The sequence below is a fragment of the Oryzias latipes genome, chromosome 3 (assembly GCF_053564925.1).
Source record: "Oryzias latipes strain Hd-rR chromosome 3, Olatipes_Hd-rR_3.1".
Classification (NCBI taxonomy): domain Eukaryota; kingdom Metazoa; phylum Chordata; class Actinopteri; order Beloniformes; family Adrianichthyidae; genus Oryzias; species Oryzias latipes.
This window is the reverse complement of record NC_136239.1, coordinates 19626955-19771133: the sequence shown is the minus strand read 5'-3', so window position 1 is coordinate 19771133 and position 144179 is coordinate 19626955. Positions and strand designations below refer to the sequence as shown.

The following is a 144179-nucleotide window of genomic DNA, read 5'->3' as shown; positions in this document are numbered from 1 at the left end:
CTACTCCTCAAATAGGAACTTTTGAAACGATTGGGAAGAAGGCTTTATATCTTTTATGTGTTAAAGTTTTGAACTTGCGCTCCTTGATGGACGTCAGAGTGTCGAGGTGGGCTGAGTTGTTTGGCACGGGGTCTTCCCCGAGGGGCTGTTGGAGATCCCTGTACAAAGCTCCTGTTGAGAAACGGGTAGGTGACCTCCAGTGGAGGGTCGTACACGGGATCATAGCCACGAACAGATATCTGGTGCACCTTAATCCTGGCGCGGGGGATGGGTGTCCGTTCTGTTCTGTTGCAGAAACTGTGGAACATCTTTTTTTGCAGTGTCAACGTCTGACTGGACTTTTTTCTCTTCTTCGTTCTTTTTTTGAGGGGCTGGGAGAACAGTTTTCATCTGTGTGTTTCATTTATGGGCCAAAATATTTGGCCAGAAAGCGGAGAGTCCATGTTTTGTTAAATTTTCTTTCCGGTGAAGCCAAGTTGGCGGTATGGTTGACGAGGAAAAATCGGATACGGGGAGTTGGGTCTGACGATGTCCTGTTTCTTTTTAAAAGACTTTTGGTGGCAAGGTTGAACGTCGAATTTGGTTTTTATAGGCTCACACATGCACTTGATGTTTTTGAAAATATTTGGGCTGTACAAAATGTTTTGTGTTTCGTCAAGGATGACTCTTTAGTGGTAAATTTTTGAGTTTGTTTCTTTGTTTTTGTGTTTTTCTTTAATTTTTTGATGTGAATATTTTATTTGTTTAATGATGATTGGTCATTAAAGGTGTTTTGAAACTCAAAACTCTTTCTTTCTTTCTTTCTTTCTTTCTTTCTTTCTTTCTTTCTTTCTTTCTTTCTTTCTTTCTTTCTTTCTTTCTTTCTTTCTTTCTTTCTTTCTTTCTTTCTGTCAGGCCTTTCTTTCTGTAAAATTTTATTTTAGAAAAAAACAGATGGATATCAGTTTACATTTTGTTTTGATTTTTCTAGTCTATGTAAGAATGTTATTTTTATGTGTAACTTCAAAGTTTAAAAAATCAAAACCAACATTGTCCTTTTGTCTTATTTACATTTTTTCAAGGTATAAATAAGTGTACCACATGATTTGATTTGATGTATTGATTTATTTCAAGCATTGTAGTCAAAGCAATAAAAAATTCACACATATTTATCAAACTCATTACAGAAATGTTAAACTGCATAGAGTAAAAAGACAGAAAATAAAATAAAAAACAAAAAAGTCACTTAAATCACATTTTGCTTAATTAAATACAGTGATCATTAAGTAAAGTTAAGTAGAGCTTGATTTATTTCTTGAAAAGGAGTGGAAAGAAGCAAGTTTATATAATCCCACCCCTGCTGAGTTAATTCATTTAATAGTTTTACAGTTTTTGTAATCCAGTTCTGATCCGATTTATTCTTTTCAAGTAACAAAATCCAGTACCTAGTAATGATGGATTATCTTAAACAAACAATCATTCACGATTTTAGTAAACAGTAACGGTAACCATTATGTAATAGTCGTTGTTTATCATTAGAACACATGATCACATTAAACCAGTAATTATTGCTACACATTGCAGATCAAGTAAAGAAAATCAATAGCTCATTGATGGAAATGGACATCATGGACAAAATAATTTTCAACTATGTATTTTAAGGAAACATTTTTTTTTAACACTGGAGTATTCTTTCTATTACCTTGTGTCGTTTAGTACTTATTCTATTTGGTCAAAAATATTTCCATTTTAACCTTTGCAGGGTTTTAATACAAATCTCAACCAAAACATTCCAGCCTATTTCTTAATGTCCTTCAGCAAGATTTTATTATTTTTTTAAACCCCAAGAAAATGAAAGGTAGTCTCATTCTGCTGTCAGCACCATCTCTGCAGAAATTGACTTCCCTCAATCACAGTAAATCCCAAATGGCTAAAAAGGCAGAACAAACTAGCCTGGCAGCTGATGGATTACAACCAGACTTCCTCTGTTTGATATCACCATTTTACTATGTTTTAATCTAGCTCCTGCTTGTTACTGATTTCCCTTATAGACTTTCTGATGTAATCTGTCCATTGTTCCTCATTACATTATGTTCATATTCCTGGTGTTTAAATTAAACTACCGCTAATAAATCATGCATGTCAAACAACAAGTTAGACTTAAACAGTGAATGGATAATATTTTCTTTGTGTATTGAAAAGAAACCAGCTCGAGGAAATCCATAAAACAGTCATGTAGAATAGAATAGAATAGGATGATGTTTCCTCAAGTACATTCCAGTGTTTAAAATACTATGCGTTTTATTCAGTATTTCCAAGTTTGGATTGTGAGAGCAAAAACTGCAATAGTTTAAAAAACAGAAAATTCGGCAAATGAATCACAAGCAGAAAAAATTGCAAACTTTTTAATAAAAACAACCTGATAAACAGCAGCGTGGAAAAAATAGTACATAACATACAACTGTACTCAGAGCCTGATAGAGTGACAGTTTGTGTGCATGATTGTGCGTCCAGTGAGAGTGTGAAGTGGGGTGGGTCTTGCCCTGTTTAATGTCACGTTCACCAGTCTGACAGCAGCTGAGAAGTCGTGAAAGGCGCCCTTGTGAGTTCTGATTCCTGCTGGCCTGTGGTGTCTCAAGTTGTAGCTTCAGTTCTCCCACCTGAATAGAGAATGAGATATGAGCCGTTTGTCCCTGAGCGTGCTCTAAATTTTCTTCCTGCAGCACCGGGTGTAGTTACTCTCCATAGAAGGAGATGAGGGCCAGTGATCTTTTCTGCAGTTGTGATGAGTCACAGTAGCATCTCTCTGGGGGTTACCAAACTACTGAGATGTTGCTGGTAAGGATGCTTTCAACAAGTCCTGTGAGGGCCTGCATGAGTGCCTGACATCTGAGTCAGGCCTTCTCTTTAGCAGCCTGATGAACTGTTTTTTTTCCCCCCTCTGTTGCAGAGGCTCTGTGAAATGTGGAGGCTTAGGAACTTAAAGCTGTCAGCCTGCTGCACCTCCATTCCCATGATGGTAAGAGGCTGTGGAGGAGTGACTCCCCTTTAGTACCGCTAGTCTGTCTCCAGCTTCACTGGCCTGACGGAAATCCAGACACATCAGTCTTGCACATGTGTTTCTGTTTCCAGTACTTTCAGTACATTTTTTTAAACACATGCAAGCAAATGTTGCAAAATGTTTCTTATGGCATGCTTTAAATTACAGCATTGTCTTTAAACGTAAAAATTATTACAAGGAACTTTTTTGTCATTACTTTCTAACCTGCACATCAAAAATGTTTGGCAGTTCTCTAAAGGAAAAAAAAATATGGCACTTTTAGCTGTTCCTGGACTGTTTCAGGCATTTATTTTTTTTAAGCCAGCAGGCTTTTCAGCTTTTTATGTTAGAGTTCTAGAAAATCATTTATTCTGGATTAATTTCAAATGATTGAACTTCAATATTTTCTAACAAGCACCTAAAAAAACCAGACTTCTGTGCATCCTTCATCATGTGTAGAGTCACTGGGGTCACTGGAGCTGATTCCAGCTACGGTACTTCAGAGTCAAGTTGGACAGTATGACAGTCCTTTACAGGGCCACAACTACTTAAAAATGGTTTTAATTCAATTTTCATTTGGAAAAAAGTTTTCTAAAATAGCCACGCTATTTAAAATGCATAAACAAACAGCAATATTTTCCCTCCCAAGATCATAGGAATATTATGTGAAATGCTTTAGGGACCTCACACTTTTGCAGTGTGAGCTGCTTTTCCTGAGATGGAGAAATGCCTAAAAGGTGCTAATTTTCTTTCCCCAGAGGTGAAAAGGCCAGCAATTCTTTCCCTTCATTACAGAGTAGATGCAATGATGAACTCATTGTCTCAGAGGCAAGTCATTTAACCTCCTTTTAACCCAGCCTCATAGTTTGTCACTACACAGTCATGCAATGGCAGCTCAGAGGAAAGCTGGTAGGATTAATGTCATATGAAAGTCAATGGAGAAAAAGATATTAAGATGACATTTCAAGATGAATTTTCCACAATTCAGCTTCTGATTAGAATGCATTACAAAGCCCATGACCACCAGGGCTTCATACATGGAAAATACTTTAAAAAGTTAAAGGAAGAATGGAACCAAAAGGTAAATATTTTAAAATAAAAAAGATAAAAAGTTCAAACATTTTTAGTAAACCGCTCTGAACATTTAAAAAATCAGTGGGAGCACAGGCAATCACTGAAAAGATTTTATTGCATCCCCAGTCCTTATTTTGGACCAAAATGGCATTAAATAAGGTGTGTAAATACAGGGAGCAGCGGAAACTGAGTATAAAACTAGTTATATGGTAATGATATGTTCGGTGATCAAATGTCCAAAAGTCCCAATTCAAACTGTCAGAGTCAACAAAAGAAAAGTTTCAATCGGTTTGTGCATTTATTTTACAGCCATTTTCATGTGCCGCTGTAAAGTGCAGACATTTAGAAAAAGATAAAAAATTTAACATTAACAGTATCTTTGCATATGACTTTTTGTAGGCTATTTTGTAACTTTCAGAATTATTTACGTTTTGATGCAATTGGTTTTAGCTCAAAAACTACAAAATGGGTTGGCTTTTGAAGTAAAACTATATTGTTTGTTATCATTTCCAAACAATCATTTTCTAAGATGTATTTTGCGTGACGGTTTGTTTCATATCTTATTTTTTATTTACCAGTATTAAGTAATTGAAACTATTAATTTATTTGTAAACCAGAAAAAAGTAGATACTGGATGACAAAAAAAGGACAGGAGAAATGTACAGAAACCTTAACTATTTTTTAGAATAAGCCAAAACCTGACATGAAAATCCATTGATCAGTAACTAGAAAAGAGTTGAAAAATGGAGGCTCAAAAGGGTGAAAACACAGATTGGATGGAAACATGGAAAACCAAATCTGGTGTGATCATGACAATCTGGAGAAGATAACAAACTAAAACAAAAAATATAAAAAAAACAACCACAACCGGGAATGAAAGATCATTTAAATCATGTTTGCGAATATGACATTTTCTGCCTTTAAGAATAAAAGTAAAGATGAAGCTAAATAAATAGGGGCTTATGAGACCATTTTAAAGACAGGTAAACACAGATTGCACACCTGACAATTTTAAGACTTCAAGAACAGTATCAGCAACACGCAATTACCAGTTTATTAAGGGAGGTGTAGATCCAGGAGAATCAACACATTAATCACTGTTATCATGACTCCGACCAGTCTGCCACAATATGTGGACTGCATTAATCCGTGTGGAACTGTGGGTCTGCAAGAGGTGCATCTATCTCGAAGCAAATTGTAATAGATTTTGTTTCTATTTTAACACAATGATATTGCCATTTGTGGAAAAAAAAAAAGTAGAAGCAAATTAAATGAGGGAATCTCATCACAACAAGATAAATTATTCAATAATGAGAAATTCAAATAATTAAAAAAATGTGGGAACTATAGTTGGTTAGACCATCAATCCACACACATGTCACAATTATGGAAATTCTGGATCAGAATGTGTCCATAAGAGGTAAAGAGATGACCAAGGCTGTACTTTAAAAAAAAAAAAAATCTAAGTGTTGTCTTAAGTCTTTCCAAACAGAAAGTCTTTGATTTGAAATGTTCTTTTGCTCTAATTCATTTAGAATGATTCCTTATTTTATGTGTTTTTGTTATGCCATCGTTTTTGGCAATCGTTTGCCAATAATCTCTTCTTGCACCAACTAAAAGCATGACCCCTTAGTTGAAAACAATACCATACAGGGGGATACAGTATATAATGTGGGAGTACATAGTACCTTAGATAGCGAAATCTACTTAATGTACGCTAATCCTGGTCTGACGTGTTATTTTCAATGATGACTAGAAATAAAGACATGATTGCAATTAAAATTGCCTTCATCAAGAGCCTTTCTACACATGTCTTTTTATGCCATGCTTGAAGCAGCTTTTTTTTTTTTTTTTTTTTTTTTTTTTTTACTTGTCCTGTCCAACAGCTAGGCAAACAGATGAGAGCTGAGGGCCTCTTGTGTTGGACATATTTTATTTTAACAAGAGGGGTTATTCATCTTCAGACAAACCAAAGGTATGTCTGAATAAACCCCTTTTGTAATTGAGGCCAAACTTTATTAATTTCAATCATGTTTGAAAATCTTTGGTGTTGGACCGGACGGAAAAGGAAAGAGGGGAAGAAGAGAGAGGGACGTTAGAGAGAGGGGGGGGGTAGGAGGGTGATAATAGGAGGGGAAGGGGGGTAAGACCATGAAGCAGCATAGAGCAGACAGGTTTACTGGTTGTTTATCGTTACGGTACGGTTCAAATGTAGTACAAAAAGGGCGGGGCCTGTTCACACACACTCAAATATTATCAACACACCTGCTAGCCGCAAAAATGTCCACATGTCAACATGCACAGAAAACAGATAGTGTTCACGAACGCATACCTATGCCTTTAAACCAACTAGTGTGAAATCTTTCATTCATTCGATCATGCAAACTATTAGTGCAAAGGTGAGCTAACACCTGTGCTCAGGTGAGTGTTTATGTTCTTCTAAAATGGATGGTGGAATGTGAAAAGAAGGAGGAGGAGCGCCCAGCCACCCCCACACCCATACCCCCGCCGCAGCAGCAGCGGCAGCCGGAATTCCCCCAACGCCACACGGGAACAGGCAGGGAACAACCGCCCCCCGGGCGACCAAGACCGCCACCCAGGCCAGGGCCAGCAGGACCGCCGCGAGGCCCCCAGAGCCAGAGAGCAGGGAGGCGCAGAGGGAAAGAGAGCGCCGCCCCAGCCCAGCCAGGAAAGCAGCCCCCCGCCGCGCCGGAAGAGCCCAACGCAGGGCCCCACCGGAGAAGGACGCCCACAGCCCCAGACGAGCACCCCACCACCACCCAGGAGTTCCGGGCATCCCCCCGCCCCGACCCCAGGTACGAGCCAGGACCCCCCAAGGGAGACCCGCTCCGCACTCCAGGCAGCCACCCACCCGGCCCACGGTTGGTCCAGGTAGGAGCAAGGCAGGGGCCCGCCACCCCCGCCCAGGAGGGGGGAACCCCGGGGAAAAAAGGAAGCAGCTTTTTTGCTTTTAGGTCTGGAGCATCCCCTGGCACTTGGGCTGAGTAATTTATAGATTATTTAAATAGTAGAGTAAAAAGAAGTACCGTTTTGCTGTGGTCAGTAATTAAAAGTTTCAGTAAAATGATCATAATCATAATCAACCAGAGAACAGACCTCAAAGCCCAGAAGCTCCCAAGAATTTCTGGGCCAAGACCAGAAGATTCTGGCTCCAGATCATAAGTGACATCCAAAAGTACCACTTCCTTTCCATCTTCTCAGTCACTTCGGTGCATCGGGATGAAACCAAAAACATAGCTAATTTTCATATTGTCTCCCAGAGAAATAAACACACTAGAAATATTAAACTTAAAAAAAAGAAATTAATTGAACTGTATTGAAGTACAGAACACAGAAACTGTACAATTCCATTGTTATGGTTTGCAGAAGTTGCACAGTGTCTTGACCACCTGGATCACCAGTCACACCTTTTTGTTGATGCCCTTTATAAAAGTAACCTCTAATAACCTAAACCTACAGAGACATTTAAAAGTTGTAAAAGTTAACATAGTAAAACCATATACACCCCACAAATGACTACAAATTGAGGTAAAACATTTATTGAACTTCCTACTCTTCAAGGTCTAAAAACATTTACTATCTTCAGGCTGTGCCTGTGTTTATTAAAAACTAACTCAGCAAAAAAGTACATCACATTCATCATTGGAAATGAGTAACACAAACATGCACGTTCAAGAAAACCTAAAATAATTTTTGATTATACTTAAATCCTTTTTATTTTCTAGGATTCAACCTTAAGAGATTAACTTTTTCAAGATGCAAAAAAAAGACATTAATCTTTAATTTGCTTCAAACTTGAGGAAAAAATAAAAAATACCATGAATACAAATGCAAGCAATTATTGGCCAGAAATGTGTTGGCAGTGATAAAATAAGTATGTGTTTATTTGATATTATGAATTCATATCAAAATGCCTTGCATAAACTTTCAGTGTGAACTACTCGATGAAGCTTCCTACATGCAAAAAACCCAACAATTTCAGCATTTATTGTGTCATTAAAATTTACTTGCTAAGGGCAAGGTTAGTCATTCTTTTTAAAATGGCTCCCAAAGGGGAAAAAAGCCTTACATATGGCCATTAAATTTTAATCAATTCCAAAGTCCTTTTACCCGTTGCAAATTTTTTTAATTAACCCCATACTTAACTATGTAAATGGCCAGAGCTGAATGCAAAATTGCATTTGCACAAACAGTATGTTTGTGGTGTGATTAGAAAACCCTGGTTTGTTTTCGTGTCCAGGCGTTTGATGCAAGGCTGCAGCTGTATAATAACTGTCAGTGGCTACACATTTTCATCCAAAGGGCTAAGATGAAAAGCTGTGCACTTTTTAATTAGAATGACTTAAATTCCCAAAGTAAGATGGTATGTGTACTTTCTCATTTTTTTTGTATGAAATAAAATTGCAATTGAATGACATTAAAATGTAATGAAACCTTCAAACTAGATTTAGTTATTTACATTTATGCTGTTTGAAAAATAGCACAAAACGTACATATTAAACTGTAAAAAATTAAACTTGTGTCTTTCTGATACGCACCAGCGTAGATAAACTCTTTTATTATTTATTTTGTCTTCTTTTGCAAGTCAAATTGGGTTAATTAATCTCTGCAGTTCCATAATGAAATGAAATTAAATAATACCACTAGAAGTGGACCTAACAAGCAGATTAGGTTTAAACTGCAGTCTTCTGTGATCTTTATTATTTTTAATCGTTTTTGTTTGGGTAATGTTTGGAGGTGCTTATGATCACACATCCTCAGTATGGTTTCCTTCAATTGGTGAAGTTTTTTTCTTTAAATGAATGAGTAAATCCATGAATTAAATAGGATTGTGTTAGGAAAGCTAATTCTTCAAAGACTACTATTCATATCAAAGTATAGTAATCAAATGAATATTTTTCTTTTGCATAGAAATTATAATTTTTTAAATAGTTTTTTAGTGCAGTTTTGGGGCTATTTTTCTAAATAACCTTGTAGTTCAAAGAAAATACTGTACTGGCTTTTACAGTGTAGTTGTGGTATTAGTGTGGAGATTTTGCCTTTGTTTTTTAGTTATGGCTTTTTGCTTCATGTTGCGATGTGATTTGAAGCTTGTTGTTCCCCCAGCCACAGTCTTTTCTGGTTCCATTTGCTAATTATCCACAGCTGTCTTCATTTAGGTTTATCCTCCTTGGCGTTTTATTTTCCAGTTCAGCCTTGTCAGGTCAGCTGCTGTTATCACCCTTTTTGTTTCTCTCATGTTTCACGCTTTGCTCATGTTTAAGTTTACTAACTAAAGTTTTTAAGGTCCTGCCATCCAATCCAGTTTCCTGCAATTTTATGTTCTTCCTCATCGAAGCTTGACAAGTAGCAGCAACAAGTAGCACACACTTTTATCCAGTGACTTACAAATGAGGTAGACAAGCAAAAACGGAGTCAGTCACCACACTCTGGATTAAACACCCCAGAAAAGATGCCTCATTCGAAGGAGAGTCAACAGACAAGTAGTTTTATTCTTTCTAATTTTTTTTAATTCACAGCGAGTCTTAAGCACCTTTTATGAGTGAGGCAGTGGTGTGTCCAGAGTTAGAAAGCACAATCAATGTGTCACAGAGCTTAAAAGCTGGCTTGTGATCTTTTGCAGAGCGGTGCAGGAACCACCAGTTGCTGTTCTTTAGCAGGACGCAGTAAGCAAGCAGCCACAGGAGGCCTGTGCAAAGATCTGAACAGAGAAGAGACGTGAGTGAGTTCTTTGTGCTCGATTGCGTGCAAATCTATATGCCTGGGAAGTGCAAGAGAAGCTGTAAAGTTGAAATAGCTTTTGATGACAGCCCCAAAATTGGTTGCAGACATTTAGGTGGTACGACTTGGTAAAAACACAACTCTTAAAACACTGTGTTGTAGGATTAACAGGAAAAGCTGTGATGATCAAAAAATAGAAACTTATTGTAAACGCGGTAGCACTGAAAGAAACTATTAACACCAAACTATTTTAAAAAGATCATTAATATGTAATTTTTGACTTATTTCACAGAGAGTACAAACAAACAACAACAAAGAAACCAAAAAAAAACACTTGTTGTATGTCCAACCAAAGGATAATATACATGCTTTGGGATGAGAGATTTAGTCACTTTTCTTTTAGTCCAATCATTTTTTTGTATCATGGTAAAGAATGTCTTCTTGATTTTTTTCCGTTTGAACTGTTCTTAATATGCAGTGTCAGTTGAACTCAGTGATGTTTTATGTGGTTAAGGAAATGATGCAATAAAGCCAATGAAAATATAGGGAACAGAAAACAAAAATGACACAAATGAAAAGTTTTCACCAAAGTAGATCTTTTCATCAAATCAATGAAAGAAAGTATTTCTATTTTGTTCCCAAATTAGCTCGCATAGAATTACTACACAAGCTGCCTATGTGCTAAAATATGAACATACTCATGCAACCAAATCCTAGAGGAAGAGGAAATCCTTGTAAGAAGGATGCCTGGCCTCACACTGCCTCTATTGATCCTCTCCTTAGTAGAGGGCAAGGTGAAGGACAAAGCCATCAAATGGATATGAGGAAGACAGTTGAAAAAGGCAGGAGATGATGAGACATGGGGTAGAGTGTTGCAAAAGGAGATGTGTAACAAGGGCCAAGAGGAGTATCCAGGACACAAACAAACAAAATGGTAAAAACAGAAAATTGTTGAAGTAAAGAGAGCTGCACTGTGTTTAAATGAAGACATTGCTGGTTGTAACTGATTTGTAACACAGTAAAAAAATAAAAGCATCACTTATATAATGTTTTTACATGCATTTTTATAGGAATTAAACTTGAAAAAAGAAAAAAAATCTGTGCATCTTACAAAAGCATACCTGGATGGAAGTTTTCACTGATTACAAAAAAAAACAAAAAACAGTGAGGTTTTTTTTTCTTTTTAATGTTTGGTTTATTTCAGGCATTGATTGTACACAATATAACAACAAAAAAATCACACAAATATATCTAATTCATTACAGCAATAATTAAATGCATTATTAAAAAATAATACAATAAAACAAAGAAAAAATAACGTAAAAGTAAGAAGAAAGTAACTGTCGTTGAAATTTTTTCAAAATTATTTTGAAAAGATTTTAGCACAAAACATCTTGAGCTGGGTTTGTGAGAAGACTACAAAAACAGCAGAACTATTTAATCGCCTGGCAACCTCAAAGGCGAAAATCTTGTAGCTTGTTAGCCCTCTATTTTTAGTTTAAACTGACATGTGGTCCTGAACAATACATATTGTTATTATATCTTTTTTTTTTATATACATGAAAGTTTAAAAAAAGAAAAAGAAAAAACAACAACCGAAGTTTTAAAAAATGTCATCAAAATATTGAGGAGTCAAGGAAAGAGTGAACTCTAGAAAGATAAGCCCTGTGCTGTCTAAATAACAGCATAAGCAAATTTAAAATGCACCACGTTTCCCACTTTTTTAAAGACAAATATACAATATTCAATGTGTCCAACTTTCTACTGTCTAAATTTTTTTTTCTTTCCTGACATGCTGTCATACATGAATGAAATAAAAAAAAATCCTGGTAAAAATGACTTGGAGCAGTGGAAACAACACGGGGTTGCCATGGTAACTTCTCCACTCTTACCTGTCTTTGTTCGTGCAAAAAGGAAGATTGGTGGCAGTGGCAGCATGTATCAGTATGAATCCTAACAGACCCGTGGATGGAGCAGCCATTGACACCCTTGAGAGAAAGAACAGAGAAATTTGTTGTGAGTATTCATTTCTTTCTTCAACTGTACTCAGAATTAAATTAACTGTACAACTTCTTGGGCACACACAGCAAATAATTCTGGTGCAAGCCAATGAATAAATGTTCTAGCGGGTATTCTGTTTTATTGTGCAGTATCATTTTCTCCTCCCTTAATGAAGCGTCATGTCATTATCACGTGTACCTGTTTTTCCTTGCATGTAGTTGTTGTGTCAGTAAAACGTGAGAAAGCCGCAGGAAATTCATAAATGATTACGCCATCTTTGTTTGCTGCAGAGCAAGGCCTCCATTTAACATAAACTGTTTAACTTAAGTCTAAACACGTTTGAAGATGCTACTGATCTACCTATATGTCTGCACCAACAAAAGTCTGTTTTATCGATAGTAAAAGCTCATCTCTTCACGCCAGAGTGTTGGAGCATCAATGAAAATACATCAAACAGAGAAAGCAGTCAACTTGTGCCTCCACCCTGACAATAAATCTAAGGTTAAGAGGGCCTTGTAGGATATGTGAAGAAAAAAAACACATTCACCCTGATGAGAAAGGTACGTGACGCAAAAGGACACTTCATCTAAAATGGGTTTCTGTCAGTTAAAAAATGAAGGAGATAGAGCAGTAGAAAAAAAAGGGAGAAATGACTGGTGGTTATGAGAAGGACAATAACAGACAAAATGCAGTTAAATTCTGTAAAGGGATTAAAGAGGGAGAAAGGGAGAAATAAACAAAGTTGTAAAAAAAAAAACCAGTGAAGAGAAACGGCATGTCTTGCAGACCAGAAGGACGCTAAGAGCCTGAATTACAGGATCCCTAAAAAAAGTGCAAAATTGGATGCACATGCAGGTTGCACATGTTTGGGGTTTGCAAGTCATTAACTAATGCTGATTGCGCAATGATTAAGTGGTGTAAACATCAGCATCAAAATTAAGATTTTCTGTAAGCTATGGTTTGCATAAATCAGTGACACATGTAACACATGGAGCAGAAAGATTCTGGAACTAATAAAACAAAATGAAGCACTTAAAGATGGACTGACATATATTTGGTAGAAGTGTGCACTTTTCTGTGACATGAGTGCTAAGATGGGGCACTCAGGCCATTGTAAAGCACTCGTCAGTTGGTCAGCCTGTGTCTGCGTGATGATGGACAATATTGCCCCCACAAGAGGGATCAAAAATGGGGTGCAGGCTGCGATGGGGCCGTTCAATGTCATCTGCCGCAGTGTGCAGTAGCCAGAGCTTGGAGAGAGAGAAAAGAGCAGGAACGTTAAAGAAGGGGTGCGCACTGCACCCAAAAGAAACATCTAGGTAACAATGGCAAAACGGGTAAAATGGAAAGACATAATTAATATTAGCTTAAATCACCATGGCTGGTTCCACAAGAGCATTTAACTCAACCAGAAACTTCTAGATTGCAATGCTAAATATGCAAAATGTCTCAACGATCCCATATTTGTTTCTGGCATTCCAAAGATCTGCTCTTTTCATCGCCTTTTCTGGTGTCTACTACACCTCCTTGACAGAAAGACTGCAATGATTTGTGGAAAAGCTGTGCCAGTTGGAACCCGTCTTTCAGATATGCAACATTTTAGTAAAACACATTGTCCGCAAACTTGTAGTTTTAATTAATCCCATTGCTTGTGCTGTTTTTATCTACTTGTATCTACTTCTCTTTTTATTATTATATATTTTTTTAGCATTATGGCAGAAACTAACACACTAGAATATTCACCAAAAACCAATTCACAAAAAATTTCTTTTTCATTTACCCGATATAAAAGATGAATCCTATATGCACCTAATTAGTAAATTGAGGTCTAGTTTTTATGCATATACCATCAAGGTTTCAAATGTTTTCAAATGTGTAAACCTTTAGTAGATCAGGGCTAGAGAGAATTAGCAAGGGAATGAGTTTCTGTTGACTTGAATCTTTGCAGGAACTTGCACACTCACAATGTCCTTGTCTAACTTCCTTGTCATATCTTTGCTACCTATCAGACCTGCGCTGCACATTTTTACTTCAAGGTGGAATCACTTAGAATCACCTCTACCACCCAGGTTTGAGCCAGTTTCTAGGAACCTCAAATTATGGTGTCCGTGCCTCAATACCTGTCTGAGAACAAACTTAGTGTTGAGAAGGTTTATCATTTCAGCAAACCTCGTCTGCATTTTGACTGAAAATATCTAAAAACCTTTAGTAATAGCATAATGGTCTATGTTTTAAACACAAATAGCTGCAAATATCAAATAAAAGCATCAGGTAATCCTTTGCTATTTGGGGTAAGCATACAAAGAGATGGAAGTAGTGAGGACACTGAAGGACACTGGACTAACTAGTATCCATCATAGGCCATTTACCTCACCCATTACAAGAGAACATAGAAAGGCAGAGGAGCTCATTTCCCAAAAGACCTATCAAGCTCCACTGGCAAAACTGTTGAATAACTCACCTCAGCGGAGATGATTACACACATCAGTCTAGTATCTCTGGATCACCAGCTGCTGTGGTCCTCCTTCTTGTAATATTTTTTTTCTATAATAATAAAAAGGTATGTACGAATATAGAAGCTAAGATTGACAGGGGTCCGATTCAGAGTGGTACCCTTCTTTCGCCCAGTTTGGGGTTGCAGCTTCAGGTGTTACCCTAAGGACTGTCTGTCAAACACCCACATTCAAGATGAGTGAGAGGATGGGAACAAATTCACTTATTTTCTTCTTTCACTTTTCGAAAAATCCAATAAAACCAATATAGAATATTAAATTTATAAATGAAAAAAAAAGATGTATGTATTTATTTATTAGAAAGCATCAGTTAGTTTGTTGTGGGGTCTGGAATCATGAGTGGTGAGTCTAAGCCGCTCCCCCACCTTTCTACCTCCTTTTCCTCTCTACCTGCTTACATCCTCTAAAGTTACGAGTTGGTTTCCCTCAAGCGCGCTCCTCCAGCGTATTCTTCAGAGAGAGTGACAAATAATGTCATTAAAGCAGTATGTTGATACATTAACTTTGGTGGAAGTGGGCGATTTTAGTCTAGAAAAACTGTGGGGGGGATAATACAAAAAATGTTCAATAAATAAAGTTATATATATATAAAAAAAAAAGAAAAACTGCGGGAGGAAAAAAGACTGGCAATGTTTTTTGTTTGCGCCCCCTACAAGAATGCGCCCTGGGCAACCGCCCACATTGCCCCTATTCAGAGTGTACCCCACCTTCACCCTTCAGTAGCTGGATAAGCTCCAGCAATCCAGTGAGCTTGACTTGGAATAAAGTAGGTTTAAAAATGGATGAATATATCTAAAAACAGCTCATCAAAGCACAATTGTAATTCCATACAGTGGAATTAAGGGGTGGCCGTGGTGCAGCGGTAGTTGACAGTTGACAGTTGATATGAGCTTCTATGATGCCTGATAGAAGCTTCCATGTTGTAAAGAGGCAGATGAGGATTCTCCCGGATTTTGACTTTGTCCGTGCTGTGTTGTTAGACTGCCATAAAAGTACACCGTCTATGGTTTAGTGGAAATCATGCAGTTTAACCTCCATTACACTATTTCTCAAGTGTACCTCTCCAGGTGGGCATCAAGGGCTGTAAGTCTTGTAAACATTTGTTATAATAGTGGAGGCACAGTTTTCAGTGCCTCCACTATTATAAGTCTAGTGGTATTTCTTAGATATCCCTTTTATGATCAGACCTTTATGCAACTCCAATAACTGACTGACTTATCTTTGTCCCGAGCTTTTGGTTCCATAGTTACGGTATTGTTTGTATTGTTATAGTATAGTATCTTAAGGAGTCCTGTTGTTATTGTCCATATCATTATATTGTTCTCACTAGTAGTAGGGATTGTATGTTGTGCTGTATCACACCTGTAGTAGACTATCAGAGAGCTGCAAGGGAGATTGAGATTGAGCCTTGCATTGTTTTTATGCCAAGTAGAATTTTTGTGTGTTTTTAAAAAAGTATGTATAAAAAAAGATGAACACCACAACATGGTAAACAAAAACTTATGAAGTATTTCCCTCCGTAAAGAAATAAAACTCAACAATCCATGATAGAGGATTACATCAGAGTAATTGCCACCTAATAATCGAAAAAAAAAAATGTGAGAAAAACTTTCAGGTTTCATGTTTTGGGATCCATTTTTAGCACCAGCAGAAAAACTTCAGTCTCTTCAAACAAATTAAAATAAATGCAAGTGATTTTTTTTATCATTGTGTGCAATACCTATTTGGCTTTTGCTAGACTAGAACATTTTGTGAAAACTATCGAAAGGGCAACAATCTATCTTCTGCTAGCTGTTAGCTTGTCATGCAAAAATATTTAAGACATTACTCACAACAGCTTAAATTTACTTACCACGTCTAACTCTGATAGTACATACCCACCAGGCAGGTGATACCTATTCAAGTATCATTCCTAAATGGGTATCTTGAACCTGGTTTTAGCATGCGGTGTTCACACTGGACCTTTAGTACCAATATTAGCACATGTACTCAGACTTGAAAGAGGCTTGTTGCAAAATGTCGAAATGGTGCAAATCTCGTGAATCTTGCTCCAGGATTTTTCCTTCACAGCCCTATTCTAATATTTATAAAATACTTGGTGGTATATAGTTCAAGCTGGGTACAAACTGCATTTATACATTTCTCTGCCTTATCAATTTTCAAATGGTTGGCATTTCTGTGTTTTGAAAAGGACACTACCCAAATGTCACTACCAAATCTGAGTCCCTGATTGCTCATTGGTCAACTGGTTCAACTTTCAATGCACCTTCAATGGATAAGAGTTTTGTATGTAGAGCTCAAAAACATACTTAAAAAATTAGCGTAGCAACACACAAATGTGAGAGTTTTGGACACGGAAGCCCATAACACACACATTCAAAGACTTTTCTTTGGAAGGGGTTGATTGAACGCACATTTTCAAGCCTAGTATGAATGTAGCACAATATATTCACTCTAATACATTAACACTCATACATTAGACAAGGTAGGCTACATTAGCATCAGGAAATGGTAATTGGGAAATAATGGTTTTTACAATCAATTACAAACATTACCTTTTAGTTTGATGTCCAATGTGATTATCCCCTATACCTTTAGATAGCTGTGTTATTAAATGTTTTTTATTCTGACATGTAGAACAGATTTTATTTAGATTATCCTAAATCACATCTTAAAACTATTGCTTTACAATGCTACTTAACATAAGCATTTTAGATTTTGTTATGTTTAAATTAATTAATGACCACAAATGATCTAATTAGATATCTATAATGTATAAAAAATTTGTCAAAAGCTTTACTTTTGCATTGTGAGAAGGATGATGTGTGACTGATTCACTGCCCTGGAACAGTTTTACAGCAGTTAGAAAGCTCTATGGGCTCGCAGTGATTTGTAATTTGTAATTACAAGAATTGATTAAAATGACCTCACCAGGTTACAATTTATTAAGAAAAAAAAATCCAATTATTAGACCATCGGGGCCTTCAGCTGTCAGATTACAAGTATGGAGTGCATATCTTGGGGAGACGACGTACAGCCATCGATTTGCAGAGGTCATAGGTTATAAAAATACTGTCTCCCGTGAGCAAAACAGCCATGGTTTCAATGCATCTTCACATTCAGCATTGATTTTCTTGTAGGCTCCTCTGATACATGCAAATGACGTAAGACAAATAGCATTTCACATCCATCAGTGTTGGTGAATCCTTTCTCTTAAAATCCATTATTAGAAAGAAACTGAATAAATGTCTTTACTTGGCAGATACATTAGCAATTTCTAGGTAATGGTATCAGTCACTGGCAGCCAAAACATCCATCATCGCTTTCCAAAAGCTCTGAAATTTTCATTCCGCTTTGCCTTTAATCAAATCTTTCAGACGGTAATGTCACTCAGTCTGTCTCTTCTTTTGTTTTCCACTCATTTTGAGTTTGTCAACATGCCTGCATGCCAAGAACTGTTTAATAGACTGTTTTTGCACAGCTTTAGCTAGTTGACTTGCATTAAAATTCATATGCTGAACAATTTGCGTGGCTCCTACTAAACAAATTAAGTCACAAAGATGTGCTTTTTGTAACGTAGCTTCATACATCTTAGTCAAGAGTGGTAATTAGATTATCACTGAGTTGATGAGCCTCCATCACATGCCCATGCATTTGCTTCACCTTTGTGTGCACTAAAACGCAAACCATCTCTGCCTTTTCAAATAAAGTCAGCAGATACTGAAAACTGTTTCATTTTAACCTGTGCCAAATAATGAAAAGGACATCAAAACATTGCACTAGTGACAAACTAGCCACCAAACCAAGCAAACAAATAAAATATTTGCAGATTTCTAAGCCTTGTAAAAATTGCAAAACCAAAAGTCAGAAGAGTCTGTAGCTGCACAGTATGATGCACTCAGAGCAAGAGGTCTGAGAGGAAAAGAGAGTATGGAGAAAAGGGAGTGAGTTCTACTGAGAAATTAAATAATGAAAATGAACAGAAGGAAGCGTTGTTAGTAAAGATATTGATGAGTCATTTTTGCTACCCTTCACACCAGGTTTCATCAAGCTAATCAATGATGAATATAGGCACACAGAGAAAGAAAATACTTCAACTCCCTGCTGGCCCATGTTTTCAGGAGCAGCAGAGCTTCACAATTAGAATAAATTAGAGTTTAAATCAGACAACTAAAATGTCCTTTTAACATCATCAATGTGACGAAAATGATAGTAATTTCTCTACACACGTAATTTTTACACAGCCCTGTTTGACGATAAAAACTGCTGTCAAACATGTTTTTTTTCTCATTTGTATTTGATAGTATAAAAAGACCATCTAAAGCTCCTATAAACAGAAGTCATTTGCAAGTATATTTGACTTTTTTCCATGAAAATACACTGTAATCTTGGACAAGGTCATAGAAATAATAATGAATAGAGGAGGAATAAAAATGTAACAAGAAAAATCCCTACTTAAAATGTCAATGCCTGAAGATAAAACTTTAAAGGAAGATTGTGTTTGAAGTAAGGAAAGGAAAGAACACTCAATATCTGAAAACTCAAATCTAATCTTAATAGAAGCTGAAGAAGATCTGGGATTTCACATTTTTTTTTGGCCAGCTTTAGGGTCTGATCCAACTTCGCATCTTATTCAGGACCTCATCACGGTTTCACAGCTGGCTTCCAAAACAATCTATCTTCAAACATTTGCCAATCCATTGTGCCTTTTCATGCTGTTCTGTACACGGGTGAAGAAAAAAGTCTGGGGAGTAACACATTAGACAAAGAGATTAGGATGGTGTTTTGTACATCTGCACATAGTCCTGTCCAAACTATTAATCAAAGATTCATTTTGTCCTCCATCATGAGGAGTTTTAAATCCTTTGGGAGATGAGAGAATTACTACATCCTTACCTCTGTAAGCTCTTCATTTCTGCAGATTTAAAGCGGCATTGTGTCAAAACTCCTAGCAGACCAGCCGGCTCACTTTGTTCTAAAAGCATTAGTCTCCTAATCTCTTCTCTTTTTTTCGTGTGGGGCGACAGGAGTGCGGAAATTAAGCCACAACCACTCTCAAAGTTAAGATGCTGAATAAATCAAATCTGCTCAAGCAGCTTATATCTGTGGTGAGATTGAACGCCACATCTGAAAGCATCCACTTTTGCTTGTTTATTAAATGTATGAGAGGATTGAGTTTTATTGATATTGTGCATAGGCGTCCATGAATAGCCCGGGTTCTGGTGTTTACCATTTCTTAGGCTGTCAACACGGTAATAAATAGGTGCTACTCTTTTCCCATTTGACTGAGTAAAAACAGAACTTTGTTAATCATCTCTGCAACATTCCACATACTGAGCCATTATTTGCCAATAAGAAAACGTTGGTTTGGGACTACCTTGAAGTAATTGTTTTAGTAACAAACTGTGATCTGACTCTGGTAACATGTCAGCTCACAGACAAGGACAATTATTCTATTATCCATCCCATATGGGGCAGTTAGGCAGCCAATTACGAATAGACGCCTCTGTCCTAGATCTTGAAGGATAATAAAGGCAGTAATTATGATGTGTTCATTTTAATGCGGTTTTATTGACAAACATGGTAGCAGCTCGGCCTTGCCCCCCCATTGCAGCTGTTTGTGAAAGCAGCTTTGCAGGTCAATTAGCTTTGACATTGCACTTGACTTAAACAGATGTAGGTGAAAGGAAAAGAAAGATTAAAATGACATTGAATTTTAGTGAATAAAGTCTATTTTCATATCATAAAGTAAAGTTCCTTTTACTTGGTTTCAGCACAGCTTGCCCTCTGTTGATAGAACAATTCTGTCACATCCATGTGACAATGTTTACAAAGATATCTGTGACAAACATTGGTGCAGACAAAAAAATACATACAATATCATTTCATTTAAATTTTTTGTCCTTGCTCATGCTTTCAATTAACCTCTTTTGTGAACCCGTTATTGATTTCACACTCTCTTTATTGCTCCACTTCCCCCTGCACAGGAGGTCTTTACCATCTTTTTATATCACACTTCGTCTTTTCCGCCCTTTTCTTGTCCTCAAGATCCTTTTATATTTATTATAACAGGATTTTACTTGTGATTCCTTTTTCCTAACCGCACTCTTCCTCCTCTCTCGTTTCTCTTGGGACTTTTAGGTCGTGGATGACCATTCATAACCAGGTGTTTTAAACGCTTTGCAGCCTTATCTCTTTATGCTTTATGGGTGTTTCATGACTGAAGGCGTAAAGCCAGAGTACTGTCCTCCAGGTTCTATGACAATAATCTTCATTCTCTCTCGTTCCCTGACAGCTATCGTCTCTCATCTTTTCTGCGCATATGGTATGCAATGCATCATGCATCACACTTCCCAGTATACCAGTAGGCGAGCTACAGCTGACGGGGATGTGGATGGCCAGTCACATGATTTAACTAGCCCATGTGTTGCTCCTTGAAGGGCACTGACGTCATGGGCAGAAGTGGAGAGCTGGTGCAGTGACTGTGTCAATGTCACCTTATGTTCTGCTTAGTTGTTAGCATAGAGTGTCGCTGCTCTAGCTGTTACTGGCCTGGCAGACTATGTTGTGGCAAGGTGGGGGCAGCAGCGTGGCTGACAAGTCATCCTAAACTGCCACTTTAAAACCTGCTGTGGCTAATGGTGTGAGTCTAAAAGTGGTATGTGCGTGAGGCCATTTGCATGTGCCTGAGCGCACGTTGAGAGCATGTGCGCCGCTACATCTGTGGGTGTCAATTTTAATGTGCTTTCATTTAGTTTAGCAATAAAAACACTGTCCATTAACCTTCTAATATAAATCTAATCTATTTTAACCCTTTGTTAAAGGTCAGAACACAAGAATAATCTAAATAATGGCCAAATAATGTTGTCTGTCATGCACCTCTTCTTTCATTTCATTAGCATGCCATCCATTTGTGCTGCCTCTAATATCATTATTAATTCATGAACATATAGTGTTATTTAGCCTTAAGGAGAAAGGGAAGTGTATATATTAAGGTCAGCTGTTCAAGAAAACTGAAGCTGCAGTGAATTAAATGCTCTAGCATCTCTCCACTTTATGTGTTTTTCAGCCAGATGTGCTGTTTCCCTGTCACTTCTTGAACTGTACGGGTGAGGGTTCACAAAAGCATCTGAAGTTGTACAGAATAGTCTGTGTGTGCATTTTTAACTTGACACTACAGAGGAAAATACAGACTGTTTGTTGAAATGTTCTGCCTAATTACTTGTGATTGTCACACCCAGACTCCATCAAAAAGAAAGAAAAAGAAAAGAAAGAAGTCTATTCTCTTTTGCTGCTTATGATATTGTATTTGCGAGCTCCTGTTTAAAACGGAAAAAGCACAGCCTGCACATACACATACTAGTATGGCAGAGTTTATGCTGTAAAAAGCCCTCAAGCCACTGTCAAAATTATCTTTTGTTGCAGGTCCCTGTAGCGTTGTGTGACTTTATGACTGCCTAAGGGTTAACCACGCAGTGGCAGCTCTGCTTGGAACCTGGACAAATTGCCTCATCACAAACTCAGTATATCCAAACATCACTGCAGACAACTGTGATGCCGCATAAATAAACATGTCAATAGTAAAAAAAGTTACATTCAAGAACCTGTTATGGCAGCCTGCATTTGCCTGTCTCTCTTCCCAACTCTATATATCTGCACTGCCATTTTCAGTTGCCAGGATACCACGTTTGTGATGTACAGTCCTAATTGTTTTGAATGAGTAACAAGCTGTTTAATAAAGGCACCTTGTACAATGTTGCAATTCGAGTCATGCACCAGCTCTGTGGATTAATATGAGGAAGGGGCGGAGGGGGGCTTGTGTTGGTGTTCATATCTGTTCCTCTCAGTCAAAACACCACCTCATACCCAACATGAATTCAAATTTAGCCCAATATGAATTCATGATCTCTGTCTCTTATCTAGTTCAGATCTTGGCTCATCACCTGTTTGGTCAAACACAAATAGATAATTCAGGTGAGTTTTTTCCTGTATCTACAGAGTAATTAATTCTGAAGAGAAATAAAGAAAATAGCCATGGTTTTTCTGTTATGATCTATGTCTCAACTCCTGAAGGTGTTAAGTGCCATTCACCAACAACCACTAGCAAAAGCAAAGAATAGAGAGCTGTGATAAAGTATAGATGCTGTAAAGCACATTGTGAGTCTGAGAACTACGGCTTTTTGTTGCATCCACCACAGGAACCCATTCACTTTTTAGCAGCTGGAGGTCTTTTTGATAACATGTCTAACAGGCTTTTATCAGTTTTAGAATTGTATTCAGCCTGTTTATTTCTAAAGAAAATCTCTGTATCTGATTTATTATTTCTATTTTTTTTACTTGGCTTTTGAGAAAAACATGCTCATTTTTTAGAAAGGCTATCCATTTGTGCATGTTTTGCAGGGTCACAGAGGTTACTGGAGCCCATACCAGCTACTCAAGGGCTTAGTGGGGTACACCATGGACAGTTTCCCAGTCAAACGCAGGAACCACACATAGACGCACACACACACACACACTTCTAAGAGGCGTCGTAGTCACAGTTTTAGGACTGTGGGAGGAAGCCAGAGTGCCTGAGGAAACCACACGCATGAGGAGAACCGGAAAACTCCGTACAGAAAGGACCTAGTTGGGATTTGAACCCATCATCCTGTGAGGTGACAGTGCTAACTACATGTCCACAGCACAGCCCCAATTGAAAGCTTATGAGTAAAATGTAATAATTAATAATTTACGAATTTACTGAAACAGAAACCACTATGGATAAACTTATGAATGAAACCTTGTGGGGCTTTGGCTGGGTAAACACAACAATACATGACCTGAACAAATGACATTAGTTATTTTTTTTACATTAAGGAACTTAGAGCAGAAAACCTGACTGTTTTAAAACATGCATTGGGGATCAAACTGCAATAAAAAATAAAGGCTTTATTGTTCCAATCATTGGCTGTGAAAACTGGCTCCTGGGACATGAAACATTACCTCGCCACGAGTCTGAGTTATAGTGCACTGTTGAGATCTATCCACCCTGAAAGAACAAATCTACTTGAGAAGGGGTTCTCAAGTTGAGAGGCAACGACCAGCTGTACCTTCCCAAGTTGAAGCCAGGTCATTAAATTCCTCCTCAGGGAATAAGCTTACCAACTGATCATGTCCTTGGTAGGGAAAAATCTTAGAAAGAACTGGTGGGCCTAAACCTGTTGGGAAGTTTTGTTAGGAATGTAACTTAAAACAATAAAATTCAACCTGGATAAAAAGTTTTTCGCAATAAATATCAACCTCTGCAAATGACCTAAATTATATTTCATGTAGTATTAGAGCATTTTTACATTTTGAGCAAATAACTGTCAAAATCTAACACAGATTTCATGCAGTTTCAATATAGCTAATTTGCCCATAAATCATATGTTTGAAATGTCACCTATTTTGCAAGTAAACATTTTAAAGAGTGATGTAAAAGAGGAACAGCAAAGGGGTAAAGTAAAAATCTGATAATGTAATCTTTTTATAACTATCCTTAATACTAAAAGACAAAACATGTCCATTTTATTTAATACAATTTAAACTTACCATTGTGGAATCTACAAAACCTCCAATGGAGGTTTTCTTTTTTTTTTTTTTTTGAGAATGGCTAAAGCAATAAAATTTACCAGCAAAGTTTAATCTGCTACTCTTAGTGGCTTCTTTGTAAAACATGAGTAGACACAAACAGCTTCATTTGGTGCACTAAAAGCTGAACTTTATTAATCTTGACCAAAACCTGTCCTCTAAATGCCTATTGAAAACTACCAAGTTTTTTTTTTTTTAGGTAAAACACTCATGACAAAAAATGTGTATAAAACTAATGTTAAAAAAGGTCACACAACATTATAATCATTCATCAGATTTTTCCAACAGTTAATCACAAGTTGATGAAAAAGTTGGCATTTACAAGGTATGCTTGACACAATGTGTTTTTTTAACCAACCAGAGAACTAGTTGTCAACTAGTATTCAAAGTCCTAAATGCAGGTCTCAAAAACCATCATTATATTGGCTTTATATATATATATATATATATATATATATATATATATATATATATATATATATATATATATATATATATATATATATATATATATATATATACACATGTATATATGTGTATATATATGGGCGGATCCACTAATTTACCATTGGCTAATGAATCTGTCAATCAAATTCATCAGCAAAACAGGCATGCTCTCTTTCAGCCAATTGAATGGCCTCTTAGACTTTCTCTAAGCTTTCACACAGGTGACAAAAAAGCCCCGCCCATCTTTGATTCTGTACCGGTCGGTAGTTAGTGTGTTAGCTTTAGCATGGCTCGTAGGTTTATTGCCTTTGGTCTTTAAAAATTACTGGCTTGTGCAACTTTCCAGTGGACTGGGAAGCAAGATGGCATTGAATCCAGGGAACTGTGTCCTGGTGATGGGATTTGCAATGAGTGTTTCACTCAGGATAGATGCTATTACTTTATCCTTATTAGCTATGATGCTAGCGTCAAGCTTTATGCTTTGTGGTTGTTTGTGGCAAAAGCATTCCACACTTTAGATGAGGTACTGCAAAACATTCAATAAACTGTTAACAAAATCAATTAATACATTTGTTAAGCTTGGAAGCAGTTTAGTAATACGGACTTTGAAGTCAATGGCTTCATAGGTCAATTGGCAACTCTAAATTGTCCCTATATTTGGTCTTCAACTATATTTGAAACTATGGGTTAAAAATCACATTTAGATAATTGCTTAGACTTAAATTTCATGTAAAAAATCAAACTAGAACAAGGCAATTATTGACAGTCTTCCAACCTGGCTGTCACCACTTTGGAGAACCTCACTCATCTTTGCCATCTAATTAAAAGCTCTACCTCAAGGCATTCATTGCAGTGGGCTGCATAAAGATATGAAACTCACTGAGGAAATCAAAGCAGGCTACAGTGTTAGGCAAATGGAAAATTTCTTCTTGTTTGTACTAGTCAGTCAGTCTTAGCATTGGGAGGTTGGTGTGAGTGGTTGGTGTGCATGCAAATGCCTGTGTCTGGGCTCAGAGTATGCATCAGCTTTTCTTTAAAATACAACTCAGACTCAGCGGTCACACAGTCTTGAACTTGTACCTGATGAGGCAAGCCATGTCCTTCAAATGAATCTGAATCAATCAGCATGTGACAGGATTACCAACCCTAACCCTGCAGAGTCAGCCCTTTGTTTCTAAGGCAGCTGTAAAAAACCACAACATTTTTACACTTGCATTGGAGAAACAACTGATGGGTAAGTAGATACATGCATGAAGATTAATTTCTTTTGAAGTTGCAGGGTTTTGAACCTTAATACGTTTGGTTCGTTAGTTGGAATGAATGGATTATTTTTGATGCAGAAAATTGTGTTTTAAATGAACATACTTTATTTTTTTCTATTTTTCTATTTTGTATATATCACAATTCACAAATAACACTATTACTTTACTACTTCTGATCATTAAAAATAAGAATGACAACGAGCTTTGGAATTACATTTTTGATCACAACCCTGTAGTGAAAATATTTAATGATAAAATTAAAAAAATGTTCCTTGCTTTATTGTGTTTTAAAAGATATTTGATTACTCCAACATGTTTTTTTGCCCTTAAGCTCTCACTTGGTCATATAGTGAAAGAACCTTACAAGTTTCTTTTTGCTGATGAAAGAATGTCACAATCTTCAGTTTTGTTTTACCTGTTGTGTCTTGTGTACAAGTTGGCTGTGGGTTCTTCTGAAGGGCTCCGCCCCCTCTCCTGTGACTGTCATGAGGGGCGCACAGCTGCCTGCACTTTAGGTTAACTTGTTTGAGCTCTATTTAAGTGTCTTCGTTTCTGCTCTCTTTGTCGGAGTGTTGCCTTAGTTCAGTCTGTTATCCTGGCTTCCTTGCCTGAGTCATGCTGTTGTTGAGGCTGTTATGTTTGTGGAGTTTTTCCCCCACCAAGAGTGCTGTTTTGTTATTAAAAGAACTCTGGATCTTCCCTCAACCTTTTTGTCTAGTCCTGCATCTGGGTCGTCTTGATACACCGTGACAAAGAAACCTTTGCATTGAAGTTCAAGTTGTTGAACTTTTAGTTATAATAAAAGACAATTTACAAATTATGAAACTGCTTAAAAAAAACTTTAAAACACAATTGCATTTGGTGCTTCTACAATCCCAATACAAAAGAATTATTGTGGTTAGACCTGACAGTGATCTCTTGGGGATAAAAAATAAGAGCTGACAAATGAACATTGTTCACAAGTGCCAAACCTCAAGTCTTAAATCCTTCAGATTAAGCCTCAAGTCAAGTCTCAATAAAACATAAATGGTAAGCGGCTTTTACTTGTATAGCGCTTTTCTACCTTCCTCGAAGTCCCAATGCGCTTTACAGTCAAAGTTCCATTCACCCATTTATACACACATTTATACACACGTCTGCTGCAAAACACTCACGCCAGCCTATAACCACTAGGGACAATGTGCAACTCAGGTCCAAATCTCAAGTGCAAGTCCAAAATTTCTGTCTACATGCTATATAAACCTCAAATTCCCCCTGTTTTTTTTTCCTGAAAAAAAGAGGTAATTGATGCGTGAAAAACCAATATTTCAAAGAGTTTCAACATTCACAGAGCTTGTATGCTTATTTTTTGTAAGGCTTTTAACTATTGTAACAGATCTAAAGCCTCCACAGTTCTTTCCTGTTCTTTATGATAAAGCAATTTATCCCTAGTTGTTCTTGTCATGTTGTTTGAGCTTAAAGATGTTTTACTGCTTGTCCGAGGAGCTTCTCCCATCAGCCGTTTGGAACTGAATAACCTACACTGATGATGAGAACAATTTCTTCTAGCTGAAACTTTGAAATCTGAAGAACACATTTTGTCTGCTTTGCCTGTATGTTTTTTCCAAGTTTAAGTTGATCAAATTGTTGGTTTTTACTGTTACCATTTAATTAATACATTTTACTTGTGATTTTTCATGAACCTCATTACAATCTATATTTACCCCCCCCCCCCCCCCCATTTTTTAGCATGATCTGATCAATGTTTCTGTTCATTTTTATTTCTAATCATTAATTGTTTAGCCAATACCTTCATGCTTTTCTGCATGAGTGGTGACCTGATCTGCATCTCAGTCCTTACTGCATAATTACCATGGACAAATCCATGGTATCTCCATACCTAAATACAGGGATGATAAAAATTGATGTTGTAACGAAATGCCATAATTAGTGCTTGGTTTCCTCCACCCATACTAAGGGCAACTGTTGCATCTACTTTTTAACCAGAAAACATTTTTTGTTGAAGAATCTTTCAGCTTGCTTTTGATAACTTTTCACAAGTTATCGAAAAAAAAACCCCTCTACCTCTCACTGTCATCTGATTTACAACGGTAGAGTCTTTAACATTCAGTTTCATGCCAAATCTTAGGTTTTTTTGCTAACAGAAGCACATGCAAGTGCAAATCTCTGTTTAGCTTTTACTGTTTATTCATTTCATTGGTTGTTGTGTGAAAGACTGCAAGGCTGGAGAAAGACTTGTTTTTTATTTTTATTTTATTTTAAATAGTGCATATTAACTACAGCATCTCAAATGGAAGATGATAATAATGTCTTGTAGACATAAAAGATAATTTATTTAACCTAGACAAACACTGGAAGCTCAGTCTCAGTCTGTTTGCGTGGGCTGTTTTGTAAGTTCCAGGCAATAATTGTAAAACGTTTTCATTCATTTTCTTCTGTTTATCCCTTTCAGGGTCACGGGGCTGCTGGAGCCTGTCCTGGCCACTTATGGGTGAAGGCAGGGACACCCTGGACAGGTTGCCAGTCTGTCGCAGGGTCACAGGTATCACACACACTCACATTCACACAATTTAGAGTGACCAATTAGCCTATGAAGCATGTTTTTGGACGGTGGGAGGAAGCTGGAGTCCCCGGAGAAAACCCACGCATGCACGGGGAGAACATGCAAACCCCCCAGCTGGGACTTGAACCAGGGGATTCTTGCTGTGAGGTAAGAGCGCTAACCACTGCCCCACCGTGCAGCCCCATAAAACATTTTTTGGTTAAAAAAGCTATTTTCATGGAAGACTCCAGATCATTCTTTAAAATAATTTCCTCAGGATTGTTAATGAAGACCCACTTCGAAGAAAATTATGTTTTTGTTGTTTTACATATTCTAGTAGCATTTTTCTCATGATGGAGGACATATACAATGAAAATTTAGTTCAATATTGGATTTCTGAGTATTTCCTTATTCAAATCATTGTGAATAAGGGGCAGATTATCCCTTGTGCTATCTTAGATGACCCCATCCTTAAATTGACGTGTTCTCCATACCATGACAAAGGTGGATAAAGGTGGAAAGATTTCATGTAATCCATGGACACCAGTGAAGATCACAAATCATTGAAGAAAAAAGGTTCAGAGCACTGTCTTGTGGGTCCAGATGACCCAACTCCCAATGTCAAAGTGCCTAGGATAGCACAAGGGTTGCAAACTGTAGTTGGAAAAAGCTAGGAGAAGTGACGTCAAATATACAACAGCATGTCACAAGCTCTCTGCAAAGAATGATTGGGCTTTAAATGTCTGACACACAATTATTCATTGGACATTTTTGAAAATCTTTAGAACTCCTCTGTTAATAGACAGTAACAATGATGTAGACCACGGTGATGCCAAAAGATAAATTATATTGTGTACTAAGAAGCCCACCTTTATCAAATAGTCAATACACTTTGGGGGACTTCCAGATGAAGACAATTGTGGTGGTTTTTTGCTACATTGTATGTGGCTTTGCAACAATTCACTGGTTTGCAGTAGCTGACACTGAAGTTTGTTTCACACCACACACACAGAAAGTACCAGAATTACTAGCGATAAATGTACCTAATGTCTTTTACTTAACATTTTGGAATAAAACTTCAAAACACAAACATACCATTGATAAGTGTCTGGTATAGAAATTAACAGCAGTGGATTTGTGGATTTTTCTTTCATGAAGACTTTTAGAATAATTGACCAATATTTTTATTTATTTATTTGTGTATTTATTTATGACTGTCCATTCCCTTCACTGACATACCAGCAGGAGCAGCAGGTCTGCACAGATCAGTGTAAACATCTTCTGACTTCAGTTTGAACACCAATGCCCAGCCTGTCAAAACCGGCTGGTATGAAGTGATGTGTCAAACAGGCACATCCCTTCAGGGGATGAGAGATTATACAACACATTTGTGTTCAAAACACATTTTGCTTTAAAAAGTATCAAGCTTGTCCTTATTTGCACTTACTGTACAATCGGATTTTGCACCGTCTTGATGGCAAGCAGAGCAATTTCTCTATAAAACATGCAGAAGAAAAATTTGATTGTGCTATACATCATCAAATTAGTATTCTTTGATGTTATGAATAGATTTTAGTAACAAATTTGCATCTCACTGTCATTATGACTATGGAAGTTTGCTAGACATTTCTTGTGGTTAGATTTGAAGTTATTTGTGAAAATGCCCTAAGTGGATATATAGTATATTTAACCTATAAGGCTCAGAGGCTGTTCACTTACAATTAACAAATTCTTGGAAGTGAAATGTATTATTACTTGAGCTTGAGGAGCTGATCTGAGCTTGTCACAATAGGACCTCCAGACTTAAACTGGCAAAGGACTAGAAAGATAATTGAAATGAATGAAATTGGAATGTGCAATTGAATGCTTTGTTTATGCTTGATACTAAATGATGTTGATTAAATAAGTGGATGCTGTTGGATTGGTAAGTGTGAAGAAAAGTTGGACCAGCGGTGAAGGGGATGTGTTTATCTTAAGAGGAGCGCAGGTGTGATTTGCAGTACTGTGAAACATTCATAAGGATACTGTAAGGTACAAGCACACTTGCCGTATGGTGCGTGCACCTTTAGTAATGATCAGTAATGCCGGTAATGATGCTTCCGCAGGTTCACCTACGGGAACCTTGTTTCGACTTTTACTTCCTCTAGATAGTCAAGTTTGATCATCTTCTCGGCGTTCCACTGGATCCTTACTGGCCCCATGAAAATGCTGCAGTCGGTGGGATTGTTAGAACGAACCCTCCGCTCATGTCCCATCCCATCTTTGTTTACACTCTCTCCTGCTAGCTTGTAGCCCCTTACAACCCCAAGCTAACATTAGTGATACAACAAAAATGACAAGCAAGATTGGAGCTATCCATTCATACAGTTTTGAGCCAGACGGTAACTAAGACGACGAAAGTGAAGACATAATCGTATCCATTTGTCTGCAAGTGGATGCATCAGAATGGAGCAGAGCAGGGAGACTTTGGCTCTCCTATTTCAGTTGGTGCATCACAAATGAGAGCTTTTTCAACAATGGGTTTACATGTCCTCCCAATCCATCATGATTTGAATAAAGAAATACTCAGATCTTGAACTATTGTCTGTTGTCCTCCATCATGAGAAAAATGCTACAAGAACATGTTAAACCAAAAAAACACAATTTTCATTGGAATGGGTCTTCAAGCCTTTTTAATCCACACAGTATCTTAGACCGTACATCAGTTTTGCACAGAAAAGCGTTTGCTGCTTTGAGTTGTTACTGTGCTTTTTGAAACATGGTCCTTTTGTCTTTAGTGATTTTTTTAAATATAAGTATTTTCTTTTCTTTTTCTTTGCAAATTCTTTATGACTTAACAAGATTCCTAAAAGGGATTTTTAACATTGATCCTTCTTTCTGCTTCTGTTTATTCTGACAATCTGTCAGACTGTTCCTTAGCAACCAAAAACATCATTATTCTTCAACAGTATTAGCACCTCACACTACCATAACATTCTTTTCTTTAGTATGTTTTCTCCAGGTCCCCCATTAAAGGAAGAACAAAAAGTGAATCTTTTTTGATGTCGAAACATCATGCGAACAGCACCACCAACACTGTGTACCACAGTGTTAAAGCAAAACAAAGTCTAAAGAGGTGAGGAGGGGTGACCCTTGACTTTTCAATCCGTCTTTGCTTTTCTTAATACAACCACTTACAATCACTAGAGTTTCTCATTAAAGGGCACCTCCATTATCAGCCAGTACTTCAGGGTGTATGGTTTGAAGCTTAGGTAATTTCAGTCATATGAAGTATTCGTCAGGTCTTCTCTTCAGTTCCTTTTTTTGACATGAATTAGACAAATAGACAAATACAAAAAGAAATGAAGGCAAATCGGTGTAAACCTAATATGTATGAATTAATTTTTATTTTGCTTTGTGGATAATATTCAGGCATCTGTGTTTAAAATACACATCGTGCCTTAGTCACATGCACCCGAATGGGGGTTAACACATGAGGGTTTTTGGGTTATGTGTTCCTGTAAAGGGTGGTAGACAGGGGCAGCCCCATTTTAAGCCCTAGTCAAAACTGCCTTTATGCGCTGTCTGCAGGTGAAAAATGGGCAAATATGTACAGTGGTCAACAAGTGGCCCTCATAAAAGTTTAAGATTGTAGACCACCCGGTGAGCCCATAAGGCAAAAGCGTCAAAACTTTTTTTTCTGATGCATGCTGTGGGCGACAGGTTGTAGTGAACATTTAAGGCACACATAAGTGTAAGTAAGAGGTAAATTTCTGATGAACTTCTGCTATTCTGCAGAAAATGTTCTTAAAAAAAGGACACAGGCTATTTCATTTTGGCTAAAAAATACATAATCATAATTAAAAAAAAACAAAAAAAACTGGAAAGTTTTCACAATGGATAAAAATGTAGTTAGAGAGGGACTTTAAATCCAAAACAAATTAATTTCAATTTAAAATTTCAAACATAGATATCAAAGACAACTCATATTTCCTATTCTGTAAAATGTCCAGTTCTGTCTTTGGTTTGTTTCTAATTGATTTTATCACCAAATCCATCCATCCATCTTTCAAATCTCATGGGGTCGTAGGGTTTCTGGAGCCCACCCAGCTGCTGTTGGCAAGCTGGTATACACCCTGGACAGGTCTGTTGCAGGGCTAGTCCCAAATCTGTTTGCCAAATTAAAATATGAAGTAATCCCACTTGTTAATTAATTCACTAATGTTCAGATGTTTTTTTTCCAGTGCTTATTTGTCAACCTTTACTGATTTGGATTCTCAAACAAGAAAAATGCATTTTGAAAAGGATCATATTTGTAATTCTGGACGGGCCACAAGCTCCCTGCTCCCCTCCATTCTGATGCATCCACTTGTAGACGATTATGCCTACGTCTTTGTTTTTCTCGTTCAAGCTGGCATCTGGCTAAAACCTGTAAAACTGAATAGCTTCAATATTGCATGCCATTTATGTTGCACGGGTAATGTAATGTTGGGGGTTTGAGGGGCTGTAAACAGGTTGTGGGAGTGCATGTACCAGAAGGATCTCTGGAAGCAAGGGCAGCCTTGCTCCATACCAACAGTTCCGCCCACAACTCAGAGAAAATTTTCTAACGCACTACTCCCGCTCTGCAGAAACTATTCCACAAAATGACACAAGTCTTTGGATTTTCCCTCAAAACACCATAATCGTAACTAAAAGACCACTGGGGACACTTTTACAATAGATTAAAAGATGATTGGAGAGGGTCTTTAAATATTGAGGTTTTTAATGAGAGGAAGCATATTTTTAAATCAGTGTGAGTATAGATTAAAAACAGAAAGAAAACCCTTAGGATTGACATTTACTAAGTTTGTCTGTCACCTGGGTTAATGAATGATGTTGTCTGTTATCAGGCTGCATGCACCAACTTGGCCATGTACCAGCTGGCTGAAAACCTTGGAACTCTACAGGAACTGAGGGAAAAGCAAAGGCTTTTGCTCCAGAGTCTGCTTAGAAATACCAAATAATAATGAAATCACCTGCAACAAAACAATGTGGTCTCTAAACAAGTGAGCTGAACACAGCTTATTGAAGACACCAGTGAGCATGTGTTTTAAATAGATTTGTTACCATTCACATACTTGTTAAAGTCCAGCAGCATGGAAAACAAAAGCGCAATTTAAAACAAAGAAAAGGGAACTTCTGCAGCGTTTTCTATATATCCAGATGATGGAATTTCAACTCCAATTGTTGGGAAAAACAGAAGTTACTTTTGCTGTGTTTTGATAATTCACTGTGATGATTCACAAACCATGTTTTTAGGGTTAGGATCAGACAGTGTCATGTGGTCTACTAACAAGTTGCAGTTGTTGAGGCTCCTATAACTCAGGTTTAAAAAAATATATAAATTAAAGACTTCTTCTTTGATTAAGGAAAAAAAACATTTTATTTTCAAAAACATGTTTTATTGGCTCTTTAATACTTTTTTAAAGTGATAGTGAAAGAGTGAAATATATTCTTCTTTCTTTGTGGTACCAAAAAAGCTTCTTTTTTATTGTTTTCCACTGCTATTTAAGCTAATACCACAACTTGCTAAGAAATTTTCCAAATAGGTATCTACTTAGCTGTTGTTTTATAAAATGTTTTTTTTTTTCAGAGTAACACCATTGGTTAAAATTAAACCAGTGGTACATTGTAAAGAGTGAAATAAAATAAGACAATTTTTAAATTTCTATTTAAACCACTGAAATGTAAAATTGAAAAAAATGGATTGACATCGAGGTGCATGGTTTACACCAACTTGTATGAGACAAAGAATCTCAAGTAAAACTGATTGCTTCTTCTTTTTGCTTTTGTCATCCTACATGGATCTGGTCACGATTTGCTGCAGGATTGTGTCAAAAAATTGCATCCAGAGCACTGAAAAAAGTGAAAAAATATAATCATGACCCAATATTACTTGTGTGCTATTGGGAAGTATTGTAAGAAATGCCATATTTTAGGAATGGGAGGTGCTAAAATGTGAGCTGAGGGGATCTAATATGCTTGAAAAGAATTCGATTTTATAGCCACAAATATTTTAAACTTTTTTGACTGAAACATGTAATGTATTGCTTTAAAACAGAGGGAGGTTTTCTCAAACAAAAAAACCTAAAGTAAACCTCCTTCAAAGTTATTAAAAAGCATTTAAAACTACTAATCTTGCTGGTACTTTTCCTAAAATGGCTTTCAAAGAGGAAAAACCTCATAAGCATACTTTTTATATATATATTTTTTTTTTTATTTGCATCAGAGCATCTAAGCAGTATCAGTCAAGCAAAGTCAGTGATAGTTCCTAGAGATTTTTTTATTCATTTTGCAAACATCTACATAATTATGACTGACTTTAAAAAAATGCAAATGGAAGGAGAACGGTTTGCATACAAAAACTTCTCTCATTTTGCACAATTATTCTATGATTTGTTCAAGGCTTATTAGCATTCTGTAAGTACCCTGGCAAATTGTTGAGCTACTTTCTGAACACGGAGCACTGGCACTTCCAAATGGAAGTAAATGTGTGTGCTCACTGGGATGGGCCTTGATGTGTGTTTGTCGATCTTGACTGTCTTCAGCCTGTCTATCAGAAAGCTGAGCGTCGACGTGATGCTGTAGTATCGCGAGAGCCGACGAGAGGAGTGTGGTGAGTTTACTTGGCGGCGCGTAAGTTGTGAACAAACATTTTTGATTTATTTAATTACACCGCCATATTTAAATAATCCAGAAAGTTTAAAAAATAAAAATCTGAAAAAGTTTGTCAAGCATTTGCCAGCCTGGATGACCTGGAGGACCTGGAGGATCTGGAGAATTACATCGACGAGTGTTTCAATACCTGCCTCATGAAGAAATCCAACACCGCCACTCCGTCCACCAAACGCAACCGTCCCGAAGACTCCCCGGGGGCTGCCTCCTCCCCAGGCAGCAACATGAGTGATATCCTGGATTCAATTGATAAAAGGCTCTCCAGCCTTGATTGCCGTTTAAATCTGCTGGAGATCCTCCATAAGGAATTCCAAGGTCTGCGAGAGTCTCTGGAGTTCAGCCAACAGCAGGTGCAGGAGCTCGCAGCGGAGAACCAGGCCCTCAGAGAGACCGTGAAGATCTTGGGCCACGACACCGCCCGTCTCTCTGAGGAAAACCGATCCATCAAGGAAACCCTCCTGGATCTTCAGGCGAGGAGCATGAGGGACAATCTAGTGTTCGCAGGGATTCCAGAAGAGGCAGGGGAAGTCCCGGAGAACATTGTTAAGTCCTTCATAGAGGTCCACCTGAAACTCCCCAAGGAAGAAGTCCAGAAGATCTCCTTCCACAGGGTTCACCGGCTCGGAGGAAAAAGGCCGGACAATCAGCGTCCCCGTCCTATTGTTGCTAAATTTGAACATTATAAACAAAAGATGCAGGTAAAAAGCAGAGGGCGAGAGCTGAAAGACACACAATACAGCGTGAATGATCAGTTTCCAGGCGAGATCCTCCGCCGGCGGAAAATCCTCTTCCCGCTGAGGAGGAAGCACCTGTCTGCTGGAGCACGCGCGGTGGTTGCCGTTGATAAACTTTTTGTGAATGGCAAGCTGTTCCGGGACCCAGAGGTAACACCCTGGCTGTGCTGAAGGCTTTCAGAGGCGCACTGACATCTGCGCTGCCCAGAAGAAACCCGCAAACTTATTTAACTAGGAAATAATCGGATCATCAATAATCCACACCTCTCAGGAAAAGTGTTTTTTCTTTCTCTCACATTCATGTTTCTGTTGTTGTTTCGTTGTTTTTGTTTTTTGTTCTTTCTCTTTCCCTCTCTCTTTTCTCTTGTCCCCCCCCCTTCCCATGTCCTCATATGTGAATCAGGTAAAGTCAACGCAACCACGGTGAGTATTTATTTATGCACGGAACGGGCGCGCGCGCATACTAGCGCGCATAAGAGCATGCACACGCGATCCCGCACACACACGTTGATAAACTGCAAAAACCTCACTTAGGCTCACACAGGACGCACATAACATGCAGCTCATAGCCAAGACACGTTCACCCACAACGCATAGCGCTTGTCAGTGTAGCAGGTACGCACAGCGGGCACGCGCACACGGACGGGCACACGCACTATTTAGCCTTGCACTCTCCCGGTTAGAACAGCTATGAACAGTCTTAACATCGTTAGCTGGAATGTGCGTGGACTTGGTTCTGGGCCAAAGAGATTGAAAGTGTTAAATCACCTGAATGATCTTAAAGCAGATATAGCTCTGCTGCAGGAGACCCATTTATCATTATCAGCTGGTCATCTCCTGTGCTGTTCCCAGTATCCAGCTATGTATTCTGCCAGTTTCAACTCCAAACAAAGAGGGGTTGCAGTTTTGATTAATAAAAATGTTACATTTACTCATAAGGATACAGTTACTGACCCAGAAGGCAGATTTGTAATCATTAATATATCCATTCAGAATAAAGACTTTTGCATCGCCAGCATCTATGGTCCTAATGTTGACGACTCTTCCTTCTTTCACAGATTCTTCACCTCACTCTCAGTTCACTCTGACTCCACAATCATTATAGGAGGAGACGTCAACCTTGTTTTGGACCCTGAACTTGACAGACTCAGCACAGCAGCAAACCAGCGTACATGGCAGTCTGCAAGTATTCTAAAGCAGTACATGAATGATCTGGGTCTCTGCGACGCTTGGCGCTCATGTCATCCAAGCACTAAGGGGTTCACCTTTTTTTCTCCAGTTCACCATTCACAATCTCGTTTAGATTATTTATTAGTCAGTAACTCCCTTTTGAAAGAAATTAAAAGTTCCAACATTCATCCAATTATTATCAGTGACCATGCACCAGTTTCTGTTACTATTTCAAGGGAAGTACCCAGACCCTCGGGTTCAACCTGGAGGTTTAATACGTCTCTGTTAAAAGACCAGGAATTTATTGAATTCTTTAAAAAAGAGTGGGCAACCTTCTTAGAATTCAACGATACTTCTGAAATATCACCAAGTATTCTTTGGGAAGCAGCAAAAGCAGTCATGAGAGGGAAAATCATCTCTTATTCAACGCATAAAAAACGCAAGGAGAAAGCAGATTTATTAGAATTAGGAAATAAAATAAAAACTCTGGAGACTGCTTATGCTGCTTCTGCACAGGAACACATACTGGGGGACCTGAAAAATTTAAAGCTGCAGTTAAATGACATCATCAATAAACAAACACAATTCCAGATACAAAGGCTTCGACTGGAAAGATATGAAAACTCAAATAAATCTGGCAAATTTCTAGCTAATCAGCTTAAAATTAATAAAGAAAAATCAACAATCACTTCGATTATGGACCAAACAGGGAATGTCACCCATGACCCGGTAAAAATTAATAATGCGTTTAAAGACTTTTATCAAAACTTATACACTCCACAGATCAATCCATCAGAACAAAGCATCAACTCATTTCTCAACAATATAAACCTGCCCAAGTTAAACGAAGATCAAATCACAAATTTAGACTCTCCGCTCTCGTTGTCTGAGCTTCATGAAGCTCTGTTACTTATGCCTAATGGTAAAGCACCAGGGCCTGACGGCTTTCCTGCAGAGTTTTATAAGGAATTCTGGGAACAACTGGCACCAACGTTTTATAAAACGGTAAAATTTATCAATGAAAGCCAATCTCTACCACCTAACATGAACTCTGCCAACATTATCCTTCTTCTAAAACCAGACAAAGACCCCACGAGTCCTTCAAGCTATCGCCCCATTTCTTTAATTAATGCAGATGTAAAAATTATCTGCAAAGCACTAGCACAGAGAATAGAAAAAGTCACTCCTCACATAATTGACTTTGATCAAACTGGATTCATCAAAGGCAGACACTCGGATGACAATGTCCGCAGACTCGTTAACATAATAGACTTTGCCACCATCAAAAACCAGGAAATGACTATACTATCACTGGATGCTGAAAAAGCCTTTGATAGAGTAAATTGGAAGTTCCTCATTGCTGCCCTCCATAAGTTTGGGTTTGGAGAATCATTCATCAATTGGATCAAAATATTATATCACAACCCCAATGCATCAGTTAGAACTAATAAACAGACTTCCAACAGGTTTTTTCTTGGAAGAGGAACTAGACAGGGTTGCCCACTCTCCCCCTCGCTTTTTGCAATATTTATCGAGCCTCTAGCTGCAGCAATAAGACAGAATGAGAGTATTAAAGGAATTAAAACCAAACACAGCCATCATAAAATTAGTCTCTATGCAGATGACATATTACTGTTTTTAAGTAATATACATTCTGTAAATGAAACGGCAACAATCATTAATGAATTCTCTTCTATATCAGACTATTCCATTAATTGGAATAAATCTGTTTTATTACCACTGAACAGTAATGCGGAGCAAGGACTCACAATACCAGTTAAATCAGGCAATATAAAATATCTAGGTATTTATTTTTCCCCCAAAATATCAGAACTGGTGCTGCTAAACTACACCCCATTACTGAAAAACATACAGGACGACCTAACACGCTGGACCAACCTGCCTTTGTCCCTTATGGGCAAGGTAGCCACGGTTAAAATGAAAATCTTACCCAAAGTTAATTATCTCTTCTCAATGATTCCCACACAACCGCCATTAAAATGGTTCAAAACATTAGACTCATCCATATCAAGCTTTCTATGGAACAATAAACCTGCAAGAATTAGTCTAAAAACTTTAAAATCTGCAAAAAGCTGTGGAGGATTAGAATTACCTAACTTCCACAATTACTTTCTTGCAAATAGATTACAATACATCTTAAAATGGTTAAAAAATAATCCAGAAACCAACTCATGGTTAGACTTGGAACAGGCGTTATGTGGAAAGATCAACCTGTCAGATCTTCCATTTATTAGTCAAATAGTTAAAAAACAGGATTGTTTCAAAAGTATTAATATAAATGCCACTTTAACAGCCTGGTGGGAATTTCTCAAAATATCAAAATCATCAATTCAACCGTGCAAAATGACACCCATCTGGAACAACCCAGACATCCTCATAAACAAAAAAATTATCCACTTCCCAGCTTGGCAAGCAGGGGGCATAAAACAACTAGAGCACATAATTATTGATAGAAGATTCATAACTCCCCAGGAACTTCAAGACAAACATGGAATATATAACTTCTTGGAATATCAGCAACTTAAATCAATTATTACTAAAAAGTTTAAATACAGAGACAACGATTTAAAGCTACCAGATGTAGTTACCACTCTGATCAATTTCTCAATGAATAAAACTCTCTCCAAAATATACAAACTTTTATGTAATTTAGATAACAATATTTCACTTCCGACAACAAAATGGGATGCGGATTTGAGCATCAGCACAGATGAAAGTTTTTGGTCAGAACTTTGTCTAAACACCTTTAAAATGACAAAAAATCCAAATCTGCAGCTAATCCATTTCAAAACTCTTCACAGAATTTACTACACTGGACAGAGGATGTTCAAGATGGGTCTCAGTAACTCAGACATTTGTCAGCACTGTGACAGTAATCTACCCGACAATTACATGCATGCACTATGGTTCTGCACGCCTGTCCAGGCTCTCTGGCAGCAGGTATGTGCCGATCTATCAGTCTGGCTTAAGGTTTCAATCACAGCTTCACCGTCACTTTGTGTGCTTGGTGACATGAGTGCCATCGATGTAGAAGGAGGATTAGGCTCTATCATTTTCATAACTCTTTGCATTGCTAAAAAAACTATTTTAATAAATTGGAAAAGCAAAAAAAATATAAATATAAGTCAACACAGAAATCTGCTGCTTGATCATATCAGCTTGGAAAAAATGTCAGCCCAAAGTTCAAGTAACTTTGAAAGAATTCGGTCTCTCTGGTCTCCCATAGCTAACTCCGTGACTTAGGGGGTGGGGGGGGCATGGTCGTCGCTGCTCCTTGCCCTTCTGCCGTGGGCCGGGGTGGGGGTCGGGGCCTCCGGTGCCTGGCCGGGGGTGGTGGGGGCTCCGTTGGTCGGGGGGTCGGGTCCGGCGCCTGGATGGGGCGGCCTGGGGCGCTGCGTGGTCCTCTGGGCTTGGGTGTGGGGGTGCGTGGTGGGGGGGGTGGGGTGGTGGTCTGGCTTGGCTTGGGGGGGTGGTCCCTTTGCCTGTGCTGGGGGGGGTTGGCGGGGGGCGCTGCTCGGGGGGGGGGCCCAGCGGCGCTGGATGGGCTTCCCGTCTACACCTGGGGCTGGGATCGGCCCTTCCCTGGCTCTGGGGCGGGACGGGACAACCCTCTTGGGGCCCCCGGTCGCTCTGGGTGTCATCCGCTTCGGCTGCGGGGTCTGGGGGTGGGGTGGGGTGGGGGTCTTGTCGGCCCTGTCCTGTGGGGGGGCATTCTGGGGGAGGGGGGGGCCACTATTGGTACGGGGCAGGGGGGGTTGACGGGTCGGGGTCTCCGCTGAGGCCATCGGCGGTTTCCCCGGCCGGTTGGCTGCCTCGGTCCCGTCGAGGCCTGACCAGAGCTCTTCTAGGGCCGGCGTTTGGGGGTGGGGGCCTGGGCTTGCTCCGGGGGGGGCCGGCGCTTTCTGGCTCCCCTCTCTCTGTGTGGGGGTGGTGGTGCTGGGCCTGGGGTGTCTGCGCCTCCGGGGGTGGGGCCCCGGGGCTGGGTGGGCCTGGCCCCCTTGCTGGGGGGGGGGGCGGGGGACGGCTGTTTGACCACCGGGGCACAGTCTATCATCTGTCCCCAACTTACCCCCTTCCTCATATAACCTCATAATAGGGTGAGGGGGTGGGGGGCTTAGCCTGCGATGAGCCTTGGGGGGGGGGGTTTACTAGGCAGTGACCCCCCTCCTGTGGTTGCCGTATGGAGTGGGCCCCCCCTCTTTCGGTTTTATTTGCACCTTAGACATGTAGGGCCCTTGGTAGGGGGGGTGCTTGGACATCACTGCCAGCAAGCAGCGGATGTCCTCCTAGCACCCTACCCGCCAATTTTTACCGCACCTTAGACATTTAGGGCCCCTTGGTGGGGAGGGTGAGGGGACGTCACTGTGAGTAATCAGGAGACGTCCCCTTAGTGCCCTACCCGCCAATTTTAACCGCACCCCCCTTAGTACACACACCCATCCCCCCTCAATATATACATCCCAACATAAACACACACACATGCACACACACACTCTCTCAAACACACATACACGCACACACATTTTGCAAGGAAGGTGGGACCTAGGACCATCTGTCCCCTGCCTCTTCCCTGGTGGGGGGTACGGGCCCCTTTGCAACGGCGGCTGTGTCCCCGGGGTGCTGGCTTCCTGGGCCCGGCGGTGCTCTCTCCGCGCGGTGGGGGGGTTCACATTACATCTGAGCCGGGGGTGTTCGTGTCCCTGGGGGGTGGGTTCTGGTCCTTGCTCCTGAGTGCTGGGCCCCGCCAAATTTCCAACTGTGGCCGAGCCTGGTCGGGCCATATTTACAACACCCCTTGTGGGCCCTCTTTTTTCCCCGGGGTTCCCCCCTCCTGGGCGGGGGCGGCGGGCCCCTGCCTCGCTCCTCCCTGGACCAACCGTGGGCCGGGCGGATGGCTGCCTGGAGTGCGGAGTGGGTCTCCCTTGGGGGGTCCTGGCCCGTACCTGGGGTTGGGGCGGGGGGATGCCCGGAACTCCTGGGTGGTGGTGGGGTGCTCGTCTGGGGCTGTGGGCGTCCTTCTCCGGTGGGGCCCTGCGTTGGGTTCTCCCGGCGCGGCGGGGGGGCTGCTCTCCTGGTTGGGCTGGGGCGGCGCCCTCTTTCCCTCCGTGCCTCCCTGCTCTCTGTCTCTGGGGGCCTTGCGGCGGCCCTGCTGGCCCTGGCCTGGGTGGCGGGCTTGGTCGCCCGGGCGGCGGTTGTTCCCTGCCGGTTCCCGTGTGGTGTTGGGGGGAATCCGGCTGCCGCTGCTGGTGCGGTGGGGGTCTTGGGGTGGGGATGGCTGGGCACTCTCCCTCCTTCTTTTCACGTTCCACCATCCATTTTAGAAGAACATAAACACTCACCTGAGCACAGGTGTTAGCTCAACAGACTGAATGACTGAAATATTTCACACTAGTTGGTTTTAAGGCATAAGTATGCGTGTGAACACTATCTGTTTTGTGTACATGTCGACAGGTGGACATTTTTGCAACTAACAGGTGTGTTTATAACATTTGAGTGTGTGTGTGGACAGGCTCCGCCCTTTTTTTTTTGTTTGTTTTTTTTTTTACATTTGAACCTTACCATAATGATTAACAACCAGTAAACTTGTTGCTTTATGCTGCTTCATGGTCTTATCCCCCTTCCCCTCCTATTATCACCCCCTACCCCCCCTCTCTCTAACGTCCCTCTTTCTTCTTCCCCTCTTTCCTTTTCCGTCCGGTCCAACACCAAAGATTTTCAGACATGTTTGAAATTAATAAAGTTTGGCCTCAATTACAAAAGGGGTTTATTCAGACATACCTTTGGTTTGTCTGAAGATTAATAACCCCTCTTGTTAAAGTAAAATATGTCCAACCCAAGAGGCCCTCAGCTCTCATCTGTCTGCCTAGCTGTTGGACAGGACAAGTTAAAGAAGAAAAAAAAGAAAAAAAAAAAAAAAAAAAAAAATGTGTGTTTCTAAAGGAGACATTTGAAGATAATTACATGAATATCGTAAAAGCAAATGCGCAAATTACTTGACATTCAGAATTCTTTATCAACTGGCTAATTAGCTGTGGTTTGAAATTTCTCTTAATTAGAGTACTTGATCTGCCATGCATACTGAGTGTATCAGAGTTTATGATTTAATGCATTCTTTGCCAAACAAGGGTTATATAAATAGATTTTTTTGTGTCGATGAAAGTTACAGGTACAGGTTGGATCCTGCAGTGGGACAGAGGTACTTCTAAAGTCAGCACTAGATGGTGCTGATGTGATTGCTACCTCATTAGTGTCTATAAATAGATTTTCTTAGTAATATATTTGAAGCAATGGGGTTAAATAAACATTTACAGATACATCTAATTTTTACACACTGATGTATTCTGTTTAAGGCTCTATGGTTTGGGTGAAAACATTGTGAGAGCTTTGGTCTTTCTGGGGAGAAAACTTCCTGCTTGGGCTTTACTGCAGAGCTGCATCCTCTGCAGGATCAAATTCAGTTAATTGTCAAGTGGGGAGTTTATTTATGAAAATACATCAGGAGATAAAATTATATAACAAACTTGTACATTTAACCTTTCATGCTCAGTTTGTAAATGATAAAAAAAAAGGTCCAGGGAAGAACAGACAGAAGAAATAGTACAGGTTGTGAACAATGAAGTGTGTTCAACAAATCAATACAGAGAGCTAATAAAAGTCATCCCATCTTATGGGAGTATAAAAAAAAATTGTTGTTTAGAAAAGAGATAAAAAATGTAAACGTGCCAAGATTTAGCACAAGAGTTCATGTCATTTTGCTTGTACAACAAATCCCTCATAATGCCTACAGGGGCTTTTCCTAGAGTCAGAAAGTTGTCTCCCTGACTGTTGTGTAGCCACATCAACTCATGATTAATACAGCTCATATGCATACTTCAAGGCCTCAGGAGTCTGCAGAGATGTCCGTCAGTTCAGAGGGAATCGGGTGTTCCACTTTTGTGTGATGCACATCTGAGCGCAGGATCCACAGTGCTCTGTGGGCATTTTTTTTTCTCCCTCTCATCCCCTTTGATAACTCGTGATGTGAGGGTAGATGGTCATGCACAAGACAGAGAAAAATACAAATGTGAAAGAGACATAGGGTGTAGGGAATTCAAGTGGGTGTTAGGCGGGATCGTTCTTGGTTTTTCTGACCTCTATATTGGCCAGCTCTGTGCCATGGAGCCTTAGAGGATCACTGAGTACATTTGTTTGGTTTGTTATTTATATACTTAGAATAAGAAACAGTACAGAGGTTGACATCATGATTGAACAGCCCACCCAGTGTTGTATTTCCCTGTTACTGCAAATACAGAACATTGAACTCAATCAGTGAAACCGCATTATGAAACTGGAGTGTAATTGCATCTAGTGACATGTAACCCTAATCTCTGCATTGCCAGTGCGCACTCTGCCACTCTCAGTTTTCACTGTAAATATTTAATTCAGAGCATTTCTGATCAATATGTCTTGTAATAGAAATATGAAAAATATAATTATATTATTGAAAACACATTTGAAGGTGTCACACACTTCAAAATCTTAACTATAACAATATACTTTTCAGGAACTTGCAATGATTGTTATGTAAAAATTGCAATGAATCAAATTAAACTTAAAACCAAAATCATTGAGTACATGGGATCCACTTGCCCCTGGTATGACAATTCAGGTAGGATTTACAGGTTAGTGCCAGATTGAAAAACCTGAGATATCGATAACTTTAAAAGATAAATTGTATTTTAATTGTATTATTTATTGAAGACACACTCAGATGAAAATTGTGTTTTTAACATGTTCTTGTGGCATTTTTCTCATGATGAACGTCATGTATAAAGAAAATTAGGTTTAAAATTACATTTCTTCATTCAAACCGTTGTGAATCAGGAGCAGACGAAAAAAATGCAGTTGGAAAAAGCTTATAGCCATGATGTAAAACCAACAATGGCAAGCGACAAGTTCCCTTCCCCGCTCCATTTTGACGCATCCACTTGAAAACGACAAGATTCATTTTTTTCTTGTCTGAGCTGGCTTCTGGCTCAAAATTGGAAAGCTGGATAGCTCCAATAATGCTTGCCGTTTTTGATGAGCCAGTAATGTTATGTTGGGGGTGTGAGGGGCTGTAAGCCAGCGTGAGAGAGTGTAAACAAAGGTATGATGGGAGATAGTCCCACCCACAGCTCAGAGGAGAATTTCTAGTGAACCCCTGCTGCTCTGCAGAAACTATGTCCTAGAAAATAACTTTTTTTTTTTTTGTCTGAAACTTGCAAATTCATAATTAAAAGAACCCTTTTACAATAGACCAAAAGATGATTGGAGTGAGACTTTAAAACCAGTCTGTATTTAAATCTAACTGCTCCAACCATCTTAACACAGGCCTAGTGTTAGTGATTTGAAATGTACATGCCAATATGTGATGTTTTCAAACATAAACAAACTAATGGGATCATGTGCTAAAAACTACCCACAATGCCTTATATTACTATGGAGCCAATCTCCAATCATAGCATCACAAACATGGATGTGAGCAATATCCCAAGATGCATCACGCTTACCTAAGATGCATTTCGATCAGCCAATCATTGGTCTTTTTGTTACACCTCAGTTACAGGGACACGGTGATTGGCTGAAATGCATCTTGGGTATGAATTTCGGCTAGGATCTAAAAACTAGGTCCGGCGAAGCAGCCAGCCTAATCTTATGATATTTTTCTGATTTTCATCGAGACAATAATAGATCGATCAGTCTTGCTTTTTTTGTTACCCCTATTGAATGCTCACAGAGACACGGACGTAGTGGCAGAAAGCAGCTTTTGCAGCAAGATGGATGCAGACCATACCAGGATCATGTGAACGAATGTGATTACCGATGCTTTTTTGCTTTTTAAAATAAATAAATCTGATCTATAAACATCCTCCGTGTCTTCAATGCAATGTAATGACACACAGACAGACAGAAATGTGAAGGTATCTGCTGTAAATCAATGACGTGACTAACAGGATAAATGATCGGCTAGTTAGTTAGCATGTAGCCTGCTAGTCTTCGAATGTAAAGCCACTGCTAAAGAGTATGTTAATAAAGGACAAGTCCTGAATATTATTATTCCTATTCGACCCTAAACTACAATATCAGCTGGCTGTCTGTCTACCGGCCAGCCAGCTGCCCGAATGCCGGCATCACAAGCAAAAGAGCTCGGCGGCGGAGCTAGTAGGAGCTATGTCCGGTGAATCGTATGGCAAAGCAGCAAGCCTAGATAAGATAAATCTTATGTACTTTTTCTTACTTTCATTGAGACAATAATAAATTGATCATTCTTGTTTTTTTATTTCCTTTCTTGAACGAATGTGGGTCACAGAGAGACGGAAGTTCCCGCTGAAAGCGGCTTTTGCGACCGGACGGAGAGCATATCCGTGTTTATGAATGACTTAAGACGTGAACAATTATTGCGTTCGCACGAGTTAATCATTTCGAGGGAACAAAATAGTATTTTGAGGGAACGCAATTTTATCTTGTTGGAACGGTATAGTAATTTGGGGGGAAAAAGATATTAATTTGTGGGAACAAGATATTAATCTGTGGGAATAAGATATATTTAAATTTTTTAATGTCAGGACACGGGCTCTTTACATTACTGTCATATACTGGATTTATAACTGATAATGACAGGTCCTAGAACCATCCAGAACTAAAGGAGCATGAATATTCTTAATATTTCAGCCTATTTTGCGTTAAGTTCAGTGCTTTAAAACATTTGTCACTGTTACAGAAAACAATCCCCCAAAACATATTTTTTTCTGTTCCTGTAGAGACTGCACAGTCTGACTGTGGAGTTAGGTCATAGTTTGTTTGATTTAGAATCAATTGTGAGAGGAATCTGTGCCACAATACATGGTACGTACAGTGAAAGTTAGGAATTCTACTGAAGGTTCTTGTGTGATATTTACTTTAGTAATTCCTCTTCATAATCTTTGTTTCTTGTGTGATGATAGTAAATGATGTTCTGAATACTTTTGTAGCATCTTAGAAAAACAGTGTTACTAAAATATAAAACAATACACAATTTGTTCTAATTTGTTTCTAAAACCAGACAAGATTTTTTCTATCAATTTCTGAGCATAACCTTTCAGATATGACAGAATTTTTTGGACAGTTTAGTTCCTTCCCTGCAACTATTAGCCCATTTGGCTTGTTTTTATGTAACACTGTCATAATTAGTTGTAGCACACAAAAACTCAATTTACAAACCGTAAGATTATGTTTACATGCACACAGTAGTTTCCCCTGGTGGGATGAAAGAAGTCTAATCTTACACTGTAAAACTAACCTTTAGATAGGCTTGCCTGTCACAAGATATAAATGAGATTGCACTGCTAATGCATGCTACTTCTAAAAATAAAGTAAACACGTTTGTGTAATTTAAATATGTTTTAAATGTTGTATAATTTGGTGAACTTTTGGCAACACTTTGTTGAGAAAAAACATCAACAGATCAAAATTTTCCTACTATTTTTCAGGTTCTTTTAAACCAAACTTTTGATAACATTTTACAAAATTGAGAAAAAAAATCTTTTTGAGTGAGACCCATGGTGTCGGATAACGGGGGCGGCCGTAGTGCAGAGGTTGGGCGGGCGACCCATGATCGTAAGCCTTCATGTTCGATTCCCGCATTGCAAGCCCACGAGTCAATGTTTCCTTGGGCAAGACACTGAACCCCACCTTGCCACTGGTGGGAGGTTGGCCCCAGCGTTCGGCAGCGGAGCCTCCACCAGTGTGTGAATGTGTGTGTGTGACTGGGTGAATGGGGCTGTGACCCATTTGGCTGCACCAAAGTGCTTTGGGCCTTGTAGGTAGAAAAGCACTTTATAAGTATACACCATTTATTTATATTTTAGGCCAATTATACATGTTTTTGGGTATATGTTTTCTAAAAATGAACTGAGAATGTTTGCATATCAAAATATCTGTAAACATTTTCTATTTACAATCAAATCTCACCACACTGTCTCTCGTTTCATCATTAGTGCGGAAAAAAGGGCTACTGTGTTTGCATGTTTGTCTGTCTGTCAACTGCCTGACATGTGAGATGACGGAAGTGACTGTGAAGCAGATGGACTCTGATGGGGATGGCTTGATCAAGTGGAGCGTTATCAGACCACCCACTCTGGCTGACATAAGCTGTGAGGGCTAAGCGTATTAGGAGGCAGGGGGTCTACGGGGACCACAGAGCCACTTCAGAGTAATATACTCATCAGGAGAGAGACAGATACACCTGTTCACCACAGGGTGATGGAGAGAGAGGTCACTGAGGAGGAAAAAGGAGGAGGGAGTGGTACAGCGGACAGACAGAACAGAGGGGTTGGCTGCAGAAAACAGGGGACAGAGATATAAAAAGGAAGAGACAGACATGCTAAGCCACTGAGAACCCAGTCTGTGACCATCCCTGGAGTCCAAATCGCCTTAGACAAGACAAATTGAGCTGGCCCAGTTGATTCCAAGTCAAGCCAAACACCAAAGAGGAATTCTTAAATCCTCTTCTCAAATGACAAATCCACTCAGAAGTGTTGGCTGAAGTAGAACGATCAAAATGAAACGAATAATTCTAAGAACAGTGCTCCGATGTCAGCCATAACTGATAGTTTTATGTATGCCCATTTCTGCCTGATACTCTTAAAAAAAGCATGAAGCATGAGGTCAAATTACTGAATGCTTTTCAACATAGAAAGAAACTGTGCTTTTGCAGCACTTCAGCTTTGACAGTCACAGGAAACCATTCTATAACTAATGGTGACAAAGAACAAAAGTGATGAAGTTCAGATGAAAGGAAATGGAATTTAAGACACAGTGAGAAAGAGATAAATCTACACCTTCCACATATAGAAAACCTAACACAAGACAAATATAGACATTCTTGCAGGTCACCTATATAAAAATGATTGGTAATTTTTAACAATGCTTGCTCTTTCTCAATTGCCAGAAATATTGCAGTGACCCATGTAATTCCATTTCCTCAGTAGAAAATCACTGACCTATTTTGATGTAAAGTAGTCCATGTTCTTGTTTCTGTCCTAAGTCTTTTAAAGGAATGGAGCAAACGAAACATGTGGACAGGTCTAAAACACAGGCTACGCCACACCTCAGACTTTTATTCAGTGTCAATCAAAAGAGTTTGCATTATTGGCCCTGCAAGGAGCAAGCCGGTGAAACAATCCTCCATCTAAAGCACGGCTGTTGCTGATTTTGGAATACACGTTATTATGAGTTTGTGATATGATAAAAGTTTGAGATTAATATTAAAATGTGAAATCACAAACTCTTCATCCGTGGAAGGTCTGTTAAAGAATCAAATTATACATGGAAAAAAATTATTTTTGGTGTTAAAACAGCAAAGGAAGCTCCTCTGGTTGCATTTGTGTTGTAGCAGTCATTTTCTCCATCAATAACATTGTGTAATTTCAATTACATTTCCTTAAAATATGCTGACTCTTCAGAATTTTCAAAATGCGTTTATTTCAGCAGGACAAAGTCAAATCAAGAGCACTGCAGATGCTACTTTTAATACTGAGAAAACATGACGCTAAGATCAGACTTTCAGTTGTGTTTATTGAAAGTTTTTTGTGTTTATTTGTTTGTTTTTATTTTTTTTATATGAAACTGAATGGATGCATGCTTTTGTATTAGAAGGTAATGCCTTGGTCACAACTGCCCTTACAGATGGACACGGGCTGTCTGTCTAAATTGTCCATAGGTGTGAGTGTGAGAGTGAATGGGTATGTGATTGTGGCCCTGCAACAGACTGGCGAACTGTCCAGGGTGTACCCTGCCTTCACCCACAAGTGGCCGGGTAGGCTCTGGCAGCCTCGTGACCCAGAAAGGGATAAAACGGCAGAAAATGAATGAATGAATCAACTCTCCCGAAACCTGCACATTGCACAAGGGGTCTGTCAATGCTGTTCAGGTGATGCACTCCTGTTGCGTTTTTCATACTTCAAACCTGACTGTTAGTAAATAGACAATCAGAGGGTAGTTTGTGAGGGCATTCTAAAAGCGTCTCATGTGTACTCACGTTTCATGCGTGCAAAAAATTTGAATGGTCAGTGAGGAGCCAGCACACGCACCTTACAAATGACAGAAGTGTGGCGTCAGAGGAACGTACAACAGCATCACCAGTACATTTAAAGGTGTGTTACTTACATAATCGTTACAAATACTTCACAATACACTTACCACATGCATAACATTGGTACGTTCCATTCTTATGAAATCCCTTACAGTGGCCACAAAAAGCCTCAAAGGAACTCCAAGACACACCTGCACTCCCTTTAAGATGTGGCCACACCTGTTTATGACCCCCCTACGGGCCCAGAACACCCACAAACCTGCAGCACCCCCACGGGTCAAAGCATGTGATTAAGACATATGGGGTTGTTTTCGCACTACAAACAGACGATGTTAAGAAGGCGTAAAGAAATTATTGTCAAACGATCAACTTTTCTACTTGTTACTACGCAAGTTTTTCTTGCAGATATGAAATGAAAGAAAATGCACCAACTTGAAATCCCACATTACACCATTTGTATTCATGTTCAAACTCATTTTAGCAGTTATCTTTTGTAAAACTAGATTTTACGTGAGTGCTTGGAGATTTTTATCCTTCGTAACTCTGAGATCTTCTAGTTTTAGGTGACCTTATACAGTGACACTGTTTCAGCATCAGTCAAAAGCTTTTCATTGATGTTAAGGATGACTGTGTCACAGCAAAACCTTCAGCTTTCCCCCTTTTGTTGCAGGTTTGGTAATGAATTATTTTCCCTCTTGCTTTCTTCATTTCTCTCTATCCCTCAAGACACCCGCAATCAAGGTCATCTGTTTGCAGGTGCAGCTTTACAGTACAGCAGCACAACATTACTAGAGTCTGCTAAATGTTCCTGAAGGTCTTTTGTAGGTAAATGACTTTGGGTTGTCTTACCATAAATCCCAGAGGAGATGTTATATTGGAAAGTTTCCTTGGTCCTCTAGAAATTAACTTGTCCTACAATGTTCCTGTTAACAGCCATTTCCTAAATTACATCACAGAGTGAAGAAGCCTTTCAGTGCGGTGCTGTCTTCTGATGTCGTAGCTGCTGATCATTAGAACATAACGGTATAAAAACATAAAATGTGCCTCACATGGCCCAGATGGTAGGCCAAATGACTAAAGAAAAATATTAAATTCAGAGAAATGTGTTTATTTCTTACAATGCTATGTGATTAAAAAATAAACTTATAAAGAATTAAAACAAATCCAGATTTGTACTTGAGGGTATGACCTTATGTTTAAATTTTATACTTAATTGAAAAAAAAGCATTAATACACTTAAATTAGAACCTTTGAAGAAATTTGAGGGTCAAATACTTTTTTTCCCTCTTTTTTTCTCACAATATTGGACAGACAATTTATTATGGCCTTCAGTTTTCATAAAAAAAGGTTAATATCAGAAAATACCTTTAAAACTAAAAAAAAACAAAAAAAACATTTTATCTGAAAGATTAGAGAGACTTTAAAATAAAACGACAGCAATGAAAAGATGTAAAAGGCATTTGTAATGGATGTTTTTAAGGTCATTCTGTTGATTTAAAATTTCTGTCCTGATGTTTTTTTTTAAATCTCTGTGCATATTACGAACACGTAGCCACAGTTCTACATTAGGTTTTAAAGTAACCAGTAGGGCTGAGTCGCTGAATGGATATATGGATGTGGTAGCATCATTTTATCTTATCCAGGCATTTAAAATCTGGCCTGGGGCAAAGGCCACAGTTGGCCTCATCTTATTGCCTCAGCATGTTACCTGACTCTTTGAGGAAAGGTAATTATTTGCATCTCAGAATAAATCAAAATCATATTGATGGTAAACAAACCAACGTGCCTTGCCACATATACCACTGCTCTGAGTTCAAAAGTCTCGTCAGCCTGGATGTGCACAGAGAGCAATAGTCGATGCAAAGAAACCACATTTAAACAACAAGTCACTTGATTTAATTACATTCATTTGACATTCAAACTTGAATTTTCAGTCTAAAGAGAACAGTTTTTGAATATAAATATTGTAATCTCTGAAATCTTCTTAAATCCTCTACAAAAAGAGTGTAAAATAAAGATTTGCATTGTCAAGTAATGCTTAGTGTTTATAGAGATTAAAGCAGGTAAGCTGCAAAGTCTTAAATAGGTACCACAAACCTGGCAGTATTTCATGACATAGATAGTCACAGTCACAAGTGAACTGAACACAAGTGAACTGACATTTTTTAATCTAAATCTAACAGTGGAAGTATTTATCGTTCCAGTCGTGATGGTAGTAAACGTATGCACATAATTTCCCCACTCATACCCAAATACATTTAACACTAGGTTTTCTTTTGTTAATCTTTTTTATGCTAAACATATTTTAAAAGGTTTTGTTGCACTGCTGATAAGCTGTTCTGCTGTTAAAACAGATCTGTATAGCAAAGACTAAATATTGTTGATGGACAGATTCCTCGCAGTAAGAAGTAAGTTAAGCTTTTCCTGGATGTCTTTCTGACCCGATCAATGCATTGACACTTGACGCGCCTTTCCCATTCTTTCCAACTGAATGTTTAAATACAGGTTTGGCACAGATTGGCTTTAATGTCAGCAATTAACTGAATTAATTGATTAATGACATGCATTTATTAGAACAAAACTCTGCTGAAGACTATAACACACTGAGCTTATTTTACTTTCTGTTCAGCTTTTGGATTAGATTTAAATGTATATAATCAAACTGGGTTTAGCTTATTCTGCAAATACACGTTACATTTTTTAATTTATAAAGTCTCATCAGAACCTTAGCATTATAACATCTGTGTCTGTACATCTGCCTTCAAATAGGCCTGAACAACATTTTACTCATTTGGTGTCTTGAATAACAGATCATTAAAAATTATATTAAAAATCAAAGAAGACATTCCAATAAAATGATGACAAATGATAAAAGATTAATTATTGTATTGAGTTATGTTCTGTCACTTCCGCTTTCCCCTTCTCCTTGAGTTATGGTAATTTTCTCTGCTCTGGGTCAAAGGGGTCTCACCTTTCTTTTACCTAGCCAATCAGCAATTCTTCTTCAGAACTTTCTCATACTCCATGTCTCTATCCGCCAGGCTTCATCAATCCGTGGGGTATTTAAACCCTCCGAGATCCACCCCCAGTGTCTGGGGATTCTATCCTATTCTGTGTTGGAGTAGCACCCTGACAATCTCTAGGTCTGACCACCATGGATTTTTGTTCCTACCCACAAACTTTCTTCTCAAATAATTTTGTATTTTAGGATTCATGAAAGATCCATCTTTAAAAAAAAAAAAGCGTTTAGAGTCAGCTCATGTGAAGGTAAAATGAGCTAAAAAAGGTAAAAGTAACCAATCATCTTGGAGGGTGGCACAGTCTGGACAGATTGCCAGTTACATCCACGTGTCCTCAGTTCTTACGTTGACTGTTGCCAGATTATACACTTCTTTGATGACTGCAGTACAGGCGTTCTACAAGCACTAATGTATGATGTGTACAACCCATGCGTGCAGTATTTTTGCTCAATCAGTTAAGGGGGCAGTTCTTGCACCTTACTAATGAGCGGGGGATAAAGGTTCCATACAACAGCATCACGCGTACATGATGACACAGAGCCTGTAGGATGCCCACACAAATTCTGCTAAATTTCCTAATTTCCTCTGTCTTACAGCCTAGCTGCACACAAGGGATGCACACCTTTCACTTGAACAGCACTAACGGGCTTCTTGCACAGTGCGCTGTTTTCAGGAGGGTCAAAAAATAAAAAATCTGTAGGACACGCATGCATCTCACCTACTTCCCCCTTATGTGTCTCTTAAGTCTTTACTACAACCTGTTTCCTACAGCATGCCCGTTGATAAAATGTGCATGAACAACTTAGACTTACAGGCTCATTAGGTTGTTTACGATTTAAAAATCTTATGTGGGTCACCAGCTTTTGCCCATTTTGTACCCACAGACAGTCTTTATCCACCCGTAAGGGTAGATGTGACTATGCCTTTACAGTTTCCTTATGGATGCACTCACTCTGTGCACGACAGTCATATGTTGACAGTATGACAGTTAGGCACTTCTCTCTATAACCCTCCACGGACCAAAAATCGAAAACCCTACAGCACCTGCATGGGTGAACCCCCTTATGGGTGCATGTAACTAAGGCTGAAATTGCAGTGTGAAACTAGACCAATTGTAGAATTCTTAGATTGCTTGCCATGCCCCAACCAAGCAAGTTTGTTGGCTTATTTTTGCCTCGTAATACTCTGAATTGGTTATAGATACCTGAGATGCACCCATTCCTATGTAACACAACAGCAGAGTAAACTGTTAGCAAGAGGAGAGGTTCAGAAGCAGATGGGAGAACAAAAAATGTGAAAAAGAACAGGCAGAGAGAAAACAAAATACAATGGGAGAGGTGGGAGTATATAATATTTAAATGTACTCACCTTTAAAGGTAGTTTTAGTTTTAGTCTCTTTGGTTTTCTCACTCAAAAGGTAGTACGGGTTAAAAAACAAATGTAGAAACATACATTCAGACACTGAGCATTAAAAATAGGTTTCTGTCAGGTGGAAAAGAGTGAGACCTTTATTGCTGAAACAAAGAGAAGTGTAATCATGTGGGAAAAGAAGGAAAAATGAATTCAGGAATGGGTTAAATAGAGTTGGCAGGAAAGGAACTTCTCTCTGTTATTACCACCTGAAGAAAGGCCATCACCATTATATTGAAATTTAATTTACGAAATAGGGTTTTAATGCAGCTGTTCACCAGCAGCCCATTCCAAATACACTTTCTGTCAGTGCATTTCCTGAGGGCCATTTAATTGGGCTAATGAAGAAAGCGGCTAATGGCTGGGTTTATCTCTGGAAGCACTGGTGACATTTCATCAAAGGCAGGTAATTTTCACGGCATTGTTTAAGCTCGGTGCATTTCATGGTTAGCGGGAAAAGAGGAAGTAAAGAAAGGCAAACATGCGACTTGGACATATTATGGAAAACAGAGAGGGGAACAAAGTGATCCTGATGAAGAATGGCTAATTCAACTTCATTTTAAAAACAAAATGAATCATTTTCAAATTATTTACACGCATTGTGCATAAATCATTCATAGAAAATCATGTTTCAAAATGGGCTTGTTGCTACTCAGCAGTTTTATCGTGAACCGTTTAATTATAGAAAAAAAGGCACAATGAGTGGGCAAAGTACACAACACATTTGAATAGGCACACACCCACGCAGCCGCACACTGACACACAAGCACGCATAGTGTGCTGATATAGACAGTGATGACATTTACCTTCATCAGTTATCAACATCTTGACATTAGTACATCAAACCTGCTGTTTGATAATGAGCTTTGGTCGCCATCTGACTGAACGAATCTGACACTCTTGTCATTCGCTCCTGTCAAAGGGAAAGGTCAGCAAGGAAAGTCAAAGAGGTTGAGGCCTACAGAAATATCAAACAAAATATTTGGTCAACAAACTCCACAAAATACAGGTTGATGCTAGGTACACAGCAGGCATGTGATGCACATTCAAGAATGCACTAAACAGGCTTCTTGAACGTGCTTTTAGAATACAGTGTTCCCACTGACTGTTGCTACCTGATACTAGCGCATGTACCTAAAATTGGAAGAGGCTTAGTACAAAATGTCGGACCAGTGCAAATCTCAAGAATCTTTCTGTCACAAGTACAGGCAGATGGCTGGTTCCAATTGCAGCAGGTTTATTAGCTCAGCTAAAAGTCCACAAAGCTAAATCAGGGTCCGGTGTAGGTACCACAACCGTTCGGTCTGGAACTTCCGTTCGGGGTCCTCGGACTAATGCTGACGTCACATTGTGTGATTAGCTGTACGTTGGTCCGATGACGTTTCAGACAGTGACAGATTACAATACTACCATAAAAGAAAATATTATGAAGTCTGTTGTAAACAAACACAGCTCCGACACAGAGCGAGATTGTCTTCTAAACGTGCCTTTATCATAGTTGTTAGTATTGAATGCATGTTCGCTTATAGTTTTTTTTAATCCATGCGCCCAGTGCTTTATTATTGGCAGAACGGACCCGGAAGAACAACATTTAGCCGTGCTGAACTTAAACTGGAATAACAAGCGGATTGTGGCAACATGTCTTTATCGAAATTACAAAGAATATTGTCAGACACAATTTATGTGGGAAAATAACTTTAGATTACAATAGGGAACGTGAAAATATAAAACTTTTTGTAGAGCCCGAGCAGATCTCGACACTACATAGTTTGCCCAAGTGGGGTTACCGTAGCGTGATGTCGAAAGGACCCCGAACGGAAGTTCCAGGCCGAACGGTAATGGCACCTACACCGGCAGGCAGGGATCAATAAAGAGCATGAGAGCGTCAAAGAAGTAACAGGGGTAGTCAGGATCTAGACAAGATTCGAAGCAGGCAGCAGTCAAACTGAGTCAGAGGCAAAACAGGGTCAGGAAACAGATGATCAGATCCAGCTATAACACTTAGTAATGCAGGCAGAGTGGTACAAACAATATGTCACACTAAGTGATACTCAGTGCAGTGCTTAAGTATGTAGTGCTTGATAGAACTCCGTCTCCCTCTGTGGTCACCGGCGGGAACCATCCCCAAGACATCTCCCAGCAACCCCAGCGCACAATTCCTGGATGCCGCACACCTGACTAATTTATTCAGACTTCTGACATTTGCTCCAGGCTTTAAATTTAACATCTCTAATCTGAAATATGAGAGATTTGGTGTCATATGATTTTGACCAGGCACAAACCACAATTATGAATTCTTCCTGCACAATCAGTTTTCCAACGGTTGTCACTTCCGTGAATTAAAGGACACTACACATACGTCTCAAATCCGGGTCCCTGATTGGTCCAAGTTCAATGGTTTAACTTCCAATGTTCATACTTTTTGAACATAGAGCCTGAAAATGGACTTAAAAACTTGCGTAGCGATGCGTGAACTAAACTGTTTTGAACGGCTAAAACGTGGATATACCGGTATTTACATAGATTTTTCATTGGAAGTGGTCACTTGAATGCATATTTCCGGGCCTAGTGTGCATATAAAATTAGGATTAAGTCAGGGTAGTCACAAGGTACACGTACTGCATTTCATTAGCAAGCCCCTTTATTTTTATAGTTTACATACTGAATTTATTTTCACCTGCCAAACAGCGTACCAGCCTCAGCTATATTGAGTGTAAATTTACACATTTGATGATAGGGTTTCACTCTAATACATAAGCTCAGGTGATTAATAATAAATTAATTTTGAAGTTTTCAGTTTAACCTCTTGTTTGTTTTCAATTTGCTTGGGGCTGTTCACAACAAATTCCCCTGTCATAAAGGATTCTCTTACGGGAAACACGCATCCCAACCTTAAAAAATGTATAAAATAATGTTAAAAGCCATATGGAAAAACTCCTTGTGAACAAACGTTTGTATTTTAGTAAATGGTTGTAGTTTGCATCTTCTTTGCACAATTTAATATAGTAGTCACATGTTCAAAAACCTCTAAATAAATTCTGATACATTTGTTTTTAAAGGAATTACAGAAGTTATGGCCAAGGGTGAGATTTTACTTAATTTTAACTGGAAACATTGAAATTAACCAAAGAAAATCTTGTTTCAAGTAACAAAAACCATTTACTTATATTTAAATCTCTGTGTTTTTACCAGTTTTTTAAATTCTGATCTCCTGATCTAAATCAAGATAGATATTATATGTATTAAATCATTATCATTTGTATTTTAATACATCCAGTAAAAAGACATACATAATGCAATTGTACAAACATATAACATTAAAAAGACAGAATCATGGTTTGATCAATGAATCGCTGAGCTTAATTCGTGAATCAAATTGGATCGCCACCTAAGCAATGATCCACAGCCCTGGCTATGGAAGCTGAAGCTGTCCATAATGTGACATAGAATTACATTTGAAGGTCCATTTAAAGACAACCAATAAAAATGTTGAAATTCTCAGTTCGTAAAAACTTATTTCAGATGATAACCTGTCTGACACAGTAATATAAAAAACAAAGACTTGATAAATAAATCCAAAATAAAACAAAAATTCCAAAATTCTTAGCTCTTCAGCTTTCACAAATGTGCAACGACAACATAATCTGAAAGGCATTATCTAGAGGGGCTGCGTGAAACAACACCAGTGCCGGCAATATTCAATTTGGCCTTCTCGCAGAATGGAGGCAAGTTCCCCAGAAAAACTGAGCGATGTCATGTGTGAATGCAGAGGGTAATCCTCCAGAGCATTCATGACAAAATGCTCCAGAGCCTGCAATGCAAGAGCCAGCGACGAGAGAGCCATCTATACTGGAGCCAAGTACAACTCAGCCACTGCCAAGGTCCACGGTGCTGCTAGTGCCAAAGCCTACTTGGCCCAGCTGCTGCCAAGGTCTACGTCATGGCTGGTGCCAAGGTGCATGCCACAGTCCGTTTCTTTTCCACCTGTCTACACAGGACTGATGTTCACCTGCTCCACAGACATTTTTACTGCTCCAGCAAGGTGAGAAGGTGATGCAGGATCTGCAAAGCCAACTCTTGCATTTCTTGAAATTTTATGCATATATCCCCATTTACTCATGACACTGGAGATCAAATCAAAATCAAATCAAATCAAATCATCAAATCATCAGATCATCATGCTTTATTTGTTCTTCAAGTATATTCTGCTCATGGTTGTTAGTCTTTGTTTCCCTTACCTTTTCTGGAGTTCACCTATATGAGCCATGGCTGTTCTGACATTCCACCACTTTCTTCAGCCCCTGATTCCATGCTTGTCTTTAAGTCTCTGCCATTGACTGTATAAGAGAACTAGTTTTAGCGTGTGTGACGTCACCCATAGAAAATGCATTACTTCCGGCTCCAGCAAAATGAAGCCAATTCAGTCACCATATTGGAGCCACTCGACGGTGCGAGTTGGTCTGAATCAACGTTTCTATGGCAACCACAGTTCCCAATCAGGAGTTAGCTTGTTCGAATTCCATACCCTTTCCACTGTAAACGGGCTTGGGAGAATGTGTCAATCAAACATAGAGGTGGGGACCAGCGGACACCACATTCTTTTATTGAGGCATCTGATTGGTCAGTTTATTACTTAATTAACTTGTTATAAAGAAGTCAATGGCAGAGATTAAAAGACAAGCGTAATAAAGAAAAAAAAAACGTGAAAAAATATTAGGATTATCAAAAATATGTTAAAAAAATATATCAGAGCAAGAATGGTTATTTTGACAATAATGACTGAGTTATAGCTGTTTATTTCTCAATAAATAATAAATCTCTGTATGAGATTTTGGCTTCTTGAAGCCAGTGAGTACTTCCTGTTTGGAAAGCGAGGAGGGAGGAGTCAATCAGTCCAGATCTCTTTTACAGTCAGTGGTCTCTGCAGTAACTTCATCAGCTATGGAACCAACTGATGTCTCTCTCCAAGGACCTTTTGAACACTCCCCTCAGAACCTCCAGTCTGAAGTCTGGACTCAAATCTGGACTTTAAAAAAAGCCAGAGAATCCTAATAATGAGGTAAACGTTTTATAAGCAACTCCAACAATAGTAAATGTAAGCTTCTATAAATGTCTTCCCCTTTCCTGCAGATGACTGATCATAACATTCATGAATCCTACTTTGCTTGAACTCTGCTTTTCAATTAGATTTTTTTCTTTTTTTCAGTTTTGGTTGTAACATGTTTAATTTTTAACCAAATTTTCTTTCTTTTTGAACAACAGTTACATCCTTCAAACACAAAAAATGTAGCAGCTTTCCCTTTTTTGTGTACATAAAGAGGAAAGATGATAGGTTCTTGACAATTAAAGTAACATCTTTGTATAAGTTTCTGCCATCAAAATCCCACTCCAGTCATGTTTAGATTTATTTTAAAAGCGTTCCCAGTGATTTTTTAACCCTTGTGCTATCCTATGACCCCACCCTTACATTGACGTGTTCTCCCTACCATGACAAAGGTGGATAAAGGTGAAGAGGATTTCATGTAATCCATGGACACAGTGAAGATCACAAATCATTGAAGAAAACAGGTTCAGTGCACTGTCTTGTGGGGTCTAGATGACCCAACTCCCAATGTTAAAGTGCCTAGGATAGCACAAGGGTTAATTAGTCGTTTTTAGCCCAAAAACAAAAACCATTGTTTTCTAAGACTTGTAGTTCCTGAAATTAATCTCTAAGTTGTGTGAAGGTCTGTTGGGAAGAGTAAGCCTTCCACTCTTCCCATAATTCCCTTGTTTACATGCTCTCCCACTATCTTACAGTCCATTATACCCCAACATAAAATTAGCGGTGCAACAAAAATGGCAAGCAATATTGGACCTATCTAGCCCTACAGTTTTGAGCCAGATACCAGCTTGGATGAGGAAAATGAAGATGTACATGGAACTATTTGTCTCCAAGTGGATACATCTAAAGGAGTGGTGCAGGGAGCTTGTTTTCCGCTGACTGCACCTACGACACTGCTAAAAGCTTTTTCCAATCATTTGTTTGTCTACTCCAGATTCACATGCAGTTTTAATCTTAATTTTCTTTATATATGACCTTCATCATCAGAAAAATGCCAAAAGAATATGTTAAGAACATAAAAAATACGGTTTTAATTGGAACTCTGCCTCTTTAATATTTTTGAACCACACAAGCATAATTTTTTATATGTTCTTTCATTCATCTTCTAAACTTGTTTTGTCCCTTTTGGGGTCACAGGGATGCCGGAGCCTATCCCAGCCACTCGTGGGCGAAGGCAGGGGACATCCTGGACAGGTCGGCAGTCTGTCGCAGGGCTTATATGTTCTTCTTATTCATTTAAACATTTTTTTTCCCCATTAAGGATTATTTTACTTTTATCAGCACCTCATAGCTTCATTTAAATACCCTAAATAATGGCCAAACTAATCCATTTTTGTCTAAATTAGACTTTGAAAGTAATTCCCACAGGAAGTAAATGAAAAGTCAGACAATTTAGCAAATACATGTCCTTTTGACAAATGTGCTTTTTACAAATGTTCAGTCATAATCCTGAGCCTATGAAATTCGAGAAATACTTCATTTGTTTTACTGTCATCTGGAATGAATAGACAGAATTCAAAAGTCTTGATCCCTAATTTTGTTAATCTGGAACTAAACTCATTTTTTCTTGAACTGGATGTCACACACACACACACACACACACACACACCCGTCCGCTCTGTTTTTCTACCCTTCCAACTGAAATTTCAAACCCCATGCGTCCGGCCCCCAGCGCGCTGGAGTCCGTTGGTGACCGTGTTCAGCGCACCGTTTCCTTTAATTGTCGCCTGAACAACAATGAAGACTGATATTTGAAAAAAGACAGCTCCTCCACCGGTAAACTCCCAGCCACCAATCATTTGTAGTCTGGACCCACAGCGGCATTTGAATCCCTCCTCCTCTTCCCCACCTCCTTCAAAATCATTGGCTGCTGCGAGGAGCAGCGACAATGTTTAACGCACCGTGCGGTGTCCGGACTTCAGTCAGTGAGAGGAGGCGCTCTCTGTGGTTCAGCTGCCACTACGTGTTGACAATAGCAAGCTTGTAGGTGAATAGATACAAACGGTAAACTGCATCAACAAATCAGTCCATTTTTGACAGCTACAGAAAGACATGTGCCAGAATGCGCCATTCTTTCTGACCACCTTGAGCTGCCCGCGTGCGGACTTTTGACGGGGACGCGCCACAAGGACAACATGCCACGGAGAGCAGGAACTCAGAGATGAGTCGGACTTGAAAGAAAACCTCTGATCGTCTTTTAAACACCTGCTTTGGATCTACATTTTCACTCGTGGGGATGTTTTTTCTTCTTCTCTCTTTTCTCTCCTGTCTTTTCTTCACAATAGTTTTCCTTCCTGAAGAACGGTGACTCACTGCAGGCAGAAGGAGAGACGCTGCATCCTAATCAGACAGCAGAGAGGATTTCAGCTCATTGACATTACAGTCATACTTTGGAGGACTTTTTATCCCCCTTCAATTTGCGCTGTTCTGTACTGTCGCGTGCATGCGCTTTTGAGGCTTGTGACTATTTTTGCGCACAGAAAAGGAGGATGCGGGTGGGAGAAGTGGTGTGAGGATGAAACTCTCCCTGAGCCCCACTGGAAATGACTGTTATATTTTTTTGCGGTCTCTTTTACTATCTTGAACTGATAGAGGAGTGTCTGAAGGTAAGATTGATTAATCTTTATCTTTTTTCACAATGTCCTACTGCAGGTGCAGGATGTCGTTCATTTGCCTTTTTATTTTACATGGATGCAACAGCTTCTTTCAATGATTGAATTTCTCAGACAGAGCATCAGTGCAGAGAATTACACGGCTGTGCTGAGATGCTGGCAGCTCATTTCGGATTTTTTTTTATAAGGCTCATTTTTAAATATCCGGATTATGCGGATTTGTTAATGCCTGTAAGAGGCTCATTTTATACTCACTCATTCAAATAGCCGCCACAATAGGTCATCCTTAGTTTCATTCCTGGGATTTTTACCACATTATTGAAGTTGCTGTTTTTCACCCTAGTTTCACCCAACACTCCTATCACCGGGAATGAGGGTTTTGTTCCGAGGTTTATGTAGTGCACTTCACATCAGACAATAAAAATCCTGTATTGGTATGGTGAATAAACTGACAGAAGAACCTGCATTTACCTGTGTCTCTGGACAGCAGTCTTTTCCAAGGTTAACTAATTGACAAGCTTCTCCTGTAATTCTGGAGATGAATTACACATGAGCTGTGCTTCATTTTTGGCTTGCCAGTGGATCTGATTTCCTAATGGCAGAGATTTTTGTCTTTTAAATATTATTAATTTATATATTAGAATTTCTAATGTAACATATTTATTTTCCTTTTTTCTTCTCAGGTGGTATGATTGAATACTTACAACGAGAATTCTGTTTGGAGACTGGGACACGATTATTGTTTAGTTGAGTCTGGGTGCTCAGCTGAATATAAATTAGGTGTTCAGCACCAGAGATTGCTTGCAGAGGAAGAGAGCAACGAAGCCAAGACAATCTTCAAAGATAAATGCCGAGGCCTCACACGATGAACGGGACTCTTTATTTCAACTGGAGAATTAGAAATACCAAATTTTAACAAAACAGCAACAGGTTAAAGGAAGTGCAAACCTTGCACACATATAAGTAGCTTTTACAGTGTGGAGATGCATCTTTCCATTTTCTTTTTTCTCCTTTTGTGGGCTCAAGCCCAGACACTGAAAAACTTGAATTACTCGGTCCCGGAGGAACAGGGACCAGGGACAGTGATTGGGAATATTGCCAAAGATGCCAGGCTTGGACTGGAACAGATTGGGCAGGGAGGACAGGGTAAGAAAGCCAACTTCAGGGTGCTGGAGAACTCTGCACCTCATCTCATTGATGTGGATCCCCAAAGTGGATTGTTGTACACTAAGCAGCGCATTGACAGGGAAACATTGTGTAAAAGAAACCCAAAGTGCCAGCTCTCCATGGAAGTGTTTGCCAATGATAAAGAGATATGTATGATAAAAATAGACATTCAGGACATCAACGACAACTCACCTGTTTTCCCCTCGGATCAGATTGATATTGACATTTCTGAAAATGCAGTGCCAGGAACACGGTTTCCCCTGACCAGCGCACATGACCCAGATGCTGGGGAAAATGGCCTAAAAACCTATCAAATTACGCGTGATGACTACAACCTCTTTTCCTTAGAGGTAAAATCCAGAGGGGATGGGACAAAATTTCCAGAATTAGTCATACAGAGACCACTGGACCGAGAAGAACGAAGTCATCACACCCTTATTTTGTCGGCTACTGACGGCGGGGAATATCCTCGATCTGGAACCATGCAGATAAATGTTAAAGTTATTGACTCCAATGACAACAGCCCTGTGTTTGATCCACCCTCATATGTTGTGGAAATTCCAGAAAATTCAACTCCTGGTAAAGTCTTGATTGATTTAAATGCCACTGATCCTGATGAGGGAAACAACGGTCAAATAGTCTACTCTTTTAGTGGTTATGCCCCCGAGAGAATCAGAGAACTCTTTTCCATTGATTCCAGAACAGGAGTCATAAAAATTCAGGGTGAAATTGACTACGAAGAGAGCCCGGTTATTGAGATTGACGTTCAGGCAAAGGATCTTGGTCCCAATCCAATCCCAGGCCATTGCAAAGTCACAGTTAAAGTGCTTGACAGGAATGATAATTGGCCGTCCATAGGCTTTGTGTCTGTGCGACAGGGAGCCATCAGTGAAGCTGCACCCCCAGGCACAGTTATTGCTCTGGTTCGTGTCACAGACAAGGACTCAGGCAGGAATGGCCAGCTTCAGTGTAGAGTACTGGGTAATGTCCCATTTAAACTTGAGGAGAACTATGATAACTTCTACACTGTGGTGACAGAGAGGCCCCTGGACAGGGAAATGCAGGATGAGTACAATGTCACAATAGTAGCTAAGGATAATGGCATTCCTCCACTAAATTCTACAAAATCTTTCACTGTCAAGATTCTGGATGAGAATGACAATGTGCCTCGCTTCACCAAATCAGTATACATTCTCCAAATCTCAGAAAACAACATTCCTGGAGAGTATTTAGGTTCTGTTCTGGCACATGACCCAGACCTTGGACAAAATGGGACAGTTTACTACAGTATTGTTAACTCCAATGTCAGCGGCGGGGATGTTAACACCTATGTTAACGTAAATGCAGCCAATGGAGCCATCTACGCTGTAAGATCTTTTAACTATGAGCAGATAAAATATTTTGATTTTAAAGTTCTCGCTAAAGATGCAGGATCTCCACACCTTGAGAGCAATGCTACTGTCCGCATCAGCGTTCAAGATGTCAATGACAACATTCCCGTTATAGTTTTGCCGCTCCTTCAAAACGACACTGCTGAAATCCATGTTCCACGAAATGTTGGTGTTGGCTACATTGTTACCACAGTGAGAGCAGTGGATAATGACTATGGTGAAAGTGGAAGGCTCACCTATGAAATTTCAGATGGCAATGAGGAGCACCTCTTTGAGATCGACCCAGTTACTGGGGAGGTGCGAACAGCCCATTCCTTCTGGGAGGACGTAAGCCCTGTTGTGGAGCTAATAATCCGAGTGTCGGACCACGGCAAGCCAACACTAACTGCTGCCGCTAGACTCATAATTAAGGCTTCCAATGGACGGCCTCCTGACGGACTGCCCCACATCAAAGACAATCAGAATTGGGACACTTCTCTGCCTCTTATTGTAACTCTAAGCATCATATCTCTCATGCTTCTGGCTGCCATGGTGACCATAGCAATCAAGTGCAAACGGGAAAACAAGGAAATACGTACTTATAACTGTCGCATTGCAGAATACTCACACCCTCAGCTGGGGAAAGGCAAGAAGAAGAAGATAAACAAGAACGACATCATGCTGGTGCAGAGCGAGGTGGAGGAGCGGGATGCCATGAATGTGATGAATGTGGTAAGCAGCCCTTCCTTGGCCACCTCTCCCATGTACTTTGACTACCAGACACGCCTGCCACTCAGCTCACCAAGGTCAGAGGTCATGTACCTCAAGCCCACTACCAATAACCTCAGCGTGCCCCAAGGCCACGTGGGATGCCACACCAGCTTCACAGGCCCAGTCACCAGCACTACAGACACACCTACTAACCGCATGTCCATCATACAGGTAAGAGAAATGGCACCTTTCTCCTTCACTGTTGTGCCACCATTACTACTCCACAACCCTCACAAAGCTCCCAGTTCCTCCACCCAACATGTGACCCTTGTTTTGTATGAAATCAAAAAGACAAGAACAGACAATAGCTCAGAAGCCCACGAGCACAGAGGGAACGAGAAGAAAGGGAGGGGTTGAGCATTAGAAGGATTAAGCAGTCATTCTGCTGCTCTTATAGAACAGACCCATTCACATAAACACTCATCAGTTGTATCTGTGGGTTGTAAATGCAGACTTCTGCAATCAACTTTGGAGCAGAACATTTTCATTTGAAACTGAAATTAAGTTGTTTAATCTGTAAAGAGAACAAAAAAGTCTAGGTTCTGGCTGAAATTTTCAGTTCGTTTTAGTTAATGTACCAATCCCAGTCTGAATAATCAACTATTTCACAGAGCCACCATTTTTATTTTCACGATAAAATGTCAGTTAAATGTGTTTTTACATATTTTTTTTTTTTACTAAAACAGCCATATCTTAAATTCACTTGGTAAATCAAATTTTTTTTCCAAACAGAAGGAACAGGCATGTTTTGTGTTGTCATGAATTCCTATAACACTTCTGAGTTTTATTCCAGCAGATTTAATACCTTGAGATTAGGAGATTGTACTTATTTTCACAGCTTCTTTATACGTCTTTGTGCGGGTTACTTTGGTATATAAGCCTCTAATGTGATAACTTCTCTCTGTCTTTGGCCTTAAGCTCATTAAAAGTCTGTCGTGGCAGATGAGGATTATACTCCACTTAGGACAGTACTATGTGACACTGGAGATAATGGACAGTCCCAGCAAAGTGAACGGGTATTCCTATTATTTTGTGTTTAGTTAAAGCACATGGCCACAGTACGGTTATCCTGTTTAAATGGACAATTTTTCCCTTCCTCTAGTACCACATGTTTTGTTAAAACAAAACAGTTAGGTTCTTACTGCAATTTGGGTTGCACAATGTATGTTCCAGATTATATTTGACAAAAATACTATAAACCTGTTTCATATGCTCTAGCTGTAGCCAAGGGCTTTTCAACACAATCAAGGAGAAACACTTTATAATTCCATCCCAATGGATTTCATCTAGTTGTGTTTAGATTGAGCGGCCTTGTGTCTTTTATATCCCTCTATTTTCACTAGACATGGATGTGATGATGACTGTGATCAGATGTGACATTTTCTCACCAGGGAGGAAGGCCAGTGTCTGTTGTTTTCACTACCGGTTCCTCTTCTGCTTCTATTATGAACCAGCTGCATAGGGCAGGGGTCAGTTCAAAGAGCGTTAAGGCTTTCTAATCAGAGGGACACAATAATAACACAATAAGTGTTGTTCCATTCAACAAATCTGGTGATGATGAATTGGGCTGAGACAGCCTGCCACACACCCATTTGTTCGTAGACATCTTTCTGTCTATCTCGTCAAACACTAGCAGCATCAACACATTTCATAGTAGGTTGTTTACAGCAGGTCTCCTTAACATATCAAGCTTGGGTCCTCTGTTGTATTATTCAACAGAAACCTGTGTTTAGGGAGATGGCCAGAGGCATCAAATTTCTTCAGATGCTGTACAGAAACGTATCACTTTCCTTCCTCTTGCTTTCCTCTGTTCAACTCTATCCGTGCATGCGAACAGTAAGTAACCTGAGCCAGGAGGGTGTCTATGGGAAAAATGTCAGGAAACAAAGACATAATTCCCTTTCCATCGATCCCAAATTCCTCAGCCCATCTGTCAGTACAGTTGCCATATTGAAAAACACATAAAAAAATTGTAAAAAAAAGTGGGAGGGAACATTATCCGCTCCCTCAGTCACACAAAGACACCTCAGTCCGTGATGTGCTTTGTGGGAAAACTGTGTAGAACTTGTATCCTGTTCAGTGTAACTAGACTTTTTCAGTGATGTTCTGTAGAGTTGCACAGGTGGACACATTGTGTCTAGATGGAGAGGGGAAATTGTGTGAAAAATACACAAGAGCTCTTCTAGCATTATTGATATCAAGGCTGGTTCTTTTGATCCAGCAGAGAGCGTCAATTTCATTTTAGGAAAATTTTTCTGAGATTAGATGAACTGTCATGTCTAATTTTGGTAAAGGTGCTGAAAAGAATACTTTAATCCTGAGTCAATAGTAAAACCAATATATAACAAAGTTAAAGTCAAGTGTTCAAGACAAAGGGAGATGTAGTATGTTTCAGAGAGTTAGCCTCAGCGTACGTGTACTTTTTTTTTGACCTTTGTAAGAATTTGCATTTTCTACGACCATTCTGAACAATATGAGCCTTAATCTGAGACATTTATTTACAGTTCTTTGTCTTTAAATTTATTTCTGAAAGGGAAAAAAGTCCAGTTAACCTTAATTAAACCAGATTCTCCAGGATTTTTTAGATGCAAGAAACTCAGTCTAGAGCTAGAGCACAATGACAAAAGTCAGTCTAAAAAGGGTGTATAAGCTGCCTTTAGGTGGCAGCATACTGCCTTGTGTAGGGTGGCATTGAGATAAGAGTGGCAAGGACAAACGGGGCTCCAGTCTCTGCTGACTTGATATCATTACTTGTCACTTTGTAAGAAGGCCCCTCCTGCTCTACTGAAAATGCCTGACATGGAGAGATGAAATATGGCGTGTCATTTTTAGATCTGCCTCTCATAGCACTTCAGTTCAGCACTTTTGAATGACAATGACTGCATTTACATCTGCACAGAGTCTAGGATTTTTACAGATCTCCTATACAAATTTGAGACAATCTCATTACAACTCACATTGTAGCATGGTTTTGGGACTCATGGCCTTAATCCTGTAAAAATTGAAGAAAGAAAAAAAGTGTAATAAATGTGACAGTGGTTATTACGGCTTAAAGTTTCTTTCTTCTGAAGGAGATGTCAAATCTGCATGTAAGCTGATGCAGATGTTGAAAATAGATGTTTCGAGGAATGGCTTTACTTTGCACAATTTGAAGAGATTGTGCTCATTTGGGTGTGTGGGTGTAACTTCATTGTGTATTTCAGCCTCCTGATTTAAGCATTCAGCCGGCAGCCTCTATGAAAGAGCTCCACTCTTTTATGAGTCTGACAATCTCGCATTTGTCCAAACCTCAAGACACCCATAATGCAAGAAACACCAACACAAAGACGGTGGGATGTTTTTTAAGGATTCCCCCGAAAAAGGTTCCATCAAAGCCTCAGCTGTGTATTGTGTTGCAGATGCTTCTGTGGCCAATGAGCCCATGAATATTAAATCACTCTTTATTTGATTTACCTTCATCTTCAGAAAACTGTTTTCTTTTTTCTTTCTCTTCCTTTCATACATTACTAAACCTCCATACTGAAACGTACTTGCATTTTGGATTTCACAGTTCTGAATCCGCCATGAATGTTCAAAGAGTTATTGATAGGAAGGAGAGACAGTTTAAGAAACCTACTGTAAGTTGTTTACATTTGCCCCCCAGCAGAGACTCGTGAGTCACTTGGCCAGATTTGTTTTATTTGAGTGTGCCTGTACATGAAGAAATATTATCTTACCTAAGGGTGCATTTTCATATCTCCTCAAATAAATCTGCCCTTACTGTACATAAAACATCACACGGAAATTCTAAATTATTAATAGACACTTTTATTTGTCTTTGTAGCCCCCGAACCTGATAGAATAGAAGCAACCAAGAGGAAGTGTAGTCAGCCTCCGCAGTGTTTTTCTGAGAAATCAACTTTAAATGTTTTTTTTTTTGCTGCTGTTGTTTCTTTAACAGCAATAAAGAAGTTTAGATTAAATCTTTTGTGTATTAGCTACCATCTCCGGTGTTTTATCTGTGGTTTTGGCAAATGTGTATGTCTCTATAAGTAGCAAAATACTTTGTGTTCAAAGCCAAGAACAAGTCATATTTGCATTTCTTTCATTAATTCATGATGATGTTTATTAGACGGGGATAAAAAACTATGTCACAATAATTATTGGAGGTCCCCGCCTCTTTTTATGAAAATATGTGCACAAAGGTGCAAAACCCTACTCTGAAAGCAGTAAAAGAGAAGCTGAATAAATTCAGGCAATTTTTTTTTCCTATTTTTTTATTTTTTTATAGATGGAATTGGAGAGGGCTTATGTAGTAAACTCTTCAGTAGGTTGTTTACCTCTCCATGACAGTTCCATTTTAGCTTATATCAAAAGAATACCAGAAATTATTGTGACTGAAGTGCAACCCTTGTTAAAGTCCCACTCCAATCATTTTTTTCATCTATTGTCAAAACGTTCCCAGTGGTCTTTTAATTATGATTAGGTAACTTTTAGCAAAAAAAAAAGAAAAACTGTCGTTTTCTAGGCCATAGTTTCTGCAGAGTAGCAGTAGTTCTTTTGAAATTCTAAAAAGCAAACCCCCCCCCCTTTCCCTTCACTCATAACCGAGCTATCTCTTTACATGCTCTCCCACTAGCTTACAGCCCCTCAGACGTCCAACATAACATTACTAGTATAACAAAAAAGGTGAGCAATATTGAAACAGCTCAGTACAGTTTTCAGCCAGATGCCAGCTTGGAAAAGTAAAACAAAGACGTACATGGATCTAGTCGTCTATAAGTGGATGTATCTGAATGGAGCTGAGCCGCCAGCTTCTGGCTTGCCCAGCATATTGTCTTTGCCACAAATAAGCTCTTTTTCCATCTTCATTTTTTTGCCTTCTCCTGATTCACAACGATTCTTAAAATAAATACACAGAGATGCAATTTTGAGCTAAATTTTCTTTATATATATTGAAATATAGCCTCCATTATGAGAAAAAGGCCACACAAACATGTTAAAAACACCTAAAACGTTGATCTTTAACTGATATTTTTCTTCTTTTTTTATGTTTTGCTTGGCAAAAATTTATGGACAGTATCCCTACTCAGTAAGTTTTGATAGGCTTGTTTATTCATAAAATATATTTTCATGAATTTTAGCCAACACTGCTGAAGAATAAAATTAAATCTTTAAAATTCAAAGTGTGCACCGTAGCTGAAAATGTCCCCCTTGTTTTTCCATACGCCCCCTCTAAGAATCAGCCTGTTGACAAGGCCTAAATTTGCCTTCCTGGTCATTGGGTTTGTATCCTTTCAACATCAGCGTAGAACATTTAATATTTCCTCACCCCTCACCTGAGTTGCATAATATTCATTTATTTAACTGACCTTCCAACCAACCAGTGCAGAACACAGGAATTTTATTTTTTTGTGATTACAAAGGAAGGAAATGAGAACAGGAAATGACCTTCCTGATAGGCAGATTGGCCAGACACATTAAAGCAATTTTCTTGGTTCAGTAGGAAGCAGCCGATGGGAGATGACATGGGCATGATTGTAAGACTGTGTCATTGTGTGTTTTATGGTACAGGAAGAAGTGAATGATCGTGACTCTTTTGTCTAATTTGGTGATGCCGGAGCCTCAAAATGTCATGTCATTCTGTTGAACAGCAAGAGTCTTTGTTTTTTTTTTTTTTTTTCCAGTCGGCAGACAAGTCTCATGTGTCTCACTAATTACTTTTCTTTTCTGGCAATTGAGATCATGCCTGCTAATACTTTAGGTAACAACCTTTTTCTTTCTTTTTTATTTGTGGCTGTTGTCTTATGTGAGACTTTACCCTGTTTTCCTGACCTTGTTGCTACTTGCCAGCATTTCTATTACTCTGCAGGTGCACACACCTACACAAGATGGAACAACGCATTTTGTGGCTGTCAAGCACTGTAAAACAATGCATTTCCTTCTTAATGTAAACCTCCTTCAATATGAAATGTTGAAATTGTAAAATATATATATATATATCTGCTTGCTCACAGTTACTTTGTGTTCAAACAAGTCAGACGTAAGACAGCAACTTGGCTTTGAAACAGGCAGTAAAAACAAGACAACAAAGAATAACCTTCACAGCTGAGGAACCTATGATTCAGCTGCCATGGATCTATGTGTGAGCGTACACGTGCGCACACAAGCATGCACCTGTGTTACTCCCAGCTGCACTCTGAAGCACAGGTCTTGCTGGTTTCCTCAGATTGAAATGGGCTCCCCTGTTGGGGCCGCCAGCCCCCTGAAGGCTTAAGATCCCACCTGGGGTCTTTAGACTTAAAATTTTAGGCAGCAGGGCGTCTTTGATGCAGCATGAGATGGGTCCAGATAGGACTGACCACACAGTAATGTGTGGGAAAACGCATAGGTAACATAGGGTTGTGTACTGTAGGTGTGCACGGCACGGTGATGTATTCTTTGAAGTGCCAGCAGCTGGGTCTCCTTGCTGTAAATCAAACACGCTCAAAGTCAAACAAAGTGGAGCTGGCTGTGCTGTGTCTTGGAACTGGTCCAGCCAGGAAGAGCTTCTATTCATGCCACATTTTCTTTCTCTGTGCCCCCTAGACATGTGCTTTAGAATCAACACACAGCTCAAAGCATGAGATGTGCGAATCTGTTCTCACCTTCCATCTCATTAGTGTAAGAGAGATGATTTATCCGCCTTTGCTTGAATCTCTCTTGCTCTCCTTGTCCTTGCTTTTTACAGTTCAACACTTCTTCGGCTTCATCAGTAATGTGATTAATTGTTTGGAGGAATAGATCTTGCGTATTATCTCATTTGCGGTAATTCTACCTTACTGCATGTCAAAACAAACGGTTATGACTTTTTCTCTGCTGCGCCACCACTAGTGTGATACTGTCAGATTCCAGTCAGCCAGCAAATTATGATTTGCTTTGCAATTTGATGATCATTTTCCTAAAAGAGTGAAATGGAAATGGGAGCAGTGGATCTCTGTTTTATTTTATTTTATTTTATTTTGTGTGTGTAATGTGTCTTCAAAGAGAACTATCTCCTCTTTTAGTCCTAATATTTGCAACCCAGTTTGTAACCTAACGCCTGTTTCCAAGCCCTGCGTTGTCTGAGGGGAGTTGACAGCCACTGTGTTTTGCTACCACTGTTACGTGTTTTGTGGCAACAGAGGCCAGACTTACCACTCTCAGATGTTATTGCCTAAACAAAAAGGCTCTCTAAGAGGTAGTCGCACAAGATTTGTGGTCAAACGTTGGTGGTGTCTGTTCTTAGGCGTTGCAGTTGGATAGCTGAGGGCAAGAAGTTTGTAAAAAGTTGCATATTTGAACAGTCTTATCTTTTTATTTATTTATTATTTTTTTTTCTGTTGTACAGAGGTACAGAGGTAATTGGTCCCTCACTGCGTTTATGTTTTGGAAAGAAACCTTTCTTTGCTCTTAAGCATTTGGATCAATTCGTGGTTCACTCGCTGTCTTATTGATTTTTTGCTCTGTTTGGTACTGAAATTCTGGTTTTCATTATCTATTGCTTTAAGCATTGTTAAGTGAAAATAAAAAAATAAAAGAGCTCGTCCTTTTTGGTTCAACTAATATTTTTTGGAGTTCTTTTATATTCTCTACTCTTGTCATTTTGGATAAGCATCGCAATTGCTCACGTTACAGACGATTCAAGCCAAATTCATAATGATGAGATTATCTTGTCAACATTACATGGTGTATATGTCTGCTGTATTGATCTGCACGTAGCTCTAATAAATTAAGTGACAGGATGAAAGTGTTGGCTCAGTGATAACACTGAACAGATCTTGCTCTTTATAAACTCTCAACACTGCAGATGATGAATGGAACTTTTTTCAGTTTTCCTCCTGGTTGCTAGTCCTCTCCTCATCTCTCTCTATCCTCTCCTCTCTGATGTGATCAGCATGTCACGCTGACATGCCGCGTCTAGGCGGAGAGTCATGGGTGCTGCTGTGTGAGAAACCCATCAAATAACAGCCTGCGACTCACGACAACTGGGAAAGAAACAGATTGCCAGGGCTAGACTCAGTTGTGTGTGCGCAAAGTAACGAAGTTCGAACGGACGTTTATCTTTGCATTTGAGGAGAAGGTCAGCGGGGTTTAGAGCCTTAGATTACACGTGATTGCTTCTTCTGTAGGCTAGCTGATTAATGCTAAGGCTGAACTGACAGACTCCTAATGCACAGTAGACACACTTGAAAGAGGCCGAGAGAAACTGACTTCCCACCCTTTGACAAAAGAGCATTATCCTAAAGCCTTTTCAGTGAGCCTTTACCCAGGTGTATTGACAGCTTCCTCCCTTTCTGCTCTTCCTTCATTCTCTAACTCAGCCTTTGCTAAGATACCTCAGCTCTATTGACCTGATATATATACTGTAGATAAGTGACCTTGATATGAAACATACTCAATCTGTTTGTGCCTGTGCCTGGGTGTACGTGCGCTACTGCAGGCTTTTGAATTCAATGCTTGGCATGAGTTTGTATTTGTGTATTTTATACATATGGCCTTAATTGTGGGTTTTTGGGAAAACATGTTCAACCTTTGCGACTCTGAACACTTCCGCCCTGTTCTATTTAAATAAAAGAATTAGATTTTTTTGAAAGTTGGAGCTCCAGCCTTATTAACCTATGGACAAGTCCTTAATTTGTGAATCATTTGTTTAAACACTATGTAAAAATAAATAAATAAATAGATAGAAAAATGACAGGAGTAGAGAAAAGAAAACCATAGATTTAAAATAAATCAAGCCTTTGAACAAACACTGCCTCACAAAATACTTGTTTAGAAATGAATCCAAACACCAAAAAACCCAAATTCATTAGTTTAATGAAGGCATCTGTATTCATTTGTTTTCTTTATCCCGTTGTTCTGCTATGTATTCATTATAAACACATCTAGTAATCCAATCCCTCTAAAAAGAAAACAATATGAAATGTTCTTTTTTTATATAATTTTGGTTAACTGCTGTTTTACTTGAAAGCAAATTAGCACAGAAGTCAGTTTTGTTTCTTGCTTAGAACAAAAAGGCAGGTTAATAATTTAGACCCCACTCCTGGTATTTGCGCAAGTAGGATTGTGTCTTCCTGTGAGATTTGACTTCTGATTCTTCAGTATTTGAAGGTAAATAGTTTTTTGAGGTAACTATGTTTACTCAAATTCTTGAATCTTTATTTGTATAGAACAATTAACCAGACAAAATGTTTCCAAATTTCTGTACACTGAAAAAAAAGTGTATGTATGTATATATATATATATAGTAACAAGAAAGTAGAGGCTTGTGTATACACAGGTTTCAGGTTTCCAAATTAATTCTCGTGACGTAACTCACTTTAATGAGAATTCCCTTTAGTTTAGGGCTTGATTTATTTACAAAAGACCTACCTAACCTTAATCACCACAGGGATTATCATAACCTGCACTGTAACTTAACCTTAAAAGTTGCCCTGCTGTGTATTTTCAAAGCACTATCTTTCCCTAAATTGTAATGAATGTACTTTTGTCTTTTTGGTTTCCATATAAAGGTGGGTCCCCACAATGACACTGAGTAAACAGGTTTTGGTCCCCTACAAATGAATAATACAAGTACACGCAGACGTGCATGTAGGCACACGCACACACAGATCCCCTCACACATGTAGACATCAATTCCCTGGTCTGCCAGAAGAGGATTATAGCAGACTTCTCACTCAGCTCCAAAACCCCAGGGTCAGTCATATGAATTCACTCAATTTGAATGTAGTTTGCAGCTTGTTAGGATATGAATTGTGCCAGTGCCACCCAGATGAAACCGGAATTAATTCTTTTGCTTGAACAAACGACACATATGGCATTTTTTGCTAAGACAGTCTACTCGCCTGAAGACAAACAGCAGCTTGTAAGGTAGCACAAAAGTGCAATGTTTTCCCTTCAAACTCCTTTCTTACATCAGAATTAGGATTACTTTGTTTAAGGTTTAACAAACGAGAATTAATTTTGCATAATGAAAAACAAAAAAAACTCGGTTCATGAAAGAGATTACAGTATATTTCTTAAAAACAAAATTCTAAAACTGAAAACAAAAATTTTACTAAATGCATGTATGAAGTAGAGCAGGACGGCTTTAAAGAATGCATTCTAGTTATAAATATCTCACAAATATCTACAGTTGGTAAGTTTAATAATAATTACGTCTAAATTAGTACTGTTATCAGCTCTTCAAAAGGGTTATATTTCATTTTTATATAGATAATTGGATATTTACATGCATCAGTGAGCAAGACATAGGTCAAATTGTTTTTATTGCAAAATACTATACTGCATTTAGCCCAAATAAACTGGTTTCAGTTGTTTAAATCATATTTATCTAGGTCTAAGCTTTATTAATAAATAATCTCAAAGAGGATTTCTAGTGGTTACTACAGTGTCTTGTTATGGTTAAGCGTGAACCTAGTTTTCATTAGTGGACCTGTTGTTCTCCAGGGATTGATCCTTCCACCTCTGATGGTGATCTGCTGTGTTTGTGTGAAACAGCACAGGCTGGAGCTCAAAAAGTAGATGAATGAAATCTGTAGGATTCCTATTTTAGGCAGATCATTTACCAAATTAACCTTGCCCCACTTGTTCTGTGCTCCTATCCTTTAATGTAAGTGCACACAGGGAAGAGTTGTGCTCTGTTGAAGGTGATACATGATGTCCAACTGAGTGAGATTACACTACCTTTACATGGAAGTGACCGGGGCACTTATTCATGCGTGACGCCAGCACTTTCAACTGCCATCATATTAATAGTCTTATAGGACTTGTGGATCAAAGCGATCCTCCTTGACAAATACTTTAATTTGGTGGGGTGGGTCACCGAATTCCTTATTTTTACTTATTTAAATTGTATGCAACTGTTGTGTGTGATATTTTCATATTTGGTTATTAAGCACATGCTTTTGTCCCACCCAACCTACAGGTATGATGCAGTTTTTCAGAAAGCCTCAATACACATTGCGTTAAATCAAATGCATCTATTTTAATGATGGTACAGGTTAAATATGTAGATGATGAGAATAATTTATTACATGCAAAATAGTTACATGCAGCTCTAAATACACATTAAGTCTATGCTTGTTAGCCATTTTACTTGTAATGTGTCATTCATACTAAAACTATCCTGGCTGTGAGACCCTTTTGCGCCTATATTAGTGCAAGTGTTTAGTATATGAACTGAGGTGGTTAAGGAAGTGATAGAAAAACAAGTTCAGGTGAATTCAATCTCTCTGGTGTGTGTGTTTTAGTGTAACCTACGTGAGCTGCTTCTCAAGATGATAATGGCCTGCTCAGGAAAGCATTCAGGCTTTCTCTCATAGTCAGGGTCTGTGCACCTACTGGAGTGTCCTTTCCATGTCCTGTGAAAGTATCAGTAATAAAAATGATTACCGAACAAATAAACTGAAGAAATTACTTTTCCAAAGAAAAATATTAAGTATTTATGGTTAAATGCCTACTTTATGTGGGAAAGGATTAAAACAAACTAGCCACTCTGAGGTAGTAGTGTTTTTGGTGTTTTTAACATGTTATTGTAGCGTTTTTCTCATGATGGAGGACATATTCAAAGATTAAAATTGCATTTATGTGTTTTTTTTATTAAAATTGTTGTGAATCAGGAGCGGACGATATAATGTCCTTGGAAAAAGCTGGTAGGTGTGATGTTGAAGGTACTATGGAAAGCCACAAGCTCCCTGTTCTGCTCCATTCTGATGCATCCACTTGAAGACAAATAGATTCATGCATCAGCTTTGTTTTCCTCATCTAAGATGGCATGTGCCTCAAAACTGTATAACTGGATAGCTCCAATACTGCTCGCCAAATGTGTTACTAGGTTTGGGTGTGTGGGGCTGTAAGCTAGCGGGAGAGTGTGTAAACAGATGGATGATGGGACATAGGTCTCCCCTACAACTTAGAGGCAAATTTCTAATGAACTACTGGCGCTCTGCAGAAACTATATCCTAGAAAACAACATGTCTTTGATTTGGGTTAAAAACAGCATCATCATAATCAAAAGACCACTGGGAACGCTTTTACAATACTTCAAAAGATGGTTGGAGTAGGACTTGAAAATAAGCAAATCTGTTATTTATGTTTAATCTACATTTAAGTTCTGCTATGATGGAAGCTATTAGGGGATTTTGATGTTTTTATAGCGGTATTGAAAGGCAGCTCTAATGACAGTTTATAGTCAACCAAAATATTAGCTGATCAATGAGAGCTGCGGTGTTTCAATCATGGCTATCGAATTTTTTCTGGGGAAGAATTAGAAAACGTGAGAGGTCATTGTGTTTATGGAACTCCACATGAAAGCCTTCCAAGAGCTATTTAGCGCTATATAATAAATGAGAGAGACATGTTTTATCAATAAGTGGACGCTTGCATACACACAAAAGGCGAAACTCATAAAAATAATCCAATGGTCTGTTTGAATAAAGTAAAGTCATTACTTACATGATGAGGCCAGTACATTGCATTACCAGTGCCACTGGTGTCACAGCAAACCAGCAGTTTGTTTTATCAGAAGATATTCTAAAATAAATTTGCAACTAAGTATCTTAACTAATTCATATCAAATTTGTTGTATAAAACAAAGCTTTGAAACAGAAAAGGAGATCAGAGGCACACACGCACAGAACACACCAGATCTTCCTGACTATAAAAAAAGAAAAGTTCTGAAGTTCAGTTTGAGCATTGCACACTGGCTGTAGATTTTGAACAAAGAAACTGTACATTTTTACTCTTGTAGTGTTTATGCCAGACTTTTTTTTTCAAACTGGTTTATTTTATGAAATCTATTAAATATTTGGAAAAATTTAAAAGCTGTGTTTTAAACGTGAAATGAGTCAGATCTCTCTTTTTAATTTGTTTAGAATACATATTGCAGTGAAATTACAATGACACCATATTTGTATTTGTGTTCCATGATTTAAATTAACCTCACGAGTAGAAATAAGCCAGGGTAAAAGTAAAAGAATAACTTTATCTTCTCAAATTTAGCCAGAAGAGCCAAAATCATTCACAAACCAAATACCTTCAAAGTGCATAAGAAACAAGAAAAACAAATGTGTTATATTCCATTATTGTTTCATCTCTTTTGTGAATTACTGATAGTTACAATACTTTAGAAAACAGCCAGTCTGGAATGTTTGGGTACTTAGTAAATGTAAAAAAGTATTGGACAGCTTCTGTTATGTAAAAGATGACATGTTTTAATGAAGCAGTTTTGTTTCTTCCTCATAGCTGTTAAGCCTCATGACAAGGAAACAATCGTAAACCCTTCAGGTGATATGATTAGATTTAAGTTCTTTTTACCTACTTCCAGAAAGAAAAGAAAAACAGCCACCTCCTGTTTTACAGTTCAACATTGCAAATTCCAAAATGCAGGTCAACATCCTAAAATCAGTTCTTCCCACTTTTATTCCGCTTGTGATCTTGCATTTGGAACTGAAATGTTTTGTTTTCCTGTGTCTGTGGAGCCAACAGAGCACAAAAAGATAGCATGAGAAGTCTGAAATAGGTGCATTAAAGCAGGCCAATCATAAAGCACAACCAATATTATCTACTGTCCAACCTTGGACAAACAGTAAATGACAAACCTGAGATTCTAGGGTTTTGTCTCATGATGCTGTTTTTGAAATAGGCAGTGGATGTAAACAATATCATTTTTTTTGTATAAAAGTCACCCAAGAACAAGTCAGCAATGCAATAATGTGAATATTGTGACAACTCTGAGACACATCAAAATCCAACTCTTTCCTTGTACTGATAAGGTATCTTAGAGATAACATCCCATTTTAGTTTAAGACTTCAACTCTTTGTTCTCTGGCATCAGAAGATCAGCCTAACTGTCAAAGCATTCCTTTGGAGCAGATACGCAGAAGAACAGAGGAGACATTCCACTGTTAGCCTTAAGTTCATTCAAGTACATTCACTGAACAGTCTCTTATCTCTAGGAAGACGCTTCAATGCTAATTAGATCTGATCACTTACAATTGCTCCTTGGCCACCAGATAATCAATGCAGTGTAATTATTGTCTTGTTTGCCCGCCCATTTTTTTTCTACTCTTTTTGCCATCCTCACCAGTTGCTGTTCTGCAAATTCCCCCTTCCCACACATTCATTTTTGCTTCCTTTTTATCACAATTCTTTTTTATGTCTGCTTAATTGAATCATTGTCTAATAATCATATATTTTTAAGATAAAAACACATGTTTATAATTGACAAATAACACCTGTAGATATAATGAGCTTAATGACAAAAACAGGTTAGAGATTCCTCACACCATCTGATCGGGAGACACAGATGTTCTTACAAACACACCCAGACACACACAATAAGAGTTATGTGCATCTTCTGCAAGACAGCAAAGGACAAACACATGTATCATACCAGGCGGGATAGGTAGAGGGAGGGGTCCTCACTCGTGTTCGCTGAATAAAAGAGAGCTGTCCAATGATGTGTGAACGAGAAGCTGCAATTTTTCCTCATTCACCATTCCTACGTAAGGTACCAAACCATGTGCACACAACGACACCTAAACACAGGTGTAGCTTTACAGAAATGAACAGTGTTCCAAAATGCACCAGCATGCGCCGACGGCAGGACAGCACTCCCGCATTTTCTCCCTATTTTTCTCAATCGGCCCGCTGTCTGAGCGGTCAGTCTTTGGCCTCATTGGGAATACAGAAGAGAGTGCAGCTTTTTACACTTACTCAGCCTCCCTGTACTCAGTATTCCTGTGACCTTTGTGGCCTTGCTTCATGAACTAGATATAACCCATCAGTCACTGCTACTTTGCAGCATGCTTCCATCCAAGCTAGACAAAAGAAATTGCTCTGACAGCCAAACATGGCGGAACAAGACGGTATCTCTGTGCATTTTAAGCATGTCTCTCAAACTGCATCGTACAGGTTGCAATGCGGAGATCACCACTAACCTCCAATTAACTATACCCTTTTAGACAAATCTAACCATCATTCAAAGGCACTTTAATGGGTAATGCACAGATCTCCCTTTTTTACCACCAGTTGGGCTCAAAGTTGAGTTGAAGTTAGATAAACTACAGTCAAACCTTGTTCACTAACATTCAGATTAAAGATCAGATGTTGGGGCTTTACATTAGTGTTGTTGTTAGTACTTTTACCTCACAGCAAGAAGTTCTTGTTTCAAATCCGAGCTGGCTCCTTTTTGTGTGGAGTGTCCAATTAATACAATTGGTCAATCTTAATTGTCCCTCAGTTTAATTGTATGGCCATACAATTGACTGGCAACCTGTCCAGGGTATACCCTGCCTCCATCCACAGTGGCTGGGATAGGCTCCAGCAACCCCATGACCCCAAAATGGATTAAGAAGGTTTAGGAGAAGGAAAGATTGGATCAGAGGTTGTTTGGTCAATAAGTAAATTAGTTGTTTAGCTCAGCTCTGATCTTTCCAGTTCTCTCATACTTTGCCCATTTCTTAAATTTAGAGTTTTGAAAGCTTTTAGGATGAAACACAATATTTAAAGCATTTAATTGATTAAACACTCTGTGTGGTTCAGATTATCAACCTCTCCTAAGTTATCTTGTATTGGTTGTGAGCACTGACTGGCTCAGTACAAAGCAGCTCATACTGCCCGTTATCGACCCATTCATTTGAAAGCGCTCCATTGTACTGAAAGGGCTGTGCAGTTTAGACAGACAGGAAGAGATGAAGGCTTGAGATCAGCCTGGACTCTTAACTGGCAGGAAAGAGGTTTGTATGAAGTGGAGTAATGTGTTTTTTATTGGCTTGTAGGGCTTGGAAGGCAGGTTTCTTAAGCTGTGATCTTTGTCTTAAGTGGAAGAAAAAAAAAACTCTGTTAATTAAATCTTGTAAGATTATTTTCATTTAAACACATGTTCAAAGACAAGTCTTACCCACACATGTCCTTATGCCAGTTGATGATGAAGTTTTTATTTAAATTTATTGTTGGAGAAATTTGGCACATTTTTTTCAACTAGTTATAAAAAATAAACGAAAATGCCCTTTAACCCTTTTTTGTTTGTTTGAATGCTAAAGCTATTGAAAAAGTATGTCCAAGTTCGCCAATCATAAAGCATAAAAGAGGTCAGTGAATAAAAAAAAAACGAAAACCTTATCTTCCTCTTGAAAAAAAAAACTGTTTTTCTGCAGCTTTTATTATTTCATTGCCAAACATTGATACCTTCTTTTCTTTATGGTCAGATATCAGCTTTTGATATTTTCTATTGGGGTTTTCTATGAATACTGGTGAAGGCTGAACTGGAATAAAGTGCTTAGGTGGAGATAAAGCTGTTAGTAAAAGCATGGAAGGTCAAAGTACCGAGGTGGCCTGTCTGACCTTCACGCACCCCTTTTTCAAACTGAGCTACCGCAGTGCATGGATGACATTGAAATACTCTGTTGGCTGTGAGTCAAGCTGTGCATGTGAAAAACCCTGGCACAAGGAGACATTACTCACTAAACATGACATTTTACCATTATGAATTCAAGACAGCGAGTTGTGCACAACGTTGGGTAATTATGTGTGTTGCAGTGAGGAAAAGAACGGTTGCTGCATGAAAGCAGTTCTCTGTTTAAGTCATTTCTTCCCTCATTGCTTTATCTACATGAAATCCGCATTGTCTGTATTCCAGTCATAATTTGAACTAAAGAAAACAGCTTAAATGTAGTATTATTTTTCTTTTATAGATAGAAAAAAACCCACGACATACATGTCGCAGAAACACCTGAAGTTTTTTCGTACTAATGGGCTTGTGTTTCAGAAATTTGCCAACGAGCGCACTTAGATCTATGTGACCTTTTAACTGCCTTAACATGATTAAAACCCCTGATGCACTCTACATTGATATAATTACCAAGAGAATGAGACAGACTGAGAGAAAGATAGAGTGCTTCATTGCCAATGTGATTGATCCAGTTTGTAAGGCGGGGCTGCGCACAGTGCTGACCGTTCAGTGTTTGCATGCTCCCCCATAGGGGTTCATACCAGTTTTCCATTATTCTTCCATACACTGTTACTGTTTGGTAATAATGCTTTGTGAGTCCATGTTTGTACAAGCATTTGTTTGCAAGGTTTTTTTGCCCCTATTGATCTAAATGGAATGAAGACCCCAGCGTAGGATTGGGTACCCCTTGGCGAATAAACATAATACAGTTCAATAGCTACAAGCTGCAGTTCTTTAAAATACAATTACAATGTGTCAAAATGGAAAAAAATAAAAAAGTTAGACATTCGGGAAGTCAGCGGGGTCTAAAAGTAACAAGAATTAAATTGAAATTTCACTTTTAGTCTGGTTATCAAGAGTCTTACAAAAGAACCATTTGTTTTGTTTTTTCTCAGAACTGTTTTATGAATCATCAGATCTTTTCTGTCTTGTGTTTAATTCAGTAGCACACTTTTTAACAGCAGACCAGCCTCACTATTGTTACTGAAATGACAGCTTAAACTTTCCTTCTAACTTTTATACCCCTCATCTGTAATTTTCTCTCTATAATTAGTCATATTTTGTCAGGATTGAGTGTTTTACATTCATTTTCTGCAGAGCTTACTACATATTTTCTTCTGTCTTCTTCACAGACGGACAATTTCCCCACCGAGCCTAATTACATGGGCAGCAGACAGCAGTTTGTTCAAAGGTAAGAGTTGGAATCTATAGGCACCCACTGAATCTCAGATTTTGATTTCTTAATATCCCCAGCACAGTATGCTAATAACAGTAGCTGTGCTGATTGTTTGCACACTTAATAAGGTTCAAAGCTTCACAAGAAGACAGAAAATGTATTAAATGCAACTTAGAAAATGGTGTACTTCCTCACCATGGCAAAAAGTGAGGCTGCAGAACTTTGCACTTTGTGGCATTTTTTTCTTAATGATTTTCTTCCTTGTTTTTTCATTTAACTATGTCTATCACAGTTACTACAGTTCTACCAAAGCTTGTGAAAACATTATATTGTCATCGATCCACTACTGCACACTAACAAGTTTGTATCTTTTTTATTTTGTGTGGTTTGATTTTTCTAGTAGTTCCACATTCAAAGACCCGGAGCGAGCGAGTCTTAGAGACAGCGGTCATGGGGACAGTGACCAGGCTGACAGTGACCAGGACACCAACAAAGGCTCATGCTGTGATATGTCTGCAAAGGAAGCCCTCAAGCTGAAGGCTGTGGGTGTGAAACCACCACCTCTGGAGCAAGGTGAGCTCTCACAGGGAAATTTAAGTGGATCTGAAATGAAAGAGGGAGCGTTCTTTTCTTCTTGTGTTTGTGTATAAATGATGGCATTGTCTGACTTGCCTGAACCAACCCCTGCGTTCTGAACTTATTGAGCTACTTTTTTCCCACTACTTTGTTCTTTGCACTTTTTTTATCATTTAAAGTGCATGTGTTGGAGGGTGTGAGTGTGTGTGCATTCGGTTCGCGTGCTCGGTTTATCAAAGCAGACAAGGCCATTGTGTTTTTATAAGCCCAACCACTTCAGCCTCTCCATTTAGTCCCCCTTCCCACAGCAACCGTTTCTGAAACTTTGATAATGGAACATGGAAAATGACTTAGTGAGCGGCAGATGATGTAGCTCGGTAGTGAGGTGATTAAATATGAATAATTATTCTAAGCGCTGTGGGTCGGGCAGATTACACATGACATGTGTAGAACAATAACTCCCCAGATATGAGGTGTTGCAGTCACCCCCAGCCACTTCACGTGATTAGCACAGGGTCAGGGGAGGCAATAGACTGACGATTATACATTAAGTAGATTTAGGTAGAAGTAATGGGATAGGAGATACATTTCTCATTGCTGCTTCAACAACAGATGCGCTTTGGTCTGTGTCATTACCTGCTTAACAAAACAGTTATTGCCACAGAAGCATAAACGTACTGACATAGCCAGACTAAATCGTATAAATTTCTCTGACAGAATCAAAAAGAATAATCTTGTATACTGAGCATGGATTCCCTTTAATGGTGCTATTAATCCATGGAGCAGAAGGCCTGTTTTACTCCTCTGCGGAAGGACAATGACAATTTGTGCAACATTCTGCGCAGCAATATGCATGTCTGACTAGATAACAGTTTTTGTTTTCCATTTTCATTGGTTTTTTAGGATGGGTGGAGAAAAAAAAAACACACATGTTGGCAAGAGAAATTGGCCAATTAAAAAGCTCCATATGTTTCTCATTTTGAAAATGTTCTAATTTAATTGTCCATGAGAGACCAAAAGGATCGCGTTTACACACACAGGGCACACGACAAAAGGACGTACGAGTGGTAGGGCATGTTGAATGTTTGTTGGTGCCCCCATTCATTCACGTCTCCGCATGTGGTCCTGAAGCAGCACACGGTGAAAGGCCACGAATGCCCTTTAAGGTTTTTTTTTTTTTTTTTACTGCCCTGCTCTTATGACTTTCATTCCACTTCTCCATCTCTCCTTGTTTGGAGAAATTGACTGATGCAAGATTAGACAGTTAACCGACTGCAGCTGGCTGTGTTTAGCCAATAACATAGGGGGCTTAGCTAAGCTGTGGGGGAGGGCAGAGGCAGGAGGGCAAGACACAGTGCAAGAACGGCGATGAAGAGTGAAGGGTGGCAATCATCATTCTGGCAGTGTTCCAGTGCATCTTTATTAACTAGTAGAAATACAAGTTGAATGCACAAAAGAGTTTTACATAAGGAAGAAAAAGACACAATCGCTGTAATGTCTGTAGCTGGTTTTATATCCTGTGGATCATGATGGACTGTAAGATAAGGCCTTTTTCAACAGAAATACCAGTTTTTCGTTTGCTGTTCCGTCAGGTGCAGGTGCTAAAAGCTTTATGTGACCAATTAACAAAGCATGATAAAAAATTTAAAAAGGGCAAACCGATGAAATTACCTGTTGAAGATGGTGTGTTTTAAGACCCACTCCAATAAAAAATGTGTTTTTGGTGTTTTGAACATGTTCTTTTTCTCCTTATGAAAAATATATATAAAGAAAATTAATGGCGGCTTTGGTGCAGAGGTAGATCGGCCAACGTCTATTCAGAAGATCGCATGTTCCCGTCCTGCCCGTCCCGTCCGAGCTGGCATCTGCCTCAAAACTCACTTCACATAAACAGTCTGGCCCACAACTTTGAGGCCAATTTCTAATAAACTACTGCCGCTTTGCAGAAACTACTGTATGTCCAAGAAGACAACACAGTTTTTAGAATTTTGCCTAAAAACAGCATAAGAATAATTAAAAGACCACTGGGAACAGTTATACAATAGATCAAAAGATAATCGGAGTAGGACTCTGGATTCTGCCCAGAATGAATGGTTCTTGATAGAATATAGCCATTTGAGTACACTTGTATAGACTGCACACTGTAAATGGAAAGACAGTCTATTATTGGATGGGGAAAAAAAGAAGTTTGTTGTTGTTCACTGGTCATTGTCCCTTGGGTTGTTTTCCTACAGGCTTATTTTCTTCACATCTCAGCACTTAGCATCTATTTCATAGGTCTTTCCCTATTACCCACCCGCCCCTTCCCCCATGTTCCTTCCTTCATCCAATCTTAAGTCCTCTGTTTCCCTCTAAGTGTAGCCTTTGCAATTACTGTGGAGCTCTCTTTGCTTTCCTGCCAGAACACTGCAGCCTTTTTCCTTTCAGTGCCTCTGTATAAACAGAGCAGCAAGTGCATAGAGCATGTACTTAAAGTCCTGATCACTCCCTGATCCTGTTTAGGTTCCAAGCATTCAGAGGGATATATTATTCCCTTTTTTCACAAGTTGACACAAGTACTAAGGACTTTTTTGGAATGCGATTTGATGAAAGCATCATAAATAGACGGAAGCACAGGTCAGTGCTTCATTTTTGTTTTTCTTAATGTCTCTCCTTTGCTCCACTTTGTTTTTTTGTTTTTTCTTAATAGGCTCTGGGTGGGTAAACTTACTCCATTATAGAATCCCTGCTTTCTTTTCAGTATACTACCCATAATCTGGATGGGCCAGCCCTGCTCATCAGTCTCAGATTGATTAATTGGTTTCACCAAATTGGTAGCAATCAATAAATTAGGCTTAAGTACATCAAACCCATTTTTTTGTCAGTTTTAAGCAGCGATTAACTGATGCCTCAGTGCGCCTGCAGCAGACTTTAATACAGTCCTGTCTGGCTCTGTTGGAGTGGCTGGCAGCACGTCGCCTGCCTCTGTGGAGAAGACTGCTAAAGCTGCTATCATGAGCAGACAGGCAGCAGGGGTGGAAGGAGATGCAACCCTGATACGACCGTCCAAGCAAATGAGTAGGAAGAAAGAGACGCTGGAGTAAAAATATGGAGTGGGGGACAGACACCGCTTGACAGTACCACCTGACCAATCTCAATTAGCTGGAGCTGGATTAAGATATTCAAACCGCATCTTGTCCTGTTTTAGAAAAGGAGGGATGAGCGAGAGAGGGGGGAGGATAATGTGAAACTTCAAGGACAATGTGGATATGAAGAAGAGGCCACAGGAGATTTATTCCTTTCAAAGTAGAAGACAATGAGAATGACTTTACTCTGAAGTTTATAGCTTCCAGATAAAAAAAAAAATAAATCCATCCGAGTGTTTTCATGCAGCTCATGAGCTTCTTCAATTATTCTTGGATTATTATTTGCACACATGCAACACACCTTAACAATTATGCAAAAAGAGGCTGTCATGTTTAGTAGATAAGAGAAAATAAATGATGCTGGCATCATACACTATTGAGTCATTACTGACAAAACTGTTATGCAGCAATGCCTGTCCTCTGTGGGAATAAGAAGTTTATAGTAAAGTGAATGGAACTAGAATTAGGGTTACATAATGAATATGCAGTTTTAAAGACACAGTTTTTTAAAATCATCTATTAAGCTGTCAGGTTAGCTCTTTGTGAGAAGGATGAAAGGAATCCTTGCGAGAACCGAAATGTTTCATTGATGTCCCTATTTGTTGAGCAGAACCTATTTTTTTACATTTTACCTGCATTTTTATTCTGAATGGTTTTAAAGTTGCTAAAAATCCAATCTTTTCTGTTGATAGTTTGTTACTTTTGTATTTTATACCTGTTATATTTGTTGTAAGACTTGGCATCAATAATAGATTCCCTTTTGTTGGAAGTCTAAGTCTTTGTTTTTTTTTAAGGATTTCTACTGACTGCGTTTCAGTCTATCTAATTAATGTGTTATTATGCAAATGTGATGTCATTTTATCAGTCTAAGCCTATAGGAAGGGCAATACTTTACATTTAACCATGACTATAATCATGAAGTAAATCAAGTTTTTATCAGTGTCTATTTGTTTTTTTTTTGTAGGTCTTTCATTCCTGATTGCTCAAGCAAACAAAATATTCAGAATCTATTCATCTCAAATTTTAACCCATCATCCCTTGTGGCAGTCTTAATCTTAAAATGGCAGCATTACAGTGGAGTTTTCAAAGAGTTTTTTTTTTATCCTCACAATTTAGACTTTTCTTTGTTCTTTTAATTTGGCACAATTAATGTTAAAGCAAGGGCGAACCTTTGATTAAAGTAAAAGAAAAGAGGTGGAAAAATTGCAATTGCAAGATTAATTGACTGGTCAGGAGTCAGAATAGATGCCCTTTTCACACTTGTAGCCATAGCAACCTCTATCCTGCTCACTCCAGCCTTCAATAAACCTTTATCAGGCTCTTTGAAAAGGGCATTCCATTCAACATTATTCATATTTCATGGCCAGATGAAATACAGACATGTTTTTCAGTCAGTTGGGGCATGCGTGTTACATCTTAAGTTTAATGGCCTCTAAACTTGTTTCAAGTTTCAAGACCTGAGATTTTTTTGTTACTGCTTGATACAAATAGTTCACTGCAGACACTACATATGACTGGAAGATTTTAGTAATGCATGCATATGAAACTAGTTTATATTTGGAATCTTTCTAATGGTCTAATTGATTTTTGCCTAAAGAGGTCTGTGTGTGTGTATAACATTAGCATCTTAAGAGCTACATTAGCTCATAAATCAGTGATCTAAGGAGTTACTTTGTTTCTTTCTAATCATATTCACTTGTTGTTGTGTGTGAGTCGTGTTTAATGATAAAAGTTTTAGTTGGAGAAAGAAAGGCAGGATGAGAGGGAAAGGAGAGGGGGAAGAAAACGGCTCCAACACGGCACAAAAAATAAAAATAAATATATAAATCTAAAATGGAGGAACAAAGCAGCACAAAATCTGGCTGCTGAATGACAGGCTGCTTGAAGACACGTCTTTTGAAACATTTCCAGCGGGCTTTGAAGCCAAAGTGAAGAAGTGATAGAGCCGTGGCACTGCCAGAATGGAACTCAGTCATATCTTGTGGACAGCTAGAAAGCTGACTTTTTGACATTTATTCATTGCATAAAGACTTGAAAAGCAACAGTTGCTGCTGCTGCTGTGAGGGTCTGGTAACTGATGGCACAGTGACATTTGATGGGGCTGGTCCTGTCTCTTATTACCTTTTAATATCTCCATATCTTTTATCACTTTGCACGTAATGTGTGACATGCATACACATCTTTCATAGTTTCTACTCACTGTTCGTTTTAATACAATATTGTGTAGATAATCATGACTGTCTGCCTATTTGTTGAACCTCCAATGATTTCTTATTGAGAAACTGACATTAAAAATGTGTCAACATGCTTTAATCTATTGAGTTGATAAGAAAAAAAAAGGAAAATACTGTTGGGTGGCACTTTCTGTTGCAGGGTTGTGTTACTGAAAGGTACTTCACACAGTGGTGAATTGCTCTGAAGGGAAAGGACAAAAAGCCGCTGAGAGACAGACTTCATCTGACAAAGCTGCAATTACTCAGTTTACAAGCATTACTCTGAGCAGGTAACATATGGAGGAGTCATGGTTTCATGTGATGGCATCACATCCGTCTGTTTCAACATGATTAATTTAGGCCATCAGTGGCTGTTTACGCCAGTTGCCCTAATGGAGATACGCAGGCGCATCATTTCAGAGGACTGTCTGTAACTTGCATGGCTCTCTGTTTGAACCTCCTCTTTGCTTGTGTGCATCTTTTATCAGCTATTTAGTGGACAAATGGGGGATTATTATTCTAATATCTTCAAATATAGCACCTTTTTTTTTCAGTTTAAATATTCCACTGAAGCATCTATCGATAAACCATTGTGGCTTTGAGGAAAACAGAAAGCGAGGTCCTTCTCAAGGTGTGTGTGTGTGCCAGTCAGCAGGGAGGATTTGTCTCAGAAATGCCCATTTTTTTCTCACCCCTCATCTCCTCAGCCTGTCCCTGACCGGGCCGATACTCTGATTCATGGGGGCATCACCAGCTTACTTTCCTGGTGGGGGAAATAAAAACCATCACCAATCTGGAGTTCTACAGGATACATCAGTCAAAGTCAAATAAGATTTGTGAGTGTTATTGTACTCACACACATGTGCCAGATTGCGCGCATCTCACCCCATTCTTAAAGGATGTGGCAGTATCGCAAAGCAGTGAGGCGATTTGCAGCTAAGCTAGTGGAATCCTTTGGAAAGCCTAAAATCTTATGGGGTGAAGGGAGGGGAACTATCACAGTATGAGGATTGCTTCTGTCTCATTACGGAAGATTTAAAGGGATTATTCAATTTTCTTTACCGCACAAAGTTTTGGATGAAATTCCATTGTTATGATTTTAGTTGAGAAGTGAATCGTCCAGTCCTGTGCCCTTCTTCCTGCTAGTGAGGGGTATGGGATTCAGGGCTAAGCAGGCAGCTATAGGGTGTTATTCCACCTCTTAACCCTGGCCTGGATGGTGGATCACCTCCTGATCCCCATTTAGCAAGTGTAGCACCACAAAAGACTGACGAGGATCTTTGACTTTTACCACTTGGGCTGTAAATCTCTGACATCATCCCCTCACCCTGGTTGCCAAGGTGAATAATTATTAGGTACTTATAGAAGCAGTAAGTATAAAGTTTTCTGATTTAAATTTAGGTGTCAGGAAAATTCTCAGCATTTCTTCTGATTCAACTTTTTTGCCCACTATTCCACTTTTCTATGTTTTTAATAAGACTTGTTGAATCTAAAAGTTTTACAGATGCCTGATTATGTATAAGGAACAAATTGAATAGATTTTTAAAAGTAAAAGATCAAAATAAAAACCTTAGAGGTGACACTATTTGTTGACATTTTAGATCTGAAACTGTGGCTTCCAGCATGGCTGTATATTTACAGGGCACTGCGACATCACAAACCTGCAGCGGTCCAATTATCCAGCCTTTACCTCTTTATATGCACCCAGCTTCATATCACTCTTCAGTCACTGCCCCTTAGACCTTGTTAACACAAAGCTCTAACACTGATTATCAAGCAAGCCACAGCTAAATGAAAGAGGGGGGTGATATATAGTGGCTCAGTGCCCCCCCCCTTACCTTTTCTTTTTTTAAATTTGATTCTCTATGGAGAGTTTTTTGACAGGGGTGCAAAAACAAGATGATGCAGTTTTTTTTTCTGTTGTGTTTGAACCCTTTTTGTCAGATTTCTTTCAAATTTCAAATGAAAAAAAAAAAAAGGAAAATGGTTCTTTAACAAACATTCAGTCAAAGCCTTGCCTTGATGGTTTTGACGCTCCCATTGGAGGCCTCAACCTGTGAACAGATTTGAATGTCTTTGTTTTGGGCCCTCATTTTTATGGAGCTCAGACAGTGAAGCGTGGTGGTTTGATTAGTTTGCATATTCCATGTTTACAGTTTATACAGTACATGCACTCTTTTGTGCTTGATGTAAACACACTTGTAACCTACTTTGTCATCAACAACGGCTGACATCACTGTACTGAGTTGAGTCAAAAATAACAGCAGCACAAAGTCAGCCATAGTTGTTTTATGCACATGCGTGTTCCCTGCTCTGAGGAGCAGCAGGAGAGACAAACCAGTGCACTTATCAGCTCCATCATAATGACAGACATGTTTCTGCTCCCAGTTGTTCTCTTTGTAATCACATGATCAACAGCCTTGTAGATGTAGGGTCTGTACCGCAAATAAAATTAACATTGTGTAGCTGAGCCCCTCGGCAGTGCACCCAACGCTTTTATCAATTTATTTTGTTATTTCATTTTATTCCCAGGCATTAACTCCTGTCATAAAACTCGGTTGCTTTTGTGAATCCAGCCCGAACAATTACGATGTTATCGCGACATGTGATGCAGAGATTGTATTAAAGATAGACGCTCTGGCAGTTAGTTTAGAGTGGAGATACTGTGCTGCAGTTTTTCAGACCATGAGTGGTACGCAATGAGCCTTAACTGAAACCAAACAACAAAAAAGCTTAATGGACAAGGCGAACCCAGACTTTCCAGCTCTCTATCCATATCAAGTTTCTGTGGCAGATACAGAATGAATGACCGCATTGACACCTGAAAGCCTGAGTCTGACTTGTTGGGGATGAGATTAAAAACAGTTTTTATTTGTTTTCATTCCTGCCAAGACAAAGTAATTGATATCCATTAGATTTTTTAATTTGCTTGTAGTCAAGGGGTGAGCAAAGGAGCAGTCAATGCATTTGTCAGTTTGTTGTCACAGGACCTCTCGAGGAGTGTGTGTTGCAGAGCGGCAGCAGCAGAACTGTTCCAGAGTCTGCTCTCAGTGGGTGAAACATGTTGTCCTGCACAGCGGTAGGGAGGATACTACGGAGCAGATTATAATAATGATACAGAACATCGTCACTCCCTGGATCAGAGCCACTCCACAACCATCTGTCCTCTGTCCGTGGACAGCCGGGCATTTGTGCATTTGTGTGTATCGGATATAACTCTAGAAATTAAACCTTTCTATTTGCATACACTTTGATAGCCTCTTTTTTTCCACCTCCTATTTTTTTTCAGCCATACACTTCATCAACTATGTATCAATTGCCAGAGTTGTTTAAATGTGATTGAAACGTGGTGGATTATGCCGAGTTACAACACGTGCTTCAAAAGAGGGATCTACTTATCCACAGTTCAAACATTACAATAACATAGGAAACGATAGCATGGAACTTCATTAAAAACCTTTCGGTAGTTTTACAACTTCTGTTTACAATTGACAGCTTTGTAGTCTGTCAGAATTGTAACCAGCATCAATTCTTTCAGGTAATTCCTAATGGTTTGGTCATGCAGATAAGGATAATGAGGATTCAGTAGTATTGCTTAAACTTAAGTCTAAAGCTATGTTCATAGCAGGCATGTGCCCCACAATAAAAAATGAGCTAAATGCACCTTCTTGAACATGCGTTTAGCCCATGGTGTTTACATTGGACTGTCACTACCCGATACTAGCACATGTACCTACAGTTGGAAGAGGTTCAGTGCGAAAGTGGTGCAAATCTTGCTCCAAGCTTTTTCTTTCACTGTTCCTTTCCAATTTATGAAAGACTTGGAGTAATAACATTTCAGCCAAGCACAAACTGCAATTATTTATTTCTCTTCCATGATTATTTTATAAATGGTTGCCACTTCCATGAATTAAGAACATTTAGATAGACTTGTTATTGAAACTGGCCGTGTGGATGCATGTTGACGATGGCGGTAGGAATATAGATTTAGAGTTAAAAATCTCACGTTGCAGTGAAAAAACAAAGCAAACGTCTGTCTGTTTTAGCTTAACAGATTCTCTTAACTTTTATTAGAAAATGTTTGATCTTAATTTCAAATTATTTTGTTTGTGACAAAATACTACCCAGTGTATTTTGAAGCCACATTTGTTGGGGTAAAATATACAGATTCAGCCCCTGTGACTTGTTTTCATTGTGTTCTCTGAGATCTGACTCACTCTCATTGACAGTAAAGTGGTCGGCACTGGGACTTTATTTTTCCTGGAATGTCACAGCAAGAATCAACTCACTTGAGTTACTGATTATATTATTCTTTGACTTTCCATCTTGCAACAAAACAGTTGCGAACGGGTGGCATGCAGAAATCCGGTTTTCTTCACAGTGTTTCTCTTTCTTCTTGCTCAACGCTCTCCACAGCCGACAAACCCATTACACTGAATAGTGATTTACTCATTTGCAGTACCAAAATTGCTTGTTTGAGTTTGGAAACTGACTGATTGCGTCTTAACTTTTTAGTAACTTTAGCTCAGTGGTGGCACTTGGCATCAGACTACTATAGATCACAGACACATATGACTTTATTGTGGGGTTCATTCAGTGTGTGTACTCTTCCGGGATTCAGACCTCAGAGGTTCATTTCAACCTATATTAAACAGAACTACACTGTTTTGAATTATATATTCTTTTATTCTCCTTTTTGTGAGGAGATTGTTAAATGTATGTGTCTGTGTGGGTTTTTCTTTGGCTCCGCAGCTTTTCTTCCACATCCAAAAGGCATGTTTGTTGAACTGGTGATGCTAAGGTGATGACTGTATGAGTGTGAGTGAATATTACCCCTTACAAAAATTGGCAGCCAGTTCAGGATGTCCCCTGTGTCTCATACGATGACAGGTGGGATAAGCTCCAGAAACTCCTGCAGTCCTGAGTGGAATATGAGAAATAATCATCTTCTTGATGAATGTATATTAATTATATTAACAGCGATGAGTTGGATCTGCGTAAGCAGTCGGTTCCAAAGTGGGGAAATTGAAATAAATTATTTTGCTGTATGACATAAAAAAAACATCCCACACGGTCAACTGCAGTCTTTGAAATATAAGCAAAGGGTCCTTCTGTCTGAGCAGTTTTCATGGCTGATGCAAGTGAATATTTCTGATGCCCTGCAGCATTGTTTTTCCATGTTTCACTGCATCAGAAACCAGAGAGACAAATGGCCCCGGCCTGTCCGAGGCATCAGGATTTCTTCTCTGTTCAACCATAACTAGTAATGTCCTCTCATCCACTGCCTGCAGTGCTGTAGATAATGGAGTAGTTGAAGAGGAGGAAAAGCTAAAACAAAAAAAGAAGAGGGTTGTGGTTTCAACATGGTGGCTGATAGAATGATCGGTAAAAAAAAAGGGAAAAATAAAGTGGTAGAAGTGGGGGTTTATAACCAGCAATAGAGAGGATTTGACAATAGAAAAATCGGAACAAAGGATGGGGATGAGGAAAAGAAAGCTGATGGATGTACGGAGGGATGGATGAACGAAGATAGGCAGGGCAGCAGGCGGACTCCATGGGAGATTGGTTTAAGTAGCATGGTGCCTGGCACCCAACAGTCGCCAAGTCGCCAGTTCAAATCCCAAAGAAAAACCTGTCAAGGTTAACATGCACCTCTAATACAGGCATGAGCCATGTCTCACTCTGGGGTGTATTGATAAAATAGTCATTTGTGTCAACTGCTGCATACATTTGTCATAAATATATAAATATGTTTTTCAGTATAAGCCCTTTCTGGTTTTTGTCTTGATTGCATGCTTTTTTTTTAAAACAGAACCCTTTTACATGTGTGACATTGAAGCAGTCTCATACTAACAAAAATTGATGGCATAAACATATAAGTATATGTGAGCATGTGAGAATGGCGACTGGCAGTGTTTTTCCCAGATAACCTCAGTTTGTTACTTTTTGATCCTGCTAAATTAAGATAACAGGCTTGGTTAATTAAACTGTCACATGGCAATACCTTGAGGAATTGCAACGCCAACACAGCTTTAATTGGGTGGCTGCAATTGTCCCTTCATTCCCTCCCCTCTGCAAGAAGCGGCCGCACAGAGGAAGAAAAAAAAAAAGCAACTGAAGTGTATCATGATGAAGAGAGCAGCAATCGCAACATATCTGATTTTTCAATGTAGGAAAATCACTGTGCACCACCCAATCTACACATAATTGAAGCCACTTAATACATTTCCTTATAAGTTATGCTTGCAGTTACACCATGACAGGGTCAACACCAAATCAGACTTAACGTGATTTTTTCCCCACTGCCTTAATTTGCATTAATAAGAGTTGTTCAGTTTTCTGTACATTGCACTTTTTTGTGACTGTAAATTAGTTACACGGGGTCCACAAAGCCCAGTGGACAATGTCGGCAAGCTCAAGATGCATCTGTAATTACCAGCGGCTAATTAACAGCTGACCTCACCATCCCACCTCAAACCGCAACAAAGATCTATTATGGAGATTTGGGGGGCTTGTGGTGTTAACAATTAAGTGTGATAGATTTTTTTTTTCAGATTCAGCTTTATGTTCAGATATTCCTTATTCTGAACATTGTGGAGCAGACAAACAATGAGACTTATGTTTGTATGCTCTACAAACTGCAGTATTGTGCACCATTTTTTCCTGAATTGTCTTAATCTGTTCATTGTATCATTGCTTGAGCATCGTGACGTTAAAGGTGACACCATGCGATGGCTGGTATTAACTGAAAGGTATCTAATATAGTGCTCGAGAATAAATACCCTTGAGGCTATTAAGGGATCTCAGCGGCAATTTGAGGTTGTTGTTGTTGGAAGATGTTCCTGGACAGCATAATTCCCATGCTGTTGTGGTGTTTTGAAAGCAGTTGTCCATCTGTCACTGAAGGTGATCAAAATCTGCCTTGATTAACAAGGAGGAAATCTGAGTAATGGTCCCCTGTGCTGCCTCTTATCCCCTCCCAAGTAAGGATCAAAGCGGATGAAGTTTTGAGCTCAGGGATTATCTGGTTCCCTCGATTGTGATAATGCTTCTCTGGATGATCATGCGAACAAGAGTGGGTCTGAGTGTGCTCATGACTTAGGTTTTGCGCTTACATGTGTTGGTGCTCAAAAGAGAAAAGGCTGACAATAGCAAAGTGAGACAATGAATTAGCACAGGAGGTTCAATGGAAAAAAACACTCTTGCTGTAGCCGTACCCAGGCAACCACGGCAGAATTAATAGCAATTTAGACAAAAGGCAATTTCCACAATCTACTTTCTTCATCTTTAAAATTCATCCAATTTGAATGATCGAACAGATGTTTTCAAAACTACAAAAAATTAGGAAAAATCCAAATAATTTGCCAACTTTAGACTAATTTTCTTTTCTTCTGAAACATCCTTTACAGAGGAATTAGTAAAGTTTACTATGAAATGTCTAACTGATCCATTTTTTAGTATCACAAAATTGTAGCATTAACGTATTAAATTCCCCATCATTTAAGCATTACTAAATCATTACAACTGTAGAATTACTTTTACTTTGTAATGGCACATAAATGAGGCAGAAATGAAAACGTCTGACTTTTGAAACTGCATTAAAGGAAAAACTTTTAACTGTATTAGAATAGGTGCTGGCTTTAATAGCATTTGGAAAAAGTGCAATGCTGAACATGAAACTGGTGCATATTGAAAAGGGGTTAAAAAGATGTATATGAAAATGTGGCTTTACTACAGAATTCTCTTAGATGAGTTCAAGCAATGAGTAGTGGTGTGGTACTGTCAAACAAACAAACAAACAAACAAAAAAGACAGATGTTAACTTAATGGTCACTTTTGAGCAAAGAAAACACAAATTTGTGTGTAATTTAATAACTTGATGGTAGCAGCTTCCCCTCAATTTTCATGAATTTTCACTTTGGCCTCCTCAAAATATTTTGCTGTTCAATTTTGCCATATCTTATTTTTTTAAACAGAACTTGCCAAAATTGAATACATTTTATGCATTTTTTGTGGAACATTGTTGCAACAAGTGGACCGTATACAAAAATACAACAGTGTATTAAATTATACACTTACTTTTTTTCCAAATAGACTTACTAGATTTACACTTTGGAATACAAAATGTAAACTTCTGGCTAAAGGAGTTTTGAGAGTATATCCTTAATGAACAGAATACTTTGAGCATTCCTCTGTTAAAAATGAAGATGTTAGAGGGTTTGTTGGGAGTATGGCTGCAACATTGAAATGATTATTCTAATCTGGACTGTAACTTGACCTTTCTGCAACCTCCTGTTACTTCTTTCTTGAGTCATTCCTTGGTGGAATTGCTGCTTTGCACAGGACCATTTTCCTGCTCAATAACCTACTTCTAGTTCAATTTCAACTCTTGGCCAGATCAAAACTTTACTCTTGGCAAGCTTTGATATGATGCTGAATTTGCAGTTGAATTAGTGAGTGAAGCTGCTGAGTCCTCGAGGAAGCAAAGTAAGCTCAAAGCAGGACATTTTTACCACACTTTATGCTTGATATGAGGCTCTGCTCCTGAAAAGGAGATCTGTGACTTCTGCCAAAAGTCTTTTTCTTTGGCTCCAACAAAGAATTATTTTATTTTTTCAAACTGCGTCATGTAATAAAAGTGGTCTTTGTTCTAATTTGCAGTGACATACTTTTTAGTGATGTTATCCCTACTGTATACCCAGCAGCTTAACAGCTACAGGATTTAACCACAGAATCTTAGATGACATTGTGATTCATCAGATCACAAGGTCTTGTTTTTTTTCTGAGTCAGTTGGCAGATTTAACAGTTATTCAAAATGCTTTGCTATTTACAGAGTATATTTTTTCAGGGCTGTGGTTTAGGCATTGTTATTTGCCGTTGTGAATCCCAGACGTTAGCCTTCACGTTGTTTTCTTGTAACGGTTTTTTAGGGGTTTCTTTGCCATTCAGGGGGTCTTCTTTACTTTTTTTTCATTGTAAAAAATGGTCAAAACAAGGAATTTGTTTCCAACTACTGTGTCTTAGTTCTTTCTGTATTAAATCGTTTTTTTTTCTTGTCTTTGCGGCTCTCAGTTTGCAAAATGACTCTGGGCTTAAGCTTTATACAATCTCATTTGGGTCTTAAGTTCCCTGTTGTTGCGCGTTGTCTCTTCCCACCCTGATCTGCGTCTGGTGTTGGAGTCCAGCTGTTCCATCGGCACGACAAGTGGTTTAGGAAACTCCCTCATTGTTCACTGACCAATTGCAAACACACCAGAACACTGTCAGCGAGCATTTTCCACCCACTGGTTTGTATTTGCCTGCACCTGTGGTTTTAACCCGGAGGGCAGGGGATGAAAGAAGGGGATGGCAGAATGGGGAGAACCTGGGCACTGGGGTGGAAAGGCAGTCAGAGATGGGATTAGGCCATCATTGTGTCTTCTGAGATTAAAATAAATAGATTCACAGTGTGTTTTTCTTCTTTTTGTTGAAAAATGCATCACAGGACAGCTGAGCCGTTCCGCCTGTTTTTGCATATTTGGGATTTGCATGAACTCAATGGAGTTGGAGGCAACTTACAGTTGTGTGTGCATGCAGGCATACTTGTATGTTTTGGCATGAGCTCTGCAATTTCCTCCAAAATAAACAACAACAAAAAACCAAATACCTATAAAAAAAGTGGAAAATATTTGAAAGAATATCCATGTATTATCTGCCCTAATGTGATACGGAGAATTACAGTTTCTGTGAGCCCAAAGTTACTTGGGTGTTTAGTAATAGAACTCTCTGCCCTCACTGTTTCATAACTTGTTGTAACACTGTATGATATTGCAGTAGAGAGTCTACTGTTGAGTGTTACTGGGATAAATAATCACTCTGCACTGCAGTGCTTTGTGAGCTGGATTGTGAATCTTATCAGGCAGATACATTGTGGTGGTGGATTGTGTGTGTGTGTGTGTGTGTGTGTGTGTGGGAGTGTTTGCGAGCATGTGTGTGCGTGCGCGTGTGTGTGTCCAGGCCCCTCTGGAGTCCATTAATCCCAAATCTAACAGACATACTGCAGAAGCAGCCTTTGATGTGTGCTGAATCCCTCTATGGAATATTGGTTGCAGATTCACTTTCCTTTTCCTCGTCAGGAATGCTTTGTTTTGTTAGCCCCGCATGATGCCGGAGCCGTCCGGTAGGACAGGTGGCTGCTGCGTTATGAGTTTGTTTACAATGCAGGTATGTTTTCGCCTGTTCTCTGATCTGTAATTTTACATCTCTTAGCTCTTTTAATCCCATTCTTATCTTGTGTAAGCCTTGTAATCTTTGGCCCTAATCTTAAACCGCTCAATAGAACGGGGCAGTGTGGATTGAGAGAGGTTGTTTCCCCACCTTCAAACGCATAGCCTGCATTGGACATTCGTCAGAGAGCTCAGCTCCTCCAGCCTTTAGGGTTTTTGTCACAAGTTGAGTTCAAATTATTTTGCTGTTTGGTATTTTATCTGAAGGTGGAAGCCTTAAATTGAACCCGACCTGTTTTAAAGCTCTGTATCCACTACTCACCAATCTCAGGAGAAAAACAAATGGAGAGGCAAAGAAAGTGTAAATTAGATAGTGAAATGGAAAAAGCATTTCAATTTAAATGGATTATCTTCCCTGATGGCTATACTAATAGACTGTTATTACATTTCCCTCAGTTTCTTTTAATCTAATCATGCTTATAAACAGATGAGTGATAGTGTTACGTATATTTATCCACACAGAGACATAAGCAACCAGTGTCTAGACAGCAAGCACCACTTTGGTTTGTGCATAGAGGAACATCAATGCTAAAGCAGTGCAGCTGAAACTCTAGGTGTGTTCTGCTTTTTTTTTTTTTTTGTGTTGTTTAGAGAATTTAACACCAGCCGGGTTGCATTAAGAGGAGGAGGAAGATGAGCGGTTACAGGAGAAAAAGAGCAAAAGTTGGCAGAGCTCACCGTGGCTAATACATCCAAAGTGTGTCAGTTAGCTCCCTCAATATGTTAGGCCCCGGGGCTGAAAAAGCCAACACCATCGACTCCACACACCTCACTCCACCTTCCCACTTAGCCTCTGTTCAACACCCGCCAATATCCTCAGGGAACTTAGACTCGTGTTCATTGGCACAATTGATCAAATGCCTTCATGCTAAAGTCTACATTTTTCTCATTGGGCTTATTAGTCTCATGGGTGCCTGCGCTGGAGGATGAATTTAGAGGAATGCGATGCTGGGTGGCATGTAGCTGCAGAAGCGCTGTGACTTCACACTGAGTTCCCTCTTTTGGTTGATCTGTCTTACCGTTTTAGCGGGAAGTCAGGCTGAGACGGATCCATTTTATTGCAGTTTGTCTTGAGACCGTTTATTTGCTTTATGCACTCTAGAAGAGAATAACCTTATTGCTTTGATGACGGTAATGATCAGTGCATCCAGATCTATCTTTGTTGAATGGCATGTTGGGATTGGTCACTCACTTAGTGGAGTTGAATGTCCAATAAAATGCTAAATGCTTTGAATAAACACGAATTAGAAAAAAATGCCAATAGTTAGCGCTATCCTTCACTTATATAATTCTGTGGTCACACAATCCATTTCCTACAAAGAGACATTAGGAAACTTACAAAATGCTCTGCTATACCCTGGTGTAACTAAGCAAAAGGACAAACCAAAGACAACAGGGCAGGGACATTTTGATCACTAAATACTATTTTAAGCTAAATATTTTTAAGCAGTTTATGGTACAAAATATGTTCTGCAAACACATGTGCTCTGCTTTGGCAAAAACATTAAAAGAAAATTACACACAACTGGGATAAATACCTTTGTGATCTTGAATCTTAACAAATTTACATCAAACAATGTTCCAAACCGTTCATTTTTGGAATACAAGATAAAGAGTTTACAAAGTATTTAGTGAGTATCCCCTTTATATTTGTTGAAACTTTACCTAACATACATTTTTTATTTCATTATTTTATCTGTTTTTCCCACCTTCCCTCCCTTGGATTGGATTATGCTTGCTTGTCAACTTTCTCAGCCTGCATCACCTGCTCACCTTATCTTTGTAGAGTCTGTGCTGACGAACGTATTGCTTGTGGGATCAAACTGCCAAAAATCCATCAGGCTTACCTTTACCCAGTTTTTCCATCGTGGTGAATTTTTGTATATATATCCATTTATTATTAATTTATTTACACATGAGCAAGCTGTATTCAGCACACACGCTGCCACGCCAAGATGATCAAGGGAAATTGATTGCACAAAACCCTAACGTATAAACAATTCTTTTCTCCTGCATGCAGTACTGTAATGGTAGAGTGAGGGTTTTGTTGAGAGGAAGAATCATAGGCACTTTCCCTAATCCTGCTAAGGCTATACACACGGGGATGATTACTACCACAAAGCCATGACACCTTGGGTTGTTCAAATCCCTTTGTTCAAAAATAGAGCAACAAACAGAGACAGGGAGACAATAGGAGAAAGTGATTTCATTCAATAAATGCGACAGTATTAAGTGTATGGAGGCTCTTTTACGGTAAAGTTAGTGTGCATGAAGCCTCTGCGGCTCAGATCAGTCATTCTTGAAAAACGGCTCCTCCATTCTCGACTGATGGGAACGGCATCGTTAAAGGAGCGTGGTTAAAAGGTAAAAAATTTGGCGGAGCGAAGCACTTAAAGCGATGGCTCTCCGTGAATTAGCAACAAAAGGTTTTTATTCTTTCCGTCTTTAATGAGGTGTTTTAAACATGCTCGGATTTTTGTAATGAGTCAGTGAGCCATAAATTCTCTGGGTTTATTCTTTAAAATTCCCTGCCCCCTTCCCTCTTTTTCACTTCATCTTTTTTTCGACTCACTTTCTCTCTAAATGGGCCAAGGCAACTTTCTTAGCCATCTATTGAGGAAGGAAGTGGATTAAGGCTATTAAGCGGCAGAAGGATGCTGATCGTTCTTGATAGTCTCTGATCTCTTCACTAAGGCATGTTTTGACTCTGCAGCATTCTTCAAACACAATGTTTTCTTTGTTTCATCTGTGTGGTGGTAAAAGTGCTGCTCTTTGACTGAAACAGCCAATCGGATTTTCTCAAATGGGTCCAAATGTAATTTGAGTGTCAAGCAGTGACCAAACGCGGCAAAGTAAAGAGTCCAATCTCCTTACTCTGTAGACGGTAAGTAATGGTGTCTTGATAGAAAGCATGCTGCCTGCCCGCTAAGGCTATTTGTGTTGCTTATGAGTAACAAATAAAGAAAGCAAAGATACAATCATGCTATATTTAGATGGCAAAGTGCCATAAACTCTGGCTAAAGGGGGATGAAATAAACAAAAGAGAGGAGGGGGGAAATAAGCAAGTGGTCCAGAAGCATTCCCCGCCACGATGCAATCCCCCATGTCCTAATTACACAGGCTTAGAGGAAACGGAGGATTAGCCACCGATTCACCACACTTCTCGCCTCATCTTCCAATAAGTCCCCTTCTTGTCTCCTTGCTACTCTTTGTGCCACCGCACATGTCTTACTTCAGGTGAAGGTAGAAAAAATATTGACTTGTGCAGTTTTTTCCCCATCATATAGACATCCAATTCCAAATTGTTAAAGTAAACTGTGCTGCAGATTTGAAAACAAGCTTTTGCCCCTTTAATCTACAGGCACTTTACTCCTATTTTATAGGAGTAAAGTGCCTCCTAAAAAAAAAAAAAAAATATCAGTCAGAGCTAAACTACTGAATTCCTATCTTTAGTGTTTCTGTCATAAACGATCAGCATGATGTAAAGACAAAAGATGAATTATATATATTATATATATAATATATATATATATATATATATATATATATATATATATATATATATATATATATATATATATATATATATATATATATATATATATATGTATACTCCAGCAGCCATCTTAATTCCAAAATTGGTTTGCCTTAAAGCCACTGTCTGCAGTAACAGGAAAAAAAACAAAGTGGCATGCGACAGAAGATGCCAGAAGTACCATATATCTCTGATCTTGACTTTATTACATCAGACTGAAATTCAGTAATAGAAAAAAAACAGACAGAATTTTTGGAATTTATAGCTACAGTATACTCCTAAGTAGAAGACATTATTTTAGAATAAAACAACATAGGTTTAGTGTTTAGTCAGATGTTACCATTCAATTACATATGTTATAATCTGGGCAGCAATGATATGTATATAACTTACATACAATTATTTTTAGTTAGCGTGACTGCAATTTTTGTTTTTGTTTTTGTCTTTCTTGTCACTCACCATGTTGATCATTCACAGCTGCATTTAAGTGGCTGCTTTTCATGCTTTTTTACATGGGCAGGTCATCTGATAAATGTTTTAGTTTCTGCCACCAAGCCTAGTCTCCTGCATATTAGGTCTTACCCTACCTGCTTCTGTTAGAAAACAAAATTCTTTTTTGTTTCCTTTTTTTCAATATTCCTTTTTTTTACGATTAAGTTTGTTTCTGGAGTATAAATTGCTTGAGTACCATCCCATTGATGCAAAGGCTTATTTGCTCCCAACATCTGCATCCAATAACCTTGCTTGTGGCAGCTTTCCTGCAAAGGCTTTACGGTTGAAACACTTAAAGGTTGAATAAAAAACTCGGTCTACCTGCAGGAAATGTGAATTATAGAAGATCTTAAGGCTCACATGGTGGGGGGGGTTGCTGGTGTAAGGTTTGGTTGAGGCGAGGATCTCTGACTAACTTTGCAATATTTATCAAGTGCCTATTGCTGTCAGCACATTTGAGGTTTAGAGCTGTTGCACAAAATAAAAACACCATTTTAAGTAGGGGGGGGGGGGGGGGGGGGGACACTGCCTGAACAGGTTCGAATGTTGTCACATGCCACAAATGTGATTACAGATAAACATCAGCTTGACTGTTCTCAGCACTTTTGTGCCCTGGATTGGCTCCCATGACTGTTCATTACTGTGAAACAATTTTTATTATTTTTTCCTATTTCTTCTTCTTCTGGCACCATGTTTGATCATCAGCAGATAAGAGATGAACATCACAATCGTTTTTGTTCTATTTTTTTTTTATTTCCCCCTCAGTTGTCTCCGGGCTGACCTTAACTCACAGTAAAGGCTGGATTCTGTCTTTCTTCTTTTTTGAGGAGATAACAGGCAGCTCTTGGCTCAATTTTGAAACCGCCGAATGCCTGAAAGAAAAGAAAAAATCATCGTTTGAATTAAATGGGTTTCAATGAGATTTTCCAAAAATACTATTAATGCAGCAGATTCACTGACAGTGGAAAAGCCCCAAACGGGAAAACACAAATACTTTCCCAATCCTCCGTTTTGGGGCTCTTGTTCAGCTTAGTGATAACTGAAAAGTGCTGCTTGAGAACATCCACCTGCTTGGATGCACCTCGTCTCTGCAACCCACAGACCCTTACATCCCACAGCACACAGCTACGCTTGCTCATCATTGATTAGGCCCTGTCTGTTTGTTTTCATTTCAATAGGAGCTTATGCTCCTCTTTGGTTTTTATCCATCCCTCTTCCATGCATAAACACTTTCTCCTCAGAAATGTTCTTTGAGCTACTAAGCCCCTACATTAGCTGACAAAGGGACCAAGGGCTTCATGAGGGAATGCCTAAAGAGAGGACATGTTTGATGCAAAGATATGTGTCCTTGATTCAGTCTGTGCGCTGCACGACACCGCCACAGCTGCCAAGCACTTCCTGCTATGCATCAGTATTCTTCTGCCTCGCAATGTGATAAAATCTATTACACCAGAGAGAAGCGTCCTCTTTCTGCCATTCCGTGCCATTCTGCCAAGCTACCTATTGCACAAAGCAATAGACTCACTCCCTTAACTTACATCTGCACTCACAGCAGAACAGTGATTTAATAATTGCAAGCAAGTTCGCTTTTTATAGTTATTATCTTTATATTAACTCTGGAAACAGGTGCCATAGATGGCAAAGTAGCAGAAGTGTAAAAACACTACAAAGTCTAGCTAAGCTTGTGTTCGCTTCAAACTACCGTTTAAATGAAGTCATAGACTGACCTCTAAGGTTTGAAGGAGATCTGTAGCACCAGCATGAAGAGCAGGTTTCACATGAAACCTTGATAATATGCTAAAGCTGCAATTTTATGGAAAACTTTTCCACACTTGTGAAATAGTGTTGGCAAAACAAAGCAGCCAATGGCTCAAATGAGTCAACTTCCTCATGATGACAGAGTTTCAGGTCAACATTAAATGAGACGTTTATGTGTGACAAAGATGAGTACAGCAATTTATTCCTAATTTGCATAAATTTGTTTTAGGCATCACCTTTTTTTTGTTTGTGTGTAAATCTTCTGTTACCAGAAGTTTAAATAGCTTTGCAAAGAGTTCAAGCTGAAAATATAGTGCAAATGTTTTCCTTTTTTTTCTAAAGACACTCTGAAGAAAATATCATTTCGAGTGTTTTTAATGTTTTTGTACCAAATTTTTCATGATGGAGGAAACACATGAAGAAAAATTGACTTACAACTTACAACTTAAAAAAATAACTTCAAATTGATTCAGGAGCAGACAAAGTAATGCTGTTGGAAAAAAAATTGTTGCTGTGACGTAGAAGCTACTATAGCAGGCCATAAGCTCCCTGCTCCGCTCCATTCTAATGCATCCACTTGCAAACAAGTAGATCCATGCGGTCTTTGTTTTCCTCGTCTGAACTGGCATCTGGTTCAAAAATGTTTGGGTGGACAGCTCCAATATTGCTCGCCGTTTAAAATTAAGTTGGGGGTGTGAGGGTCTGTAAGCTAGCGGGAGAGCATGTAAATAGAGGGATGATGGGAAAAGTAGGTGGGCTTACTCCACCCCAAATCCCCTGCCTACAACTCAGAGGTGAATTTCACATGAACTACTGTCGCTCTGCAGAAACTATGTCCTAGAAAACGACACAGGTTTTTTTTAAATCTGGGCTAAAAACAGCATAATGAAAATAAAAGACCACTGGAACGATCAGAGTGGGACTTAATGACATCACCATGAAACACCTTTTACACATTTTCCAAGACAATTTCGTTTATTGAATTTCTTTTCGTGTGCGTGTATTTGTGTGTTGGGGAGCTGCAGCACTTTGCACCTTTAAATGTTTATTTCTGCAACTCTGCTCTAAAAGACTTAATTGACAAGCTTTATTATCTGCAAACAGCTCAAAATGTATTCTTTAGAAATAGCCAATGTCTTTCTACTAAATTCTAACTTTTGAAATACTGTTTGATGGAGTTGCTACCTCAAAAGACATTTGCAAAACATTAGGCTCAGTCAGGGTGGAGACTCTCTTGCCTGTGGAGTGCAAATATTTAGTTAACCTGATTGGCTGAGGAAGCGGAGAAGGGGGATCAGCTGGGCTCGATAGCAGTAGGAGGGGAGATTAAAAAGAAAATAATGCACACACACGCTCATGCACACCTAAACACACCCTGTGAGCTCCCTCAGGTGAACAGGTGCAGTCATGGTCTGTCACAGATGCTCTGCTGAATCGTCAGCTGCCACTCCTCCTGTCCACCCTGGGTAGATTGGGGGAAGTTCATCACAACACAACCTCTACACAACCTCTACACACACTCTCTCTCACACACACACACACTCATATCATTTTCCAGTCTCACAGGCTTCTTTAACAGCTCATAGAGCTGTCTGGTGACTACCCAGGTGTGCACAATGGTGGAGTGATTCATCACCGCTGTTGTCTGTTGCTTTACTTCCTTTTTGAACTTGGGCAACACGCTACCCTTTTGTGGGCTCGCTCCGTGTTCAGCTTGCTGCCATTGCTTTGCTAGTATTAGCTTGTGAGCACAGCTCTGTCCCTCCTCATCGCTCCCTCCTCCTCAGGAAGCACAGTGTGTGACAGAGAGGCATTAATCACAGGCCTGGGTAATAAAGTGAGGAGGGATGGGCATGGAGCAGCCAGGGGGCAGGCGTCTAGAGGGAGAAAAGGCTGTTTAGGGAAATCACACTATGGTTTGTGGCACACACACACACTGATACACAAGAGCACTTTTACAAGATCACGCACCATACTTGTGAGTTTTTAAACAGTAAATAGCTGCTAAAATAAATATGTTGAGTGAGTGCTTCTTACTCACTGACATCAGTGTGTCCTGCATTCATTATTGAAGTGTACATTTTAGTAAACAAGTTTTTGTTGTGGGGTGGAGGGGTAGGATGGTTGGGGATAGACGAGAGGCGTTCAGCATCACAGTGATGATGAGATGGCGGCTGGAGTTTACGTGATACTAATAACCCACTATGAGAGACACTGATGTGCCCTGTGCTTGTTTATTATTACTCACTGCAGCAGCTTGACCCACAAATTGGACATCCTCTGGGTTTCCATTTTCAAACTTATTATCCCTTTCAGCCTTTATTTCTAGCTTTGGGAATTGTTTCTAAATGAATTTTATTCAATCACAACATTTAAAATTGGACAATTGGTTATTAATTAAAACAAATGGAGCTGCAGTAGGGGATATCGTGTGTGTGGGTGTGTGCATACAAACCTTCAACTGCATTTTTTGTCTTTTGCTGCATTTGCTCAGGGAGTGCTTGAAAATGAAACATCAATATTGTTTTTCTTTTAGCTCAGATCAGTCGGCAAAGCAGATAAAGTGCGACTCTCAGTCAAATCTTCTGTTATTGTGTTCTCATGTAAACCCACTTGTTCAACAACAAATATCCAGATGCATATCCTTCATCTGCATTTCCGGGGAACAGCATGTTCTGGTGATACAGAGATGTCCCTCTCTTTAAACACTTTGCATAATTTTACTATTTTGCATCAGGGCTTTGTTGTTCCACCAGGAATGAAGCCTTTATTTGTGCATCTGACATTAAGTCAAAATCATTTACTTTTGTTTCACAGACACATTAAAGGTATTTCTAAAAATATCAAAATATCCCTTTAACATTGATGTTTTTATTTTTTATTTTTTAAGTTAGCTTGAAGATTCCCTACTGCAGTTTTGCCACTTTAATTTTAGTTTCTTGTGCTTTTAGCACTAAGGATGACTGGCAGGTGCAGAGCTGTCCTATTTAAACCATTGTTAGCTACTTTTAAAAATCTGCCCATAAGTAATGCAATTAACCCTGCCAAACTAGTACGACAAGCTGGATCTTTGCTTTTCAGGAGACATACACATTCAGAGAACCTGGTGCAGTGTATAATTACACCTTTTTCATTGACTCTGGAGATGTTACTTTTGATATCAATCAGATATCCAGGTTAAGTGCTTCTGGTGAAAATGCTAAGATAGGATAATTAACAGCTCAACTCCTGATCAGATGATTCGATTAGCCTTTCAATGACACGTTCTTAAGTTTTCCTTTTTTTTAGTTTTTTAATCTTCCTTTGGAATCTTATTGATTCAGTATTTATTGAGTGATATTTTGAAGGTTTGGGTTTGAGTTTTTCCAGTGTCTGGTATTTTACATTTTGTACACTATATGTAAAAAAAAAATGTCAAGGATACTTGGATTCAAAATCCTAGAGCAACCAAATACTTTTTTTGTTTGTTTTTTAGTTTTATATAAAATATACTAATAAAAAAATGCATGTATTTTCTGTGGGTGTTTGATCAGTTTATTGCGAAAGGAGGTCTCATTATTCAGAAATGTCAATATATTTGTATTCAAAATGTCAAAATTAATCCCACTGGCTTGCCTGCTTGATATCCCTCTCATCCATTCGAAATATGAGATGCTTCCTTTTGCTCACTATCACCAGCTTTTTTTCACAGCCCCCTTTTCTTTTATAATAAAAAATAAAAAAGATGCTTTGACAAATCTAGTGAAGCACTTTTCTGGTACATTGAGTGACAGCTAGGAATGAAAAACGTGAAGGATCCCTATTCGCATGCAATCTTTGTTTTTCTGTTTGTTCTCAGTCGATGGGTGCATATTGTATGTTTAAAAAAAAAGTTTAATGTTTCAAAAAAAAAAAACAACTATCCTGCAAAACTTCTTTTCAATAGAAAATTTGTCCCAAAATATTCACACTCAAATGGTCGCCATTTCTTTGTTGTCTATATTATTTAACAAAAAAAAAAATAACGAAACAGTCTAAGTGATCTAGATTTTTGACTGATTCATGAGTGAATCATATTAGGGGGGTCAGGGGTGAAACAGATTATGACAAACGATTTTATGATTCATTGCGTCTGTCGTCATAAGTCATATTGGACTCAATGCAGAGACAGAGCCTGCTCTCTTAGTGGCCAAATAATTATAGGTAAATGTGTCCTTGGTTTGAGGCCTCTGCTGGCCATCTCAGAGAGCTGCCGAAGCCACAGTGAGGAATCAGGGAGCACAGGGAGAGATGAGTGTCACCCCTGCTCTCATATGTCATATTGTTAGCCATGGATATGAGGAGAACGCCTCAAGGTTGTACGTGCAGCAGAGACATAAATAATCTATCAGAGGTCTTCTCCCACCAAATAGAGGGAAATATGTCTGCATGGATTATTTATGCTTTAATATGCACATGGTCAATGGACAATCACCTCTGAGCACAGAGACATCTTATGGCCAAGTTACTTGTTTATCTGCGGAAGTCATGCAAGCTGAGTGTGTAAAAAGCAGAGGCTGGCATCCAGTAATCATGATTAGATGTCAGTGCAGTGTTTGAAGCCTGGATGATGGAATACAGTAATAAGGTGGTTTCCTGTTAGAAACTGTGTACAGGTTTGTATTTCTTGTTTTTGACCCATTCATCAATCTGCGCTTTGACATGTTTGCATTTTCTTATTCAAACATCAAATCAGTCTGCACAAACTCAAGCGCATACACACACACACACACACCCACACACACACACTCCTCAGTGTTTGCAGATGCATTTACTCACCCCTTTACTATTTAAATGTAGTCCGTTTTATATTTGGTCTAGCCCCTGCTTTCCAGCTTGCTTTATTTCCTCTTCAGATGACTGGTTCGACATGGGAAATGTCAGGCTCTCCTCGCAAGCACTGTTTGCCTTCTTCAAACATTTGTGAAGTGTTAGGCTCATCTCTGCAGCTTAGGAGGGCAGTCTCTCAGGAATCCAGGCTGCTGACCCATAACACAGCAAAGACAGGCAAGCCAAGTGCACTCGAGCACATCCATTCTGTCCGCTCATTCGGATCAACGAAAGATTGTATTAGTCCCAAGTTTGTGGTCTTTAAAGCAGCACTCTCGCTGTGCTATAAAGGTTCATGCATTGCATAATGGGATGGATGGGGTAGCTTATAATAATAACGTTGTGCTCAAACATCAGTGGAAAAAATATATTGAAAATGTTGCATAGCCACATCCGAACCCCATTAAAAGTTGGCTTTAGATTAAAGCTGAAGAAATGGGTGCAAGCCCTACTACAGCAAATATCGATGATAAAGTGTTGACCTCTACAGGTCAAAGTGTCCATTTTGTGCATTGTGTGCATTAAGATAAAAGTTTATTACCAGTATTTTTGAAAGTGTGTGTGTATAAATTGTCAACAATGTGTACTGGGAACTAGTATAATCAAAAACAAATGTCACTATTCAGTTATGATACATTCACATGAGGCATGATGCGTTTTCAAGAACATGCTAAAAGCGCATTCTTGAACATGCGTTTAGCATATGGTGTTCACACTGAACAAGCAGGGAGGGGCTTCTTCTTCTTATGTTGTTCTATTGTTGACAAGCGCTTGTCCGCCACCTACAGTTGGAAGAGGCTTAGTGCAAAATGTCAAAGTGATGATAATTTTGCGAATGTTGCTTCAGGCTTTTTCTTTTACAGCTCTATTCCGAAATCTGAAAAACTTGGTGTCTCATAAGTCCGTCCGGCCAGAAACTGGAATCATTGATTTCTCCTCCATGATCATTTTTCAAACGGTTGGCACCTTCTTGCATGAAAAGAGACGCTATCCAAACGTCACTACCAAATCTGAGTCCCTGATTGGTTGAGGTTTAACTTGCTCCACCCACTGTATGTGTCTTCTTCTTCTACACATTTGCTGCATTTTCTTTGCATTTTACAAGTTTCCACGTGCAATATTGCCACCAGTGTATCCTGAGATGAGTAAATTAATGCTCGCCTTGTGCTTTTTTTTTTTTAATTCAGGAAAAGATTATACATTTTGATTTTAGGATATGTGCACTTCTGCTTTAACAGCCCTTTTTATTTATGGCTGCAACAAGGAAGGCAGACTGAACAAAATGGCGATGTGTTGATCGTTAACGAAACGGCTCTTACGGCCATATTCTTACAGTAACGGATCTCATATTTTCCAGTAGACTAGAAATTTTTCCAACACTACATTCCCTGCTTCTGCTCAGTGGATGAAGTCAAGTCAAAGTCAAAGTTAACTTTATTGTCAATATCTGTAATGTTTTCACATATATAGAAATAGAAATTCTGTTTCTTTCAACGAAACACACCACCATGCAACAAGTCAATGAGCAGGATGTCGTTCATGTTATAAATTAACCCTAAAGACGGTCGCGTAGTTTGAAAAGTAAAAGCACTGCTCAGAAGTTCATTACAGATTTTGCGGACAGTCGCAGGCAAATCCAAACATCACTAGTATGAACTCAACGAGCAATTATGGATATGGTGCGATGACCGATCGCTTCGCTCTTTAAAGCGAACAACAAGAGCCAGGTTCTTCCTGGGAACTGTTTCTTTTTAGCTATCCTTCACACTTTTTTACTTCTTTTTCACTTCAAGCCGCTCATAATTGGTGGATACCCGTTTGTGAAGAGCAGGGGAGGGGAAGCGAAAGCTCGTTACACGCGCAGCAGCACAGTGCATGAATGGAATAGGATGCCAGGGTAACCCTTGTGCTATCCTAGGTACTTTACCATTGGGAGTTGGGTCATCTAGACCCACTAGACCAGGGGTCGGGAACCTTTTTTGCCAAGAGAGCCATAAACGCCACATATTTTTAAATGTAATTTCGAAAGAGCCATACATTAATGTAGTGTCCCTTTACCACACTGAGGCACGGAGACTTAACCTTTTTTAAGGTTCTTTATTCTGGTTACTGCAGGCCGTAACAAACGCCGTAAAATTAATTCAGCAACTCCTGAATCTCTCCCGCCGAGACAAGAGCGATTTTCCCAACTTTATATTCCCCCCTCCCGCTCCAGCCCTCCCATTTCCCTTATTCGGCCCATAGCTGAACTCCATTGGTCCAAACTACCTAACAACAGGCTGAGCGACAGAACTGAGGGCCAATCAGATCTCTGCTTGACGCGTTCAATGAACTCCAGAACTTTTAATGCGACCCAACAGCCTTCCAACTCAGTCCGCGACAATATGTTTAAAACTAAATATACAAGTGAATGTGTGCATTTGATGTAATTTCAACATTTTTAAAGTACAATAAGTCTGTGGATTCTTTTTAATAACATTGTTATTCTGTTGCTAATAAATGATGAGTATTTCTCGTGGTAGTTCTGCTGATGGTCTAGTCTGGTTGATACGTGGTGAGTTTCTGCTTCATGCAGGCGTTGAGACTTTAAACGTGATCATAGGTCTGAAAGTTCTGTAGATGATGATGTGAGACAGACTGATCACATGCAGACCTGGAGCCAAACACACACTCACACGCTGCAGTGAGTGACGGGCAGCGGGTTTTACGTTTTTACAATCCCAGCGCGATTCACCTGCTGCCTGTCCCAACAACCCCTCACCCCCACCCTCTGCTTTCTCCCTCACACATCCCGTCCCCGCAACTGAAAGAGCGCGCAGTATTAGGCACGGCAATTCACAGGTTTCCGGCTGGTACAAACTCTGTGAAATAATAGATAATAGTAAACTGATAGCGCTGGCGCAGATTTCTCTCTCTAAGCACCGCTACTACTGCGCGCCTCTGGCATCGCATCGCGCCCGAGAAGGACTGGTCTAATGAAAAAAAAAGTTTAATTAAAGATTTGTCTGCGAGCCACATGTGACCATCAAAAGAGCCATATATGGCTCGCGAGCCATAGGTTCCCGACCCCTGCACTAGACAGTGCTCTGAACCTTTTTTCTTCAATGATTTGTGATCTTCACTGGTGTCCATGGATTACTTGAAATCTTTCCACCTTTATCCACCTTTATCATGGTAGGGAGAACACGTCAATGTAAGGGTGGGGTCATCTAAGATAGCACAAGGGTTAAAAAGGAGACTAGAATAGACGACATCAACTGAAAACGTACAGAAATGAGTGACACTGGAAAAAGAAGCAAAATCTGGACCCACTTCAATTTAATTGATGATGCAAAGAGAGAATTTAGAGTTTGCAAGAAAACAGTCCCCACAACCAACCTGCACCTGACAACTGAGAGAACTTTCTCCTAAACAGAGCAGATCAATACGGTCTGAAGAAACCAGATCAGCTTCACAAAGATGAGACACTCAGTATTTTTAAAAGCCAACTTTACTGTGCCGACAAACAGTGGGCGTGCCTCAAGCCGCTTAACTCCGCCCATGTTGAGGCACACGTTGGTCTGCACACTGCAGCCAGGGGCTTCTCGTTTGAATTGCAGAAAATGGTGGTCTTAGGGAATTTAAGAAACCCCATGTTGTCACCCTTTGAAGTCAACTAGGATTCACAGTTGGTTGCTTCTATAGATAAAATTAACAGAGGAATCCATGCATATTCACTCTTTATTGCCTCTTAGACAATAGATGCGTGAGGGTTACATTTATAGGACAAACACTTGCTCTTTTGCTCTGAGAGGATGGGGAAGCCTTTTATTTATTTTTTAAACCAAGTTCTCTATCCATTTGAACACTCCTGTAATCAGCCAGAGTGTGCATCCTTCTGAATAGAGATGAAAGAGGAGGACACACGGTCTCATTCACACATGAGCACACACAAACACACGGGGAAGAAGCACAAGCCATTTGGCACTGCCTCTCTATCTAGGGAGGGCTTCAAAGCCCACTGACATGAATTTATGATAACGGCACCGTGCCTTTGCCAAACCTGAGCCATTGTTGTTTTTTCTCTCCCTCCTTCCTCGTCTTTTCTGTATGCTCTGCCATCTCCTTGATCAGAGCATTGGAAAATGCAAGCAGGTGTCCCCCCCCCCCCCCCAACTCTAGTTCCCTCTGGAAAGCTGTGTGCATGCATGTGTGTGTTCATGTGTTTATATATGCATTAGTAAAAGAACATCCTCCGTATGCTGATGCTGTTTTTGAATCTTTTCTCTTTTGGCTTTGATTTACTTTTTCAACTTAAAACTAGCACTCCATTTATTCAACATTAATAATAGCAATGTTGTTTTTAATTACCCCATGATTGTGTGATTTTGTATACAATGCTGACGTGAATATCCCTCTTCTATCCCCCTCTCTTTTGTTCTGCAGATGAGGATTGTGTGAATTGCACAGAAGAGTGCAGAGTACTGGGTCATTCTGACCGCTGCTGGATGCCACAGTTCCCTGCTGGTGGAAACCAGGCAGAGGGCATTGACTACCGCAACAATATGTTTGTGCCCGCAGGGATGGAGACTGTGCCCGAGACTGAGACCTATGAGGCTGTCAATCCCAACGGCAAGAAAACATTCTGCACTTTTGGCAAAGACAGACGTGACCATACCATCCTCGTTGCAAATGTCAAACCCTACCTGAAAGCAAAACGTGCCCTCAGCCCTCTTCTTCAAGAAGTTCCCTCTGCATCTACCAGTCCCAGCAAGGGCTGCTCTACAATGTCTCCCTGTTCCGCAGTCAAAAGCCCAGCAGATGGGGCTGAGGGAAAACCTCCCCCTGCGTCTTGCTCTGGCCACTACGGGCCTCCCGATGGTCAGTTCCTCTCTCCGACTAAACAAACAAGAGACCAGCTGATTTACCCATCCCTACCCCCCTCAGACCCGGTGGCAAAGGTGCTGGCTGAGGCCCGCTCACGGATCAGTCAGGAAGCAGCAGCTGAAATGGAGTGCGTCCTAGAGCAGGCTGAGCCGAACGTGAGCCGCGATGGTATGGACGCTGAACAAGTGGTGAGGGACATCGACAAACTATTGCAAGACTGTAGAGGAAGTGAGGCCACCGGCACGCTCAGGAAGTGATATATTAAGCCGTAACTAAGGTCAACGTGGATGCAGAGAGTCGGAAGGGATGGCATCCCAAGAACTCTCATGAGAAAGACTCACCAAAATGAATTGAAAATGTTCAATGGCTCTTAACATTGGGGCTCTTTTCACTATATTTGTTGTATAAAACTACCAATACTGGACTGTCAATACACTTTCGTATGTCAGCCACCTGGCACTGGTTTTTGTGCTACCCAACCAATCTAAAGGAACTGACTTCTGAATTTTTTGACTTTTCTTTTGGATTTTTAAGCTAATTGCTGAGGTTTTTACCTCTTGCACCTCGCAAGCTCTTATCTAAGTGCCCACCAGCTCATAATGTGTGTTGTTCATGGTCTCTCGTGGAATCCGACATATCTCAGTTTGTGTAGGTGTATTTTTTTTGTTATGTGTGATGGATACTGAAACAGCGAGGGAGAAAAAAAAGACGTTTTACTGTCAAATGTGACAATCGATGTGGAAACAGAGAAATACATGATAATCTCTTCAGGACACCAAAAAAAACAAACAAAAACAAGCCGAAACACACAGCTCATTTTTTTCTCAACTTAACACACTTTTAAGTGCTCAGCGTCAACAGGTCCTGTAGCAGAAGAGATCGGTCAGTCAGGAATAAGTTTGCAGAAGGTTAATATTAACAGTGTAACCATGTTTTACCTGTCATTTGTAACACGTGTAAACTGTGTCTGTCTCTTACACCTCTATTTAAATGTTCATGTTTCTGAGTAATGTAGTGGCACGCATCAATTTTACACGTGCGCTACTTTGTTGCTGACCTGCTCATAAGCACCGACACCCTGCCACAACACAGATACACGCACACACTACAGTTACACACAATAAACATCTGTGATTTGTCTTATACATGTTCATCATCAGCTTCTAGTCCCTTGTGTACAGTGAAATATCATGTGTGTGACAATGCCCGAAGGCAATCACAAGTTGTATAAAAAGGGATATTTTTCCTCAACTGTGAAAAGACATCTATATGATTATATAGATTACTGTATGTATGACTCCATGTATAGTGTCCAAATATTAACAGAATATTTATACATTTTCTAAGAAAAAAAAGAGGAATCTCAGCAAAATGTGTCCTGGAGTTAAGGTCGCGTGAGTACTAACTCAAAGAACTGCAAAGGACACTGCCATTCTTTTGAAGACAAATATCCAAAAAACACAAGTAAACAAGGAAATGTCCCTTCACATTATCACTATACATAATATCATTATGTGTGTATATGTATCTATCCAATTTAGATGTGTTTACATAAAAAATTGACATATTTTTTATTGATTTCATTGCAATTTCTGTGCATTTGAGCCAAAATGTTACGTGTACAAAAGCTATATTGTGTATTTTATTAAATTAATATATTGTTGTGTTGCAATATACATGGGCTTATATTGTATTTGGCAAAAGTTGCCTTAGTAGCTGTCGAACTCTGTGAGTTTGCTTTAGTTTGGGATTTTTCTTTTTCTTTTTTGGTGTTTCCTTTTTCATCTCTATTTCTGCATCTTTGCAGGCTGGCTTCAATGCTTTTTACCCTAATGCCCCGCTGGATCAAAGACAATAACTCCTTAAAGCTTAATGAACCAGCTGATCTAGAAAAAAAAACAATTCAAACCAACAACAAAAAGCAACAATTGCAAGAAAACAGTCTAAATATTTTTACTGAGCAGATTTTTAAAGGGCAGCTATTTTCTTTAACAGTAACCAGTCAGTGTATTTTTTTTTCTTTTTTGTTTATAATGTTTTTACTTTCTTTTAAAAGAAAAAATGAAACCTGCCATATGGAAAGCGGATCGATTTCCTTGGTGATCATAAAATTGCCTTACTGTCTCTGCAGAGAGCTTGTTGTATCTGTGGAGCCTTGTGACTGCTTATAAAACCCTGGTCCACCAGAATGTGCATTTTCTATAAAGGACCAAAAGAGGTTTTGTTCTTTTCAGCAGTCGGTGTTGTTTATGTCTGTACTCAATACATGTTAGGAAGCTCATACTTTGCAGATGAACTTGAGACCAGATTTTTTTTTCCTTTTGGGGTGGTTTTGATGTCTTTGCTCTGTTGCTATATGGTTTTTATGACCAGACATCTGTCATTCAGGCTTTCTTAAAAAAAAAAAAAAAAAATACAGAACCTTTATTTTTGGAAATTTTGACACCTTTCAGACACTATAGTGTGAGATGTTTTTTTAATACTCTCTGACAGTGAAATACACCAAACATTAGGTTATTAGATTGGAGGTCTTTTGGATAATATGACTACAATCACCAAATCTGTTACGTACAGCTATGGGGGGGAACAGTGACTTACCACTATGTGGCTCTGAAACTAAGTTGAGCTGGAATTTCAACAATAGAAGAAGCACCATTATTTCTTTTGTTGTTGACACATTACTGTTTTCACATTTCTTCTCATGTTTCTTCTTTGACACTGAAGAGTAAGCTTAGGCACCTATGCCGGTCTTCTCGTCCGTGCCATTTAGACTTCTTTTTTTGGGATTTTGCTTGTTGCAGATTTCTTTTTATTTTTTATTTTTTTGAGAAAAACCTAACCTAAGAGTCAAGGCTTTTCACTTCCATTCTGTATATACATACTCCTATCAGGAGCACCCCTGAATATGCTTACAGACGGGATTTGCTGCAAGCTAACAAATGTGTTTGTCTGTGTGCGTTCGACGTGCACTTTTGTTTTTATATCTTTGGGGATCATTTATAAAAATCAGCTTTGACAAACCTATAAATAAAGTAACCAAGGACTGTTTTTATGGAGTTTTTTGGGGAGCCAAAGATTTCAATAAGTTGTAAATATGACCTTTAATTTGTGTTTGGGTTATGTGATGAGCATCTTGTCAGCAAAAATGAGAGCATCCCCGCAGAGATATTTAAACAAACCTGCATTCTTTTTTCCCCTTTTTATCTAAACGTTTAATAAATTATCTTCTTTTCATCTTCATCTTGCATGAAATCACACTTTTTTTGTTTTACCCTTTTTCCATTGACAGAGGCATGCATGTGCATTTTTGTTTCATCAGAAATACTTTTCAAGCAGCAAAACATTTACCACAGCTGTTGCTATTAACAGCTAAACTCAGCAAAACAAGCAAAAGTATCAAAAGAAAACTGGCTGAAAATCAGGTTTCTTAAAATTATAGATCTATATGTGTCTAGATTTCTGTGCTAGAAAAATTGTCAAAGGAAAATCCTGCATGTGATCAAAAGCTGGCATATCTGCTGACCTACAAATCACATGGCAGGTCCAATTGTGACGAGTGATTTGGTCATCCTTTAAGCAGCAAAATCATTTTAATTTGTATACATTTGAAGCAAAATCATTAGTTTCCTGTCAACTTTAAATTCAATCTGGCTAGTTTGTCAACCCAATTTACAATGCATACGAACAGCTGAAAATATGTTTGCAATTAATTTTGTTCTAAAAACCTTAAACACTGTTCTCTGTATTCCTTCTGATTCTATTGCTTTGATCATCTACAAAAAAAGTTAATTTTTCTAAACCCTTATTTTGACATGAATATTTGAATGTTTTGCTCTGACAGACTGCGGTCATTCATTCATTTCCACTATTTTACCAGCTCCAGTACTGTTGCCAAGCGGTTGACATCAGTGACATGGCTCTCATGCCCTTTCTTACAAAAACGGTGCAAAGGTCATCCCTCAGTTTTGTCTTTCCACTTCATAATCTTTCTGCCACCAATAGTCCCAGCTCAAAGCACTGTCCGCTCTTATAGTCCCTGGGTCCGGGCACCATCGTCACATCCCAAACTAAGGCATAAAGAAATGAGCGGCTAGAAGGAATTCTCTAAAGCCATGCACACCCCCCCCCCCCCCCCCCTTCTCTCAGGCTATTTGCTGTTTAATAGAGCAGAAGCTGCTGTTAAGGCCAACACATAGTTTGGCTTTACAAGTTTAGAGATTGACCATAATGCGAGGCCTCTCATTATTAGATAATTACTCCTTGGCATTGTACACATTTGGCAGTGATTTACTCAAGCCAGCAGTGGTGTACTTTCCGCCCACTGGAGACTGTTGGCTTCGCCGTGTGATTAGGGAAAAGGCCTCGCTGAATGTGGCTAACCAACTTTGGTCTCTCCTTCATGCAAGTGTGCACAGGCCCACGCAGTTACTGCTTTACATACACGTAGAGGCGCCATGCCTTTTTGGTTAGTTAAAGCAAGCACCCAGTTTGTGTCAGTGTTGTGCTCTCATGCCAGGTCCCCACTGCTAGCATATGGCTCCACGCTACAAATGGGCAGTTGATGAAAAACTCCAGAGGAATTCATTTGTATGGATTATTTCAACTGCTGTTGTCTAAAAGCTGTGTTCATTGTGATCTATATGGGAAAAAAAACAAAAAAAACTCAAAAGATCTAATAAATAAAGCAATTGCTAATAAGGTTTGCTCCTGTATTTGTATGAGTTGGTTGAGAAATGGTTAGTCATGGCTGTGATTTAATTTCTCTCCTCCTGAGAGATAAGCCCACAATCCTCCCTTCCTTTCTCCCCTCGAGCATCTGCACCGCCAATCTTTTTTCCCGCCGTCAAATAGGATTGTAATGTTTACCTTGCAAGTGCCAGCTTACTTACGAAACAAGAGAAAATTTTTTGATGGCATTTTTCAATTCCAATTAAATGCACATATGCACCTCTAACCAGATCCACACAGACACACTCATGCACTGCAAACAGTTACTAGCTTTGGGCAAATGATTCTTCATTCCTATTAGTTCATATTTTCACCACACAAAACATTTTCTGCACATGTGTCTTTTTTTTTTGTAATTTCTCAGAGGCAAAAAAATTGCTGTTTGAATTTTTTGTACCAGCACTTCTCGGAAAAGATTTAGCATTTTAACCCTCAGCTATATTTGCATTTACAGACCAATTTGAAGTCTTTTCAACACTTGCCCGTGGTTACAGTGATTGACCATATGCTTCAAAATTGCTCAGTTAAATTTGCCTTACTTAATTCTTAATTTATGCTTACTTGCCAGCCGATGCTTCAGGGTGGAATGAACTGGAAGTGTGGCCTTCCTTGAAATGTTTGGTTCCATTTCAGAACAAGCTAATGCGTGAAAATGTGGAAACCTGCTTTGCTGCAAATGCTCATGCGGCTGTTAATTTTGGATCAGAATTAATGTTATTAGGATGGTTCTAAGACGTCCCTTTGATAATATTTTTAGGACACTTTCATGTTAAGGTGGTCCAGTAACATTTAATGGTGTATGGGTGTAACATTTTTAATGCATGGGCAGCACAAAAATACTAAAAATTGGTACTTTTCATTCACATTATTTAAGGAAAGTTTGGATAATTTATTATTTAAGGAGACCTCAATTAAATTAATTTTCATTTTGACTACAAAGAGAATCGTTGACTCTCCAGCAGATCTTCAGTCCACTGGTCTATTGGTATGCAGCAAGGATTTTTCATGTTTGTATCTAACTAGTTGCCTCCAGGCAGATGTTAATTAAAAAGATAGCCAGTGCACTCTTCAAAAAAAAAAAAAAAAAGAAATAAAAAAAACATCACTTATAGGAGTGTATGTTCACACAGGGTTGAACTGTGCTGCCTGGTGGTAAGTGGATAATGGATTTTCTCACAATAAATATTGGCCGTTGCCCACAATGACAAATTTACAGATTACATATTTTTGCACAATTCCTGGTTGAAATTCTGGATGAATGTAGACTCATGTATTGCATTGCAAGCAGTATGGCAGCAAAAACAAAAAAATGCTCATAAAGTAACAATTTTAAGGCCCCTAAATATACTGTATGCATTCTGTTGAGGAAAGTTTTGAAAGCTTGGAATCTAAAACATTTGAAGTGATTTAAAGAAAGATTTATCTCAAGAAAAACAAATTACAATTAAAATCTAAGCCTAATGCCACGAAGCAACATCTAAGCTTCTGACAGGTGTTTGATCCAAATAGAAGCGCTGCATCTTTACTGTATTGCTTGGAACTGAGTTGTCCAAAAGGGCAAATAGGAAGAATAGATTTCCAACATGACAAAGGAAAGCCATTCATCCTCTATTGTCAAGCGCCAAAGATCTTGTTCTCATTTTCTGATCACATTCAGGCGGTTGCACAAAAAGAGAGCATGTGCTCTTTAAATGACTTGATGAAAAAAGACATTAGAGCAGCTGGAAAAATTAAGGTTTAAATCATTAACCTGGCTCTAAGTGATTATACTTCTTTATAAGTAGACTAGGTTCCCAGTTCTGTTTACAGGCATTGTGTTGGAATCAGACCAGTACCCTTACTGTTTTAAATAAGCAGACACTTCTTGGACAGCAGAGAATGTTTTTTTTTTTTTTTTTTTTTTTTAATATGGCCCACAAATTCAGTTTTCATCATCTCTCACTTGGTCCTGACTGACGGCATTTATCCAGAGTGCGTCAACCCTCTCTCCACATCCTTTGGCCTTTGGGCCACGCCTGTCCCTCCTAACACTTCACACGTCACAGTCAGTTTATCATATGTGGGCCACATCTGGACCATACAGCAAATACTATAACCCAGATTTGGCCCTGGTTATAACCTTTGGGCTGTGTGTGTCCCACATTAAACTTGCCAGTGTCATAAGAGACACAAGACAATAAGATGTGGTTCAAATTGGTACTATCTGTATGTGCTTTGAGTCCCCAGTAATGCCCATGAAACACACACTTTTATAGTTAGCCAACAGAAGTGGATTAAATTTTCAAAATAGGTTATTTTGAATTAAAAAAAATAATTTGAAATTTTCCTCCACAGATTGAATTTGACCTTAGGCTTAAACAAAGAATATTGCAGTGCATAAACAGTCAATTTTGATTTTCTTTCTTACATTATAACATGGACTATAACATAAAAAATATGTCTAATTGAAAAGAAAATAAAAATACATCCACTCAGCAAAGATAAATGTTGGCTAAGCAAGAAAAGTATAGTGATTTAACCAATATATTAGATTTTTTTGTTTAATTACTGTAAAATAAAATCAAAACATTGCAAGCTTTGAATTACCATTACAGTCTCCTAAAATAGTGTATAGAGAAATGTTTGGCCCTGTTAGAGTTTTACTGGTATAACAGATGAAATTGGCTGGGATGCCATAGAATGTCTTCTTGTCCTTACAGGCTATGTCAAAAAAATAACCATAAGGTTTTGAGTCCTCTGTATGGCTGACTTCCAGTTTCCCTATGCATTTAAACTCACTTTACCATTTAGGTGAGTGTTCAAGTGTTTCTTATCTGACTCGAAGGAACCAAATAATGGGTTCAGACAGCTCCTGTGAAGGAACCAGCTCACATCGGAGAGTGAAAATGCTGGTGATAAGGTCAAAAAGCCGCACAGGAAACTTAATATGAAGTAGACACATGAATTCCACCACATGGGTTTGTGCCTGTGGCATGGTGCAGGACGGAATGGCATTGCTGAATCAATTCATAAATATCCAATGTCTTGTGTGTGAGAGGCTGAAGTACTAAAAAGACCTTTCACAAAATGCCACCTGGACTCTTAATGCAGTTTCACTCTCCCATTTAAATGTGTGGTATTTCTAATGATGGTTGAGATTAATATCAGAACTTCTCACTTCTTCTTTCTCATCAATGTTATTTCCTAGTATCTTTTTTGTTCAAATTTATATTGTATTTTTTAAAGCATGCTTGCTGTATTTGCTTTTTTTTCTTATATTTTTCTTCTTAAAGCACTACGTCTTTTAACTTATGGTTCATTATTAGGGCCCGAGCACGGAGTGCAAGGACCCTATTGTAATTCGAATGTTTATTATTAGGGCCCGAGCACGGAGTGCAAGGACCCTATTGTAATTCGAATGTTTATTATTAGGGCCCGAGCACGGAGTGCAAGGACCCTATTGTAATTCGAATGTTTATTATTATTATTATTAGGGCCCGAGCACGGAGTGCAAGGACCCTATTGTATCTGTTAGAGTTATTATTATTATTAGGGCCCGAGCACGGAGTGCAAGGACCCTATTGTAATTCGAATGTTTATTATTATTATTATTATTATTATTATTCTACCGGAAGAGTCGCCTTTTTGAGGCCTTTAACATACCCCAAAACTCACCAAATTTGGCACACACATCAGGAGTCGCGAAAAATTTCATATTTTATAGGAGATTGGCATGGGCGCACAAAAACGGCTCGATAGCGCCACCTACAGTGACTTTTGTCCCGACGCCCCGCATACGCTTTAACGTACAAGCTTGATTTTTACAGGGCATGTTCTTCAGATGGAGACCTACAAAAAAGTCTGAAAGGACCCACCTGTCACTCGCACAGGAAGTCTGATATATTGAGGTCAATATGTCATTTTTGCTTCATTTTGGACATTTGCAGGCCTCCTTCTAGAACGAACTCCTCCTAGAGATTTTGGAGTAATGACTCCAAACTTTGGTTGTGTAAACTAGACACATGTCCGATGTTAAATTGTGAAGCTTTTAAGTTTTTACGGATGTTTGTGACCGTGGCGGCGCGTCGAAAATGGAGGTCATTTTGAAAACACGCCATGAAAAGAAAAATGGCCATTACTCAGCCATGCAAAATCCAATCTGATCCAAAATTGATATGCATGATTGTAGTCTGACCCTGACCACATCAGAAGTGGAAAAATCCAGAACAGGTGTAGCGCCACCTGCTGGCAAAAGGAAATGACATGTTTTACTTGGAGCATCACTGCTCCGAGTAGGATGAGCCGACACACCTCAAAATGGTGTCCACCTGTTGAAAAGCCATTGAAGTTTACTCTGATAAAAAGCCATAACTTTCAATGCAGGGCTGTGGTCGTGACAGAGCGGCAAAGTTGGGCGTCTCGCCATGCACACAAAAGTTGCTCTCACGTGCACATTCCTTGTCCAATCTCACTGAAATTCAATAGAGGTGATGAGGCTTCCATTCTGAACCAATGGATATGACAATCTTGGACGAGTTCTATAGCACCACCTAGATATAGACAAATACATTTTTTGTCACATTCTGACCTATCTTTTCTCTGTGCTTTGTCCGACATTCATAAAATTACAGCAGGAGATACTCATAAGGGTCTTCTCTCATCGTCTAAAGTTTCATGGGTGTACACCTGACGGTGCCTGCGAAAGCCACCACCAAACAGGAAGTGGTTGATTGCGTTGCTGTCAGATAATTAAAAATTCATAAAAAATCAGCCGTTTGTATCACGAGGCTGAGATTTCAGAATGAGAGGCCTCTTACATATCTCCAACTTATATATACAGCACTTGCATGGGTGAACAAAAACGGCTCAATAGCGCCACCTACCATGTTTGTTTTTGAGAGCCCCGCCATGTTCTTTAACATACAAGCTTGATTTTTACAGGACATGTTCATCAGATGGAGACCTACAAAAAAGTCTCTTGGGACCAAGCTGTCAGTCGCACAGGAAGTCTGCTATATTGATGTCAATATGTCAGTTTTGCTGTATTTTGGTCATTTGCAGTCCTCGTTCTAGAACGAACTCCTCCTAGAGATTTTTGAACAATGACTCCAAACTTTGGTTTTGTAAACTAAACACATGTCCAATATTAAATTGCGAAGCTTTTAAGTTTTTACGGTTGTTTGTGACCGTGGCGGCGCGTCAAAATTTGAGGTCGTTTCGAAATCACGCCATGAAAAGAAAAATGGTCATTACTCAGCCATAAATAATCTAATCTGATCCAAATTTGTTGTGCATGATTGTAGTCTGACTTTGAACACATCTGCAGTCGAAAAATCCGAAACAGGTGTAGCGCCACCTGTTGGCAACAGGAAATGACATGTTTTACTTGGAGCATCACTGCTCCAAGTAGGATGAGCCGACACACCTCAAAATGACGTCCACCTGTTGAAAAACCATTGAAGTTTACTCTGATATAAAACATATGTTTCAACGCAGGGGTGTGGTCTTGACAGAGCGGCAAAGTTAGGCGTCTCGCCATGCACACAAATGTTGCTCTCATGTGCACATTCCTTGTCCAATCTCACTGAATTTCAATGGATATGATGAAGCTTCCATTCTGAACCCATGGATATGACAACTTTGGACGAGCTCTATAGCGCCACCTAGTTATTGCATGGGGCACATTCTGCCCTGTATTTTCTATGTGCTTTTTCCGATGTGCATGAAATTAAAACTGGAGATACTCAGAAAGCTATTCTCTCATCATCTCAAGTTTCATGGCTCTACATCTGACGGTGCCTGCGTAAGGCACTGCCAAACAGGAAGTGGTCGATTCCGTTGCAGTCATATAATCAAGCTTTATAGGAAATCAGCCGTTTGTCTCAGGAAGCTGAGATTTCAGAATTAGATGCGTCCTACAAAGCTCCACGTTTGAAAAGCAGCACTATACGTAGGAGAAACATTTAACCACCTTATTCACTCTATTGTGCTAAAAGCAAATTTTTGGACATTTTGACTCAAGCAAATATTTTTATCATAACTTCTGTTTAGTTTATCAGCACCAAAATAAAAAAAATATTTACATTTATAAAATGAACTGGTCAACTCTAGGATTTTATTTATTCAATCTTACATCCTCAAGCTTTTCATTAGTCTCCCCTGCTGCAGTAGTGGAGTTAGCCCCCCCCCCAACCCCCGGCTGTGTGCTCACATGTAAATTAGCCAGGAGTGGCAGACAGAAAGTAGAACAGTTAGAAAGCCTAGTTCAACACTAAAATACAGCAATTTCCTTTGTTTTGTTTGTCTTTTATACATCCTTAGCACTAATCATTGCTTTTTTATTCATCCAAAATACAATTAACTTTATATTTTATCTTTTTTTTTTTTTTACAAACAAAACATATGAATGTGCTCCAAAACAAAACCCAGCCTCAGTACACTCCTACAGATGTAACATCAGACAGTAAATGTCTCTTTTATGCTTTTTTTAATCAATGCTGCAACTTCTTTTCATTTCCTTTCAATACATCCAATAAAATTAAACTACAATGACAACAAACACAACATATAGCAAATGTCTCTAAGAAGATTGTGTATATACAATATGTACCACCTTTAAACACCAAATAAATAACAAATCTTTCTAATAAAATCACAAAAAATGGAACACAAAATGTAAAACCCAAATTAGAAATTGCAATTTTAAAAAGATACATTTTTCAGCAGCTTTTCAAAATCAATCACATATTTTACTCTTCTGTGGATGAAACAAAGAAGTCCAGAGCAATGTAGCCACTTCTCCAAAGTCTCTGTCACCTTCAGTTTTAAACAAAGTCTGTGAAAATCCATTATACATTGGTCACATGTATTCAGAGACCTGCTAAAAGTGCACAATTGTAAAAGCTCTTTTATATAGACAACTGTTTGTTTGCTTAGAGCTATAAATATAAAAAAATGCTTTTCTATCACCTAGACACAGGTGGAGAACCACATCAACTGGATTAGTAACAGGGAAACATGTTTAGGTTTAAACTTACATCAATAGACAACATGAAGCTGTTCATCACATTTTTGACCTAAACATGTAAACACATCCTTGGCTCTGCGGTTAGGAAATGGTAATTGGGAATCTCTTCATACCAGGAGCCAGCCTGAACATTGGAACATCACCACAGTGCCCATCCAGACTGGGACAGCAACGGGGTCCACTTCACAGCCGTGAGGCTGCTGTGTTTAACTCCAGCTGTCCCAGCAAGGGAGACAACTGCAGCAACATCCACTGACCAAGCCGGCAAGCCCTGGCAGAAAGGATCCCCACAAGAAAAACACTGGCTCAGGCAGGCTGGTCAATAAAAAAATATAGTTTTGCCAATGTCTTGCAGCTCGCAGATCAAGTGGTTTAGTTTTCCAGTAATGTCAGTCAAGAATGCAAGTTCAGATTCACCATATTCATATTCACCATATTCAGCAGATATCTCCACCAATAGCACCTTAAAAATCCTGTTCTGTTTTGCTTTGCAGCTGAGGTTTTTTTTATGATTTTCACAATAGGAGTCATTATGTGTCCAGAGCCAATCACTTCTGCACATAAGGCCTACTGGTGAATGACGCAGCAGTAATGCAGACATTTTGGAAAGTCTGGGTCAGCTTTACAGCTTACAGTGAGTGATGAAACCTGTCTGCAGTCACTGCTACTGGCTTTTCTAATGGTACCCTTTTCTGCACAAAAACTCCTTCACCATGTTATACATTTCAGTCAGACAACTCTTGCAGAAGAACATTTATTTCACGACATCTTTAGGTTTTCACAACATCTTTAGGATGACATTCACAATTTGATTCACAACTTCGTTTTGGCATAAGGCTCCGTTCAATTCCTTGAGACAATTATTTTTCCATACACTTTCGGGTAACAACCCCCGTAACGGAGCCCACAGGTGGAAGCCGGGGAGGAGGGAGGGGCAAAGAATGAGCGCTGAAGGTAAGAGAGAATGAACAATTGTACACCTGACTTAAATAGGACGCTAAGCAGGTGGGTTAATTAACAGACCCGCCCTAGGGGAGTAACCTGCAATTCTGCCGAGTGTCTGCCCGAAATGCGACGAGTCGCTTATTTCAACTCCTCTTGTAGTTGTCTGTTAGGGCAGATGTGTCAGGAGTTCTTCTCTTGTGGAAACCAAAGGCTATGCTGTACTGTTGCCGTCCACAGACTCATCACACTGGACGTAAACCCTCTGCACTTTGCAAGATCCCGGTCCAGCTAATTGGCCAAGTTATCAGACATAGCTGACACTCATCTAGACATTGTAGTGGAAATTGAATGAGTTCTATTGTTCTCATTCTTAGGAACAGTGATAGCAATTATCATCATTGCTTGTTTCTTAATCTGATAAAAACCTTCTTCTACTTGATGAGAAATTGAGCAGGTCTAAACGAGGCTTAGATTTAAGAATTTTTTTCATGCTATATGCATAAGTCTTTGTCCTTTAAGGAAACAGATTACAGTCCCCCGTCCCCGTCCCCCCCCCCCCACAGGCTGCTTTCCTATTAACATTAGCTTGGAGCTCCAGAATGGACAAGAAAAAACAACGAGAATGGCTCGAGCAGGGCGTTGCTCACGGGGCGGTCGCTCGTGCCAGGCGGTCACACGTGCTCGGGCCCGCTAAATGCTACTTGTAGCTTTAATTATTATTATTATTCTTTTTCTTCCGACGGAAGAGTCGCCTTTTTGAGGCCTTTAACATACCCCAAAACTCACCAAATTTTGTATACACATCAGGAGTCGCGAAAAATTTCATATTTTATAGGAGAACGGCATAGGTAAACAAAAATGGCTCGATAGCGCCACCTGCAAAATTTGTTTTCGCGAGCACCTCCATATGCTTTATAGTACAAACCTGATTTTAACAGGGCATGTTCATCGGATAGAAACCTACAAAAAAGTCTCTTGGGACCAAGCTGTCAGTCGCACAGGAAGTCTGATATTTTGATGACAATATGTCATTTTTGCTGTATTTTGGTCATTCGCAGGCCTCGCTCTAGAACGAACTCCTCCTAGAGATTTGAGAGTAATGACTCCAAACTTTGGTTTTGTAAACTAGACACATGTCCGATGTTAAATTGCAAAGCTTTTAAGTTTTTATGGAAGTTTGGGACCATGGCGGCGCGTCAAAATTGGAGGTCGTTTCGAAAACACGCCATGAAAAGAAAAATGGCCATTACTCAGCCATGCATAATCCAATCTGATCCAAAATTGATGTGCATGATTGTAGTCTGACTCTGAACACATCTGCAGTGAAAAAATCTGGAAAAAGTGTAGCGCCACCTGCTGGCAAGAGGAAATGACATGTTTTACTTGGAGCATCACTACTCCGAGTAGGATGAGCCCACACACCTGAAAATGACATCCACCTGTTGAAAAGCCATTGAAGTTTACTCTGACAAAAAACCATAACTTTCAATGCGGGGGTGTGGTCGTGACAGAGCGGCAAAGTTGGGCATCTCGCTATGCACACAAAAGTTGCTCTCACGTGCACATTCCTTGTCCAATCTCACTGAAATTCAATGGATATGATGAAGCTTCTATTCTGAACCCATGGATATGACAATCTTGGACGAGCTCTATAGCGCCACCTAGTTATTGCATTGGGCACATTCTGCCCTGTATTTTCTCTTTGCTTTGTCCGATGTGCATGAAATTAAAACTGGAGATACTCAGAAGGGTCCTCTCTCATCATTTAAAGTTTCATGGGTGTACACCTGACGGTGCCTGCGTAACAGGAAGTGGTCGATTATGTGCACCCAAATAATAGAAATTTATTATAAATCAGCCGTTTGTCTCAGGAAGCTGAGATTTCAGAATTAGATGCCTTTAATAACCTCCAGCTTTGATATGTAACACTATAGGGTCTACGAGAAACTTCATCACTTGATTTTTTTAATGAAATTTTGGACTGAACAAAGATTTTTAGCATAAATTCTGTTTAGGTTATCAGCACCAAGAATTCAACTTTCATAGGCATTTATGTGCTACTGCTTCCTAAAAAAATTCAGAATGATTGAAGTTACAGGTGAACTTTTATTCAACATTTCATCCAAAAAGGTCCGAAAACGTCTTTTTAGGCAAAACTACAAACACCTATTTTTTTTCATAACTTAATCATCATATATCAACACCATTTATTTTTTTAAATGTAGGGATCTGTGTTTGCTGCCTTCCATATTTTTTTCAGAAGTCCAGGTGAAACAGATGATTTTAAAAAAATCCTGATTCATCCCAAAACCTGTGCTTTTTCCGTCTGGACTCCAAACAAGTGTGTTTTAAAATTACTTATGCTTCAAATATCCACACCAAGTTTCACACGCATATAGCTGAACATGTCTAAATGCTTATTGAATATTCTTTACAGATATAAAATGAACTGGTCAACTGTAGGATGTCATTTCCTCTTACATGCTTCAGTCTTTTCCTCATGCTGCAGCTTGTTCCTCAGCCTGCTCTGTTGTTGGAGTCAAATTTCACCCCCCCCCCCCCCCCCCACACACACACACACCAGCTGCCTGTTTATATGCTAACTAACCCAGAAGTGAGGTGACAATAGTTTAGACACAAGAGGGAGGGCAGACTGCTTTTTCATTTGTTTTGTATGTCTTTCATAGATTTTTATGAATAATCATTGCTTTTCTAGTCATGTAAAATGCAATTAACTTAATATTTTATCTTTTTTTTTTTACAAACAAAACATATGAATGTGCTCCAAAACAAAACCCAACTCTCAGTACAGTTCTACAGATGTAACATAAGACTTAGACAGTAAATGTCTCTTTTATCCTTTTTTAATCAATGCTGCAAATTCTTTTCCTTAATATAAATCCAATGAAATTAAACTACAAAACCAAAAAACACAACGTATAGCAAATTTCTCTAAATAAATTATGTGTATATACAATATGTAGCACTTTTAAACAAAATAATAACAAATCCTTCCAATACAGGCACAGAAAAATGGAACACAAAATTTAAAACCCAAATTTGAAATGGCAATTTTAAAAAGATAATTTTTTCAGCCTGCTAAAAGTGCACAATTGTAAAAGCTCTTTTATATAGACAACTGTTTGGTTGCTTAGAGCTCTAAATATAAAAACAATGCCTTTATGGACGTGGCACGGATGGCACGGATGTTCAGCAGGGTAAACCCCAGGAAAGCGGCGGGACCTGATGGAGTTCCCGGAAAGGTTCTGCGGGCCTGCGCCGATCAACTCTCCCAGGTCTTCACAAAAATCTTCAACCTGTCGCTAGCTCAGGCTTTCATCCCTGCTTGCCTGAAGTCATCCACTATCATCCCGATACCCAAAAAGTCCTCATCCACAGCCTTCCTCATGGACTTCCGCCCAGTTGCACTCACTGCTGTCATCACAAAGTGTCTGGAGCGGCTGCTCCTGGGACACATCAAAGACTCCCTCCCTCCAATCTTCGTCCCCCACCAGTTTGCTTACAAAGCAAACAGATCAACGGATGATGCCATTTCCATCACCCTCCACACTGCGCTGAGCCACCTGGAACACAGAGACACCTACGCCAGGATGCTCTTTGTGGACTATAGCTCAGCCTTTAACACAATCATTCCTGACATTCTGGTCAACAAACTGTCTGAACTAGGACTCCACCCACTCACCTGCACGTGGATCAAGGACTTCCTGACAAACAGACCACAGACAGTCAAACTTGACCCCCACCTCTCCTCCACCCGGACGCTGAGCACAGGCTCCACACAGGGATGTGTGCTGAGTCCTCTGCTGTACACACTGTACACAGCAGACTGCAGACCAGCCCACACCAGCAACACCGTGGTGAAGTTTGCAGACGACACTACTGTGGTGGGGCTGATCTCTGGGGACGACGAGACGGCCTACAGAGACGAAGTCCTGAAACTCTCAAGGTGGTGTCAGGCTAATAACCTCATCCTGAACACCACCAAGACCAAGGAGATCATCCTGGACTTCAGAAAAAACAGAACAGATCCACCCCCACTCTACATCGATGGAAACTGTGTGGAGAGGGTCCACAGCTTCACCCTCCTGGGCACCACCATCTCTGCTGACCTCACATGGTCTAACAACACCATGACTGTCATCAGGAAGGCCCAGCAACGCCTGCACTTCCTGAGAAAACTTAGGAGGAACGACGTCAGCCAGGAGCTGCTGGTAACGTTCTACCGCTCAACCATTGAGAGCATTCTGTCCTATGGCATCACAGTGTGGTTTTCCCACTGCACTGAAGCAGAACGGCAGAGTCTCCAGAGAATGGTAAAGACAGCGCAGAGGATCATCGGCTGCCCCCTCCCCTCACTGAAGGACATTTACCAGTCTCGCTGCCTCAGCAGAGTGACTAGCATCACCACTAACTCCACCCATTCTGCTTTCCCTCTGTTTGAACTGCTGCCCTCTGGAAGGAGGTACAGGTCCATCTGAACCAGGACAAACAGACTAAGAAACAGCTTTTTTCCACAGACAATTATCATACGGAATGCACATACGTCCACCAACCACACCTCACTCTAATTTTACTACAATGCGTGCAATATCCTGACTGTCTAACCGGGTCACTGTGCAATAACTTGATATTTATTAAGCTGTGCTCACAGCAACTCATGTAATTCCATTCTATTTTATTCACAAATATTTAATATTTAACAGTTTCTGTCCATATTGTTCATTTTTTGTTAAGAGTTGTAAATACAGTATTTCTTTTTCTATTCTATTTTTATTTTTATTTTATGTAACTCCTTCACTCCAAGGCTGCTGCAATTTCATTGTATCCCCATGTACAATGACAATAAACGATTCTGATTCTGATTTTATCACTTAGACACAGATGGAGAACCATATCAACTGGATTGGTAACAGCAACAACCACCGACCAAGCCGGCAAGCCCTGGCAGAAAAGATCCCCACAAGAAACACTGCAGGCTGTTCCATAAAAAATATAGTTTTACCATTGCCTTGCAGATCACAGTTGAAGTGGTTTAGTTTTCCTAAAAAAATTCAGAATGATTGAAGTTACAGGTGAACTTTTAGACAACATTTGATCCAAAAAGGTCCGAAAACGTCTTTTTAGGCAAAACTGCAAACACCTATTTTTTTGCATAACTTATCTTTCAAATATCAGCACAAAAAAATTAAAAACGGTAGGGATCTGTGTTTGCTGCCTTCCATATTTTTTTCAGACTTAAAAGTGTAACAGATGATTTATAAAAAATCCTTTTTCATCCAAAAACCTGTGTTAAATCTGTCTAGACTCCAAACAAACATTTTTTTTATGGTAACTTATGTTTCAACAATCGACACCAATTTTCACAGACCTATAGCTAAACATGTCCCATAGCTACCTGAATATTTTCATAGATATAAAATGAACTGGTCATTCTAACATCTGGCATTCTAACATCTAACATCTTACATGTCAAAGCCTCTCTCAGCCTGGCTCTGCTGAAGGAGTCGTGTTACAACCCCGCCCCCTCCTGCTGGGACCCCTGCTATGTAAATTAGCAAGCAGTGAACAGAGAGATGAGGAGTAAGAATGGCCATTATTCAGGCATGCATAATCCAAAGACAGCCAGTTAAACACTGAAAGACATATTTTTTCGGTATGTCTTTCATACATCTTTAGTATTAAAAACTCTCCAAGATGAATGTGCCTGACTCCACCTGCAGGTGGATCACAGACTTCCTGACGGACAGACAGCAGTATGTGAGGCTGGGGAAGCTCGTCTCAGATACTCGGACCACAAGCACCGGATCCCCCCAGGGCTGTGTCCTTTCACCCCTGTTACTCTCCCTGTACACAAACAGCTGCACAGCTGGTCACCTGTCTGTCAAACTCCTGAAGTTTGCTGACGACACCACACTCATCGGCCTCATCTCTGACGGAGATGAGTCGGCCTACAGGAGTGAAATAGCCAGGCTGGTGTCATAGTGCAGCGCTAACAACCTAGAGCTTAATGCTCTGAAGACAGTGGAGATGACAGTGGACTTCAGGAAGGCCCCAGCCCCCTCCCCCCTGTCATCCTCTGTGACTCCCCGGTGACCTCTGTGGAGTCCTTCTGCTTCCTGGGAACCATCATCAGCCAGGACCTCAAGTGGGAGCAGAACATCAGCTCCATCACTAAGAAGGTCCAGCAGAGGATGTACTTCCTGAGGCAGCTGAAGAAGTTTCACCTCCCTGAAAAGATGCTGGTAGACTTTTACACCGCCATCATCGAATCCACCCTCACGTCCTCCATCACAGTCTGGTTCGCTGCGGCCACGGCCAGAGAAAAGGCCCAGCTGCAACGCGTCATCCACTCAGCAGAGAAGGTGATCGGCTGCCACCTCCCGTCTCTCCAGGAGCTGCACATCTCCAGGACCTGGAGGCGGGCAGCCAGGATTGTAGCCAACCCCTCTCATCCAGGACATAATCTCTTTCGGCCCCTCCCTTCTGGCAAGAGGCTCCGGTCCATCAGGACCAGGACCTCGCGCCACAAGAACAGCTTCTTCCCCACTGCAGCCAGCCTGCTGAACAGAACCCCAACTCCCCCAGGTGACCCCCCCCCCCCCCCCCCGCCCACCAAAGGACTGTCGGTGCCACTTACAGGCCCCACCATCCCAGCCCATCTGTGCTCCCACTTTAATTCACCTTACTCTACTGTATATAGTGTGTTGTTGTTGTTAACTTAATTTTTAACTTATTCTTAATTGCACTATACACCAAGTCAAATTCCTTTTTTTGTAAAGTGCGCTCTACTGAACCTGGCAATAAAACTTTTTCTGATTCCTGATTCTGATTCTGATTCTATTAATCATTGTTTTTTATTCATTCAAAATGCAATTAAATCAATATTTTATCTTTTTTCTTTTCCTTTTTCTTTTTTTTTATCTCTTATATCCTTTTTTATAATCAATGTTTGAACTTCTTTTCCTTTCTATTGTCATGGTTTCAGTTTGTTGTCTTGTTTTTCGCTTTAGTTCTTGTTCTGTCTTGTTTGGTTCTGTTTCCTGTTTTATTTTGAAAGGTTTCCTGTCTTGTCATGTTTCTTGAGTTTTACTTCCTTTGGTCCCCATCTGCCCTAATCGTGTTCACCTGTGTCTTGTCTGCCCCGTCTGTATATAAGTCTTGTCTCTGCCTTCCTCCTGTGCTGGTCCATTAACTTCTGCTCATGTTGATCACGTCTTCTTGTCTGGCGTCCATGTCCCTTGCCATGCCACAGTAAGTTTTTGTTTTTAGTTTTGTCATCCTGCTCTGCAGCGCTTTTTGTTAGTTAAATAAACCCACTTGCCCTGAACCCGTTTGCCTCCCGTCTCTGCGCCTGGGTCCTACCTGCTCTCGAGCCTCCCCCCCACACGACATCTATACATCCAATGAAATTAAACTACAAATCAACAAACACAACTGATAACAAATGTCTCTAAAAAATGATGTGTATATTTGCAGAACCTTAAAAACACCAAACAAATAACAAATGCTTCCCAATTAAAGCACAAAAAATGGAACACAAAATGTAAAACCCAAGTTAGAAATTGCAATTTGAAAAAGATACTTTTTTCAGCAGCTTTTCAAAATCAATCACCAATTCTACTCTTCTGTGGATGAAACAAAGAACTCCAGAACAATGAAGCCATTTCTCTAAGTCTCTCTCACCTTCAGTTTTAAACAAGGTCTGTGAAAATCCACCATACATTGGTCACATGAACTCAGAGACCTGCTAAAAGTGCACAATTGTAAAAGCTCTTTTATATAGACAACTGTTTGTTTGCTTAGAGCTCTAAATATAAAAAAAAATGCTTTTCTATCACCTAGACACAGATGGAGAACCATATCAACTGGATTAATAACAGGGTGCCATGTTTAGGTTTAAACTTACATCAATAGACAACATGAAGCTGTCCATCACATTTTTGACCTAAACATGTAAACACATCCTTGGCTCTGCGGTTAGGAAATGGTATTTGGGAATCTCTTTATACCAGGAGCCAGCCTGGCCATTGGAACATCGCCACAGTGCCCATCCAGACTGGGACAGCAACGGGGTCCACTTCAGAGCCGTGAGCTGCTGTGTTTAACTCCAGCTGTCCCAGCAAGGGAGACAACTGCAGCAACATCCACTGACCAAGCTGACAAGCCCTGGCAGAAAAGATCCCCACAAGAAAAACACTGGCTAAGGCAGGCTGGTCAAAAAAAAAATAGTTTTGCCATTGTCTTGCAGCTCGCAGATCAAGTGGTTTAGTAATGTCAGTCAAGAATGCAAGTTCAGATTCACAATGTTCATATTCACCATATTCAACAGACATCTCCTCCAATAGCACCTTAAAAATCCTGTGCTGTTTTGCTTTGCAGCTGAGGTTGTTTACGATTTTCAGAATAAGAGTCATTATATGTCCAGAGCCAATCACTTCTGCACATAAGGCCTGCTGGTGAATGACGCAGCAGTAATGCAGACATTTTGGAAAGTCTGGGTCAGCTTTACAGTGAGTGATGAAACCTGTTTGTCTATTGATCATAGCAGGAGTCCCATCTGCAGTCACTGCTACCAGCTTTTCTAATTGTACCTTTTTCTGCACAAAAACTCCTTCACCGTGTTATACATTTCAACTCCTCTTGTAGTTGTCTGTTAGGGCAGATGTGTCAGGAGTTCTTCTCTTGTGGAAACCAAAAGCTATGCTGTACTATTGCCGTCCACAGACTCATCACACTGGACGTTAACCACCTGCACTTTGCAAGATCCCGGTCCAGCTAATTGGCCAAGTTATCAGACATAGCTGACACTCATCTAGACATTGTAGTGGAAATTGAATGAGTTCTATTGTTCTCATCCTTAGGGACAGTGATAGCAATTATCATCATTGCTTGAATTTTTTTCATGCTATATGCAAAAGTCTTTGTCCCTTAAGGCAACAGATTACAGCCCCCCCCCCCCCCCCCCCAGGCTGCTGTCGTATTAACAATAGCTTGGAGCTCCAGAATGGACAAAAAAAAACGACGAGAATGGCTCGAGCAGGGCGTTGCTCACGGGCGGTCGTTCGTGCCATGCGGTCGCACGTGCTCGGGCCCGCTAAATGCTACTTGTAGCTTTAATTATTATTATTATTCTACCGGAAGAGTCGCCTTTTTGAGGCCTTTAACATACCCCAAAACTCACCAAATTTGGCACACACATCAGGAGTCGCGAAAAATTTCGTATTTTATAGGAGATTGGCATGGGCGCACAAAAACGGCTCGATAGCGCCACCTACAGTGACTTTTGTCCCGACGCCCCGCATACGCTTTAACGTACAAGCTTGATTTTTACAGGGCATGTTCTTCAGATGGAGACCTACAAAAAAGTCTGAAAGGACCCACCTGTCACTCGCACAGGAAGTCTGATATATTGAGGTCAATATGTCATTTTTGCTTCATTTTGGACATTTGCAGGCCTCGCTCTAGAACGAACTCCTCCTAGAGATTTTGGAGTAATGACTCCAAACTTTGGTTTTGTAAACTAGACATATGTCCGATGTTAAATTGCGAAGCTTTTAAGTTTTTACGGATGTTTGTGACCGTGGCGGCGCGTCGAAAATGGAGGTCATTTTGAAAACACGCCATGAAAAGAAAAATAGCCATTACTCAGCCATGCAAAATCCAATCTGATCCAAAATTGATATGCATGATTGTAGTCTGACCCTGACCACATCAGAAGTGGAAAAATCCAGAACAGGTGTAGCGCCACCTGCTGGCAAAAGGAAATGACATGTTTTACTTGGAGCATCACTGCTCCGAGTAGGATGAGCCGACACACCTCAAAATGATGTCCACCTGTTGAAAAGCCATTGAAGTTTACTTTGATAAAAAGCCATAACTTTCAATGCGGGGGTGTGGTCGTGACAGAGCGGTGAAGTTGGGCGTCTCGCCATGCACACAAAAGTTGCTCTCACGTGCACATTCCTTGTCCAATCTCACTGAAATTCAATAGAGGTGATGAGGCTTCCATTCTGAACCAATGGATATGACAATCTTGGACGAACTCCATAGCGCCACCTAGATATTGACAAATACATTTTATGTCACATTCTGACCTATCTTTTCTCTGTGCTTTGTCCGACATTCATAAAATTACAACAGGAGATACTCATAAGGGTCTTCTCTCATCGTCTAAAGTTTCATGGGTATACACCTGACGGTGCCTGCGCAAGCCACCACCAAACAGGAAGTGGTTGATTGCGTTGCAGTCAGATAATTAAAAATTCATAAAAAATCAGCCGTTTGTATCACGAGGCTGAGATTTCAGAATGAGAGGCCTCATAAATATCTCCAACTTAGATATACAGCACTTGCATGGGTGAACAAAAACGGCTCAATAGCGCCACCTACCATGTTTGTTTTTGAGAGCCCCGCCATGTTCTTTAACATACAAGCTTGATTTTTACAGGACATGTTCATCAGATGAAAACCTACAAAAAAGTCTCTTGGTACCAAGCTGTCAGTTGCACAGGAAGTCTGCTATATTGGTGTCAATATGTCATTTTTGGTGTATTTTGGTCATTTGCAAGCCTCGTTCTAGAACGAACTCCTCCTAGAGATTTTTGAACAATGACTCCAAACTTTGGTTTTGTAAACTAAACACATGTCCAATATTAAATTGCGAAGCTTTTAAGTTTTTACGGTTGTTTGTGACCGTGGCGGCGCGTCAAAATTTGAGGTCGTTTCAAAATCACGCCATGAAAAGAAAAATGGCCATTACTCAGCCATAAATAATCTAATCTGATCCAAATTTGTTGTGCATGATTGTAGTCTGACTTTGAACACATCTGCAGTGGAAAAATCCGAAACAGGTGTAGCGCCACCTGTTGGCAACAGGAAATGACATGTTTTACTTGGAGCATCACTGCTCCAAGTAGGATGAGCCGACACACCTCAAAATGACGTCCACCTGTTGAAAAACCATTGAAGTTTACTCTGATAAAAAGCCATAACTTTCAATGCGGGGGTGTGGTCTTGACAGAGCGGCAAATTTGGGCGTCTCGCCATGCAGACAAATGTTGCTCTCATGTGCACATTCCTTGTCCAATCTCACTGAATTTCAATGGATATGATGAAGCTTCCATTCTGAACCCATGGATATGACAACTTTGGACGAGCTCTATAGCGCCACCTAGTTATTGCATGGGGCACATTCTGCCCTGTATTTTCTATGTGCTTTTTCCGATGTGCATGAAATTAAAACTGGAGATACTCAGAAGGCTCTTCTCTCATCATCTCAAGTTTCATGGCTGCACATCTGACGGTGCCTGCGTAAGGCACTGCCAAACAGGAAGTGGTCGATTCCGTTGCAGTCATATAATCAAGCTTTATAGGAAATCAGCCGTTTGTCTCAGGAAGCTGAGATTTCAGAATTAGATGCGTCTTACAAAGCTCCACGTTTGAAAAGCAGCACTATACGTACGAGAAACATTTAACCACCTTAATCACCCTATTGTGCTGAAAGCAAATTTTTGGACATTTTGACTCAAGCAAATATTTTTATCATAACATCTGTTTAGTTTATCAGCACCAAAATAAAAACTATTTACATTTATAAAATGAACTGGTCAACTCTAGGATTTTATTTATTCAATCTTACATCCTCAAGCTTTTCATCAGTCTCCCCTGCTGCAGGAGTGGAGTTAGCCCCCCCCCCCCCCCCCCCCCCCCCACCGGCTGTGTGCTCACATGTAAATTAGCCAGGAGTGGCAGACAGAAAGTAGAACAGTTAGAAAGCCTAGTTCAACACTAAAATACAGCAATTTCCTTTGTTTTGTTTGTCTTTTATACATCCTTAGCACTAATCATTGCTTTTTTATTCATCCAAAATACAATTAACTTTATATTTTATCTTTTTTTTTTTTTTTACAAACAAAATATATGAATGTGCTCCAAAACAAAACCCAGTCTCAGTACACTCCTACAGATGTAACATCAGACAGTAAATGTCTCTTTTATGCTTTTTTAATCAATGCTGCAACTTCTTTTCATTTCCTTTCAATACATCCAAAGAAATTAAACTACAACGACAACAAACACAACATATAGCAAATGTCTCTAAGAAGATTGTGTATATACAATATGTACCACCTTTAAACACCAAATAAATAACAAATCTTTCTAATACAATCACAAAAAATGGAACACAAAATGTAAAACCCAAATTAGAAATTGCAATTTTAAAAAGATACATTTTTCAGCAGCTTTTCAAAATCAATCACATATTTTACTCTTCTGTGGATGAAACAAAGAAGTCCAGAGCAATGTAGCCACTTCTCCAAAGTCTCTGTCACCTTCAGTTTTACACAAAGTCTGTGAAAATCCACCATACATTGGTCACATGTATTCAGAGACCTGCTAAAAGTCCACAATTGTAAAAGCTCTTATATAGACAACTGTTTGTTTGCTTGGAGCTCTAAATATAAAAAAATGCTTTTCTATCACCTAGACACAGATGGAGAACCATATCAACTGGATTAGTAACAGGGAAACATGTTTAGGTTTAAACTTACATCAATAGACAACATGAAGCTGTTCATCACATTTTTGACCTAAACATGTAAACACATCCTTGGCTCTGCGGTTAGGAAATGGTACTTGGGAATCTCTTCATACCAGGAGCCAGCCTGAACATTGGAACATCACCACAGTGCCCATCCAGACTGGGACAGCAACGGGGTCCACTTCACAGCCGTGAGGCTGCTGTGTTTAACTCCAGCTGTCCCAGCAAGGGAGACAACTGCAGCAACATCCACTGACCAAGCTGGCAAGCCCTGGCAGAAAAGATCCCCACAAGAAAAACACTGGCTCAGGCAGGCTGGTCAATAAAAAAATATAGTTTTGCCAATGTCTTGCAGCTCGCAGATCAAGTGGTTTAGTTTTCCAGTAATGTCAGTCAAGAATACAAGTTCAGATTCACCATATTCAGCAGATATCTCCACCAATAGAACCTTAAAAATCCTGTTCTGTTTTGCTTTGCAGCTGAGGTTTTTTATGATTTTCACAATAGGAGTCATTATATGTCCAGAGCCAATCACTTCTGCACATAAGGCCTACTGGTGAAAGAAGCAGCAGTAATGCAGACATTTTGGAAAGTCTTGGTCAGCTTTACAGTGAGTGATGAAACCTGTTTGTCTGTCAATCATAGCAGGAGCCCCGTCTGCAGGTATGGCTACCAGCTTTTCTAATGGTACCTTTTTCTGCACAAAAACTCCTTCACCGCGTTATACATTTCAACTCCTCTTGTAGTTGTCTGTTAGGGCAGATGTGTCAGGAATTCTTCTCTTGTGGAAACCAAAAGCTATGCTGAACTGTTGCCGTCCACAGACTCATCACACTGGACGTTAAACCACCTGCACTTTTCAAGATCCCGGTCCAGCTAATTGGCCAAGTTATCAGACATAGCTGACACTCATCTAGACATTGTAGTGAAAATTGAATGAGTTCTATTGTTCTCATCCTTAGGGACAGTGATAGCAATTATCATCATTGCTTGTTTCTTAATCTGATAAAAACCTTCTTCTACTTGATGAGAAAATGAGGAGGTCTAAACGAGGCTTAGATTTAAGAATTTTTTTCATGCTATATGCAAAAGTCTTTGTCCTTTAAGGCAACAGATTATAGTCCCCCCCCCCCCCCCCCCCCCACAGGCTGCTGTCATATTAACATTAGTTTGGAGCTCCAGAATGGACAAGAAAAAACGACGAGAATGGCTCGAGCAGGGCGTTGCTCACGGGGCGGTCGCTCGTGCCAGGCGGTGGCACGTGCTCGGGCCCGCTAAATGCTACTTGTAGCTTTAATTATTATTATTATTATTATTATTATTATTCTACCGGAAGAGTCGCCTTTTTGAGGCCTTTAACATACCCCAAAACTCACCAAATTTGGCACACACATCAGGAGTCGCGAAAAATTTCGTATTTTATAGGAGATTGGCATGGGCGCAGAAAAACGGCTTGATAGCGCCACCTACAGTGACTTTTGTCCCGACGCCCCGCATACGCTTTAACGTACAAGCTTGATTTTTACAGGGCATGTTCTTCAGATGGAGACCTACAAAAAAGTCTGAAAGGACCCACCTGTCACTCGCACAGGAAGTCTGATATATTGAGGTCAATATGTCATTTTTGCTTCATTTTGGACATTTGCAGGCCTCACTCTAGAGCGAACTCCTCCTAGAGATTTGTGAATAATGACTCCAAACTTTGGTTTTGTAAACTAAACACATGTCCGATGTTAAATTGCGAAGCTTTTACGTTTTTAAGGTTGTTTGTGACCGTGGCGGCGCGTCGAAAATGGAGGTCATTTTGAAAACACGCCATGAAAAGAAAAATGGCCATTACTCAGCCATGCAAAATCCAATATTATCCAAAGTTGATATGCATGATTGTAGTCTGACTTTGAACACATCTGCAGTGGAAGAATCTGGAATAGGTGTAGCGCCACCTGCTGGTAAAAGGAAATGACATGTTTTACTTGGAGCATCACTGCTCCAAGTAGGATGAGCCGACACACCTCAAAATGATGTCCACCTGTTGAAAAGCCATTGATGTTTACTCTGATAAAAAGCCATAACTTTCAATGCGGGGGTGTGGTCGTGACAGAGCGGCGAAGTTGGGCGTCTCGCCATGCACACAAAAGTTGCTCTCACGTGCACATTCCTTGTCCAATCTCACTGAAATTCAATAGAGGTGATGAGGCTTCCATTCTGAACCCATGGATATGACAATCTTGGACGAACTCCATAGCGCCACCTAGATATTGACAAATACATTTTATGTCACATTCTGACCTATCTTTTCTCTGTGCTTTGTCCGACATTCATAAAATTACAACAGGAGATACTCATAAGGGTCTTCTCTCATCGTCTAAAGTTTCATGGGTGTACACCTGACGGTGCCTGCGCAAGCCACCACCAAACAGGAAGTGGTTGATTGCGTTGCAGTCAGATAATTAAAAATTCATAAAAAATCAGCCGTTTGTATCACGAGGCTGAGATTTCAGAATGAGAGGCCTCTTACATATCTCCAACTTAGATACACAGCACTTGCATGGGTGAACAAAAAACGGCTCAATAGCGCCACCTACCATGTTTGTTTTTGAGAGCCCCGCCATGTTCTTTAACATACAAGCTTGATATTTACAGGACATGTTCATCAGATGGAAACCTACAAAAAAGTCTCTTGGGACCAAGCTGTCAGTCGCACAGGAAGTCTGCTATATTGATGTCAATATGTCAGTTTTGCTCTATTTTGGTCCTTTGCAGGCCTCGTTCTAGAACGAACTCCTCCTAGAGATTTTTGAACAATGACTCCAAACTTTGGTTTTGTAAACTAAACACATGTCCGATCTTAAATTGCGAAGCTTTTAAGTTTTTACGGTTGTTTGTGACCGTGGCGGCGCGTCAAAATTTGAGGTCGTTTCGAAATCACGCCATGAAAAGAAAAATGGCCATTACTCAGCCATAAATAATCTAATCTGATCCAAATTTGTTGTGCATGATTGTAGTCTGACTTTGAACACATCTGCAGTGGAAAAATCCGAAACAGGTGTAGCGCCACCTGTTGGCAACAGGAAATGACATGTTTTACTTGGAGCATCACTGCTCCAAGTAGGATGAGCAAACACACCTCAAAATGACGTCCACCTGTTGAAAAACCATTGAAGTTTACTCTGATGAAAAACAAATCTTTCAACGCGGGGGTGTGGTCGTGACAGAGCGGCGAAGTTGGGTATCTCGCCGTGCACAAATGTTGCTCTCACGTTCACATTCTTTGTCTGATCTCACTGAAATTAAATAGATTTGATGAAACTTCCATTCTGAACCCATGGATATGACAATTTTGGACGAGCTATATATGTTCATAAATGATCATGAAGCATGATCATATAATCAAGCTTCATAGGAAATCAGCCGTTTGTCTCAGGAAGCTGAGATTTCAGAATTAGATGCGTCTTACAAAGCTCCACGTTTGAAAAGCAGCACTATACGTACGAGAAACATTTAACCACCTTAATCACCCTATTGTGCTGAAAGCAAATTTTTGGACATTTTGACTCAAGCAAATATTTTTATCATAACATCTGTTTAGTTTATCACCACCAAAATAAAAAATATTTACATTTATAAAATGAACTGGTCAACTCTAGGATTTTATTTATTCAATCTTACATCCTCAAGCTTTTCATCAATCTCCCCTGCTGCAGGAGTGGAGTTAGCCCCCCCCCCCCCGGCTGTGTGCTCACATGTAAATTAGCCAGGAGTGGCAGACAGAAAGTAGAACAGTTAGAAAGCCTAGTTCAACACTAAAATACAGCAATTTCCTTTGTTTTGTTTGTCTTTTATACATCCTTAGCACTAATCATTGCTTTTTTATTCATCCAAAATACAATTAACTTTATATTTTATCTTTTTTTTTTTTTTACAAACAAAATATATGAATGTGCTCCAAAACAAAACCCAGTCTCAGTACACTCCTACAGATGTAACATCAGACAGTAAATGTCTCTTTTATGCTTTTTTAATCAATGCTGCAACTTCTTTTCATTTCCTTTCAATACATCCAAAGAAATTAAACTACAACGACAACAAACACAACATATAGCAAATGTCTCTAAGAAGATTGTGTATATACATTATGTACCACCTTTAAACACCAAATAAATAACAAATCTTTCTAATACAATCACAAAAAATGGAACACAAAATGTAAAACCCAAATTAGAAATTGCAATTTTAAAAAGATACATTTTTC

General features: G+C 39.5%; 2 protein-coding genes across 12 annotated transcripts; both read left to right on the top strand.

Annotated features, from left to right (window-relative positions):
* The first annotated feature begins 9296 nt into the window (after positions 1–9296).
* LOC144990958 (uncharacterized) lies at positions 9297–34301 on the top strand. 8 transcript variants are annotated; one of them, XR_013654842.1, is made up of 9 exons: positions 9297–9597; positions 9738–9832; positions 11750–11851; positions 22278–22323; positions 22750–23003; positions 28120–28209; positions 28289–28377; positions 31197–31324; positions 33081–34301. XR_013654842.1 is itself a non-coding variant. In XM_078944364.1 (9 exons), the coding sequence occupies exons 4-9, from the start codon at positions 12388–12390 to the stop codon at positions 33142–33144; spliced, it is 426 nt and encodes a 141-aa protein (XP_078800490.1). In that variant the 5' UTR covers positions 9297–9597; positions 9738–9832; positions 11750–11851; positions 12236–12387; the 3' UTR covers positions 33145–34301. The 8 variants fall into 8 exon arrangements, 5 of the variants coding, with proteins under 5 accessions (XP_078800490.1, XP_078800487.1, XP_078800488.1 ...); XM_078944364.1 differs by lacking the exon at positions 22750–23003 and adding an exon at positions 12236–12396; XR_013654841.1 differs by having other exon boundaries at positions 28120–28377.
* Positions 34302–61347: 27046 nt separating this feature from the next.
* Positions 61348–119384, top strand: pcdh17 (protocadherin 17). Of its 4 annotated transcripts, none has more exons than XM_004067076.5 (5): positions 61348–62063; positions 62753–65548; positions 82964–83022; positions 83408–83580; positions 114246–119384. In XM_004067076.5, the coding sequence occupies exons 2-5, from the start codon at positions 63053–63055 to the stop codon at positions 114941–114943; spliced, it is 3426 nt and encodes a 1141-aa protein (XP_004067124.1). In that variant the 5' UTR covers positions 61348–62063; positions 62753–63052; the 3' UTR covers positions 114944–119384. The 4 variants fall into 4 exon arrangements, with proteins under 4 accessions (XP_004067124.1, XP_011488753.1, XP_020568669.1 ...); XM_011490451.4 differs by having other exon boundaries at positions 61373–62063; positions 83411–83580; XM_020713010.3 differs by having other exon boundaries at positions 61375–62063; positions 62753–65338; positions 83411–83580.
* The last annotated feature ends 24795 nt before the right edge of the window (positions 119385–144179 follow it).

Bases quoted from the DNA above. Each gene is read 5' to 3' on its own strand.
- LOC144990958 (XM_078944361.1), top strand. From the start codon at position 11,804: ATGGAGCAGCCATTGACACCCTTGAGAGAAAGAACAGAGAAATTTGTT. The intron at 11,852-22,277 runs GTGAGTATTCAT...TATCTAGTTCAG, and splicing joins AAAGAACAGAGAAATTTGTT to ATCTTGGCTCATCACCTGTT. The intron at 22,324-28,119 runs GTGAGTTTTTTC...TATCCCTTTCAG, and splicing joins AACACAAATAGATAATTCAG to GGTCACGGGGCTGCTGGAGC.
- pcdh17 (XM_004067076.5), top strand. From the start codon at position 63,053: ATGCATCTTTCCATTTTCTTTTTTCTCCTTTTGTGGGCTCAAGCCCAG. The intron at 83,023-83,407 runs GTAAGAGTTGGA...TGATTTTTCTAG, and splicing joins AGACAGCAGTTTGTTCAAAG to TAGTTCCACATTCAAAGACC. The intron at 83,581-114,245 runs GTGAGCTCTCAC...TTTGTTCTGCAG, and splicing joins ACCACCACCTCTGGAGCAAG to ATGAGGATTGTGTGAATTGC.